We start from the raw sequence: 140,483 nt of genomic DNA, 5'->3' as shown, positions 1-140,483 counted from the left end.
GAGTGCTGTGTCCAGTTCTGGGCTCCCCTGTATACAAGAGATGTGGGCATGCTGGAGCAAGTCCAGAAAAGGGTCATGAAGATGATTAAAGGGCTGGAGTATCTGACATAAAAGGAGAAGCTGAAAGCTGGGACTATTCAGCTTGAAGAAGGCTCAGAGAACAAGTTGCCCAGAGAGGTCGCAGAGTTTCCATCTTTGGAGATAATCAAAACTCAACTGAGCAATGTCTTGAGAAACCTGCCCTAGCTGACCCAGCTCTGAGCAGGAGGGTTGGATTAGATGATCTCCAGAGGTTCCTCCCAACCTCAACCATTCTGTGATTCTGTGATGGCCAGAGCTTGACTGTGGTCCTTATGGACTCTGGGATAAGACTCCAAAGCACAGAGTTTGTGTAGGTATAAATTTGGCCAGGGAGACCTGCATTTCTGTGGAACTCGTGACCTGGGAAAACCCTTCTTTAGGAGTGTGCTTTGGTTTTGGCTCTTTTCAGTGCTTCTAGTACTGTGGATCCCTACAGTTCAGTTTGGCTTGTCTCCCTCCTTACAGCAATGCTGGGACGGCTGCTGAGCCCCTCATCCACACCACCCTATCTGAAAGAAAGTTGTTTGGAGTCTCATTCACCATAATCCTGGCTGTGAAGCGAGCATCACCAAACACTGCAGACCATCTGGCACACTTCTGAGCCGGCAAAATGCTAACTGAAGTGTGGATAAAGAATTCTGGCACTCCACTTTCTGAGAGTGCTCAAAGCAATAGCAGATACAATACTGGCATAAGTGTATGCTCTGCTGCGCAGAGACTGCATATAATGAAATCCTTGTTATATAATGTAGCTGATGGATAGGGCTTGATGTATAGTCAACAACTGGCATTTCCAGGGGTGAATATTACCAAAATCTCTATTCATATTTAAACACGTGACATAGCTTTTCCCTCCACAGGAGAAAAAAAAAAAAAGTGACTGCAGATGTCTGTGACACTTGGAAAATCAAAGTCTTTCAAAGTAATAAAGGCAATGCTCAGAAAATGTTATGAACAGTAGCCCTACTACAGTATTTCCTTTAAAGAGACATCTGGGGTGAATTAGGGTGCTGCTCAGACTGTGGCACTGCTACAGATGTCGAGGTGTAAACGTGTTTTGCAGGGACTGTAGATACCTGATCATGTGTAATGCTTTTATTAGGAGCTCAAGCACTATATTTCCAGTAATGTGAAGAATGACAGAGAAGAAAAGAAATGCCTTCTGAGTTTGAATTACAACCACATCTAATGAACTCAGAGGTGTTTTCACTCGACTTTAGTATTACTTTTCAACTCCTGCAGCTTAAATGAACCTACTGATCATAACAGTAAATATGGGCTCAAAGAATATCCCAAGAGGTGTCATTAGTCACATATTACATCCTTTTCTAATTTGTACACTTACCATGTTGCAGCATTTCACAGGACTGATGAAACCTCCAGAATTTCATGTTTCCCTCAGCAGTCTACAATAACCCTTAGTCTGAATGACATGTATTATTTCCTTGTTGAACATGTGATGTAGAGGGCTTAGTAAAAGATTTACTGTAAGGAAAACTAGATGTTTTATTTCCAATGTAATTGAATACATTATTGCTCTGAGTTTAAAAATGCTGTGGTGATATATTACACATCAACACAACTGTACACATAAAATCTGCAGCGAGAAAGCTTATTGGACCACAAATCAGAATACAGCTGTTGATAGGAGAGCTATATACCTTAAGTTACACTATGTTACAATAAAGTTTTACTGTATAAGTCGTAGTGGGAAATAAAATAAAAATCTGATGAAATAGTTAAGCAATACTTCTATCTTTACTGACTGAAATAATGGCAACTGCCAGAACTCAAATCCTCTTTGTTGTGTATGGATGATAAAAGGGCCATATTGAAATCTCCCTGTCACAGTTACATGGAAAATAGTGATAAGGCTGCTAATCCCAGTAAGGATTAACTGCAGAACAGAACAGCTTCCAAATTCAGCCTGGAATGGAAAGTCTGCTCTAAGCCATATTCATTGCTTGCCCAAATATTTGGACACAGTGCAGGCAAAGCGCAGAGCAGCGGGGGGATATGAAATTTTCTCTTCCTTCAGCCCGTGCCCAGCAGGCAGGACTGCTGCGCAGCTCAGCCCAGTGCTGCCGTCTCAGCCTTCCCGCCTGCTCCCACTGGGTGTTATGGCCTCAAAAGCCACGGAAATGCATGTTGGATCAGGGACCTCTATGCTTTGCATCCATTCAGCCTCATGTAACTTTCTGCAGCTGAATACCTGCAAAGATTGGTGCTGGCACCCTTCTGCATATAGTAGTGCTGTTTTGTGATAAGTTCAGCACCAGAGGCGCTGCATTGCTTTTTCCTGGGGTTTTATGGGTGGGAAAGAAGAACTTGTGAATAGATGATTTCTACAGTAAATCTTTCTTTTAAAGATTAAATGATGTCTACAGCATTTTACTGTGGGTTGACTTTCACCTGAAATGTTACCTTTCACTCCCCTCTTATCTCCTATCTTATTCTCTTTTTTTTCCAAGCATGTATTTTCTAAGTAACAACTGGACAAATTATGAACTCTGTTGAAGAGTACCAGAAAGTCTGGAACATCACACAGTGGTGCTTGCTCTGAGGCAAAGAGAAGCTGTAGCTGACTGTGTGTTATGGCTTTCTGTCTATTCGTCACTCCTGCTTTGTACCTGAGCTACCTGATTAGTCTCAGTGGAAAGCAAGGAGCAGAAAAAGAAAAAAAAAAAAAACTTTAAAAAAAAAACAAATAAAATGGTCCCAGAGTTCTGCAAAACACATTGGCCTGATATCTAATATTGTGACGAACATAGAACCATAACAAAATTAAGAACACTACAGGTAAATTAATTACCCTGTGGAGTTTATTATATAAATATAATAATTGGGTTGCAGGCCTACCTGGGAGCACTGGGCCTAACTTAAGTTGTAGTAATGAAATGTTTATTCACATCATTAATGTTTGAGGTCAATGAGGGTCCTACGATGAAAGTGACACAGAGATTTTCCAGGTAACAATATCTAAGCAGACATTTTAAAGAAGATGGACCACCCTGTTAGCTTGAAGAATGCTATCTCTACCAGAACAAGTTATTTTATTTTGCCAAAACCATAAATCCAAGGATTAAAACCACACTAAATACCTAAATGCCTACCTTTAGATGCTTGGTGAGCCTAGGGGAACTATTCATCTCTCCATGCTCTTTATCCAAGTCCTACAAGATGGCCCAACTGCTCAGCCTGTCACAAGCTTGTCAGTCTTGCACTTCTCTTGCCAGTGCTGCAAGATTTCAATTAAAAATAAAAACCTCAGGTGTTCATTGCACACTGAAATACTCTTCCATGGTGAAGCAGAAGCCAGAGGATTGTGAATTGCCCCATCACCTCCATCTGACTAGCACTGTCCTCCTCGCCTTTACTGTGTTTTCAGTACAGGCATTACAAAACCCTGCTTTTACTTGGCCAAATCTACATACTGTTAGCTACCACTATTTCTTCGTTGTTTGTTTCCTTTTGTTGTGTGTCCTCTTTCACTGGCTTTTCACTTCTGTCTAAGTAATATTACCTTACTTTCCCCTGTGCAAAGAGTGTCTTTATGTATTTCTCTTGATGCACCAATTTTCTGAACTAACCTCCGTCTATTGTTTTAAACAATTGATCCATGGGCTAAAATGGGAAAACAGAATAATCCCTCATTTAAATGATCAATGGAAAGGAATGACTAGGGGAAAATGTTGATCACTGCTGCAGCCCTAATCATCCAAAGTGTTAGTGCAATTCAGACACGGGAGGAGGGGAAGAGATTTACAACATTGGGAGCTCCCAGGGAAGGAGGTCTGTAAGGAATGGCTCCCATATGGAACTGGAATGCTTTGTACACCCTGGCTTAGCAATTAAATTTACAAGGTGTTGCTAAGTAGCAGTACCCCTGTAAACTCAGCAAACGTTGGAAATGCTGTTACAAAACTAGGGACTTCTTTTATTGCTTCTCACATTTCAATAGGGAGTAAGTCATTAGCAGAAGGCTGTTCTTTGTACAGACTTCCCATTTGGAGAGTTGGGAGGTGTATTCTTATAAAAGATCTGTGAGCGGGTACAGCACGTCCCATTGGCAAAGGCAGGTTTTTCAGCAAGAAGGACAAAAGATGGAACAAAATAAGTATATGGATCTAAATTAGAAAGTATGTGTCTAAAATGATTGGGCAGTCTTTCACTTACACACACATATATACATATATATATATATATGTGCATTTCCCCTTGGAACAAAAACTGCCTTTTAAATTCTTCTCAGTCAAGTTTCACTGACAAACTTGCCTGATGGGCATCAGGGACCTGAAGCAAGCTTCAAGGGAAAAAGTAGCCATCACTCATGCTTCATTGGATTTCTATGACAGAATGATCAAATCCTGCAGAACCTGGCATAAGCACATCATTATCAAACCCTGCTTTAGCATTTCTTAACCGATCACGGAGGCTGAGGTCCTTGGTGACTCCTGTTTTCTGGCACTGTTTGTAGTTATTTGACCTTTTCTCAGTGGATAATCCACACAAAAAGCCCTAATTACTTCCCCAGCTTTGAGCGGTCCAGCACTGTGAATAATCAATGACACTGATTTAGGTATTGCACAATCAGATGCTTATGGTGTTTAAAGAACATTTTTCCATTGACCTGCCACAGCCGTAGGACAATACTGAGTGCTGAAGTTGCTGTTGTAATCACAAGCTGACCAAGTGACCTTGGGGGTCTGAAGTTGATTACTAGGGCCCTGATTTGAACAGATACAACACATTTTTAATTATTTCTTTATTTTTATTTTCTTAAAACAGCACTTAGCCAGGGTGCATCTACCATGATAATGGTGTACTGACAGCATATCAGAGCAAGATTTGTCTCTAAACATAGCTGAGTATTTCTTTCTTTCTTAATATCTTAATTTTTATTTTGGCTGTTAGGACAGTGCTGGGGAGTATTTTTTCAACATTTTATTTTACATTTGTCCTTCAAAAAATAACTATCGGGCACTTGAATATCTACTTGCTTCAGAAGTATTCGAGTATGAAACCAGAACAGGAGACAAGGGGAACAGAAATTGCCTAGGTATTGCTATAGACATTTGTCTATGAGAGGAACAAGGTGAAGATTCTTAGAAATTAACAGTCTCTCATTTGCTGGTTTCATCTCCCCTTCCTCTAGCATGAAAATGCAGTTCATTATCCTGGGTTATTAGGTTTAAGTCTACCACCTGCTCAGTTATTTCTGCTTTAAGACTAGAAAGAGGGAGGAGTGCCTTTTTTGCCCTAATCTTGTTTAGAATTAAAGGTTTGCGGAGATTTTTTGTACGGAGCAAAATTTGCTCATGCAACATTTACAACAGAATGCCTGGTCATTTGGGGATGACTTTAAATCACATAAATTTTCCACCAATGAGATTTAAAATAAGAAGTGTTTGGTGGAGATAGGCATAAAAGGAGAAAAAGAGGGATCCCCTTCCTAGCAGAAATTTCAATCAGCAAAGAGAAAACTTCCCTCAGGTGCATTCTTTTGGAAACAAAATCTATTTGTCCCATCAAAAGGAGTATATTTCAGCAAAAGACTTAAAAGTTTACTTACTCAAGAATTTTGCAATAATCATCCTGTTGCCTCAGAGAAATCCCAAGCAATTAGAAGCAGACACAAAACAGGGGGAGCGCAACATCTGTAACTGCATCGTTTGCAGGAAGCCTGTGGATAGCTCCACCACCTTTCCTCTCCCAAAGCTGGGAGGAGGCCCTGGCATGCCCACGCTCCTAGCATGGCAGCCTCTGAATAAGAAACAACAAGAAGAAACACTTTTATTGTGGAGTGTTTTGTGCTTCCAAACTTCCTGCCAGGCCACGAAGGGGAGATAAACAGAAGCATGTAATAAGAGCTAGGATAAAGTTTATCAAAGTTTATCAAACAAGAACCCGTTCTTGTCTCTTCCATAGGGTAGTGTGCCCTCTAACTGGTGTCCTCGCCTTTGAAGACGCTACCGCACTTCTGTCCTCCCTCAAATAAAATCTCTTCTTAAGACAGCTGCTGATGTTTGCATCCATCCTAATCAAACCTAATCAGTGATATCTGAGGGAGTGGCTGGGGAAGTGCTTGCTGTAGAAGGTTTATATTGTGGAGGCATCACATGGATATAACTACCTTAGAGACCGCTTTGGACAAGCAGCATAAATGACATTAACTGCACTGAAGAGCTGGAGCTCTCCACCTGTGTAACTCTGCTGCAGATGGCTGGGGAAGAGGAACTGAAGGACAAGCTTCATGTTTTATCTGAGACCTTTTTCCTCACTCGGCAGCAGAACAGGAAAGAAAATGCTTACCACAGAAGAGGGAAAGCATAATGCTGAAGTTAATACGGCTAGTGAAGTAAAACCAGGCATTGCAGTAAGCTCGTAAAAGAGGGTGAAGTTGGGGTGAGTTGTTGGGGCAGCCATCCTCTGTCTGTTCTCTTCACATCCTGCCAGGGTACATTATAGTCTCCTTAGATATACAACTTGCTGTTGTACGTACTCATGCAATCAGAGGCTACACAATCCAGATAGGCATTGCAGGATGGCAGGAGGAGAATGGCACAATTTATAGTCAGAAAAATCCTGGAAAGAAGCTGTAGAAAGTCCTCTGAACAACTCAGCATCCAAGATTTATACTGCTCCTAGTGATTTTAGTTTGCATACCTAAGCTCTCGAGGCAAATAAACTGACTTTCCAGTAATCTTTTCCGGTTTAATTTGGTAATATTTTTAGAACAAGCTGGTTTTGAACACTGTCTCCAATGAACTGGACACAAACATGCTAAGTATGCATGACTTCGTTTCATAAATATTTTCTACATGAAGAATATTTAGGCTCAATAAATGTTTGTTTCTAGGGTGTCACAAACAGTACTGAAACTTTTTTTTTAATTGCCTGGTAAGTGGTCAACACACTAATTACAAACTGGTTTAGTCTTCTGTCAAAATTGCCTTTTTTTGGGAAAAGATTTCTCTAATATTACTTGATCTGAGCTGAAATGGTATGCAGCAGTGCAACCACTTTTTTCTAATGATTGACCTGTATGAATCTGTATGCTGTCAACCTGCTAGGATATCAGTAGACTTCATTTCACCTCTCATTTATCATGATGTCCCCTCAGATGGTTGTACCATGGGCAGAGACCAACTGTGCCCCAAATTCCCTGGAGAGGTAAAGCTCTGGGTGAGGATTCAGCTGCACTTGCTTTTCAGCAGTTCCCGACCAGGGAGAGTTTGAAAACAGCCTGTTGATCTCTTTTCTCCACAGTGACTCCGTTTCTTCCTACCATATGGTTATGTTTATGTGCTCTGTTGAGAGAGAGCTATAACAGCTTTTAAGTCAGCAGTGGTGTCAGCGCCGGAGAAGGAGCAGTTTTCTAGTCAAGCAAGGGGGTTGAGCTTGATTTCGGAGAAATGGCATTGTTTCTAAATGTTGTTTCAGTCCTTAAAATCTTCTCATTTAAAACCTGCTCAGCCTAATTTTACAAATAGGGGTTGATTACAGTAGTTAAGGTTGAGTAGGTGGGCTTTTCTTTGTTAATATATAGACAAATGGTCTTTCTTCTGTGCTGGATTCACTACTATTAAACCAAGCTGAGCTGAAACTTAATTGAAATAAATATTCCTCCTCCCAGTCTCCTGACTGTTCTTCCGTCTTCTAAATCAGATAGAAATGTGAATGAGGCACTCGCCTTATTTCCCCCAAGATCAGAAATTCTGAAGTATTTTAATTTCACATGTCTTCAAATTATGAGTAACCAGCTACCTTCAGTAATTTCCTGAGATGAAAGAAGAATTAGCTGCCTCGCAAGCTGCTGTGGTGGGTGTTGACCTGAACACCAGAGCAGCTGAGGATGGGGTGGCTGTTCAGCAGGCTTCCTTAGGAAGGTTTTTTTTCAGAAGGTCTGAAAATCAAACAAAACCTTGCTAATGAGAAAAAAAAACTCACTTGCCAAGCTGTGAGTGGTCTTCTCCATGTAACTTCGCTATTAAGGAAATGATATCTAAATAGCTGGCACTTCACTATCACATTCTGTGTTAGTGCTCCAGAGATACATTCACAGAGTGTTTACATACACTGATAAGACTGTTGATTCTGCTGAAAAATAGCATGTTAAGTAGTAACTGAGTTGAATAACATATTTTCGATGTATTGATTCCAGTCAAATAAAAGCTGTATGACTCATAGTGGAAATACAAATATAGTGGCACATCTCAGGAATTCATGTGGGGTCAGATCCAAACTCTTGCACAAGTCAGTAGACACCCCGAGGTCAGATGATGGCTCTTCATCCTATGATAATCCTGGTAACCCACTTACACCATGATTCTTAAAAGGTGAAATAAAGGGAGCTGTCTGGATTTTTCAAAGTTGTCATGCAGTTGAACTATATGTAGATACCCTGGCCTGCAGGAGGGAGCGGGTTTTGTGCCTCTGTTCAGTGACAAAAATCTGATAGAAGAACCAGCTTTGTTATTTTATACCAAGAGCAAAGACAAATCTTCCCTATGCCTCCTTCCCTTTACACCTCGTGTGCTCTGCTTTGTTCTGCTTTGAGTCTTAATGGAGAACAGCACGTGTCTTATGTCTTGTGACACATCTACAGCTGCTGAAAAAGGTCTTTTAAAAAGCCTTTCACCACTTTATGCCTAATTTACATTTCTACAAAACACTTCTGAATCCTTTCAGAAAATAAATACTTTAAAAGAATGTGTGCTTCCTAAATGCAACATTAGGAGGTATATGCTTCCTAAATATAATATCCTCCTTTTTCTCCTGCACATGAAATTTATTGTATCATCAGATCTGACTGAAATTTACAGTTACCCATAATGTGATTTTGATATATTTGATTTATTTTTTTTTATTGCATTGTGGAATAGAAAATGTGTTTATGGCTTCGTCTTATGAATATTTTCACAGGAATTTACTCACTAAAGATTTTAACCAAGAAAGTTTGCAGTCCTGTTTTGACAGTCATCTCCCCAAATGCTTAATCATTTTGGCAAAAATAATTTTTCCTCCAGATAAATTTCCCTTTCAAAGCTCATATAGCTGCTGCTTACTCAGACAAACCAGTCCTGAGAATCACTTCATTTCATTTGCATGAGAATTCATATACATTTCCCCAACATGAATTTAACTAAAGACTTACTGAGAAAGGTTATTGTTTATATCGCTTTTTAAAAAAGGAAAATGTACTTAGCAAGTGCCCTGGGCTTCATTTGTTGTTTGGTTGATGTTGAAATTTTTTAATTTTCTCAGCCAGTAAAAAATCCCTAGTAGAGATCGGTTTCTGTTCTAAAATTAGACAGTGGAATATTTTACAGAACATTTATGCTACAATGTAAAGGAGAAAGTCAAAGGAAAAGAGGAAAATCCAGAGTATTGTAATGATTGTTACTGGGAAAACCCATGTAGAAATGGTCCGAGCAAGATTGCCTCCTACCGTCCCGCAGGGATGTCCCTTACCATAGACAGGATCGTTCTGTGAATATTTTAAATTAGATTTTAAGACCATGAATTAAGGCTATGATTGAAAAAAAAATTTAAGAAGAGATACGCTCATTACTTGAGAATTCTTATACATATTTAAAATATACATTTTAAATATTATAATTTGGGGTCTTATTTCTGTCTCCTTTACTCACATGGGTAGTCATTTATTCCACAGGCATTGAAATCAATAGGACCAGCTGGTTAATATTTTTGAGTTGGGCTGTTGCCAGGATGCATATAAATATTTTATTGTACTCAAAGCTTTGGGAAGGAGACGGAAGTAATAAGGCAATTTAGAAAGGGGCTATTCAGTTTATCAGTGACTCCAATCTTGGAAACTTCCTTTTCATAACCAAAGATGGGAAATTCCTGGCTTTTTATTAGCTGTACTTGCAGAAATTTGGAGAGAAACGGTCAGGTTGCAATGCGACTTCACAAGCTGTCTTTGAGGGAAGGGGGACAAAGGGAGAGCTGTCAGTGGGGTGGTATTTACCTTCTATGCCTATGCTTTGGGTTTTATTCACTTTCTAATTATGGCTTTTCATTCCAGAATATCTTTAAAATGTACCAATAAAAATATGTCTCAAGAAAAATGGTGCAGGTTTGATGCAAGCCAGCATTATTCCATACAAAGTCTGCTTTGCCTTCAGACAGGTTTGCTCTGCAGTTTTTATTTTTATTTGCTGTGGCCAATATTTACATGATAGTCCAGGAAACACCATTCTTTTTGGAGCTGTAGGAATTTATAGTAGTGAATTAAGTCTAAAGCTTAAGCTAGGTTTGATTTTGGATTGGGGATCATCCTTTAGTATAGCAACACGTGAACCAAATGAGAAGCTGAGGAAGGTGGATGTCAGTGACACAGAAATAGGTCATGACTTGTTAGCAAGGGGAGAACAGTGAGTGGTTTTTAGGATAAGTGGTGGGATTGCTGTATGTGGCTGGTTGTCACGTGTGGTGCACTGATCCCAGATGATTTCTAAGATGTCCATGAAAGGAAGGTAAAAGAAGCAGATCATGTTTTCTGTCTGTTCACTTAATGGTCAGTCCCCCATCTGTCTGTCCTTCCGTCTTCTCTGAGCTCCCTGACTAATTTCATCCAAGTCTGAGAGAGATAAACATCTCAAAGTTGTTAAGTTCTTGAAAGAGTCCTGAAAATGATCACTTATGTCAAGGAGGGAACTCATATAACTGCATCTGTGTGAGGAAGGGCCATGCTTAGCCCTTATTAGGGAGCCCAGGCACCAGCCACAAGGCTGTAGAGCAGGAGGCCTCAGCTGTCCTGCAGGGAATTTTTGTTACCCACATGATGTGAACTCACAGCTCTTCCTCATAAAAAACATTCACAGATCATTGACAAGACCATGCTTATATTCTGCCTTGATGCTCCCAAATCACCACATCATTCTGCAGCCATATTTGACCTGCAGCTTAGTTATGCCCAGCCATATTTTGCAGATTCCTGTTTGCTGGCATGGTCACTGTGCATTTTACCAAAGGCAGCTGGGAAAATAGCCAGGGAACTAGTACCATCTCTTTTTCACCTGTTAAGTTATGCAATTAAATCAGTAGTGCCAATGCCTCCTGGATTCTCTGCCATCATCCCATACCTGTTAGTCAGTCTTTGCTTGCTCAACACTGCTCACCAAACACTGTTTTTCTGCATTCTTGCATGTATCGGAATTGTTCATTTCATTCAGGGAGATCTTTTTTGTCATGTTGTGTTAGTAGAAATTGCACATGCAGGTATTCACATTAATAGACCTGAGAAAACTGATTTTACAGTCTGCATGCTGAATGAAAATACTGCATCACCCAAAAGTGCTCTCAGTTTTCACTGTGAAGTTACATCCTTCTCTCCTGAAGAATAAAAAAATGCCAAACAAGAATCAGCTTTGTATAATGAAATGTTTCATTTAGACACCAGGGTTCGGGGGAGAGAGAATTAGACCTTCTCTTTCTTTATTAAATTAAGGCATCCTCGAGCAACAGGTAAAATGTCTTGACTGTTCAACAGGGGCGTATTTTAAAATTCACCAAGCCTGGCATGGATTTTTCAGATTTTCACCTGGACCAAAACTGGTTTTTGTAGTGAACAAACACTTTCTCTGCAAATGTGGACCAGTTGTATTCAGTACTTCACGCTGTGTGAGTGTGGGGCTTTGACAGCATGGTATAGCCAGCCCAACCATTTGCTGTCATTATTGGGAACGGTAGCGCATGGAAGACTCAACATTGGTGGTAAGCTTTTGAGGGAGGGAGCAGTGCCTAAGTGCACCAGACCTGGGATATCTGTCCTAGCCAGCCACGGGGAGGTCCCAGATAAGCCTGTCATCCTGACAGGGCAAATCAGTGCTGAAAAGTCTTTGCACTCTGTGGGGCTCAGACTGGTTGATACGATAAGAGTCATCTTCTGATAACCAGAAGCATTCTGCTTCCTCTGACTCCTCTGGGCCCCGCTCAGACCTCTCATGCCTCGTCTCCCCGGGGTGGGCCAGCGTTGCCGCTGCTGGGCTGCTGCCTGGCATGTTCATGCAGTGGTGCCCATACCACAGATATTTTATGTTGAAATGGCTAAACTGGTGTGCTTCCTGCTACTGATGCAGGAGTGTTGCAGTCCGTTCCCTTTCCTGATTGTCAGTTATTCATACTGAAACAAAGCACTTTTATCATACTAAGACTACACCTCCATTGGCATGGGAAGGGGACGAGGACTGCATTGCATTTTCAGTAGCAATATGGTATAAGTGACATGTTTTCTGTGTGGCTAGAGCACAGCATGCAATGCCAATATGTTATTCTTACTCAGTTCACACTCAAGGTTATACCTGTTTAACTGGAAAGGCAGATGCAAAAACTGTGTCTTAAACACACCCTTAATGTCTGGGACCTGTTAAACATTTCAGGCAGTGGTAGTAATTAAACTGCAAGTTTGAAAGGTTTGATTGCATGATTTCAATAGAGAACATGTATTTGTAATCCTTTCTGTAAACATGAGAGTAGTAAAGGACACAGCCTTCCGCATATGATCTTTTTAAGAGTTGCCTATATTAAAAATACATATCTTGAAATGCGATACATTTGATTTCAAAAGGACCCGATAAAGGTGGTCACTTTGACATTTTTCTCAAATTGTTATAATGATTGTGAATTATTTTCTACCATTTTGAATAGAAGCGTTCCCAAAGGGATGACAATTCAGTTGATAGTGCTGCAGGAGAGGTTTTGCAGTTCTCCTCTTTTGAAGTTATAATGGTGTGAGTTTCTCAGTGTTTCAGTCTTGGCTGCTGCTCACCCCAGTCATTTAAGTTATATGAAGTGAAAATTATCCATAGATTTTTCCTCCTTTATGCCTGCTCCCAAGAGCTGTGACCAGATGCAAACATCATGATGTGCCTGTACATGCCACTGTTGCTCAACTGTAAGCAAAGCAAGAGAAAAGGCTGATTTAGAAAATAAACCCAAGGTGCTTGATGAGTGAAATGTCAAGTAGATTCATGCCTGGCAAAGGGCTCTTCCTTGTCCATCATCATCCAATCAATGACACTTGAACCTGGGTTGACCAGGTCACCATGCCACCTCTGCTCAAAGCAGGGGGAAATTTATAGGTCACCTTTTTGAATGACAATTAGTACAAGAAGATATGGTAATCCTGCTGCCTTTCAAAGTGTTATTGTTTTACCATGCAAAAGTCTCAGTGTATCATGCACAGCAGTGTACCTGCTCTCTGTGTTCTTTACATGAGGAGAAACAAAAGACCTTTAGGAAACTATCTCCCTAGTGGCTCTTGTCTGATTAGAAAGACCTCAGGGGATTGGCAGTATGAATTTCACAGCTTGTCCCCCCCACTCCCTCCTGCCCCTCTGCATTAAGGTTAGAAGGATGTGCTTAGATCAAATCAGAAGGAGATTAAAGGAAAAGAAACCCCAGAGCAATTCTCTTTTGCATTTGAATGAATATTTGTAGTCAATAGTCATTTACCATTTCTTTTAAAATATCCTTAAGTTTTAGTGAAACAAAGTTCAAATGCTGCCATAAAACAGTAATATCTTATACTTCCATTTTAGATTAGTTATATCATTTACAGTTAATTTGTTATACTTGTACATATTTGCTGTTTCATCTAATCCTTCAATTTGCTCAAGAGATTTCATCAAGTCCCCCAGAAGATCAAAAGCTTTAAAGGTTTTGCTTGCATTTCCATGTAAGTCTTCCTACTTTCTCACTGCAAAATGGCCTAGAGAGCATTCTTTAAACCTATGTTAACTGCCAACAGACAGAGCCTGCAGGGGACATCTTTGAGGTGTGCACGATCAAACAGAAATAAATTTTAACCTTTTGTACAATGAAGTGAGGAAAAAAATCCAATTTCCTATGAAACCCTCACTACATTGCCTGTGAAATCTATTTCACCAAAGATGGTCTTTAAAGGGGCACATGATGCAGATGGGTTTCCTTAGCAAGAAGTTGTAAAGGATGTTTTAAAAAGCACAAGATGGTACTAAAAGGAGAAAGATGGGAAAACGCTGTTCTAAGGTATATTCATTTATATCTGCATCTGTTACCAAATCGCTGTAATAAAAGCCAGTCCCTGCACTAGCATCATCATGCTAAGTAATATCATAAGTCAATCCACTGATTCTTAACAAAGGGAAAAATAAATCCCACTTAATGCAGGCAGGGAGAGTCAAGGCTGCAGGACTGATATGCAAGTAAAACCACTCTGGATTAATTTTTGCTCTCTTCTACAGCTGGATAATGTTATTTCTGTGACGGGGTACAAATGAAAACCAAACTTAATCCAGCATGCTTTAGAACTTAAATAATCAGCTGGTGAAAAGGTGAAATAGGAATATATGTCATGGAGCAGAAGGTACTCTGAGAGTGGATTAGATTTTTGAGAGTGCTCGGCTTTCCATGTAGGGACCCAGTGAATTGGCTGCCTTTCAATGGGAACTGCTCGGTTGGAAGCACTGTGGCAGATTTGGGCTACCTCATCTCTTTGTGTATTTTATTATGGGAGAAATCCATCGCTAAAGGAAACCTATGGAAACAATGCATGCAAACGGCAAAGCAATTGTTTATTGCAGCTATCCTAACTCAGGTGTGTGAAGTTAGTCAATTAAGTGCTTTGCCTTACCATGGGTTAGGCACATAGCCCAACACGAAAAGCAAAAGCAAAGCAACGGTGTGTGCAGTGTTTAAAATAGCAGCTCACACACAGCTTTGTATCTGTAAGCCTGTAGTGACCAGAGTGAGCTTCAGACATCTGAGGGCCTTGGGAAAGTGAAAAGTCCTGCTTTCTCCCACAGCCACCACTGGAGATTGGCACGGCTCCCTTACTTAGTGTGTAGTTACACAAACATTTTCCCTGGCAGTAAAGCTGGCTGGAGAGCTTTCTGCAGCCTCTCTTTCTCCCACCTTTCTCACTCCCAGAGGCCTCTGGTCTCTCAGCAGTGCTGGTTTAGCTGTTTGTGAGGTTGTGTCCTAAACTGGATCAGTGCAATGACTGGAGGAGCTTGCTGTTCTTCCTAATTTTCTTTGTTAATAGTGCTTTTGGAGGTATTTAATCTAAAACAACTCACCGATTGACCATATAGCAAAATTGCACTAATAGCTGCCCTTAAGCAACTGCTGGAGTGATGAACAGAGAGACAAAGGAGAAAATGAGCAACAAGGCTGGAACCCCTCAAACTGCCTTTGCTGCCAGAGAAAAATGCTCCCCTTTCACATTCCTAAACTTAGCAGTTACCGTGATTGGTCACTTTTAACACTGGCTCTGCTGCAAACATATATCTGCCTACAAATAGTGTTAGCAATATGGCTTCCAGCTAGTGTTCAGGTCAGATAGGAAGCACGGCACAGCAAACAAGTGCAATCAATGCAGATTAATGATGCCTGCTTTCATTCATGTCTAGGTATTTCAGAGATGCAGCTGATAGCCAATCTTTCTTGCTTGTATTTATGCAAGCCACATTTATTTGGTTAGCTTTTGGTTGATTGATTTTGTACTTCTGCTTGTTTGGGTTTTGTTAGGTTTATTTCATTTCATGACAATATGGCTGATTTATTTGTGACAACAGTAGCAGTTTAATGCAAAACATTATTGAAAGCTTCATATAACTTATGTTTTTAATTTCTGCAAATACTACCTAGATGCGGTAGGGAAAGACACTATATAAATCTTAAAGTTAAATAAATATTTACTGTACAAGTGACTTGTGTTAATGAATATTGCAGAGGGAGCAGAGCACACGGAATCACCAGGAAACAACTACACAGTATAAAACATCTTCCTTCTATGAGGCAATTTGACACAGGTTCAGACTCCCTATGGCTTGATTTGCTCTGCTATGGCCTGCTGGATGATGGTGCTGACCGGCATTCACTGGTGGGTGATGGCAGGACAGCCTTCACCAAAGGGCAGTCAGCGTGAAAGGTTGAGTTCAGATCTTAAAAGGAGAAGTACGGAGAGTGGCACAGAAGGAAACAGCAGGTAAAGTCCTTTTAGCAAAAACAATACAAAGAGGACCGAACGTACAGGTCCCCTTTCCTCATGAATGTCCCTGCTCATCTGTCTGTCTGTCTGCATTTTTGTACCTCATTCTGCAGTGTGGTGTCTTAAAACCTTCCAGAAATTAAGAGAAAAAAAACTTATTTGACTTACGTATCTCTTCTCTCGTCTTCATCACAGGAATGTAACAAAGAGGTCCAAACTGCTGAGTCTTGTTTTCATCAGTCTCGTTTCATAAGCTGTAGCCTGTGTGGCCAGTGCCACAAAAACCATTGTTCCGTTCTCTTCTTTTGTCCTCTGCATGCCTTTTGTTGCATGGTTTTATATTCCCTTTCATTCAATTGCTCAATCTACTAACAGTAAAACACCTGAGTTTATGCAAATTATCATTATTTTGAATTTTATTGCTCCACTTCATTTCCCCTCGATTTATCTGAATTTCTTCACTTCCTTGGTACATTCTTCCCCCTAATTTAAGAGATGACTAAAATGTGATCCCTATGGTTCTTTGCTGGGCCCCTTCATGTGCTTTGAACTTTCAACAATGAACAACAAAACCTGGGGGATTTTTGTTATCTGTGCCATTATCTTACATGCCCCCTGGATTTTTTTTTCCATGCTTGCAGGTGAAGCAGTGTATCTAAATTATTTTAAATTAATCACCAAAGTTTGGAGGCATCCCATGGCCAGTAAAATTCTACATTTTGTTATTTAGTCTGGAAACACTCAGAAGTGAGAGTCCTTAGGTTTTATTGATACATGAAAGATCCAACATGAAAGATCATTCAGTAATGGTTGTAAGGTGTGAGGATTTTCATCTTTGAGAGCATTTCATGGAGCCTTTGTTCCAAAATCTTGCATTTCTGGTGTTAATTTAGTGGAACAAACAACGATAAAGTATTTGTGAAGCCAGAGGGAGTCTAATCAGCAGTGTTCTACATGCCCTGCCATAACAAGTAGTTCAAAGTATTCCCTGTCATTGTCCCACACTGGAAGCTGGCGTTGGGTAGGTGGTGAAATATCCCTTGGATAAAATTCAGCCTGTATCTGCATCTTTGATGTAGAACTTTTATGACTCCTGCGATGCCAAGTAACAAGCTTGATTTGCATTCCAAGGCACTCAGCCCCACTGCTGATATCTCGAGTAGGATTTCAAGCCCTATTGAAGGAATCTCACTTAACATCGGTGTGAGCTTTAACATGCATTCCTTTCTCCTGTTGACCTCCTCTTGGGGGTTAAAGTTGAGTAGCTGAACTTTAGCTGCTTCCTAGATATGTGCTGAGTGTTTGATACACATTGTCATCATAAGGCTATAAGGAACAGTTGTGCGTGTTGTCTTTGAGGATTTTTACACATGTTTTCTGATAAGTTATTGAGGATGCAAACACTTTTCTAAGCTCCTTTACCAGATACTAGGTGTAAGGATAAGTAGTACTTAAAGCAAAGCTAGAGAACCATTTCCTTAAAAGTGTCCTGAAGACTTGAAGAAGCATGACATCTTAAAGTCTTTGCATTTTAAAAGTCAGGGTTCAAGATTACGATTTAGTAATTTTAAACTATATAACACACTTTTAAATTTATCTTTTGCACTATTTTTATTACAATGGCCAGATCAAAGGATCAAAGGCATTTTCCACTTCTTCAGATGTGTCGATCCTGAGAATGTCTCAGATTAGTACAAAACCCAATTTACTACTAAAGAGTCAAGCCAATTAATTTACTACAGCAGTTGCACCCTGCAGCCCTGACCAGCACAGGTTCTGTTATGTTGTTGTACAAACATGCAGTGACATTCAGGTTTGAAGCATTTTCAGCTATATCGACAAAACAGAACAGAACAGCATCACAAATAATACTAGATATAAAATTTGTATCAGGTGAAAGATCCTTATGAAATGTGGTTAGAGAGGCTATTTTGATGGTGATAGATACAGGAAGAGAAGAAATAAGAAGATACGACTTTGCTACAGCTATCTCCCATTTAGGACCAGGCACTTAGAAGTGTGAATAGTTACTGTCTGCTGTATCCCATGTAGTCACCAGCCTCCCTGGTAAATCATAAGTGAAGCAATAACACCTTTTATTAGAACTGGTACAAGAATTTAAAGCCTTGCTTAAATAATAGCAGACATTCTCAAAGGTCCTGGGAAAGTCAGGTCCAATTTCCTGAAAATCAGTAAGAACTCAATGCCTCGTCCCCTGTGAAAGTCCCAGAAGGGGAAAGCAGCAGAGCAACATGTTAGATCAGCCCCCTTGGTAGCCAACCTTTTAACATTTATCACCTACAGTTATGCAATAAACCTCCTACAGCCCCCTCCCCCCAAACGATGAGATTTTATGCCCACAGCTTACTCAGTAAAGTTACTAGTTACTACTACTATCTTCTTCCAGGCCAGCTGAATCTTGGATGTTGGGAAGAGTCAGATGCTGATGCTGCTTCTCCAGACTCTTGCCCTGGGAGCAAATGAGATGAGCAGAGAGAGGAACTGTCTGTGTCAGAACAACAGAGGAAGTGGAAGTATCATGAACGATGCTTGAAAAGAAGAAAAGATGATGCAGGAAATCTCAGTGAATTTTTAAAGTAGATAAAACGCAACAGTGAAGAGAGGCAAACTGAAGAGAGTGATAAAAAGCTCAGGGTTCAGGAGTCGGAGAGGAAGCAGTCATGCTCTCAGGTATGTGCGCATCCCTCAGTAAAGCTCTCTGCAGACCGATGAAATATCACTGAGAGGCCTTGGCCATTGGAGCACTACAAAGAGATTCAGGCTTCGTCCTAAAGAAATTCATGCCTATTGCAATATAAGGCCACCCTGCCACTCCGTGGCCCCCAGCACTGATTAATGTAACTGGGTTTTTTCTAGGTGTGGAGCAATTGTTGCTTGAAGTGTTATGTTTGATTTGAACCGTTGCTGCTTATATGTATGGGAAAAACAATATTCTGTGTATAGTGAGACAGCACATTTAATCCAGAAAGGAAGTGGGACTTCCCTTAATCTTATTCTCCCATCTGATATTCTGCCAAGAAGCTATGCTATAAGAGATATGGCGTTTTCTTGAGTTGCTGAGCATCTTTACTCCTTCTTGGGACAGATCCATTCTCATTTAGACCAGTTTTCCACTGGTCTGACTTAACAGGCTTCAGCAGTTATGCTATAGTGACATTGTATAAGAGCAGAGCATTTAGCTTATTGACCTCGGTATCTGGTGAAATCATTCACCTCCTTGCATGCTGAGTCCATTATGAGGAAGAAATGGAGTATCAGGGGAGGGTTTTTTCTTCTGTTGAGACCACTCCTCTGCCTCTGCCTTCGATGCAATGAATTTATTCATGACAATGAAATGTTAACTATGAAATCTAATGAGCTTCTGTTTTGCTGTTAATCGGTTAGATAAAACATGTAGCTACAGAGAGACTGGAAATGGAGTTGGAGTACCAACTCTGTATTTTCCAGACTTATCCCTGAATCGATTATGATTTGTGCAATTGTTTTTCTTACTGTAGTCCGCATAATAGGGAAGAAAATCCTGGCCCCATAAGGCCTGTGGCAGGACAGTTATTAATTTCAGTGCTGATGGTTTCTTCTTTCATTTCCAATTACTAGCTAAACACTTGATAGAAGTCTTCCTTGTAATTCTTTCATTTTATCCCTTTAAATACACACATATTTTCTCATCCCTCATCACTTAACATAGTTTGTGGTAGAAAACGTCATATAAACATTAACAGATATTTTTTGAGCTTATAGATAAACAAAATCAGTAAGCAGAAATGCAAATATTAGTTCAGTTTTCCTCTCTGATCTTTACAGAAAGCTATGACTTCACTGTTGCACAGCTTAAACACAAAAAAAAAGAAAGTAGGAGATGTGCTATGAATATGGTAACATTAAATAACAAAGGTGGAAGAGGGCATCTCTGTTGAGTTTCAGGTCGATGATGGATGATGCTCTTACTATATTTCCAAGTTAATTCTAAAATATCTTCTAGTCTTTTAAATAAGAAACTACATCTATTGTTTGCATTTTCAATCATTAAAGACTTATTATGTAGAATTTTATTCTTTCCTCTTGCCTGTAAAAGAGGGTTCCCAAATTAGGCACTGAAGACTTCAACATATCTGGAAAGATATGGGAGCTTTATGCCAAAAGAGGTATAAATCTTTCAACTCTGAGCACATTTGTTTATATCATGTCCAGTTGTAGCCATTTTGCTTCAAATTTATCAATACAGCCTGGTTAAGTTACTCATTTATTACCTTTGGCAATCAAAACCACAATAAAATCAATTTGTGAGGTCATCCATCTGTGATTCTCACTGTTATAAAGTTTTTGTGAGAATGGTGCCATTCTTCTACTGTCCACTTCTGTTGTGAATGCAATTATAAACCAAAATTGTGTTATACTTGGACAAAAGAATATAGAACAACAGGGCTTCAGTCCATCACAGAGCTTATATACACGACAATATTCTAACTAATAGTTCTAGGTTTATTTACTGACAAATGAGACTGTACAGCTCCTTATGCCAGAATTCTCTAAGGCCTTTGTAAAATCTGAACACCTATACTATATATATTGCTTAAAACTCAGCCTGAGTTTGGAGATGCTTATTGTTAATCTAATTCCTATGTCTCATTTTCCTCCATTCAACCTCTTGTTTTTTAACAAAGCAGAGGATACCTAAATGTATTGAAAACAGGTCTGGTTTTTAGTAACCTTTCACAGGCACTTTAGAAGTAGCTCAGAAACCTCCAGAGGCCAGTGGGCAAGAGAATGAAATCCATTTGTCTAATCTAGCCTTTTCCAGACATCTGCAGTCTAAGATGCACATGCTTTCTAGGCTATGAGTAAGCTAGTTTAGTCTTGGGTGTGGATGATCATTAAATTGTTGACTTTCATAGTTACATGTATTTTTACTTATGGCAAAGATTATTTCATGCCTTTCATTGCATCTGTGTATACAAATGCTATGTCTTTTAAATTACATGGTAGGTTTATCAATCAGTTTGACTTTGGCACAAACTAAAAAGGCCCTTAAAGTGCCTTCAACTAATATGTTCATAATCCAAAAGAAAACTCTTCTAAAATCTCATACAAGGTACAACCCTGAGCTGTAATAGCTTGAGAAAGAAGGAGAGGAGTGTAATGAAGTGACTGTACTTTGTCATCTCAGTGTAGTCATTAGGACACCTGCAAAATCTGCACACACTTCTCAGTAGCATCAGGAGGCCATTATGACAACATCTGTACCAGTCAAATGTTCTTGAGACGACAGTCACTGAACAAGACCATACTAGGGACCTTCTAACAGTTTATCAGTACCGCTAACAAATGTCCAGTGCTGGGAACATACCCAGCAGTGTTTACACATCTAGCAATGCATCGTCTCTAAAAACTCACCTATGGGAAGACAAGACAATTCCGACAGGATTTCAGTATTGTCCAGAAGGTGTTACATTACTGAGTTCCAGTGCTGAGGTTCACTGGAGAGATGGAAGAGAGCTTTCTTTGCCTGCTGTCCACTTTCAGCCATTATTAAATCCTCCTAAGTTTAGTCTATTTTTATCAATCCATACACGCAAAATTCCTATCCATAAAAAGCTTATATATTATCTAAAACAACTTCAAACTGAAAAGCTTTAGTCTTCATAACATTTCTTTGAATGTATTATATAAACTGTGATTATTTTAGTATCTGATTTTTCTTAATATCCATTTAGTCATTTTACAGGGATCCTTGCTTCAATTAATAGCAATTTTTTTATAATTGATTAAGGTAGTTGTAAATTCATCAACAGAGGACAGACAGTACAGTCATGCCCTAAAGGAAAGCTTTAAAGTACTGGGATTATATTATGCAAATAATTCAAAAATATTTTTAAGCAGGCATTAGTTAAGCATTTAGATATTGGCTAAAGCAGCTTTAATATGCAAGACAGGATGTTAGGTGCTTAGCTGATCCAAATGCCAGTCTATAGATTTGAAAGACTAAAGATCACATCACTGGGAGGTTGACAGAAGTGACACTTTGCAAAGTGCCAATGATTTATGCCAATGTCTTGCTTGATGATACTGTTATAGACAGCACTGTCATTACAAAGTCCCTAACGACTTCAGTCTACATTTATGGTGCACAAATTATAGGTGAGCCCAAAGATCGAAACCTTCCTGACTTTTAGATTTCAATGACCAAGTAATTCTCACTAGGTTCACTTCTTGTGTGTTGCCTCATACTTTACACTTGCTTTCCTATTTCAGCATTGTAATGAAATTGCATCAACAAGGGCAAAATATACATTCATCATATATTACCAAGAATTCTTTAGCCTTCTTTAACAAACACCACGCAAAATATATTGAACTTTATACCCCAGCAATGAGCAGTAATACAACTCTGGATTTTTCATCAACAGAAATGCTGTGGCCAGTTCTGCAGGGTACAGAGGGTCTCATGCAAGCTGCTTGCGTCCTCTGGTTCCCAGTTATAGCAGTGCTTGGGAAAAGGGACACTCAAGATCGGGGAGCACTACATCTCCTTCTAAAGAGCTGGACTCTTGAATAAGCTTTCTGTGTTGTTATAGACAGACCAACTATGATCCTGTGATGTGTATAATGTTCTGATTTTGTATATTTAAAACACTGTTCCTGTGCCATTTTATTCCCCCTTTTGTCAGGCCTGAAATAATTGTTGATACGGAAGCAAATTACAGTATTTAGGGTTTTTATTCTCTTCACTAATTCTGTTACCTTAAGAAGACAGAAATCAAGGAATTAATTGCATGAAGCATATAGAAGCTCCCAGGTAACACTGACAATATCAGAGGATATCAGTTTAAATCAGGAGAGAAATTAGTTTCCCTTGGCCATTTAAAATGAAGGAGTAAACCTTCCTGGGTTAGCACTTCTGCTCTAGCACTGACAACGCCAACCATAAAGGAAAAGAGGAAAAACTGGGATCTTTGATCTAGAAATAGTGGGGTGGTAGGACATGGAGGGAGGCTCCAGAAGCAAAGCTACAATTAGGTAAGCCATAAGATTCCACACCTCCCAAATAAAGCTCTCTCTGTTATTCTCAATCAGAGATATAATCTTCCTGAGGCAATAATAATAAGTTTAACACACTGAGTGAAAATCTACAGGTTATTTTAAAATAAGTCTGTCCTTTCTTTGTCCACCAAGCAACCTACTTCAGTGTCTAAGAGTTGCTGAGAGCTGAACCAAAGCACGTATATCTTACTGTAGAAGCCATTCAGTCCAAACATGCTAGAAGGCATACAATTGCTTTGGTCTTGTGGTTTGCTTTGTAACCACAAATCCTCCGGAAAAATACAGCCTCATATTACACAATAGGATATATTCATGTCTGAACTAGGACTTCCTTCAGTTTCCATCCCAGTCATTGCAAATCCCTGCTGGCTCTGAGGACATAAACGTAACACACAAAACCAGCCAAGCAAACATACAAATGATGAATGTCTAAATAGAAACAATGTCCTTCTCAGTGAATTTTTGTGGTGCAGCTGGCAGAATTCTGCAAATTGTTCACTCAAACAACATGTCATCCCAAGGTCAGATTAGAGTTTAACCAGAAAGTTATACATCCAAAAATGTGTTTTCTTGACTGCCCTGAATACAGCTTGTGTGTGTCAAGCTTATTACAATCCATAGCAATATTAAATACTGGGAATGATAAGCCTGTTTAATCTTCAAGAGAAATAGATTCCCTAGCAGAAGCAGTATAAAACCAAGCACACTTGTGTCTTTAGATCCACTTCAGGGAAGGTAGATAAAAAAGTAGTTATTCAGTCAGGCAAAGACAATCATTGATACATAAAGGCTGCTCTGGCAGGCCCTGGGACACAAATAAATTTTAAAATGCTGTAATTTGGCGGTCATCCCTTATACAGAAATCTTCACTTCAGACAGGAGTCTCAGGCAGTGTGTTTCAAGCATGCTGTGTTAATATAGTTAATAGCATAATTTATATGAAAATAAATATCAAAATTGTTGAGTAGCTGTTCTTGTTATAGTAAATATATATATCAGTTTAATGCTGCCACTCAGTCAGATTAATGAGTACTTAGAGCATCTACAGTTTGTATTTTTTAAAATTTCTGAAAAATATAAGGTGATTTGAAATTCTTTGATCTCATATTCTGGTAACTTCATGAAAGGAAGTTCTAGGCAGTTAAGTTAATCTTTGCAAGACTAAAAGCTTAAAAGAAGGCTGAAAAGACCATTGAAGGTCAGAATTTACATATTGATCAAACTGTAAGTTTATACTCTTGCAAACATGTAATTAACTTTGCTGTTATTGAATTTTGGTTCACAACTAATTTTATTAGTCATAGTTTCACCAGTAATTCCACTGGACTGAAGCATGAATGACAGACATCCGTAATAAGGTAGAGTGCATACTAAGGTGTTATGTTTAAAAATAGATTAAAACACCTGAAACATTTGTTATTTTGAAGAAAATGCCTTTCATAAAAACACAACTCTTGGCAGTAAAATGAAGCCATCTTCTGAGAGTTATTGATGAGAAATTGAAATGAAGGCATGTATGAAAGTTATGTTTCCATGTTCCAAACCATTGGACCTTTCTCTATGCAATTTAATTTTGTAAGCTAATAATCATTAATTCAGTGGTAATACAGCTAAAGGTTTGGGGGTTTTTAACCCTTTATTTTCTGACCACAGACTAGCTGGGAGCTAGTAAAGAAGTTTTCCGGGAGGTTCAACTTCGTGTGTTCAAGTATTGAGGGGATGATTCCTATCCAGACAGCAAGTAAGACCATGTGGGTGAACATATTGCTACATTTAAGGATTGCTCTAGAGCAGTTAATGGGCAGCCTGAGATCTGTTCTGGTTTATACATCAGCAGCAGAAATGGTCATTTATATTCCAGCTGGAATCCAAGATTTGCTCCCTGAGACATGAAGAGAATACACAAGGACCAACCATGTCATCTCAAAGGACTATTCCTTTGCATCCTATCCCCAAAACTGCACCACGGCCAGGGATATTGCAGTCATGTAAATGAAGGTGAAGGTCTCATATTCTTAAATATAGTCATATCAGATAGTAACAATGATCAATCATAAGTCACTGATCTCAGTGGTCCTTTCAGCTTAGGACAAAGAAAGAGCAAAGGACAAGGTTTGCTTCTCAGAGTCTCTCTGAACTGACACCTTCTTCACAATCAGGGTTTCTGTGTCATGTTCCTTCTGGCAGATACATAATGTATCTGCATCCTTCTTATCACCCAGGGCAGCTGGGTGCCCAGAGAGGCAGTAGGTTCTCCCTTCCTGAAGACTGATTAACCTTTTTAGATAACAGGAGAGCTGTGTTTAGACTTTGCTGCAGACTCACGTGCAGGTGGACCGGCACTGCTAAGAACAGAAATCCCACACAGCCTGAAACCAAATGTAAAGGTGACCGTGGTGCCTTTTCCACTTATTTTGCCAAGTAAGAGGACCTGGGTACAAGGAAGAACTTAGGAGTCTGCACGTGTGCTCTCATGTCAAAAAGACATATAAAACAAAGCTAGGTTGAGACCTGAACTCTTGAAATTATGATACCTTCCAACCAAGCGTGTCCTTTCTTGACAAAACAGTGAAAAATTTAAGATTATATTAAGCATTTCAGGAATGACTGTCACCAATCTCAGCAGGCTGCTGTGCCTTCAATACACATTACCCTCAGCCATCATCTCCATGTCAATACAGCCATCAGCAATGAAGGCTTCACTCTGAGAAGGGAATTCTGACTTCACTTGTTATAGCAGGACCCAGAAGCACAATATCAAACAACACTCTGGAAAAAAAATGACAGGATCATTGACAGTGTAAGCAGAGCAATGTTATGTCTAGTGGCAAAATGTAGCTGGTTCAAATGTGTTTTATTTCTGCTGAAGACAGGTAAGTTTACACTGCAAAAGAGTGTGTCACTGGATAAATGTCTACTGAAAACAGAATAAAAACATAAAAATGTTATGGCCTATCACTAGGCAGAGCTAACCAGAAATGGCAATATTGGTCAGCATTCATCTGGCCACACGGTCTCTAGGTGCAGACTGTGTTTAGTTAGACTTCAGTTCCAAGATATAAGCTGTTTGCTTGTGGCTTCAGTGGTGGCAGTGGCAGTAGGCTTCTTGTTTTAGCATTTGGTTTGAACAAATTACTGTGTCCACAAGCAACTGTCAATAAATCTCTTTCTTTTCTCTTTTTTACTACAGAGAAATATGTGTTATCAGGTTACATCAACTACCATGTTTATCAATCATCACATCTGAAATCACTGCATTTCATTACAGTCTCAGGCTTGAACCTTTTATTTAAAGCTCCCCGTACCCAAACGCATGAAACAAGCCAGCAAAACGAGAAGGTATGGTAGAGAAGATAGTCAAGGAAGCCTCTTTTCTCTATGTCTGACCTCCATCTCCTCATCTTTCAGAAGTTACTCAATGTGGTAGCTGTGAAAATTAAGCAACTGCCCCAGCTGTTATTGTGAACAAACTCCTGGTAAAAATTAGGTTGCTGCTGCAGCGTGTACCTACTCTCCCAAAGTGATCCACCCACCTAGAGCTGTATCAAGCAGTTTTCTTAATTATGTGCTAGCTGTAAACATTTTATTAGTTATAACTATAAGGTGTTTAAAATTATTTAGTAGCTATTGTACATTTCATAACTCATCTTATAATCTTAGAGTACCAAGAAATTGAAATTCGGAGCACAGTGTGAGATGACCTTTTGTATGCAAGTGAAATCAATTTTATACTCCTTAGAATCTGGCCCACTGAATATAAAAGAGTCCAAGCTGTCAAAAAGAGAAAGCTATACTAAAAAAAAGGGGGGGAGGGGGGGCATCTCAGCAGTGCCTTGTAAATAGGTAGTTCAGGAAGTGTCTGTGAGGTTATAGCATAGACCTTCCTCCTTTCCAGCATTTCCCAGCCAGTGCGTGGTGCCTGACTTGTGAAGTAAGAGCACTCTACCGTGAAGAACAGGACCCAATCTAACAAACCCTGCTGAACCTCTCTGGAGAGGGAGGGTAGGCAATGGAGGAGGCTGGAGGCAAGCTGGCAGCATGGAAGGAGCTGAACCTAGTCCAGCAAAAATCTTAAGTTCTGCTCCAGTGAGGCTGAGGTGCGGTAAATGAAGGAATGACTGTTGTAATTCCCTGATTCATGTTACACTTCATGATCACCTTAGTGGTTGACACTTCACCAGTGGGAACTGGCTTAAACTGGGAATGCTGCAAAATGGCTCAATGAGCTATTTGGCACTCCATGAGCATGCTGCGGCATACTTTCTGATGGCACAGCTCAGGTCCTGCAGTTGAACCTCTGGCTGCTGGGGGAAAGCAGCTTTAGATCTGCCACCCTAGAAGCCATTTGTATCCCTGAGGATGCTAGAAGGGATCAGGCCCTTCAATTGCCTCGTAGAGTGTGTGTCGCACTGGTAAAAAAGACATGGAAGGAACTTACTCTATGCTTATGTCTCCAGCACGAAAGTTGGATCCACAGAGTTGTGCTGTGTCTTTTAAGCTTCCTTTTCTCTTTTTCTTTTTAGTAGAATCAACAATAGATGGCAGGAGCTGAAGGGGATGGTTTTATTTAAAAGTTCTGTGAAGTTGGAAGAGCTGGGGGTTTTATCACTTTATTTTTACAAAATTCAGGATTAAACTCTGTGTTTCGTTACAATCAGGTGACTTCAGAGGAGGCAGCAGGCATATCAGAGGGCTAAATCTGGTTCTTAATCATTAAAATATTATGTAAAGGAACATGAATAGAAACAAAGGCAAGAGAGTCTCCACTTCCATATCAATGTTCCAGATACTTTGCATTCATACAGAGCAGAGTTCATGAACTCTCTCTAACCATGTTAACAATCCTCTGGGTTTCTAAAGGAGCAGCAGGGGTTGGAATGAGAAGTCTCCCCATATACATCAATAACATCAGTCTTGACACACTGATGGGATTTCCAGGGGGTTCTTTGCTAACTGTGCCTGCTAAATCCCCTGCACCACTCAGCAGTGGTAGCTCAGTATGCCTTGCAGGGAGGAAAAAAGTCTGAAGTTTGTAGTTCAAAACAAAATGTGCATCTGTGGCATGTGATTTCTTGTGCAAAAACAAGTCAGAACGTAGAAATTTTAAATGCATTTTTCTCAGTGACTGATGTCAGTTGGGGTGTCTTAAATGGATATATGTGCAGAAATTAAGCACGGTAATGTTTTGCACCACTCAGTTTGTATTTCACAATGTATATGTAAATAAAGTTAAGCATGGCTTCATTTGAAAATCAGATAAGTAGAGTAATCTCTACTACATAAAGGAGAGCTGTGTGACTGGTGATAGCTAGCATGTTGTTAGTTTTGAGGAAGTAAAAAAAAAATCAGAGTGACAGAACTGTGCTTGACCGAGGATCCACATAGCTCAGTCTAGTCTTGCTTGGTGTCTGGCACCTAATGGTTGGAGAACATTATCAGAACAGGACAAGCATATTTTTATTCACTAAACACTTTTAGTACCTGGTAATCCGTAGTAGAATGACACCTTATGCACCTACATCTTTTTTATGGAATTGTTCTTGATGGCCTTTCCACCATGATTTTTTTTCTAATTGTTTTTTGAATGCATTTATACTTTTTGAGTGGGGAGATTACATTCGGGATCAGATTGTCAGCTGCAGTTAGTGGCATGTTCACATGCCATTTTCTGTCAAATAAAAATCCATCCCTTAGAAAATTCAACATTAATATAACAACTGCTTCAGCTTCATAAACTTTTTAACTGACTCACCTTTCAATGTAAACATTTTTTCATAATGGAAAAATAACAGTTGCTGAAATCTGGCATTTTGATAGAGTTTTCCACAGTGATTCAACAAATTTTTGGAAAAATAAATCTTCATCTTGAAAATAACTTTGAAGCTTTCTAATTCTGAATTAAAAAAAAACCAAATGGTAGATTTTGTAGATCTATATATGCCAAATCTAACTGATATAAAAGAAAGTGTTTCAAAATAACAGTAGTACTCTGTACATTTTATGTGCTTTGAAACTACATATATGGAGTTCCTAATTCTGTATAGCTCCCACAAAAAAAAATCTAGTATTACCAAAATCCAAAAGATAGTAACAGACTAATACAATCTGCTCTAAGGACATTTTCACAAAGCTGAAAGTGAAACAAAACTTCACTGTGCCTGTGATTAAGCACAAAATAAAACCCAGTGCAGGTAGTGCTATTGTAGCTGATGTTTTTCTGTCTTCGTCCTAGGCAGGAAGTTTCATGCTGGACCACCTAATACAAGAAAGACATTGACAAGCTGAAAGGAGCTCAGCAGAGGACCACTGAGGTGGTCAGGGCTGGAGCACTTGCCCAGTGAGAACTGGGCTTGTTCAGCCTGGGGAAGAGGTGGCTGTGGGAGGACATAAAGGCAGCCCCTCAACCACTCAGTACCTACAGGGAAGCTCTTGAGAAGATGGAGGCAGGATCTTCACAGAGGTGCCCGGCAGCAAGACGAGGAGCAATGGTTATGAATTGAGAAAAGAGGTTCAGAATGGATATCAGAAAACAAATTTTCACAATGGGGACAGTTGAATACTGGAAGTCACTGCCCAGAGAGGTTGTGTTGTCACCGTCCTGGGAGGTTTTCAATACCCAGCTGGATAAAGCCTTGAGCCACCTGATCTGGTCTCATAGCTGACCTCGCTGTGAGCAGAGGGTTGGACTGGAGTCTGCCTGTGGTCCCTTTCAGCCTCAGTTTTCCCATGATTCTGTGATTCTGCATGTATCTGTAGTACCAGTGGGTTCTTACACCAAAGAGATGCTCCATCAGCTCACTCTGCTTAAGCACAGGTTGCCTCCCACATATACGTGGCAGCATCGTGGAGAGCAATGGGTTGAGCTATGAGGGGAAATTCCCTTTCCCTGTCTTCCGCACCTTCAGTAGACGTCCCCAAGAAAGTAGAACCGCTAATTGCACCCACATGTCCAAGGTCTCCTGGTCTTTTTGGGGTGTAACAGTTGCATCAGGCCCGTGTGTGCAGGCAGGAGGTGACTTGCCCACCAGCACCTTCTCTACCCTCCATCCTTCCCCTGAAAAAGCCGCATGCATCAGAGCCAGAGGAAGCTGTGATGTGGTTAGAGAGAACAAATGGAGGCAGCTGGGGCTCAGCTATGGTCAGGAGCACAGTGGCATGATAGTGCAGACATAGCTTGTCCTGCGGAGGTGGACAGGTCTGAAAAGGGGGACCTGAAGCACTCTAGCACATGAGCAGCTCTGCCCTTTCATCCCAGGCTTTTCACAAGCTCTGGAGCTGCAAACCTTGAGCCTGCAAGAAGCATCTTATTTGCTCAGTTCCTGCAGTCATAGGGACAGCTAAGGACATCAGGGTAGTCCTGGATAGCCCTAAGAGCTCACCTGCTTCAAAGTCTTTGCAAGATCATGGCTTAAGCAATACTCTCTTCTGTCCCATTCATTTTAATCATCCTCATTTCTCCAAGCATGCCAGTGATGGGGTAGAAATGCACCTCTGTAGTCTCCTCCTTGTTTTGCCATGCAACTCTGAGCTACTTGCCAGAACCTGATCAAATGCCGGGATTTCCGCTTTGCTTTGCCTTAAATGCTTATTTAAACAAACAGAAACAAACCTTAAGTAAGATGTGAAGTAAGTCCTCAGGCTCTGGGTGACTACAGTGGATTGATTGTACGTATGGGAAATGTTGTCATAACAAAACAGGTGTTATATGGTAATTGTGCTAAGTATCCTAACAAACAAGGTTCATCTGGCACAATTCACCCAAAGCCTTCAGGGAACTTACGAAATTTATTTATAAGTGAGAGAGAAAAATATTCTCCTTAAGCTAAGGCAGTGTGGAAAAAATGGAAGCCAGCCATATATATCCTTCTTGTGATGGCACGCAGCACTGTTTAAACAGAGGGTGATCCTCACAGGCACTTCTGCAGAAAGGAATGGCCTCCACTCCCTACCAGGTATCCTGCCCACACAGCCTGGCTGGAAAGTGGTTCTCTTAACCTTAAACAACAGAGGAGGAGAGGAAGAACTGGGGAAAACATTACAAACCTAACTTCATCCTGGTGAGTTTGGACAGATTTTGTTTAGCGTAGATTTGGGGCAGCCCACTGATGGGGTGTATGAAAGAGGTGATCAAGGGAAATGTGATGGAAAAAAACCCAATTTCACAAGTAGATACAGAAAAAAATATTTGCAAGCAAAATATGTAAAAGGCAAAAGGAGGAATGGAGACATTTGGCAGCTCAGGAGCAAAGGTCAGTAATGTAGATAGATGCATTCATGTTTGTATGTTTTCTTACAGTTAAAAACCGAAATGTACTCAGAAGCATATCATCTTAAATCCTGACCGGATCAGACAAATGTTTTTCATTGTTTGATCACCCTTCCACCAAAGAGAGTGCTGACAGCTTTTGTAACAGGTGGCATTTGCTCTATTATGTGCTACTAAAGAGTGAAATGGTACAGGCTGTCAGTCTATTCCCAAGTATCATGCCTTAAATGCAAAAGGGCTTTCAGTGTTTAACTCAGCTTAAACTGGCATTGTGATCTTCCATCTTATGTCATAGACCTGACTACAAAACATTTCAGAGTAACTTTAAATAGGTGGAATTTTATAGATAATTTGTGGGTCTGTGTGTCCAAGGTAAAATTCTAGCTCTGCTGAAATGAATGATAAAATTCATACTAACTGTAATAAAGCCAAGTTTTACTGAACTTTTATAAAGCCAGGCATTTTTAAATGTCAGAAATAATGCATTCAGGAAACATTACTGCCTTTGCTTAGCTGAAAGTGGGAACCCTGTTCACGAAAGGTTTGGCTGTTCTTCCAGCTTAGCTGGTTTCTGGACATGCTTTGCTGCATCCTACACATTACACAGCAGTGTTGAAACTGGCAAAGAACAGGATCTATCTTTCCGTCCTGAAAGCTTCGCATGCCAGTCCTCTTAGTGAGCCTGGGGTAACAGCTGGGATCTCGAAAAACACATCACTGATGGTAGATTCAATCAGCAGTGCTCAGGTTGTTGGATGCTCGGAAGCGGGTTGCTGGAGCATGGCTAGACTAGTGTTGGATCTGTTCCTAGGTATGGCTTTGGATTTGTTCTCCCAGGGTAATGAACCCTTACCCTGTCATGCAAGAAATGCTGACGTCGCCAACAGTGTCTGTGGGTAAAATACCATCTGAATTAGAGTCATTAAACCCAGACATATCTCCTTAGTGTCAAGGAGGCAAGGAATTGCAATTCACACTTATGGGTGAGTGAACACATAAATTATAGCTATTTAACTAATTGCTTACTTTACAAAGATGAATTGGACAAGGCTTTCCCAGAAACCAAAGACATTTTGGACATGTTTGTATATGGGAACGCTTTCCCAGTCCTCACTCAAAATGCTACCACAAGGTCATTTCTCATTACCTAAACTTTCTGAACTATTTCAAACTGTTTAATGGACCCAGTATATCCAATGCCTCTCTCTACAGCAAGTATAGTACAGTTCCCTGTGGTTCCCTCAGAGATGCAGCAGGCTCTCAACAGCACAGGCAACAGCCTTGTGAACTGGCACAGGAGCGGTTAAGGAGCACATGAATGAACGCTGGTCCAACCTCTAGTAAGTGAAACTGGGTGTTCCCCATCCAGTCCAGCCCTGGGGACAAACTGTGAGACACTAAGCCAGCTCTCTGTGGCTGTATTTCCCTAAAACCTTTGTATTTTTCCAAACTCAGTGATTTTCCATGAAAAGGGGACCTGCCCCAGATGACAGGTGTCAGAAGCTTGTATTTTATTTTCACAGGAACAGAGCATGAGGAGTTATTTACTCTAGAAGGTGATGTGCAGGAACGGGTATGAACCAGCAATACTTAGCCCCAGGAAGAAAGTATGAAGTCATAAGTTCTGCATTAAAAAGAAGAAAAAAAGCTACAGGAATCAAAGACTTTATTTGTGAACAGAGGATGCCTGCCAGAACCAGAGATAGTTCTGTTGCCTGATGCTTTCTTTCCTCAGGCTCACAAACCCCAGAGGAGTCTTGGGGAGTGAGTGGAGCTGCAATGTTTTAATAAAGTACTCTGAAATTTTGTTAATGTGAAGGGTTGCAAATGCCTGCAGTTCTGGTCATGTGAGCATCTGCATTCAGCTGTCCTGGATTTTAATGAGGTGGTGAAGAACATTAACTATGTAATTCACGTGGCTGTTCCTTTGGCCTATAACAGGGTTTTGCAAGGTTAACATTATGTTCATGTTCAGATTTTAGTGTTTGGCTTCCTGGAAAGAAAAAATATGCAAGAAAAAAATTCATATGCATTGAAGGGGATCAGAAAGACACTTGGAAATGAAGAGAGTGGTTTGCAAATGTGGAGCTCATGGAGTGCACGGGAAGGTTAGCCAGAAGAGACGAGGGACAGGGAGTTAGAGTTGCATACCCAGAGACTTCATTGCAGGTCTCAGAATCACAGAACGCACTGACTGTCCTATTTCATCCCCAGTTAGGAAGACATGAAAGCTGAAGTGAGTTTTTAAAACCTTTTTCCTTTCAAGAGCAAATCCAGTCAATCATACTTCTTAGAAATAACAAATGCTTAGTGTCTGGGGGCTTCTTTATTAGGGCATAGTTTGCTCTTGGTCCTAGTCCAGCTCCGTCTGGGGCTCAGTGTCTGCCAAAGGGGTGCCTGTGCATTGATGCCTCCCTCAGAGAAGCGCTGTGTCAGCCCAGGAGGAGAGCACTGCTATGGAGGTACTGCTTGCAGCCCAAAGATAGAAGCTCCCTCCCAGGAAGCAAACTGAACTCCTCTGTGTGCCACTGTTCGGATTTCTGACCATAAATACCAGGCAGCTTTCCAAGCATGGACTGGTAGGCTGTCCCATATCCTGAGCTTATATTTAGTGCTTCTTCAGCATGCTTAGAAGTGGGAAGAGAGCAATTCCATATGTGAATCCTACTTTGAACATCAGCTTCCTCTATGACTGTGGTCAAGTTACATGGCTTTTCCGCCCCAGTTTTCTTCCTCCCCCCAAACCCCACCCCTGTCCTTGGATCCGGTGTAGTGCTCCTTTCCTGCTCCCAGAGGAGGACTTGACATTCAAAAGGAAATACACTGAAATCAATCAGCAGATAAGCACTCATCTTCTGCGTACAGTCCTTTCTCCGGTCCAGTCATCTGTTCTTGGTGGTTTGGGGTGGAGAGAGGTCCTGGCCCCAGCTCTGCCACTGCTTGCTGAAGAATCATCACCTCTCTGGACTTATCTTTTCCCTTCTCCTGATGGCAGTCAGAACAATTCAATTGCAACATGTGACACTCCAGCAGACGTGCCAGGGACTCCTGCTCTATGGCAAGACTATTAGAAGCGTCTGGTCAGACTTTTAAGATCAGGCAGATGTATTTGTTGAATACACCTGAGAAACTGTCTTTCTCAGGAACTGGGGTGTCACAGCTGGGGAGAGGAACTAGGCATGCCTGGCCAGGGCTGTTGAGAAGTTCCTCTCCCATAAATGCAAAGGCCAGCTTGCCTGTGAAGATATTTGAATAACATTTTTCCCCTGTGCCAGATTGCGAGCTGTATGTCATGCTGTCAAGGCTAGCAATCAGCCTGATTGTTGCAGGCTTGACAAACACGCTTATTTTTAGAACTGCTAGATACTACACATTGCACTAGATCTCTCTTTGATGTTAAAGACTTTAATCTTCTGCTGGAGTTTCTTATTGGACATCTGCCCAGAATATAAAGACAGATCTTTCTTTTTTTTCCCCCCTCTTTGATAAAGTGTCAGAGCCTCACTGAAAGGTGTAGATGGCAGTCAAAGGATCTCAGCTGAAGTCATGCCTCTCCCACCTCTCATCCAAATTACATGTAGGGGTTATTGGCAGTATGTTGAAATAACTTTACCTTGGGATAATAGCCTTTTGCTTATCTCCCATCTATCTGTCACACTGTCTAACTTCTGTATTAACAGAGTCTACCTTTGGGCAGCTCACACAGTACAGTAGCTGTCATTCTGTCCTCACTCCTGGGTATTTAATGTAAACTGAACTAAAGTATGTTAAAGGTGTACCAGGAAAGACAGTAATTTTTCCATCTCTCTCCCCAGCAAAGTGAGAGGTAGCCAAAAGAGCGGCCCTGCAGCACTCCAGATGTGAAGTAGCACAGTACATATCATTACAGAAGAAACAGTTTCTGCCTCAGGGGTCTATTAGTAATTTTGACAGCAGAGGCACTCTAATCCCATGCAGAAGAGAACAAGGCTAAAATAAACTGGGACCTAGTGAGTTCCCAAAGTTAAGCCCTAACTGAGATACCCTGGCCCTGCCATCAGACCACAGATTGCTGCAGACTATATGCTGGAGTGTAGACCTCAATATTGCCTGACTGTGATGGCTGGGAGTAAAGTGAGAGTTGAAAAGATGGGAAAGTTCACTTAAAAGGCTCATTTCTTTCATCCCAAATGTAAGGCTAGGTGACAAATGGCCTGCAAGCACAATGCACTCAGAGAAGCTGAGGCCACAGGAGGCACACGAGCACCTCCTTGACCAGCACGCTTCCCCCTCACTGCAGGAGGTGCTACCCAAACACAACAGCAAGGGGAGGCAGAAAGGATCTGACACAAAACAAAACCTGACTGGAGCACCAAGATTAGCCATTTCTGAGAAGCAGAGATCCCAGCACCTCAGCATCCTCCTCCCCTAGGCTCACCTTTCCTTTGCACTGTGCCATGAGCTCGACCTTTGTCTTTCCTGAAAGGTTAAAAAAAACGTGTCTAAAAAGAAGTGGTTAACATAAGAATAAGCCAGGATGCTTATCATTAGTTTCCATAAACTACCTTTTCTCCATACTTTCCCCCATTATTTCTGATCTCTTTTTATTCTGAACTTCATTCGCTTGCTGTTCTATCTCCATGCCCTTGTTCCTTGGAGGTGGGGGTGTAGACTTTTGATCCCCCTTTTTTGATTTGAATTTTAAAAGGGTGTTATGTACAAGAAATATGTGGCATTTCAGTGAAAATATAAACTCATAATGTTCAAGGGAGTCTAAAAATTGAGGCAAAAACTGTCAAAACATGGCATAGCTTTTCCACAGGATAGAATATGTCCAGTTCTTCAAAGAGGAAATACGTGGAAATCTCCATAAGGGAGATACCTTTACAACATATATGAACTTTACAACTGCAAAGCTAAAACCTCCTAAGCTTTTGTGCATTTAATCACATTCAGAACTCACCACAACAATATCTGTCCCTCCTAGCATGCTGTTCAGCTGATCCAGCTGGTGACATGAGCTGCTAAAGACATGCTCGGCAGCTGAGCTCCATGCAAAACAAATATCAGTGTGTTGCCTCACGAGCAAGTGTGAGAAAAGGTAGGAGAGCCACAAACAACAGGGAACTGGCCTGAGGCAGTTCAGCCTGCTAGCAGAGAGACTGAAGCGGCCCCAAAACAGATGTAACCAACACCCTTTATCTGTAATCACTGTATAGTTCTCATGTCAGGAAAGTCTGGGCAGTATGAGGATCTCAACTGCTGTCAACATCCAGGCCATGAGAAAACAGGAGATGTGGCAAACCTCCAGGCATAGCTTGGCTTGATGGTCCAGCAAGTTAGTGTTATACTGGAGAGACACTTGCTTTCCAGCTACTAATCTCAGTTCCACTTCTTTTTTTTCCTTTTTGACAGATGGGGATTAGTGTAGACAGCCAATATGCTTAATCTCTGGAGAGTAGGAAACATTTTATGCCACTCAACAGGAGGTTTTATGGATGCTTGAGGTCAAATTCACAATGATATCTGAAAACCTAAATCCTGTAGGGGTGCTTGACTTCCCTCTGGCCTTCGTGGGAATTTAGCCACTGGAGAGTTAGACCTTAAATACCTTTGGGAAACAGAGCCTAGGCAGCTGACATGTGAACAATTTATTGGGGAGTTACTTCTTGAATTGTTCCCAAGTTTCAAGGATCCCTGCTTCAGCTATAAAGCCTGGGGAGGAAAACAGATTATAACAATATTTACATAGTGAGTCAATTATCTTGCAAGTAGCAAGACAGTTACCTGCTGTAGAAAAAGTACTGGCAAGCTCGTACTTTTAAGCAGAACATTAGCCTTTCCTTCTTAACTGCATAGCTGGGAAGCTGTTTAGTGAGTGATATACCTGCAGTCACAGACCCTGAGACTCTCATACCCCATTCGTTCTGTTCAGATGGAATGGTTTTGGAGAAACTGAATTTTGTATCAGACCTGTCAATACTTCCACAGCACTGGTATTTTTCCATATTTAATAGTACAGTGTCTCTCATATACCACAGGCATTACTTAAAACGTTTGCTATGTCATCTCACCTGCAGGAAAAAAATGAGCACTGGATTTCACTTTGAAATGAGGATGTCCAACATGTGTCAAAACATGTTGGCTCTTCTATTAATTCCTTCCCATAAGCATTTCAACAACCATGGTTTAAATTAAAATTCAAGAGTAAAATGACTGAGAGTAAGGTATTGCCAGTACCTGCAAGGACACTGTCCCTTTAAGGCCTTGCAGTCGGCCTCAATTAACATTCCAGTTTTATTGCATGTACCTGGTCTGAAGAGAGTCAGTAGCCACTGGGTGTAGCATAAATTGTTGGCCTTCAGCAAAATGAACAGCTGAAATGCACACAGTACCTGACCATGCTTGTTAGGCTATTTGCTCCTTTAATCACCCACTGCACTCATGAATGCCTGCCATTCAATTATCTTCAAAACCTTCATCATGTCACTAGACAATAAAACGTGACAAGACAGGTATTACTGTGTTATGGTCATTCGATATCTAGAAGTGTCTCATTATTCCCTTCAGTGATTAGCTACAATTACTGCTTTAACCCAAGTATTTAAGGCCATAACCAAGTGTTTCAAATATTCATCACAGGATACCTTATGAGCTGGCGAAGCATTTGAGGAGGAAGGACCAGTGTTCCAAGCTGACTGTCCCCAGAGCAGCAGCAATCCCAGAGAGGGTGCTTCCAAAAACACTTTGACCCCCAGTTTTCTCCTAAGACACAGCACTTGCTAGCCCAAGGGTAGGCAGCCTACATCTTGCCTGTGCTGATTGCAAGTGATATTAGACCTTTTAGGAAGGATCCACGTGCAACTCTGGTCTTGCGTCATCTTTCTTGCCCTAAATCACTCCAGGCAGAGCTGATGGGATAGCTGGAGGCCAGAGATTCATCTGAAGCACGTCTCCTGCAGGAGGTGCCACAGAAGCCACCAGAAGATTGCACCTGTGTATGCAGGCTATGTTGGCCCCAAGGAAGTAATGTTACCCCTCCAGTAACACAGGCACAACTGGCCCCAAAGTTACTGCACTTTCTGTATTCCAGTTGAGGATTTGTAACTAGATTTAAGATTAGGCCATCTTGTTTGTTAAGAAAATGCAGTCCCATTCTAACAAAGCCCCTTCAACCACTTTAGGACCAGGACAGGTTTTTGTTCCTGACATCTGAAAACAGCAAGTTGAAAAGTTAGAGCAACTAAAAGATTACACAACCTCATGTTCCTCGAGTTTGGGTAAATTAGGAAACTCCTTGAGTTCAAACTCTTTGCTTCATTCAGGCCACACCATTTACGGTGAGCAGTGGGCAATGGAGAGTTCCCTCCAGGAAGGGAGAGTCCTACAGGCAAGCAGAAGTGGAGGAGGCAGAGCTGGCGCTTGCACAGTAGGAATACTGATTGTCTAGGAGAAGGCAGGACAAAGCCAGGGTTTAACATTTCTCAGTAAATCTAAATTACTCCAGGATCAACCTACAGCTGCCTTTCTCCCTTTCACCCAGCTCAACCTAAGTCAAACTTTGGTGAAGGGGAGAATCTATCCTGATCTATCAGCTCAAAGGCAAGACACACATTTCACAGCGGTGCTGCAGGAGGTGGAAATAATACCTGCGTAAAGTAATAAACAAGAACAGCCAGCCTTTCACTAAGGGAAAGGCAGTTCTACAGGCGCATTGCCAATCGAAACCTCTCTCCCACTGCGGCTCAGAGTGGCCCCAGTATTCGCTCTGCCTTCCACATTGCATTCAGTGTGACAAACTAATAACCACAGCTGGCACTGCTGCTGGCGAAGTCAGCAGTTACCTCAAGCAGATGACTGGTAGGAATGGCAAAATAGTTTTTCCGTTACCTACCAGCAGAGCCCTGGAAAGTCAAGTAAGGGGATGTGGCAGATGTCCCACCCCAGTGGCACAGGAATAGCAAGCCTGGCTCTCCAGGACTCACCTCCATTCCAGCCCTTCCTTCGTCCTTCTCCATCCAGCAGCAGGATAAGCCCAGTCGTCCAACCTTGGGGCTGCAAAATTCAATATTGCCAACACTGCTGAGAAGCCTTGAGCTGGCCCTGCAGACAGCACAGCTCATTGCAAGAAAATGAGTTGGCAATTTTGTTTCTTGTGGTACAATGAAACTTATTTAAATAAAATCCTGATTAAGACAGGAAGCCATGGACTTGATTCACAGCAGGAAAAGCTGAAAAATGCTTGCTACATGCCGTTAAATTACTAATTTCTACCATTTTATTTTTAAAGCAGAGTGCTGTTTCTTTGAACTGGGAACAACACGGCATGCACATCATTTTGGATAATGTGTATGCAAGGTCACTTTGTTCATTTGATGTTATCTAGCCCAAAGTAAGAAACATGGGGGATTTTTTCCTCTCCAGTTGAGTAGTGTCTTTTGATATATGGAACTCAATGGCCATATGGCAGTAAGAGATCTGTCCAATGTACAAATGGTAAAGCAAGGAGGCCCACGTCACCATAAGGCTCAGTGGGAATCCTGCAGCTTTCACCAGTCATTTTCCTATGCCAGGGATGCATGAATGAGGTACAGCAAACTTTGTAGCTCTCCCCTCTATTCCTCGCATTTAAGTCATATCTGCTACAGGGCACAGTTAGGGTTTGCAGATCATTGCTTTCTGTCTCAGTTACAGAGGACCTGTTACACATACCAGGCACAGCTGGCAGAAGTTCAATTAGACACATGTTAAGACAGCATATAACAATGCACCAAAAATTTAATTTCATCCTAACTGTGAATAATTTGGCTCATTTTGGCCATATTTCATTCTAAACCTTATTCAGCTAATCACTTACCAACTTTTCCATTACCTGGCTATGACTATTCTCGTGTTAGTCCACAGAGCTTGGTTGTAGCTGACCGTTTCCTATTGGGATAAATAAGCATGTGAGCAATCCTGAAGCAAATGCTCAAGTCTGCTTCTTACAGATAGTTGTATCTAGAGACAGGAACGCAAGAACTTCCACGGAATATGACTATAAATAGAGCCTGATCATAGTAAAGAAAATGTAATACCTGGAATTCATATTTGTTAGTCCTTTCAGCTCTTTTCCAAGGTCTTCTTGAAATAAATGTTTTATCTCCCCTCAGCTAGGCTAGCTACGAGTTTGGGGCACTGTATCAGCTTACACCGCCTGAGAATCTGGTCCTTTTTGTACTGTCTGTACTCAGCTGTGGCAAAAAGTCACAGAAGATACGCCCAATACTTAACTGCTTTGTGTTCGACTGCAGATCAGAAGAATGTGTCATATATGTTAACCACCATAACTAGTGTGTTTGTTTTCAGTACCTAGACAGAGAATTAATGGCATTGATTTTTAGGTATCTACATTTCAGATGAGGATCCACTGCACAACATAGATGAGTTTGCGTCATTGTGAGAATGAGCACTCAGCCATTTTAGAACATCCCTTTGAAATTCATCCCTGGCCTTCTATAATGACAAAAGCTTGTATATGTAGCTGTAGCCTATAATAACAATTTTCAGTGAAACCAACTTTCTTCAGCAATGCCCTGTTTTAAGGGATCCAGCCATGTTAGAGACATTCCCTTTCTCTGCAGAGTTACGAGGGGGCAGTGATAGCCCACTGTCACTGTTCTGCTGCAATTCCACTTTAAGCTGTGATGGAGAACAGTCAGCCCTGGCAGCTGCTGCCAGGATAAGCTTTCACGTTTCAATCGTGTTAGATCTTTCAGCAGTTATACCCGCGGTTGCCTGAACAGCACTGATAACATGGGAGAAATCTAAGGCAGGTAAATTAAGAAAAGCTGTGCTGAATCTGTTCCTCATTATCAGGGTTTTTTTTTAACTGGATTTTGGGGAGTATCTGTACATCCCTTCTCGGGTGCATAGCATTGTTATGTGCCCTCCCCGCCCCCCTCCACCACCACCACCATCAGCCCTTATGTCCAAGAAATCTTACAATCTTAGTGCAAAATGCCATTTTCCCACACCATGAGTGGTCAGGTAACATGCAGTTATGTGTCCGTCGCTACCTAGGAAACCCTCTCTTCCTCACCAAACTGTCCCTCCTCTTGTGTGAGATAAGCAGACAGTTGGAGGGATGAGAGCAAAAAGTTGATCTAAGAAGCAAGGAGGGTGAGGTAAAGAAGACAGGTGGACTTGCCAATGCATTGGTCTATTAGCCTGGAGGCCAACAGGGCATTGCAAAGCCTCCATGCCCTACTGGACACCTGGATGCAGGTTACTACTTAATGAAAAAAAGTTGTTTTCAGCTGACTGCACTGTGGCTTCTTCTGTTCACCATAAGCATCAGTATAGCTGCAGCAGTGGATATGAGTAGATTATTTCAGTTATTTAGTTTCTGTGGCCAGGTGTTTGGCCATGATGAAGCTTGCGTTTGCTGCACCTGGACTTTCTGTATGGTCATCTGAGTCCCCTGGACAGCTCTGAGAGTGCTTAGTTTCCAAAGCAGGCCAGAATCAAATTCATTCAACTAAATATGGGTAAGACTTACTGAATTCTGTATTATAGCAGTCCTTCAGTGGGACCCTGAAGCACTGAGTGACTCCCAGCTATGGACTCTGTTTATATGATGCTACTGAGACTTGTATTACAATAATAAGCCATTGGAGAGATTATTCATTATATGTAATTAAGATGTTGGTTAACTGTGACACCCAGAATGAGCATTAGAGCAAAGACATTTTGCTAAATCTGTAGCAGTATTCCAAGCCATCAAGATATCAGTTTGATTGACAGATCAGATAATCTCTTTAGTAATCCTCTGAATTCTAAACGCAGAAACCCGTAACTCATCATCAGACAAGAATATGCTGTGGTTGTACTCTACAGTAATGGAGAACAGAGTTTCAGTTGGCTGGGTTTATCCACTCACTGTTTGCATAAGGTTCTTAGGGCATCTCTGTTTCAAAAGTTTATCTTTGACTTTACTAACGTCAGGCATATTCATGAATGCCAATGACACATTCTTGCAGAAGTTCTGCTTTTTTTTTTTTAAAAGGCACTAATGATGTAATAAAGATTAATTAGTGTAAGTTATAGTGTCTGAAGTGTATACCTTCAAGCTGTTAAATGTGTCAATGGAGATCCATTATGACAACAACAGGCATATTATTCTCCATAGGGATCGCTGTATTTGCCAGTATGGGATGTGTGCTCGTTATTAAGACAAAAACAGTGAAAAGAGCACAGATCTGAATGCAGCTGAAATGAGACTCTTGCTTTACACAGCATGATAAGCCTTGATTTTGTAAACACTATTACTTTGCTTTCATTACATATTCCTGCTGGTATTATTTCATGTCATCAGCTATTTTACAGGCTTTTATTTGTCATCATATGAAATCAGGCCAACAGAACATGCTTAGCACTTCACAGCTTAAAAAACAAAATCGACTTGGTGATTTATGAAGAATACGTACTTGAATTTCAAATAGAATCTGTGTATCTATATCAATATCTGCCCAGGTCTAGATGGCCCATCAGATGAAAAAGGTTAAAGCTCACCAAATTTCTACAGCCAATAGCACACAAGGGAATGTTGTGCCTAACAGCACATCTATATGCTTGGACATCCCATAGTCTAGTTAAGCAGGCATCCACTTACTACTGGACTGGAGAGGGTGATTACCACTGTAAAGCCCAAATCCATCTGCATCTATGGATCCATATTGACAATTTAGATATACTCCCACCATCTCTTCATTCAGCCATCTCTTTAACTTGTTAGAAGATTTAAACTGATTTAAAGGCCATTATCAACATATTTTAAAATAAACATGAAATACAGCAGGAGGATACTTGCTGCAAACTTACTGTTTAAATGTTACAAACACCAGTAGAAAATTTATTCCTCAGAACATTTTGAGTGCCTAAGCCAGTTATTAAAATTCAGTGCTTGAACTGGTTTTCAGAAAGGCCAATAGTTGCATGGAATGGACAAGTCCTCACTACGCTGAGATGGGTACATATCAGCACAGCCCAAGTGTGGTATTCTGGCCAAATGGAATAGACAGCTCTTCTCCACTTCCCAGGTTGTCACGCTAGAGGGTTTTCCTTTTTCTGCATTTCTCAAAGGAATATTTTTCCCATGCACACTTAGAAATTGTTTCTCAATGCTCTGTTTTCCAAACTTGAGATCTTACCCAGGAGTCTTCTGGGCATGGCATTCCTTGAATTTTGTAGGACTACAGCTGTGCTAGGACATTGGCCTTTACAGAAGAACATTCAGACATAAAAATTACACATTATTTTCTCTGGGTTTTTTGTTTGCTTGCTTGCTTGCTTATTTTCTTGCTTCAAGTTATAGCCTGTAAGAAGGTTCATTGTCTCACTCTTCTGTGACTCAAAGTTCAATCAAATAATTTTATTCAAAACTTCAGCAGAAAAAAAGGTCTTTTATAAGCTGAGATCATGCATCAAAGCTTTCAGCCATAGAGAGGCTTGGGAGGAATTTACAAGTATTTGAAACTGAAGAAAAAAAACAAACATGCCAAGAGTGACTTCCCTGACACCCAGGGAAATGCGGTTCCTGCCTTTCTTCCTGCCATGGCCTCCGATTAAATCAAACTTCAACTTTTTCAGAGCAACATGAGTAGGGCTCAAGGCTAGATCCAAACTCACGTTTTGCTGGCTTTCTGCTAGCTGCCTCATTCAGGTTCACCTTAATACAAGAAAGGAAAGGGAGGAGAGAGACGTGGGAAAAGGAAAGATCTCTCCTTCCTCTCCTAAATGTAAGTGAACAACTGTGCTGAACCTCCAACCCAGAAATGCTCACCCTATCCACTCTGTTGGACAACTCATAGCCCAAGGGGACTTTTCAAGAAACTTGAGGGGTTCACAGGACCCCATGCACACAGCCTCTGTCTGAAGTCTTGTTTTTCTTCCAGTCGTGCTGGCCCAGAGCTGGGCTCAGCTGCCACCAGAGGAAGCTGGCACTGAAGCAGCAGGATGAGTGTTCATAACTTTGCTTTGATCTTAGAAATCCAGAGTAATGCATGTGCTTAGCTTTATACATCTGGGACAGAATCACAAGTGAACGCATGTCACCAAAAATTGTTTCCCAGTGCTGTCAGGGATTGAAGTATTAGTGGACTATGCCTCAAGAGAGCCATGAAAACCCACAACGTTGTCCGTATATCACTGACTGACCTGCTTGTTTGATTAACATCTCAAGATTAAAGCTGGATATGGGAGAAAACCCTTTCCACAAAACCATCATTTTCTCAGAAATGAAGAGATTATTCTTCCCAGTGTGTAATGAAATCACAGTTTCCTGAAATAACATGAAGTGTCAGGGCAACCCACCCTACAGGAGCACAGACAGAGAGTGAGAAGCTTTTATAGTCGAAATAAGGATTCACCTGAATCTGGCCAGTTCTGGGCCTTCAGTCACAGGTCCTGCAGATGACCCCTGCACTACAGATCAGGAGAACTACTTAAGTGCCAGTGTCTGGTTTTGCTTTCTGTAAATGAAAAACAATATCAATTACTACTGTGGTGTTGATCAGCATCCCATTTATGGAAGGTGTTGAAAAAAGAACTAAAGAGCCTTCACTTTATATGTTTGAATTCAGAATTAAGACTAAGTTGTCATAAGGTTTCTTACCTTGCAATCCGAAGTCTGGAACTTCACATCTCGAAACTATAGGTCATGTTACTTTCCATACATTAATCATTCCTAGAGTTGAAAATATGTTCATTTGTTTAATATTAATTCATTAATGTGCTGTATGAGCATGTATTTACTGAAGGTCACATCTGTGCTTTGGCATGTTTTTAATTAGATGCACAGTTTGTCAGGCAGTTACAGAAGACACATATCTGGCTGTGGCCCACTTAAGGATTCCAGCCATGTAATTTCCTTTTTTGTTTGTTTGGGGTTTTGTTTTGGGTTTTTTGGGGTTTTTTTGTAAATTATTCACTGCTACTATTTGGAACTATATCTAAAAATGCCTCAATTACGTGCATTTCACTATGAATGAACCTTTTTTTAGTAAAGGCATTGCACCTGAAGTAACTAAATAGCTGTAGAGCTTATAATCACAACAGAAATTGAATTCTCTGTTGACATTTTGAAAGTCCTATTGATGAAGATTCCTACCGATTACAATTCCTATTGATTGAAAGTTATTTTAATCAGTTCAGTTGTTTTCTTAGAGGATTGACCAAAAATAAATACTCTTTTCCCATATGAGAATATTTGCATTACTAGGACCCATACAGGGATGAAGCTTAAAATTCAGTGTTGGTTTACTTTGCCTAGCTCTCTTCCCTGAAGAGAGAAAAAAACCTCGTTTGAAGAAATTCAACACCATAATTTTAAATGCATGGGCACATCCATCTCCTATGGATAAGACATCAGAAATTTTTAAATTTCCATTTCTGAGACTGCCATACAGCTCAGTCAGTTCAAACATCTACTGGCTTGAGTGCTTACGCACTGAGCAAACATGGAAATCAACTATAAGAAAAAGAAAGCTAATGATTTATCAAATACAAACCCCAAATGCTTAATTTCTCTACATAACAAGTTAGCTTTCTAAAAGACTATTAATTTGGTCATGTTATGCACCTGTAGTATTTTCCATTGTTCTTTTTTTCTGAGATATATAAACCTTATCCTTATGGCAAAATTAACCAGTGGTGTGGAATAACTAACATGAGCCATTCAGATTATTTCAGCCTTTACAGGGGCTGTGGTTTAGGATTTCTCAAACCTTGTATCAGTGACAGCCTCAGCCAGATCAGCTGTCTCCATCCATGATTTCACCCCATAGTGTTTATCAGTATTTTACCACAGATTTTAGTGAAGCTAAACAAGAATTTCAGCGGGGAGAGCATGAGCTAGTGGCTCTGAAGTCATCATCGTGGCATTGCACAAACCAAACAGCTGCCTGGGTGGGGACTGTGAGACAACCCAGTAACCGGCTCCATTTCGGAGGCTTGAATTTCACCCCAGGAGAGGAAGTCCTGCCACCAGCCTGCCTATTCAGGGGTGCATGGCAATGAGCTTCATTAAAATCGTTAAAGAACCAGCACTGAAGTCTCCATCCAAACAAAAATTAAATTGCAAGTCAGTTGCAGGTCTGGCCTACGGAGTATAAGACCATAAAAGGAGTGTGGCCAGCAGGCTGGGGGAGGTTATCCTCCCCCTCTACTCTGCCCTAGTGAGACCGTGTCTGGAGTATTGTGTCCAGTTTTGGGCCCCCCAGTTTAAGAAGGACAGGGAACTGCTTGAGCAAGTCCAGTGGAGAGCTACGAAGATTATCAGAGGACTGGAACATCTCCCTCATGAGGAAAGGCTGAGAGACTTGGGTTTGTTCAGCCTGGAGAAGGGAAGACTGAGGGGGGATCTCATCACCACTTATAAATATCTGAAGGGCAGGTGTCAAGAGAATGGGTCTGGACTCTTTTCGGTGGTGCCCAATGACAGGAGAAGGAGCAATGGGCTCAAGCTGGAACACAGGAAGTTCCACCTCAATATGAGAAAAAACTTCTTTCCTGTGAGGGTGACAGAGCAGTGGAAGAGGCTGCCCAGGGAAGTTGTGGAGTCTCCTTCCCTGGAGACATTCAAAACCCGCCTGGATGCATTCCTGTGCCCCCTGCTCTAGGTGTGCCTGCTCAAGCAGGGGGGTTGGACAAAATGATCTCCAGAGGTCCCTTCCAACCCCTATCTGTGATTCTGTGATAATACATGGTAACATGTCTGAGTCAATATTGTCCTAAACCACAATACTTCCCTAATTTTCACATGATCTATGTAAGAGCATAGTCAAGTCAAAAGTTCCATCGCAGCAGGGAGTACTCACTTTCTCTCACTTTCATGCATAGTATGGACAGGCTTACAAAAAAAGTCGGTAAATGGAGCCCTGAACATCTGAGCCTCAATAAAGGGCAGTTCTCAAAATACTGTAAGTTCATCTTTAGATATAATAAATATCCTAAATGGTTCCTTTGCACAGCAAAATATCTTTGTTTAGTTATTACAATGCACAAGTCGTCCTAGAAGGATCTTGGTTAAGATGAGCTGATGTTCTGTCTTTTAACCTTTTTAACACCGTGACTCTGTATGTTGCCATTTACTCTCAACTCCAGAATCCTGCAGTATTGTGAATTCATCTTAGTGTCTAGCACCTGCTGGGGGATGCTGTTGTTATGCTATAGCTGAGGACAAAAGCTATAACATCTGCAAGTGTTTTGATAAATCAGATCACCTAAAGGTATTATTTTATTTTAAAAAATCAAATTCATTAAAACCATTTGGATAGTGTGATAGATAAATTATCAGAGAAACTGCAACATACAGAAAAGATTCGGGACCCAGAGTCTGGTGATTTCTTTAAATTTTTACACATGCCAAGATGACAAACAGATGGCACAGTTAGGAAAATCTAGAAGGCAAAATATAGCCCCCATGTCACTTTAATGATGCCTCTGCTTATCACAGCCTATATTTTAGATCAACTTATAAAGTATTTTTCTAAATCATAAAACTCTCTTGAGCTCGATTTTCTAAAGACAAACTGGTCTGTAAAGATGCATCAGTCAAGCAGAAGATTAATTCCTGTTGTACCAAGTTGTTGTTTTTGGCACAGAAGTCAATATTTATAAGACAGAAATCAGCTGTAGTACGCAAGTTAGCATAGTGCATAAATCTTTGCAGCGGGTTATAGAAAGATGATGATACTATCCACAGGTAACACGATGGAAGCACTGCCACAACAGAGCCTTCCTAATGGCGGTCATCCATTTACCAGTGTGAGCTACGCTAATGAGGTCACACTGATTCACTTTGTGTCATTTCCCCTTTGGAAGCAATCAGCCCAAATATAAACCAGTAATACATTAGAAGAGGTCACCCAGCACAGTAGCTCGGTAAAGAGTGAGCTGTTTGTATAGGACTCTGAGCCAGATCCATGCTTGCCTGGAGCAATAGGGCATGCGGCTACTGACAACAGGGCCTGGGAAGCAGATTAACCCCCTGTCCCCTTGAAAGCTGGCTAAGGTAAAGTGCTGCTCTCAGCTTTGCTTGTAGCGCGGTATTTCATCCCACCTCTCTCATCACCCTGCCACATCAGCCACGGGGGCAGCAGGGAAGGCAGGGGGTTAACTCTCAATTTTCCTTCTGCTGATTGAAGCTTTTGCCTCCCACTCAGCAATGCCAGACCCTGTGGCAGCTTTGGGGTAGCAGAGGGAGTGGGCACAGTACTGCCAGGAGCTGTGGCAGATGTGGTCCCTGCCTCCTTTGCAGGGGGAAAAGAGACTTGTCCTCTGACAGACATGCTGCCCCCCTTCCCCACCTCTTCACTTCTCTTGCCCACCACACCAAGAGCTTAATCATTGGAGGCTGGGGGGGGTGTTACCAACCAGTCTGTTTTAGGGTTTGGGGTTTTTTTTCAGAAGACAGGACATGATGTGAAGCCCATTGAAGCCAACAGGACCATTCCCTTGCTTGCAAAGGGTTTCTCACCAGTGTCAGAGCTCCTGGGTCCGACCAAGGGGCTTGGCAGGCACCATGCAGCAGTGCATTCCCGCTCGGCGCTGAGCTATGCCTCTGGAGCAATGAGACACCTATCCTCTCTTTCCTCCACATCAGAGACCTGGTATGGTAAGCAACAGGGTCAGGGCACGGAGGCTGGTGACTGACCAACCAAGCCCCTTCTCTCCCCAGCCTCAGTTTCCACAGCTTCAGCCTGGCAATCACTCCCTTCCCTGGCACACCATGAGCTCTGCAGAGGAGAGGGTAGAGCTGATCTAATTTTTGTTGCCAAGGTTATAGAGATTACCCATATCTCCATCAGCCTTTTTCCATGTGCTGAAACTCAGGATATCAGATCCCTTGCCACGGTGTAATCCCTAAGACTAGACGTGAAGGAAGTTCAGCCTGGAAAGGTGCTCAGGTATTTCCCTACCTTCTTGAGAAGCCTGTCACGCCAAATGTTGATCTCCTGGCAGCATTCACATGACTGCAGTTACTCACATACCAGGCTGTATGTAGTTTCAAGCCCAAGGCTTTCTCTCTACTCACTGCTGTGCTCATTCTGACTTTTCCAGCCTCCCTTGACCAAATTATACATGGTTTTAGGCAAAGAGGTTCGAAATTTAATGTTGAATAGATGCAGATTGAGCCCACATGGGAAGCAGGAAATACAACAGAAATGTGCAGCTCCATTATATGAATTTATCAGTGTGCATGCTTTATAAATTTCACTAGCATGATCATCTGTTTTGTCCCTAGAACAGAAAAAGCTAGCAAATATGAATTTCTCGAAATAGGCAGCAGAAAGAGATTGGCTTGAAATAAACAAAATAGTTGAAATTAAATTTTCTTGGCAAGATTTGCTTGTGTTGTTCATCAAATAAATGTACATTATGTCTTGCACTGTTACTCAGCTGTGATCCTATAATGTGTTCTCTGCATCCTGTCAGACATATGATCCTTTGTCCCGTAATAGACCCAACTATCTCACAACCAGCTGAGCTCAGGGTCATCCCAGGGTCAGGCTGGTTAAAGATGGCTGTCAGTTCACTGCCTGACTCACAGACGCACTTTAAATCACCTTTATCTTACTTGTGCTGATGCTTTCCAGCCATCACTGTAGCAGGAGCTGTAGCATCTGTGTACGATGTAGGGAAATGTCATGTAGCATCCCTGAAAATGTCTCCGTGAATGTGCAATGTGCAATGTACCCAATATAAAGAAAGTGCAGCTTGATGTGTAATCTGAAATGAGAACGATTTCAAATACCTTTATGCAAGGTAGCTAAACAATGTGATTCTCATCCATCTTACAAATGAAAACAAAAATTCAGAGGGTGAAATATCACCTTTCAGATCAGAAATATAATTATTACTTAGCCTGAAATTTCCAGCAAAAAGAGTATTTGCGTAAGAAGGACAGAAAATCTGGGAAATGCATCACCTGATGTTTTTATTGTGATAAATACCTCCCTTCAGCTCCCGATGCTGTACAACTTCTTAATGTTTGTCACTAGTCTCCAAGGTATAGAAGAAAGACAGGCCTTAATTGTAAATTTACACATGCTTTATTGCCGGTGCAATGGCATGAACACATTTAACAGGATTGTCATTCCAGTTAATTATGCTGATTCTGACATGTACCTATCACGTCTAAAATTGATAGTGCCTTTTGACCAGTTAGTAGCATCACAATACGTTGTGTCTTTCTCTCTAAGGTGAAGCATGTTAGGGGCCAGAGAACGGCAGGAGAAGTGTCCCTGCATACTAAGTAAGCACTGCTAGCTCAACAGCCAAACCTCCTTTTAAGAGAACGGCAGATAGCTCAACCCCAGCACATGTTCTGCATTTCTATGTGTGCTCCAGCCCCAGCTCACCTGCCCCAGGCAAAGACAACAATCTTCATTATTCCTAATAGTAAACACCACAGTCACAGCCCCTCAGAAACTCTTGGCCTTGTTCACAACATGTAATACCAGGCACCTAAGCAGATGGTAACACTTATTAAAGATATTAAAGCGGAATAAAAGACGGCAGAAAAGGAGGCAACTCTTAGAAAACATTTTGTGGCAAGGGAAAAACAACTTCCATGTTTTCCCTGCAGCAGGAGTCTGAGTCTATGAATTCCAGACTGAAGAAAATGGGGGAAGACTTGAAATCAACAGCAAACCACAAACTAATATCAAATGAGAGTAAAATACCATCCTTACCCTCAGCAGACTTGTCACTGCTCAGATCAAAGCATCACTTTAAAACACCGCACTGAAAAGGCAGATAGAAATCTGGGGAAACCATACATCCTCCTTTCCTTCCCACACACCCCAGTATAAATCTTATGGGGCATTCCAGAAGGCAAGTGGGGATACATATATCTTACAGTGGCTGACAAGGATAATATTTTCAGGTTGCCTGAATTGGAGGCAGTCAGGAAAGGCAAGGCAAGGCAAGGCAAGGGAGGGGAGGGGAGGGGAGGGGAGGGGAGGGGAGAGGAGGGGAGGGGAGGGAGGAAGGAAGGGAGGAAGGAAGGAAGGAAGGGAGGGAGGAAAGGAGGAAGGGAGGGAGGAAGGGAGGAAGGGAGGAAGGGAGGAAGGGAGGAAGGGAGGAAGGGAGGAAGGGAGGAAGGAAGGAAGGAAGGAAGGAAGGAAGGAAGGAAGGAAGGAAGGAAGGAAGGAAGGAAGGAAGGAAGGAAGGAAGGAAGGAAGGAAGGAAGGAAGGAAGGAAGGAAGGAAGGAAGGAAGGAAGGAAGGAAGGAAGGAAGGAAGGAAGGAAGGAAGGAAGGAAGGAAGGAAGGAAGGGAGGGAGGGAGGGAGGGAGGGAGGAAGGGAGAACATGTTTACTTTTCTAAAAAACTGGATTAAAAAATATTCAAGTCATTCATTTGCTATCATGTGATCCACATACCTGTTAAATAAAAGCCAGCTTTTAGGCTACGCCCAAAAACAAAGAACCATGGGTGATGGGATCCAAGCTAGAGCAAACAGTGCAGAAATCTGGAAGAAAGAACTGAGATGAATTATAAAATAAATTAAGGAATAGCAACCCTGTTGGATGGTCCTTTGAAATGCAATTTAGTTACCTCTCCATGCATTGTAGTGATTTCACATTGTGCCTGTGAAAGGAAGAAATAATACCACCAAAGTCTCTCTTCTCTATGCTGTCCCCCTGCTCCTGCCCAGCCTGGGCAGCAGTCTCTCCTTCCTCCTGCCCCACTGCCCCACAGCCAGTATCCTTGTAGACAGTGGCAGCAATGGCCAGCAGAGACCCTGCATAGTTAATCCCTTTCTTGCCCCAAATCAGCCATGCCCTTTTGACCACCCTCATCCTAACCTGGATTAAAAGCAGCAGGAGGGCTACACCAAGGGCTGGAAAAGATCATGAGATCTGGAAAATTGGAAAGGCTTGGAGCACCAGTGAACAGATCCTGAAGAGCTTGTCTCATAGATGTGGATGAGCATCTGGGAATCATCTAGATGAAGCTTGCTTTTTTTTTAAATTCTTTTAAATAAGAAAGTAAGCTGTAAGGAAGGAGGAATTCCTTTCCCCTGTTCTCCTAATAAGAGCTTTTGCACCTCTTCACCTTTCAAGTGCATCCACAATTCATTTTGCTGGTCAAGAAAAAGCAGTATTTTCAGTAGTGGCGTTCTGGCTAAGCGCACATACTCCTACTCATGATTAGGGATGTTCACACTTGACAGCTCAAGGAATGCCCTTCAGATCTAGCTGAAGGGATCTCTGGAGCAGAGTATGGTGCTTTCCTTCAGACAAACTCACATCGAGCGGGTATGTCTCCAGATAGGGCTGCTGACAGACTTCATTCCTTTCTCCCTCTTTGAGCTCAGATAGTGTTTACCCCACAGGTAGCGACTTTTGGGGCTACTTCCATAGCCCTTTTTCTGAGAAACTCCCCAGTGAAACTGCTAGGGCATTTTATATAACACAAATGTAGCAGGAGTTAACCTTTTCTGATTAAAGGGAATTTACTATTTGATGCCTGCTGGCGTTTTCTTACTTTAAACGTTTTTCTACAATAAAAAAGACTTACACCCTGAGACATGAACGATAAATCTTAGATTATTTAATCTTCACTTAAACGCAGATTGCTTTTTTTCCAAAGGCTGATATATATTCCTTGCCCTGGAGAATGTTTAGAGACAAACAAACCTGATTTTAAGGCTCAGGCTGGACTCCATCACCTTTAGCGCTGCTGCTTAGAACTGATATGGAATTGCACTAAACAAAAGACCCACTTTAAGGATTAAAACATGAAAAGACATGCCTCATTCTCATGAATCTTAAAGGACACACCCATGCACCCATAGATCACCCTCCTCCTTCAACATGGACACTTCAGACATGTTGACACGCAAGGCAGCTCTCAAAGGTGCTTCACCAAGAATGGCTATCTGCATTTCCTATATGAAGTAACAGCATCCTTCCTCTGAGGTTACACGCTGAGTGCAGGCACCAGTGGCACAGGGGACCCTGTACACCTGCACGGCAACCGCTGTCCCACATAGCTGAACACAAACGCTGCCCTCGAGGAAGGGGCTGGGTTCCTTTCGTCTCCTCTCAGCCAACGCACACCTGAATGCAGTTAATATTGCTCAGCTCTTCCATTCAACTCCTGGCTGGATTTTTTGGTCTCTAAGAGGAAAGGAATTTTATGAAATAAAGATCTAAGGGTTGAAAATGTATGTGCAAAGGAGGGGGGAGTGTGACAAACCTCACAGCCCATGTGAAAGGTTGTTTTGCTTCTAGACCAAAGGGGAGGAGGCCTGATCCTGCTCCCGTGCTAGATAAGCAGATATCCTGCAGGCAAGCAACGCTGGCAACAGGCTGAAATCATGGTGAGAGTTGAAAAGCTTGTTTTTCTATATGCACAACAAACCAGAGATGTTGACAGAAAAGCAAAAGAACATCTGCTTGTGCTGATCTATGAACGCTTTCCCTGGCTCCATTAACCTCCCTTCTTTCTCTGTCTCTCTTTTTTTCCTGAACTGAAAATTATCATTTAAAATGTTCGGGGCTTTCATTTCTCTGTTAATCAAATTAAATCTCCTTAGCCACAGTTAAAATACTCTGTGAGGTTCTTCGACCAAAGGTCATTTGCCTTGCAATTAGAACTCATTTTTAATACAACAGGGGGGAAATAGAGAACCGGAGCTTTAGAATCAATAAAACTATAAATTACATGGAAAAGGAAATGGTAGCATCCTAGCTTGAAACACCAGATTTATTATCAAAGTGGGTAGTATTGTATCAACAAAGTACATAAGTTTTATAAAGAAAGAGAGAAGGAGACACACAGAGAAAAATCAATGTTAACATGGGCTCACTGTTGCTTTAAACACTGCATTTGTGGTAACTAATTTTTACTTATTATTTTAGATTGTAAAAAGTCATATTGAAAAATTGTTAGTGGCTCAAGAAACCCTGTCTGCAGTATTTTCTAAGGCAAAACTCCACTGATTTTAATTAAAAAGGTCTGCAGAAAAGGTCCCATTATGTGTTCTGTATTTAATCCTGGTTAAGATGGGTTACTGAAGAGCCTCCTCCTTTCCCATATTTTGAACAGGATCATGGTTAAGGTTACAGCTAATATTTGTATTTAAAACTCAATTATTTGCTTTCATTTTGATTCACACCTGCTAGATAGGGTACGAAAATTGTTCTTTCTGAGAGCAGCAAGTATTTTAAATGCATCACCTTCCACAGGCAGGATTCCCCTGTGGTAGCTCACATATATGATACAAAAAAACCTTGATGTGTGACCAGAAGATTGCTTGTTAGGTTTCCACTGCTTTCAGTGCACAGGCTGCCCCGCTGCCTTCTCAATGAAAAGCAGAGGGGAAATTTTTGCACGTTGTTGAATGCTGCTGGGACCTGATCCAGAACCCAGGGTAATAGGCATGTCTTCTTCTGTTTCAGCACCAGTGAAAGTGGGAGTCAACCTGTATGGTTGACCGGTCTCAAAACACATCACTGTGTTCAGAAAGGGGATTACATGGAGATTATCTGGATTTCTAGAGTCTCTCATCTGATTTGCAATCAAACTGTTTCATTAGAGGAGCCTCAGCAGAATTTTCTGTGGTTTTTGTCTATCTTCCTTATAGGCTTTACCGTGCCATTCAAACCCTGGGTTGAGAAAGATGTGATATGAAGAGAGAAAAGTCTGAAGATCTGAAGAGAGAAATCCATCTTTACTGACGGATTACCAGGTTCAGTAAACCTAATCTTTTGATTTGCAGTCTCAGGTGAGCTGAATCTCCCTAGGCAATGGGCCACAGTGGGTCCCACTCAAAGTCAACGGTACAAGCCTCTGCTAACATTTAAATCTTTCTGTTTGTGAGCTGACTTGAAAAGAGCTTGGGTGATGCCTCTTTGAGTAAATCTAGATTCTGGGGGAACATTCATGTTCCTATGCATAAAGATATTGCACATATCCAGCACAGTGTGAGCTGAGGTATGTCATTCCTCACCCTGTTCTGACCAGAGGATAGATCTTCTCAGACCCTTTTTGCCTTACCCTCTATTTCCATGACCATTGCCTTGCCTCCTAGCACTGTCAGAAATATAAAAAAAAATGAAATATATGGATGGGGGTGTAATAAATTGCAAAACCCCACAGGGTCTTGCTTTTCTGCAATACCCACTTCCATGTCTAAACGTATTGTTCATGCTAATACTGTTTGCTGGAGGAGTGTTCCTCCAAGATAACATTTTTGCACAGTGAAATATGCGTGGTTCTTCGATAGCTCAGAGCAGATGGAATCACCTTTCAGTTTCTAGACAGTGAGGGTTTTTTTTACTTCCCCGCCCCCCCCCCCCCAACTTGGCATGAGGAACACAACACTACCCTAGCCAATGCATTTTGGTCTATGATCTGTCTGTCATCACAGCTGCGCGTGGACGTGGAATCCACTGACATTACAGACAAGTGCTGCAGGGATTTTATTTCTTGCAAAATGGACTATTCTGGTTAAAGTCTCCACCTTTGCTGGGCACTGGCAGGAATATTTCACAACTACACTAAGAATATAAATTGAGGCATGAATGGCATTTCCACTGTAACTGATGTTTTGCACAGGAGTTAGCTGAGGTAGTAAACCTGTTGCAAAAGTCAAGGAAAAGCTTTGTTTTATCAGTACAGAGAAGTTTCAATTAAAACTGTGTAGAAATCCCCACCCCTGTGACTTAGCCCCTTCCATAACCTTCACCATCTTATGAAGGCAGTGAGAAGTCTGGACAAGTGGTTATTTTCCGAGACTCCTCCGATGTGCTCCCCCAGATTTGTGTCCAGACAGAGTCTGTGATTTATACAGATGTGCTGTGCACCTGAAGGCTCACCGGTGCACAGTGGAGGAGAGATTACCACTCCCCCTCACCCCCCATTTCCACCACCAGCCTCATCCTCACCCCCATCCCTTTTCATTACTTAACGAACCTGGTCTCCTGTGTTTTCTCTGCTCTTTATTCCATGTCACCAGGGCTGAGTGACTGCTGAAGATGAGAGGGCGCGAGGAGTGTGAAGAGGGAAGCTTCTGCCTTTGGTCTGAGCCTGACGGGGAATGATGAAAACCACATGGGCTATGAAAAAGTCCAGTCCAACTTTCTGTTTACCGAGCTCCCTAGAAACATCAACGTCTGTCACCAAGTTACCCCTAAAAGGGGCACCCCCTTGCTACAGGACCCCGATGGCAGGTCCCATCCCTCTTCCCGCAGCACGGGCTGGAGCAGAGGGGTGTTGACAGAGGGAAAGGGAGGTTATCCGGGATTTGGTGATGGCTGTATTAATAGACAAAGGAGATCAGAAGCGATACCCCTGGCTCAGCGCTGGGATGCCACCTCAGGCGCGGCCAGCCGGCCCGCAGCCTCCCTCCCACCCCGCAGCTCGCAGCCGGCCGGGGGGACGCGGGGGGCACCCACGGCCCGAGCTCCGTGTTCCCCCTCCCTGCAGCCGGGGGCCCTAAGGGGTGACCCGCTGAGCTGGGTGCGGAGGAGCGCGGCCTCCGGGCACCGCGGCCCCAGCGCCCCCCGCCGCGGGAGAGCCGCGGGGCGGCCAGGCGGCCGCAGCCCCGCTTCGTTGTTGTTACAATGCACACAACGAATTTTCCTCGTATTAGTCATTTCCCGAAGATCAAACCCGAAGACAGCTGCGAATGCAATCGATCCCTACAAAATGCGTTAGCGAAGCGTTCAATCAAAGTAGATATTTCCTTGGATTATTTCTTTTTTATTTTTTAATTATCGATAGCATATTGCTTTTTTTCTTTTCTTCTTTTTTTTTTTTTTTTTTTTTTCCTGGCGGCGAGTGGCCCGCCGAGTTACAACCCCGCGTAGGTCAGAATAAGAAAATGTGTAAACACTTATGGGCAAAGCCAAACGCATGGGATGCAAAGAGTAACCGCTGGGCAGCGCCGGGAAGCCGGGCAGGCGGCGGGGCGGGCAGCAGGCGGGTGCCCCTGCTCCCGACCGCTCGGACACTTCCTACAACTGTTGCGAGGAAAACGCTCCATGAGTCCCTGTATTTTCCTAATCCCCCCGCTTCCCGCTGGCTACACCACATCTTACACCGATGTGAACACAGGCAAAAGAGCCTGTGGCTGAGATTGGCTTCGTGTCCTCTCGCCGTTCCTCGTTTGGGCTTGTATTTGGTTTTATTTCATTTTTTTTCTCTTTGCTACTTTTATTTTCTTGAACGGGGCAAATTTTTGCAGGGCGTTGAGTTTGTATTTATAAACTGAGCACCCGAAAAAGTCGTGAACTAGCTAATGGTTTCATCGTAATAGAGGTTGACCGTTATTCGGCCACGTTTTTATAAGAATCAATAACCCTGATTTAACTTTACGAGACATACACGTTCAAGGAAAGAAGATCGGAAAGCCAAAATAATTGTGCAAGTAATGGCTGAAACATTCTCCGTGTGGAACAAACGGTTAAAATATGTCACTGCCCTATTAAAAAGAGCGCGGAAGCATTTTCCCGGGCCAATTTCTGCTCGTATTACTGAAATGAGTAATCCCTTTGAAGTTATATGGCAAAAAAAAAAAAAAAAAATTGGGCGCCTCACACGATCAAAATCAACAAAGTTTGCCCCCAAATTTTTAGGCGCAAGGGAAGACTTCTTTTCTCTAGAGTTCCCATTGATTTCAATGGTCTTTCTGAGCCTGAAACAGGAGTAACTGTGACCTGTAATATTTTATGACACATAAACCATTAAAGAATAATGTTAACAGTGAAAGTCGGCCAAGCGGTGTGCCTGGGGGAGAAAAGGAATGTTTGCCTTGGAAAGGAAGAAAGGGAAAAAGGAGAAAGAGGGAGAGAAAGAAAGAAAAGGTGAGAGAGAAAGTAAGACGCAGAAAAAGGCAGAAAGAAGGAAAGAAAAGAAAATTTTTTTTTTATTTTATTGCGGTTTATTCATATATTATTAATTTAATTATTTCTCTGTTGCCTTTTTGTGGTTACCAATTTACTGCGATCTCACAGAGCTAATTGCTTGGGGAAAACAAACAAGAGATCGTGCTCCTAAGCTTACGCGGAGAAAACATTCCGAAATGATCCTTTCCCCCCAAAAAAAAAAAAAAAAATTACAGACAACCCCCCTTCCTCCCCGCAGGGTCAGGGCCCCCCCGCTGGGCGGCGGGCAGGGGCGCCTCCCCCTGGCTCCTCTCCCGGCCCACCTCGGAGGCCCCCCCGGGGCCCGGCCCAGCTCGGAGCCCCCACCCCCCCGGGGCCCGGCCGGGAGCTCATCGACTTTCGGGCAATGCCTGTGCGGGAGCGGGGGCAGCTCCTGAGATACGATTTGCCGGTGAAACCCCGCTTGAGCCTATATCCAAACGTGAGCTGCCATTAGAGAGGTACTAATATATCCCTGTTAAGCATGCATTTATGCAGTGATTACGTGAACTTTGGCCTTTGAAGGGTCCCTGCAATTAGCAGCACGTCCATCGCGTTTTGCCCAGATTTCTCTCTACTCTTTTCCCATAAAGGATGGAGAGGGGAACACAGCCCCGCGCCTCCCTCCAGCTGCCGGGCGCCTCCAGCCGCCTCCCCACCCAGCCCCCCGTCTCTGCCGGGAAGAAAGAGCGCCCCAAGCACCCCTCCCTTCTTCCTCGGGCCCCCCCGGAAACGCAGGATGCCTTGCGGGTCCTGTTTCCCGCACCCCCGGTACCTCTCGCCGGGGGTACCCGCCTTGGCCGCAGCGCGGGGGCGGGGGGGGCCGCTGGGCTTTTGCCATCTCCGCAAAAGAGCGGAAAGCGGGTAAGATTTAGTAAATACCGCTGGGCAAAAACGAGAGGAAAGTTGCTGCTGCCGGGGAGACAGCGAGAGGGAGAGGGATGACTCTGTGATTGTTGCCTTTACCAAGGCTGTGAGATTAACCACTGGGACTTATTCTAAAGTGACCCATCACCGAATTCATTTCTGCTTGAACTTTCGGTGAACCTGAGATTAAAGAGGGGAGAGCAGCTAAGCAGTTTGTTGTTAGCTGCCTTTTCAACAGCCCTTTCAGACTGAGTAAATATTGATCGGTTTCAATCTGATTGCCCCAGAGGAAAACGCCGAAGCATCTCAATAGCCTCCAAAAGTAAACTTTAAAGGTGAACGGCTGAAACGGCCTTAAGTATGATAGGACGATGCTAAACTCCCTTTGACATTTGGACGCGGACTGGGTTGGAGTTTGGCTTTGGGGTTTGTGTTTTTTTGTTTGTTTGTTTGTTTGTTTTGGGGGGGAGGTCTTAATTTTTTTTCCCCCGAGATTCTAGAGAGAAAAATTTAAATAAATTTTAAAGGTGTAAAAACCAAAAGAATCCCTATGACCCGAAGGGCAAATTAGTGTCTCCATCAGGGCAACTCACGCTCTGAATTTTTTAGCGAAATTTTTGTGGTAGAAACCTTAAGCTAGAGATTTTCGTTCCTCTTCCCCACACCCCCTCACCCAAAAAGGCTGATCGCATCGAAATAATAACAATAATGCTAAAAAAATGAGCCAGGATCGGGAGGTTTGGGGTGTCTTTGCTTGAAATCGATCAGGGCTGCGGAAAATAAAATTAAAAAAAAATAAAAAAGAAAGATAACCCGGGGTTTGGGCTTGGAAGGAGCAGGGATTCTTTGCCGATGAATCGCTCACCGCAGATTGACGCACTGACAAGTGTCTTGTCTCTCGTATTTACGCTATAATTTATGGCTGCTCTTTCTAACACATTAAGTCAACACCGGGGGAGCCGGGTTGCAGATCCGGATTCCAGCAATGTTTAGATCCAGATTTCGATATTGAAATGCCCTCATTGGCATGCAAATGCCACTTTAGCACATCCAAGTCTCTGGAAGAAGGCCATCTGTTTTGCTTTGTGGCTTTACACTAATAAACAAAAGGTAAAGTATATGGCAGGCGGGGAAATGAAAGAAGTAGAGGCATCGGCGGGAGCCTTTGGAGACAGCTCTGCTCCCTTGCAGATAGCTCGGCTCTTGATGTGGCCGCCGCGCCTTGCAAATCGGGGCTTGTCTCTTTTGACGCCCAAGTGTAGAAAATTTCGTTGAAGTCTCTGCGGATCCCGCAAAGCCGAGCCTGCGCGGGCAGCCGGGCCCCGGGAGAAGCCCGGGAGCACTCCTCCGCAGCTGGGCCGGGCGAAGGAAATTCAAGAGGCAGCAGTGACTTAAGACACCCCCATCCCGTCCAGCTGAGCATGTCCCTGCTCCCTCCTGCCACCCGGTTTCTCCCCACCGTCCCCGACCCGCTACTATATTTGACACCTCTTGGAAATCTTGTGATATTTACCTGCGAGAATTTGCTCTTTTTCCCGAAAAAAAAAAAAATAAATAAAAACGAAGTGGTGATGATGGTGGGGAATGGGTTGGGGTTAATGCCAGAAGCACCTGGGAGCCACCTCCCACCTTGGCACCCGTCAGCCGCCAGGGATGGTAGCCTGGGGGGGCGGGGGGAAGAAGACGGACCATCTTAGTGCCCGGGCTAATTAAATGTGCAGCCCTTGGCAAGGGGCCTGCGATGTGAGGAAAGACTGGCTGAAGACAGTTTCTGCTTTTGAAGCATGCTCTGTTTATCTAAGTGTCAGCATCCATCCCAAGGTGAAAAGGTTAGCACTTGACCCAGGAAGTTCTCGTGTTTGTGCTTCAGAAATAGATCGGGATCATAAATTCCTCCCAGCTACGGAGGAGGGAGAGGAGGGCCTTATATTTTCTAAAAATAATATTATTTGAGCATAGGAAAGGAAGAAGTTTTGTGCTATGAGTCCGGCTGGGAAGCCGGAGCTCTGACCCCGGCAAAACAACGCATGAGGAGTGACGTTGGGAGATTCTTCCTCCCTCTCCCCCTTGGAAAGGCCCCAGCAGTAGAAAATAAGGGAAACCAAACCGCTGAGCCCAGCCTGTGACTCGGCGCTGACGTCATGCAGAGGTAGGCAGACGAGGGCTACCTGAAAGTGGAATATATTTATTACAGACATTATAAGGACCCGTAAATCCTGCCCTGGCTTCCATCACCGGTGGAATCCCAGAGCCTTTTATGATTGTACAGAAAATCAGGAGGACATTTCGCTCACACACGACAACTGATAGAACTCAGTGTACCCGCAGTACAGCAAAGCACGGTGCGTCATGCAATGGTCCAGACACCAACCACAGAAATTATACATTCATTTGGCCATTCGTCACATTCACGAGTAGGCTGAAAAGACATCGAGTCTAAAGGAAGGCTAATATGAAAATAGGAAGAGGTGAGGTCTTTTGGACGGTTATACCCTTTGGTTGAGCATAATCCAGCACAGATTTTGGGGGGGTGGGGGAGGAAGAGGGGGGGCAAGCACACTGGGTAAGGTTTACAAAACCTAGTGCAATTGAAGCCTTGTTTGTCACGTTTAAAGAAATAGCGCTACTTTTTTTTTTCTCTCTTTTTTCTTTTTTTTTTTTGAGGTATCTGCTTGAGCTTAAGACGTTGATATGGTCGTCGGCTTTACCAATACAAAAGTGGATCCAGTTTGGCGAATGCGCTCACCCTGCTTAACCTGATAATTGAAACGTCATTTTCTAGAAAAAATCTGTAAAAAGATAAATCTCTCGGACAAAGTATTTACAAGCAACAAACTCATAGACACGAACAAAGAATAGATTAAATTAAGGGGATGAAAGTCCTATAAGTCGTGTAAACACTTGCAATAGTGCATCTCTTCGTGAGGTTATGTACCCTAGGTCTTTCACTCAGGGAAACTCAGAGGAACGTCCTTGCAGCGGAGGAGGGAGACCCTTACGCGTGTGCTAACACAGCTCCTCCAGCAGAAGGGCGGGGGCGGGGGGGGGGTTCGGGGAGGGGGAGAAAATCTTTTGGCACCAAGGCGCCGGGGCCCGGCTGCCGGGAGGCGAGGGGGTGGCGGAACTGGCCGGGCAGCGGCGAGGAAAGGGGGAGCGCCGGGACCTCTCGGGGAGACCGACCGACCGACCGACCGACCGATGGACGGAGCGAGGGGCCGACATAACGGCGGTGAACGGAGGCGAACTGCGCTGGCGGGGGCGTCGCGCCGGGCGGCCGTCGGGGCGCGGCGGGCCTCAGTTGGAGGCAGCGAGGGTGTCGGAGGCTGAGGAGGCGGGCGAGGCGCTGCAGGGCGACGAGCAGGACTTCTCCGAGGAGTCCTCCGCCTTCTCCTCGCAGCCCGTGGGGGCGGTGGGGGAGATGGGCAGCAGCCCCTCTTTCTCCCGTTTCTTTTGCTTCATCCGCCGGTTCTGGAACCAGATCTTCACCTGCGTCTCGTTGAGCTGGAGGGAGGCAGCGATTTCCACCCGCCTGGCCCTGGTCAGGTACTTGTTGAAATGAAACTCCTTCTCCAGCTCGGTGAGCTGCTTGGTGGTGAAGTTAGTTCTGACGGTGTTGGGCTGCCCCACGAAGCCATACTCGCCAGCCTTGCCTGCGAGGGGACATGCAGTGGTAAGTAAGCGCAAATGATTTATAGGCGACGTAATCAATATGTCCACACCGGCTAAGCGATAGGGAGCAAGAACTTCTTAGGATAAGAGGGAAGCCCCGGCAGGGTGAGTGATGGAGTGCGAGGTGCTAAACCGGAGTCAGCCTCTAGTGTCAGAGGAAACTTGATAAGTGGTTTATGAATTGCAAGAAATATGACCGCGGGAGAGGCGGAGAGGGGGAGTCAGGGATAAGCGGCGCTGGCTTCCAGCGCGGCGGGCAGACGGCTGAGGCTGCTCCCAGAGGTGCGGGCCGCCCCACCTGGCCGGCGCCTCGCGGGACCCCGCACCGCTTCCCCGCACCCACGGCAGAGGGGGAGAGAGAGAGAAGCGGCCCCTGCCCCGACCCTCCCGCCGGCCACTGACCTGTTTTGGGTGGGTTTCTCTTCACTTTCATCCAGTCGAAGGTTTGCGCCGCCGGCGAGGTCTCGGCGGAGGGGGAGCGGGCGTTTTCCCGGTGGCCGGCGTGGAGGGGAGAGAGGGCATGGTTGTAGGTGCCCAGGGGCAGGCTCTGCTGCTCCTGCCCGTAGGGGGGAGGCACGTACTGAGCGGGACCCCCCGCGTAGCCCTGGTGCGGGTGCGGGTGCTGAGCGGCGGCCGAGGAAGAGGAGGAGATGCTCCCCGAGTAGACGGCGGGGGCGCAGGGGGGGAAGCCGCCGCTCAGCTCCGCGTCCTGCCCGAGGGGGTAGGGGCCGTACGCCGGTCCGAAGCCCTGCGCCCCGTAGGTCGGGCCGCAGCCGGGGTGCGCATAGGACACCCCCAGGCCGCCGTGGTGCTGGTAGGCGGCGGGCTGGGCCGGCGGGTGGTGGTGGTGGTGGTGGTGGTGGCGGTGGGGGCTGATGGGCACCCCGCGGCCCGCCAGGAAGCGGTCCTCCCCGCTGCAGCTGCCGGCGCTGACGGCGCAGGGCTGGAAAGTTGTAATCCCGTGGTCGGGGTGGTAGGCGCGGGCGGCGCAGCCCCCCGCTTCGCCGCCGAGGACGGGGTACTCGAGGAAGGAGCTCATCCTCGCCGCGTCCCTCTGTCACGCCGCCACCGGGTCTTCAGCGTCCTGCGGGGCCGCGCCAACTTTCCCACTTCCTCCATGGGGCCGGCAGGAAAATGACACGAAGGTACAGGCAGCGGGCAGGCACGTGGGGGGCGGCAGCCAATGGCTGCGGCGCCTGCGGGACTTTCCCGGCTCCTGCCGCTGATAGATCGCCGCGTCGGGGGCATTTAAACGCCGAGCGCTCCGACGGCGCGGCGCGGCGCGGAACCTCGGGGCAGGGCGGCGGCGGCCCCCCGGGGGGCGGCGGGGCGGGGGAGGGGGGGGGCTGTCATCCCGCCGCCGGGGTCCCGCCTGCCGGCTGAAAGGGGAAGGCAAGGAGAGACCCTGCGGCTGCGCCCGACTCGCGGAGCCCACCGGCCGTGCCCTCCAGGGTGAGTGCTGCTGCGGCAGCGAGGGTGCCCCGGCGCCTCCCCTGATGTCGGCGCTGTCAGGACAGCGCTGGACACCTCCGTCGCTGCCCCCCTCCGTCCCCTGTAGCCCCCTATCTCCCGGCCGGGACGCGGGAGGGGCGGCTGGATCCGCGGTGCAAGGGGGGGCTGGAGGGGCAGCGTTGAGACCGTCGGCCCTGGGGACAGGGATGAGGATGGGACCGCGGATGTGGTTTGGGACTGCTACGGGGATGGAGACAGGGACGGGGATGATCATAAGGCGGAGAATGGGGATGGGGCCGACGATGGGGATGGGGATGGAGATGGGTTGGGGATGGGGCCGAGGCATCTCGCTGCATCTGCCCCCGCCGCAGTCCCAGCGCGACGCGACGCCAAGAGTTAAAGGGGCTTGTCCAGCCGCATCACCAGGAGGCCGCGGACATTAGCATGGAAATGAGCCGCTTTTGGGACTGACGGCCATTGTGCTCTCCCGGGCCCGCCGGCCTCCCCCTGGCCCGCATCCCTGCTCCCCCCGCACCTCCGCCGGGCTCACCCGCGCCAGCCCGGGGCTGGGGTAGGGGAGGAGGAGCCAGGGGCAGGGGATGGATGATGGGGGGGGGGGCCGCGGCCTCCGCAGCCCATCTGCTGGGTCCCCGCGGCGCCGCTGCCGCCCGCCCGCCCTGGGACCGGGCGGGGGGAAGGCTGCCCGGGGTGCCGCGGGTCGCAGCCCGGCGGCCCGGGGAGGCGGCCCGGGGCAGGGGCAGAGGAGCGGCGGGAGGCGCAGGGTCCGCCGCCCCGGCCTCTTTGTCCCTGCGCTCCGCCAGCCGGGCCGGCAGTGGCGGGAGGTGGCAGATGGCCAGTGGTAGAGGCGGCCCCAGGACCCTTGGGAACCGCGCTGAGCATCGACTCCAACACACCCTTCCCCACCCCCACGGAAAAAAAAAAAAAAAAGGGTCCGTAGATAGAGAAGGAGGGAGGGCGGTGGGAGGTGGGTTGCGAACTCATATTCGGTTTACGTATGCGGAAAAGGAAGGAGAAGGTAAAGGCCGGGCATCCGTCCGTCCCGGGGCACCCAGCCGTCTGCAGGGAGACAAGACGGCACCAACACGCTTCAAAGAGGCGTCCTGCGAAGCGCTAACCTCGGGGATAGGTGGCTGGAAAGTCATGTTCCCTGCCAAAAGCCCCAGGAGGGGCTGCCCCCTCTATTTCTGCAGGTGCATTTCCAGGCGGCTCCTGCGTCCCTCTGTTCTCACACTCGGTTCTTGTTTTGAAATCCAAAAGGCTCTTCTACCATGCCACCTCTCCCTGATCACGAACACACACACAAACCCTCAAGCTCCTCCCTCCCACATGAACAACATCCTCTTCTAGGTGCAAAAGCTCTCTTACTGCTATTAGGTCAGCCCTTATCCCATGCCACTTCCACGGCCCCTCTACTGCCAGCCAAAACCGAAGAGCTGCTCTCTCCACCACGCGTCTATCTGTATGACCTCAGTATTTCTATTTGTTCTGATTTACTACTCCAGCACGGATGGTTAAGGAGCCCTTTGGAAAGGTTCGGTTTCTTAAACTCCAGGGGGGCGGGGTGGAGGACCAGAGCAACAACACTCCAGAGGCATTTATGGCATTATACTGCACCAATTTTGGCTACGGTTACAGCTGTAAACACATTTATTTCATTCTTGTAAACCAGTTGTGATAAATACTGCATAAGGCAGAGAAAAAAGGCAGGCCGCTGGGACTGTTTACTAATAAAAGGGCTGGCATCTTTTCAGTGCTTTTTCAGCCAGCCAAGAAAAAAAAAAAAAAAGTATATTTTACTATAAATAGATTGGGTTTACCCCTAAATTCCGCCGAATCACAGCACCTCTCTTACAGTCTCCAGCATCCTGAAATCCTTTTTCTCTCCCTTTTTCGTGCTATTGTCTCTTTTGTTGCATTGCCTCCCTGGCGAGGCTTTGGGGCTTTGCTGCCTGTACTGTGCGTGGGGGCAACCTCATGAGAAGGGCCGGAGTAGAGGGGGACACCCCCACCCTCCGGCGCGGGGGGCTGCCGCCCCTTCCCTCTGCCCGCAGGCCGACCCGGCCCCTCCGCGCCCCTCCGCGGCTCCGCTCCGCGTTTCCCGCCCGGGACTGGGGCCGAGGGGGCGATCCCGGCGCTTTAGGCTTTTCCGTGGGAGTGTGCCCCTGCTGTGGCCCCAGGGCTCACCGGGAGACTCGGAGGCGACTCCTGCTCGCTGAATCCCCCCTTTTATTTTAACGAAGTTTGCGAGAAGTTTCAATCTCGTAGCGTCTTTTCCTCTTTTTTCTTTTTTTTTATTTTTTTAAAGCATTGTCAGCATCCAGAAATCTGGGCACAAAAGTGACCCCAGTCCCTACGTGCACGTTGCAGTCCGATTTAACCCAGTGGCAGAGGAGTTAAAATGCCGGTAAGGCTACTCGTTTTCCGCAGGGACAGGGCTGGAGCAGAGAGAAGGACAAGAAGCAGGGCCGAGGTTTCACCGCGTCCGCAGCTCAGCCAAGCTGTTGTTTTAAAAGAGCAATAAAAATGAGTTATGACTAAACGCCTTCTCACTTAATGGTTTTAGACGGGGATCCCCAGCCCCGGCAAATACGTAAGAGGATTTTTATTTGTGCATGTGTTCCTGCAATTGATCTCTTTGATGACATTCTCATTCATAGAAAGAGTTTGATTTATGACTTTCGGAAGAATTGCGTTCAGCCCTTCCAGCTATAACCCACGCGTCCCAACTCCACAACGTGTTGCAGAGCTGGGAGACAACATTCCTCGCATGGACGGGCAGCAGAGCCCCGGCCACAAAGCCCGCGCAAGCCCTGCTCGTCCGTGCAATGTAACCACAGGCTCACACGCACTCACACCCAATCACACGCACACAGGGAGACACGATCGCACCCGCCCGGGATCGCCCGGCCCCGGAGCGGCAGAGCCCCGCTGGCATCTGTTGCTCGGTTTTATCCCGAAGGACGGGGCTCACCCTCCGCTTCGGGGTCCGGCAACGCCGCTAGCCGGGTGGTGGGCAATGTGGTGGAGAACTCTGAGAGCCCATCTTTGCTGCCGCCAGCAGAGAGTGAGCACCCCCGAGGAAATTGTAACTTTAAGGTCAGAGTTTCCCTTTTTCGTTATCAGTCCTTCGCCCCGCGAGAAGTTTTAAACAGAAAAATATCTTCGGCTGTGCCCCCTCACCGCCCCTCAAAAGAACGGAATGGGGGGGCTGAATCCTCCCTAAATTTCCCCCCTCCCCCTCCTGCGTTTCTGCCACCCGTTTGATTTCGCAGGCACTAACTTCTCCATTTCCTCTCCTTCTAGGGCTGATTCCTTGGACCGTTCAGCACGTGAGAAGTAACCAGGAGCAATCTCTGTGAGCTCTGATATTTTTTAAGATACGCTTCTTGAAACAGCTTGCTGGCTGCTAAGCACTACTTTCTAGAAAAACAAGATTATTTCCTCCCCCCCCCCAAAAAAAAAAAAAAAAAAAAAAAAAAGAGCGCCTTTCCTGTACGTAACAGGCTAGTTTCTGCAGGAGACGCTTATCCTACCGAGTGTCTCTTATGTTTTGCCTGTAAGGGAGAAAGTGCTCGTTCATGCTTTTGTTACAGCTCAGCATTTCCAAGCTTTGTATCCTCACGGAGATAAGATGCTACATTTATACATTAAAAGGAAGAGGTCTCCATCAAAGCTGTGAATGGTTTTAGTTTCTTTGGTTTGTTGTTTGGTTTGGGGTTTTTTTTCCCCTTGTGAGAGCGCTTGCAATAAAGATTTTGAAGGTGTTTTTCCTGTCTAATAAATGTCCTAAATTGCCATAAGGGGCGAGCTCGTAGTCAGAATGTTGGATTTTGGTTATTAGTAAATTAAGAGTAGAAGGGAGGGGCAGAAATACCCATCATGTTATCAGTCTTGAAAGGAGAGAGAAAAAGAGAGGGAGAAAGAGAAAGAAAAAAAGAGAAAGCTTCTTGTAGCAAACAAGAATTTATTCTACCAAAAATACTTATGACAACGCATCCTAATGCAATACAAAAATAAAAAGAAAGTGAAGATACAATTCCTATATGATCACTTTCTTACAGACCTCATATATTGCTTTCATAGAAGGACCTAGAATGTGGCTAGGTTAAAATTGAACACAACTAAAACTTCGTAAGAAACGGCAAAATGGCACAGCAGAGGGGGGCAACAAACAGAAAATACTGACCAGGAAAAGGGAGGGGGAAACAATAAAATTAATTCGCAGGAAAAAAAATGAAGAAGAATGAGGAGGAGAAAGCAGGACCCTTGGAGAGGACGTCTTTAATTTCTCAGTAATTCAGATGCTGCAAGTCAATTGTAGTGAGTGTGTCTGTAAAAAAGTCAAAACTGTCAGCAGAAATATCTACGGGACTGTCCAGAGATCCTGGCAAACTGGGGGAAACTGCATCTGAAAGCTGTAGGCAGGAATCTGTGGAGAAAACGTTGAAGTCCTGTAAAGAAGGGACATCTAGGGCCTCAGGACTGTCATTGTTCAGGCCAGCTGCACAGTTCTGGGCCATTGTTGAGAGACAGTTTTGAACAGTGGGTGACTGATGTTGAAAATGTTTCAGATTTTTCTCATTGCTCGTTAAAGGCGAAACGGGGAAAGTTTGGGACTCGCCATTGTGCGCATTCTGCGCCTGCTGCTGGGAGAGGGCATTCTGCTGGAAAGCGTAGCCTTCCCGCTCCAAGAGAGCGCCGGAGACGTTGCTGAGGGCTTGCTCGAAGAGGGATTTCTCCTCCTCCTCCTCCTCCGCCGCTTTCTCGGGGTCCTCTAGGCTCTTAAATTTCCCCTCGCTGTTTTGGTTCTCCTTGCACTGGGTCTGTCTCTTGTGCTTCATCCTCCTGTTCTGGAACCAGACTTTGACTTGTCTCTCGGTCAGATCCAGCAAGGCTGCAATCTCAACCCTCCTTGGTCTACAGAGGTACTTGTTGAAATGAAATTCTTTCTCTAGCTCCAGAAGCTGGGTGTTGGTGTAAGCCGTCCTCAGCCGCCTAGATCCACCGCTACCGCTATCGGGGATTTCAAGGGGGTCTGTTAAAAAAAAAGAAAAAAAAAAAAGAAAGAAAGAAAGAAAAGAAAAAGAAAAAGAAAACCACCAGCACCGCACGCACACGCACCCCAAAGCACCACCGCCAGAACAGCGAAAGCAAAAGCACACGCACGCACCCACAAAACAGATAAATGCACGGATTGAATTTCAGCACCCGAGCACATCGCATCCCGGGGCGGGGTGGGGTGGGGGGAGTCCTCTCTCTGCACGTATGTGTCTATATCTATATGTCCATATAGCATAAAATAGCACCCGCAACAAAATGGCCGCCTTTGGATGCAGTAAACCCATTGTGTTGCGCTGCTGAGCGCTGGGTGCTGCGTGCCCCTCGGCCCCCTCGGCCAAATCACTGCCTCCGGCTCCCCAACCTCCCCACACCAGAGCAAACTTTATATTAGCCATACCGCAATTTATAATTAATGCATCAGCTGCTTAGCTGAGCGGGAGCAATCTATCACTCTTCATTACTGTCAAATATCCTAACTCTAGGACGGCGAGACAAGAGAGGTCAGCTCCAACTCAAATAAATCATCCCGCATTAAGCAAGTTTGGGGAAAGTTTGGCTTTCCAGCGAGCCCCGCCAGCTCCGTCCTCCCCGACCGCCCGCCCCTCCGCCTCGTCCCCCCGCGAAGCCGGGGGGATGCGGGGAGCCAAAAAAAGCGGCCCGGCGGGGCCGGCGGCAAGTCTTTGGACTGACCTTTGTGGCTGAGGCAGGCAGGTCCAGCGGCTGAGGCGGAGGCCGAGGCGGGCGGCAGCGCGGATCGCTTGGACGCCTTTTTCTCTTTCATCCAGGGGTACTCCGGGGGCGGCGGGGCGCCGGCGGGGCCCGGGCTGCCGCTGCGGCCGCGGGGGCTCGCCTTGGGGCGACCGCCGCCGCTGTGGCGAGGGTGGCTGCCGGGGTTCAGGCTGGGGATGGTCTGCTCGAAAGGAGGAGGAATCAGTGTCGAGTGTGAAAGCGTCGAGTTCTTGATTGATGAACTTTGAAATGTATCACCGACAGGGGGAAAAGATGTCAGGCACTCAGCAAGCGATGGCTGGCTATTGATAAAACCGATCTCTCGCTCAAATGCGAAATTCATGGCCTTCAACTGGCAGCCCCCGCGGAGAAAAAGTTCCCTCGGATTCAGGGGGCTCGGGGGGGGGAAGGCCCAGGAAAAAGGAGAGAGAGGAGAAAAAAATATAGCATAGAAGATCGCTGGTGGGGTGTTTTTTTTCTAATTCACTGATTACAGCCGTATGGGGACCGTGCTACTATTAAACTATTGAATTCATGGAGACAAGGTTGAAATTGGACCGAATTGGCTGTCACATGATTGCCTCTGCCCAATGACAATTTGGGCTTTAATCAAAAGAAGCCACTGTCTGTTTGATTGATCCAAAAAAGTCGGGAAGGAACGCCTCATTGGGGGCCAGAAAGGCTTTATTTACACTTTTTTTAAAGAGGGAAATGATATCTCGAGTATCTATCCCCTTGGCGTCCTAATCTGAAATGATCGGGGGTGGGGGGCAGGGTGCGTGTGCGTGGATATGTTTGTGTGAGAGGCTGCGAGTGTGTGTGTGTGTGTGTGTGCGTGTGTGTGTGTGTGTGTGTGCGAGAGAGTGTGTGTGTGGCTGCTTGTCCTGCAGCCTGCTGCCTCCCTCGCCTCCACCCGCACACTCTTCTCTCATTGTTTGGGACTGTCAGGAAAACGCTTTGCACCTCACAAATCATTTAAGCACCTCAATCTGACGCCTTGAGTCATTAACAAAGTAATCCATTAATCTTCAAACTTTTGACACCGCCAGGCCCCCGCATAAGAAGTTGCACCCAGGCAGGAGTCTGAAGCAGAGGGTCTTGATTTTTTCCTAGGAATAGCGCTTCCTCCAAAACTAGTTTCTCCTTCCCGACTCAGCCTCGATGGGCTCCTTTTGCTTTCTTTTTGTTATTATTATTATTTTTCTTGTTTGTTTCTTTTTTCCTTTTTCCTTTTCTTTTTTCCTTTATTTTCTTTTTTTTCTTTTCTTTTTTTTCCTTCTTTTTTTTTTTTTTTTTTTTTTGGTGGCTATCGGGTGTACAGTACGGAGAACAATTGGCCGCCGGTGCCGAGCCATTGTTTAACAGGATCTTCCTCAGCAACCTTGCTTCTAGGGGAAGAGTCAAATAGGCAGCAGCCCTTGTGCTTCATGACTTCCCTCTCCAGTTGGCTTCCCGGGATTGGACCGTAAAACATAACCCTAGGAGTACCTCTCTGGGAGAGCCAAATCGCGAGGCTGCAAACGCGTCTGGCTGTTGCCTCTTTAAAAAAAAACCCAAATCTTGTGCCTTAGCTTGCAAACGATACTCCCGTCTGCTGGCATAATTTGCTTAATAACCGTAGTAGGCTGGGTCTGGTGAGTATTTTCGATTACCAGGAAATATATGGGCTGGTAGCGGGTTTGTTTTCACGGGACCAGGCAGAGCGAAAATGCTGCGGGGTTATGACTTGAGACGGCACTCGCCTCCGACGCTTGGTTTTCGCCGCCGCCGCCTCCAGTGGCCCCTGCTAGGTCGAGGCAAGTCCCGAATTTGGATGTTTTGGGCACAATTCTCCAACCAGGCTGAGGCGAGAAGGAGAGCGATGACAATGATGGCCACAATCCCCGGCCTGATGAATCCTACGGTCACAGCCTCCCCGGGCAGCCCGGACGGGGTTTGCCTTCCCGCGGAGCCCGGGGTGCCCGGCGGGGTGGGGTGCGCTGGGAGGCCGAGGGGGGAAGGCGCTTCCGAGCCGCTCTCCGCGTCTTCGAGGAGCAGGAGACCATCGCCAGCGCGATGCGGTGCCGTCTCGCTTTATTCTCGGAGTTGCCAAAAAGGGGTCGGCAAGCTTCTTCGTAATTAAAAAAAAAAAAAAAAAAAAAAAAAAGAAGAAAAAGAAGGGGGGGGGGGAGGGAAAACAAGACCCCGAGCACTCAGCGGATCAGTCTGCGTCCAGACTGCACGAAGTGCATTTTTAAAAATCGGTTTTAAGTTAATGCACCCACAAGATGTAGCATATCTGCGAAGGCATTGGAGAGAGGGGGAGGGGAGGGGCCGGGAGGCTTTAAATGGGCTTTTTGGTGGTTGCTTGTTTAAATAAAATATAGAACGAGACCTGTCATTTAATCCCTCAAAAGGGATGCCTTACAAATATCGATGCTGTTGGAAAATGCAAGGGGTTTAATTTTCTTGCTTTTAGTCCAAACAAAGCTCTGGTGGTGTCTGCGCGCGATCAATCTTGGCCGCCAAAAGGTTTGACAGCTACTGGCCCTTAAGAACACATTTAAAGCTTCTTGCTCTTTCCAAGATCAAATGTGGCCGAGAAAAGAGGCAGAGCAAGAAACGCAAGTAAACAAGGAAAAAAGCTGCTTTTAAAATATGCTGGCAGAGGACTGGGCTGCTTGTGGGAAAAGTCCGGCTTTATTTTGTTTCTCAGTGCCTACCTTGGGGCCGGGCTTTTCCTTTTCTTTTTTTCTTTTTTTTTTTTTTTTTCCCCCTCTGGAAAATATTGGGATTAACAGCAGGATGACAAATAATAAAGAGAGAGGTTTGGACTTTAACCAGGCTTTGTGAGTAAAAACCTGTGTGGGTGTCTCTATTCTGCACATTTGTTTCTTGTGGTCAGTCTAATACAAAAACCACCTGGAACAAAACCTTTGGAGAGAGGACGCGAAATTCTTGGGCAAATCAATTACTTCTGCCTCCAGAGGGATCTTTTAATGGGGAGAATCTAAAATGCAAAAATACAAATTCTTATTTGCAACCTACGGGCTCCGACGAAGGGGTTGAGCACGGTTTCTGGGAAGAAGGGGGCAAAATCGCCTGTATTTTATCCTTCTTCGGAGTGGGGGGGTGGGGTGGGGGGAGTGGGTGTGAAACACCAAATTCCTTCTCTTCCAACATTTCCCGAAATGGAATTCGTGGTGCTAAAGGAGGCACACAGTAAGAACCACCGACTGTACCGTTACCTTTTGTTGTATCTAACCTAACTGATCCGAGGGGAGGGGGCCCGGCTTGGATTTTATACGGGCGCTGATTTAAAACGAGCAATGTCTTGCAATGTTGCAAAAATGCTTCCTTCGCCTACAAAACAATAATCAGTAGTTGGTCTGTGTCGGGTAATAATCAGGTTTCAATGAAAAATATCAGACTGCATAACCTTTCCCTCCACGGTTACACATCTATATATACAATAAACAGCACGGTATAAATATATTTGCAATCCCTTTCTTTGACTGAGCATGCTTTATCTATTTATGCAGAAAAGCTCTATATAGATTCATGGGTGCATGACAATGTTTCAGCATCAGGCAAGGATGGTTCTGGGAACAAGATAAAGCCCAAAGATTAATAATATTTCAGCACAAGACCAAAATGGCGACATTTTTTTCTGTGCTCTAAAAGATACAGATGGTGAACAGCGTGCGTTATTATCTACACAGCATAGGAATATGTCTTTATAAACGTGCAGGGGTATATTTTACCTAGTCTATTAAGGTCCATTTTGATTTATCTTTCAAGTTTCAATCTAAAAATTACAGACATTTTGCCTGAAAGGAAGAAAAATCGGATTTGAGCACACGCTTGCGGGTTTCTGCCTTCCACCTCCAGCCGATTCGAACAGGAGACCCCCGCGGGTTCCCGTTTGGGGCCGGGACAGTCGCCTTTCTGCAGTACCGTGTGTCCCCCCCACCCCCCCCGCCCCCCAACACACACACGCACAAACATCCACACCCCCGCGGGAAGAGAGGGAACACAAGGCTCCCCTCCCCCACAGCCTCAGGCTGCGGTGGGGGTGAGGCAGATCAGCAAAAAGGAAACAACAACAAAATAAAAATATTAATTAAAAAAAAAGAGATAGAGGGGGGGGAAAAAGAGAAAACCCACTTCTTTAAGGAAAAGAGAGGAAACGGCGGCGGGTGGAAAAAGCCGTGTCCGGAGGCAGCAGTGCTCGGCATCCACCCCCCAGCCGCCTTTGGGGTTCGGCCCGGGGCCTGCTCTGCCAGCCCTGCACCCCAGAGCGGGCGGGGCCGCCCCTCCTGGCTCCCCTCCTTCCACAGCGGGCGAGCCCGGGGACCATGCGGCCCCTCCGCGCCCGCACCCACGCGGGGCTTTATCCTGAGCTCTGCTCCCATGTGCTTCACACACACACGCGTACACGCACCCACACCCACCCACCCCCACAGCCGGCTGGCCTGCCCGGGGGGCAGGGGCCGCTCCCCACGCTGCTCCGCGGCCGCTCCCACGCCGGAGCCGCGGGGCGGGGGCGACCCACGCCCGCCTGACCTCCGCGCCGGGTGGGCGCAGGAGGAGGCGGCCGCCGCCGGCGGCCGTCAAACCACGCTGGAAACAAACAAACAACAAAAAAATCCCACCCAACATCCCTCTCTCTGCCTATGAAATGCTGAAAAGGCGTCGCGGGGCCTTGGGGTGGGTGAACGGATCCTCGTGTGAGTTTACAGACGAGTTTCCCAACTCCCCACGTCATGAAGGGCTCTCCCTTCCTTTGCGCTGTGAAGAACATGTTCTTAACTCTTTATTATTCAGAATAAAAACTTTATTTTTTTTTTTTCAGAACGTGAGCAGCAAGGAATGTATAACTTTGAAAACAAATCTAGCCTTTTCAGCTTCACACGCTTTCCACCTAGCTGGATGTTACAAGCATAAAATATTCAAACCGTGATCTTTTTTCCCAGATTTTATTGCATCATCATCATCATCATTATCACCATTTTTAAGAAAAGGAGTTATAGTTTCCTTTGAAATTATATTCCCTACGCGTGCCGATATGCCATCTAACATATGGCCAGGTAAATACTTCCTGAATATTCAGGGTACAGATTTTTTTATATATATATAAATATGAACAAATGGGGATAAATAAAATTTTAAACACTTAGATTATTCAATGTTTGCAAAAAAAAAATAAATAAATCTGAATGTTCACCAGCATACACACATTGAAAGACTTACACGTATTAATAATTGTCCAGGGAGTCCCTGTCCAAGCGCTTTTGATGTCTTTCTCGCTATTTAAAAGAAGTGCAATAAAAAAAATTGCTTCCCCGTGGGATCAATCATGTACGAACAAATTCACATTTAAGAATTCCTTTTATAGAAAATTTGTTCATATACCCTGTTTTGATAAAAGTGTAGAAGTTAAAGTATAAAGCCTCTGCATACTCCCAAAGTGAGACACAAGGCTACAGTTCAAGAAGATAAATATCCACTAGTGAAACTATAGAGCAATTCAAGCAACAAATATTGCTACGTCACATAAACTAGAAAACGCTTTTACCAAAGGAAACAAAACAAACCAAAACGAATAAAAGAAACGAGAAGGGGAGGGAAGGGCACATGGGGTGGGGGAGGAGAGAGAGAAGGGAAGGGGTGAGTACTTTCCAAAAGTTGGGGGCTTGGTGTTCCACTTAGTGACTCCTGTCTCTTACAGATGGGTGAGTTTGGGCGCTTCCTGAATTCTTCCCTGAGAAGGATGGTGAGCGGTAAGGTCTGTGTATGTTGGGTGCGGATCGCAAGGTCCGTGGTGGTGATTGTTGGCCATTGGCCCAGCCCCGCTGTAGTCCATGTTGGCAGAGGGAGGATGAGGGAGATGAGTTAGACCAAAGATGGAAGGCCCAGAATTGGTCATGGTCTCCACGTAGTTGCCCCCTACATAGACGGGGCTTCCCTGTATATGTGGATTCCCATAACCGTTGCCTTGAAGAGGATGAGTATCGTATTCAGGTGTCACAGCTGCCGTCCCCGTGTATCTCTTTTGAGGAGGTGGGCAATTATTAAGAGGAGCGGTATACGATGCAGGGATGCCATAGGTGTTTTGATGAGGCTTGTTAAATGGTGGAGGCGACTGGGGCTCATAGGGGACACTGTTTACTAAAGAATGCATAGAGTTTAGATATCCCCCAGCAGCTGGAGGGACAGGGCTTCTGCTTGGGGACTGTCCTCCTGAAGAGGTCATCATGCCCTTGCCCTTTTGATCCTTTTTGTATTTCATTCTGCGGTTCTGAAACCAGATTTTGATCTGTCTTTCTGTGAGATTGAGCAAATTAGCCATCTCTACCCTTCGTGGCCTGCAAAGGTACCTATTGAAGTGGAACTCCTTTTCCAGTTCTACCAGCTGGGCACTTGTGTAAGCTGTACGGGCTCGCTTAGAGGAGGCTTGCCCCGGGGGGCTTTTATCACCAGCACAACTCTCACCTATGTAAATCACACAAAGAACACAATCAGCATGGCAAACCCGGACACAGCAACCAGAGACAACGGCCAACAACACCAGCACCTGATGAGTCCGACTCTCGGACACAAGATGGACACCCACATGTGCACCAAGTACTCCCCTATAGCATGAGCTCAGTCGTGCCAAGCTACGAACCTCAGTGGACTTCCTTTGCCTCATTAGTGTCACTATATGACTACACTTGCTTCCTTTAAGAATGACAGCATACAACATATCTTGAGCTTTGCATAAAGGAGTAAGAAAGGTTCAGGGAAACACAGTGGGGTTTAGAAACTCTGAAGGTGAACCTATGGCTCTGCTGACATGGTGGAATCACGGTCTTCAAGACTTAGCTGTTCTCCATTGCTGTAAAGACCTGCAGCCCTCTTTTTCTGAAAACCCTGATGTATACACATCAGCTAGAGGTGCCTGAAAGTCAGGGTATCTACAATATAAAATTATAACATATAAGCATAGAGCTGACAGTGTAGTGTTTCTATCATGTCTAGCATATAGCATAAACATATGGTAGTGATTGGGAAGTACAATATACATACAAAGAACATACAGTGGCTAGGCTTGTGTATAGGCATACAGACAAATTTAGATGTTGCTGATTTTTAATAAAATAAATACATGATATGGAAGGCTGTAAACAGCAATGTTGCCAGAGCTTTAAAAGGCAGACTGGTGAAGACACTTGCTAAAGTTTTGTACTCTATTTCCAAGGCACATTTAAGAGAAAAAGAGGAAAAGGTTAATATATGCCCAACTCCTGGGCATTGGAGCTAGTACTAGTATTATCGATTTGGGTTTCCTTGAGCAATAAAAGCATTAACATACACTTCCATCCCTCAAATAATATTTTATGGGCTGAAGTTTATGGCACTCCAGAATGATTTTTGTTTACCAGGCTTGAAACTTTGCCAATCAGCTTGTTAAAATAGGAAGAGGTTCTGGCTGCATGCAGGGCATTGATCCTGCCTGCACGTGATTATGAGCTATTTTATTCCTGTTACACTTCAGCAGAGATAGGTCACTGTCTTATTAATCTAACAGCACCATGCCAACAAAGTACTCGGGACAGGCCTCTGGTTTAAGGCCTGGGCTGTTCCACACTGACATGATTTACTGGAGGGGGGATTACCTAGGAAATGTGATAGATGCAGGAGGGCACAAGTGGTTTAGCCACTAGGAAACAAAATCACTTTGGAGCCATCCTCCAAGGCTGGGAAAGTTTTGCAGGGGGTGGTTTGTTCACTGACCTCCCCTTGCAAGTGGTGGCAACCCCTTTCCAATAGCTCAAGGGGGTCAACCTGGAGAGGAAAAAAGCTCCCTCCCTCCCCTCCCCAAAGTGAAGGCGGGCAGGGCTTCCCTCCTCCCTGCCAGACCAGCCCAGGGGTACCCAGGGAGAGGGGAGGGGAGCGTGTTTCATACCTGAACTGGAACTGCTGTTTTTCTGCTTTGTGTTTTGCCGAGATTCTTTCATCCACGGGAATATCTGTTTGGACATGGTGGGCGAGTTAAGAGCCGGGCTTTTGGTGGGGTTGGCTGGGGCAGGGTTGCTGCTGGCATTTTGAGATGGTGAGGCAGAGGATGGAGGTGGAGGTTGTGCCTGCTGGGCCGGAGGCGGCTGCGGTGGGGCCTGCGGGTCGGTGAGGCCAGGGGGCTGGAGAGGCTGGCTGGGGAGGGTCCTCATGCAACTCTCACTGATGTCATTGGCCTTGTGGTGGGGCACAGAGCTGCCAGGGGACTGGAGGGAGCACGCGGGGCGGTGGTACTCAGTTTCCACAAGAGATGAAGATGGAGGATATTGCTGCTGACTCGCATTATAAGTGAAACCATTTGCTCCTTGGTAGGGGTAGGCACCATAGATTGCAGAGCTGTCGTAGTAGGTCGCTTTTTGCATTTCGTTGTTTCCCAATATTTATTTCGCAAACTGACAGGGTCTTGACACCCTTGGAGAATAACATTGGCACCCCTCTGTCACGTGGCGCTCTTCCTCCAATGGCCTCTCCGAGCAGACCTGGGGTGTGGGGAGAGCAGAGCAGGGTGAAGAAATGGTACAAATCCATCTTACTTTCAATAGCTAAGTGACATGAAAGCCATAAAAGAAAAAGTGGTCAGCAATATTTAGCAGCATGACTTGGCCTCAGGCGCAGAGCATTTCGATATAAAAGCTGCCTGGATGTACTGGCAGCTACAAATATGTGCTTTGCTGCACCGGGATAGGGGCTTTCTAGGGTGTTTCTTTCTTTCTTTCTTCTCAAGAAACAGAGCAGGGCACCACATGGCAAGGGGGTCGATCATTTATCACCAAGAGGCTGTTTTAATACCAGTCTCTGAGATAAGGGTGGTCGAGGAATCAGTAACACAGAAGGGCTGGGCTGTTCCTTCATTCCAGCCCTGGGATCAAACCCTCTCCTGTAACGGGCGTAATTTTATTTTTAGCCTTTCTCTCCAGGTTACGGCTCTCCATACAACTTCAAAGAAATACATGAGATTGTTCCTGTCTGCGTGTGGCAGGGGGCAGGAGCAGGGTGGAAAGGTTTCCTAGCCAGGGATATTTACACACCCCGATCCCAAGTGACGGATTTTGGCTTGTCTATGAGATGCTCCGTAGGAAAATAAACAAAGCCAGCACCTTCTCCCCTCCGTGCTCGCACACCGCCCCGAGCCGCCCGGGTCAGGCACCCCGGCAGCAGCGGCTTCTGCCCGGGTGAGCCCCGCCGCCGCCCGCAGTGGCTCCCGCTCGGCCCCCGGAGCCCTCCTGGCCGCCCCACGCAGCCCCCGCGCCCGCCTCCCACCCGCGAGTGGGTCCGGGGCCTCAGCTGCACCCGGCGCCGCGCGAAGCCCCTTCAGCAAGGCCAGCAGAGGCAAGTTGGGCGCTTTGGTTGTTGCTTTGGTTTTTCCCAACAGTTATTTTCAAGATACTAACTTTTTCGTGGGATCAGCCAGATCCTACCTGTTAAAACATGATGGATTGAGGGAAAAAAACACACCAGGAACCTGAAAAACCAGCGTTCATCTCCATGACCACGGCTTGAACTTTCCTTCCAACTTAGCGATAATAGGTTCTGTCTTGGAAACTGCTATGTAATTTGATGTATGAGGGTCACTTGGCTGGGGAGAGGGTGGACACAAACCCAGAGAATGCTTCTCCTGCCCGGGCGAATCCCTTTCTTACCCACCCACCCCCCCCTTTTGTCCCCCGTCCTTCTTTCTTTCTGAGAATATTTTTTTGTTTTCCAGATTAAAGTCTACTGGTTACCTGCCTGAAAATAACCAGTTAAAGAATCGCCCGCATGAATGAGAGAGGAGACCTGCGCGTAATCTCCAATCTAGGAGCTCTTTCCACACGCTCTCACATTGTTCTCAGAAATTAAAGTGTGTTCCTCACCGTGCCCCTACCCCCTTGCTGACAAACAACCGCGTCTTTTCGGATCAGAAGAGCTCTCGTTTCTTTTGCCACTTTCTCTCTACTTAAGCAGCTGGCTATTTCCCCCCAAACATCTAACGAGGACAAATGCTTAGGGGCGAAAAGCCTTACACAACACATGCACCAAACGAGCTCATTCTACGCCTTTCAAGTTATACAAGTTCTTAGAAAACAGTATTCCCTTTGTTAGATCGTAACGAAATGAAGGTAACACACCTACAGCAGGGCGGCTACCCGGTTATTGCACTAATCAAGCTCTTTTGGATGTTATTAAGCTAATAAACCGATGGAGATCTGAGGCGCGCACACAATTTCCAGCTCCTCGCCTCTCCTTCCTGATGCTATCGAGGCCTGGTGTGATTTTTCTCAATTCCTTTGAAAGAAAGAGAGAGCATAGACACCACTACCAGAGCAGAAAGAGGAAATAATGAGCCAGCGGTGATTTCACAAAGTCACCCGCCTTTCATGATAGCGACACCAAATATTTCGCCTTCCCCTGGCCGCTCGGAAGTTCGCGGGACGGGCAGCGCTGAGCGGGGTGCCCAGCTCGCTGTCCCCGCAGCCGCCCGCCCCCAGACAAGCGGCACCTTCACTCGGAAGGCAAAATATTATCGAAGGTCCGGCCGCCTGCCAGCGAGGGAAAGGGGGGGGGAAAAAATCGGCTCTCGCCTTTGGCTTCGCCAAGTTAATCACTTCCTAAAAAGTTATAGAGAAGCGAGAGTAACCTGAGGAGCGCCCGGCCATTCCTGGTGAAAGCGGGAATAGCGGGATTAAGAGCGACAACCATCACGATAATAAGAGCGCCCTAACGGGAGAGGAGGGGGGGGAAAGAAAGTTTGCCACACAGCCGACGCCTGGGATGGGAAGAGCTTTCCTCTCCCCCTCGGAGACAAAAGGCCAGGTCTCACAAACACGGTTGGGCCCCCAGTTTTTCCAGTGCCCGTTTAATCGGCTCCATCTCCACTTGCGTCTACCCTTAACCAACTTCTCTCCCCCCATCCAGACAGCCCGGAGACAGCAGATGAAAGATGCTTGGGGGAGGCAAGTCCCCCCCGTTTCCCTCACTCCCCACTTCAGCTCTCCTCTACCCTCTCCTTCTCTCCGCCTCCCCCCTTCCCAAGCACACCAGATCTTTGCCCTGTAACTGCCAGCCGAGCCCCAAACTCTGACTCTAGGACGAAAACACAGCAGCCCCCCTGAAAGATTTCCTGAAAGATAAAGTTGAGAGAAGGTTGGGGGGGTGGGGGGGAAGAGAGGAGAGAGAGCTGCCTGAACACGAAGTGTAAGGGTATCAGTCACTGCCTGGAAGGAAGCCCCAGCTTGTGAACTCTTCTTGAACCGACATTTAAGTCTACGGTCATAAATCACTGGGACATAAACTCCGCCATTCACGACTGATAGCAGCGTATTTGTGGCCTGCTTACCTTAACTTCTGACGACTGAGGCGGAAGCCAGCATGCTCGCTCTCGCTCTCTCTCTTTTTTTTTTTTTTTTTTTTGGAGGCGACACAACCCAGGGAGCGGGGGCTGTCTGCCCCAGCCCGGTCCCTGCGCGGCCGCGGGGTGGGCACCGGCTCAGCTCCTCCACACCCGGCTCCCCTCGGCCGGGAGGGGCGAGCCCTGCCCCGCACGGGTTGGGGGGGACGGTTGCTCCGGACACCCGCCTCCCCCGTTCCCCTCCCGCTTTAGGCTGCCCACCCTGCCCCGAGCCGGTCCCCGGCGTGCCGGGCTCCCCCTGCGCGGGGCAAGGAGGACGGGGATGTTTCCCAGGGCTGCTCTGGGAAGGGAAGGAGAGAGAGAGGAAAGGAGAAAGGAGGGTGGGGGGGAGGGGGGGTGGGAAGGGAAAGAAAAAAAAAAGGGAAAAGGGAAGGGAAAAAAAGGAAGGAAGAAAGAAAGACGGCCGCCTGGGGAAGCCTGAGGCAGGGTGGGGGCTGGGGAGGGAGCGGAGGAGCGCGGCAGTGAAGGAGTGCGGGGCCCCCCCCCGCACTCGGGCGTCACCAAAGTCCAGGAAAATTATGCTAATGAAGACAAACGGCGCTCACAAAGGCTCGCTCTCACCAGCCTCCGGGGGTGCTGCTGGGGGGGGAGCTTGGGTTTGTCCCTCTTACCGGTGTGCTTGGGGGGCGGCTGCAGAATAGCCCCTCTGCCGCTCCCCGCCGCCGGGAGCCCCGCAAAGCCCGGCTGAGTCCCAGGGAGGGGAGCAAAGCCCCGAGAGCTGGGGCTGCGTCCGGAGAGCCAACCGAAGCCCACCAGGATCCCCGCTCTGGGCAATGCTTTCAGAGCCACGCTGGAAATCATTAGAGTTACTAATTATTAACTCATGCATGCGTGAGCGCACACACACACAGAGATATACACACAGACACACACACCCCTTCCACCCCCCAAATATCCCCAGCGCCCGGGACGGGCACAGAGCCGCTCACACACACAGACATGTGCTGCACAGGCGGGTCGGGGTGCCCGTAACCCCCGTGGGGACGCGTGGGCTGCAGCCCTTCGTCGACGTGGGCCCGGCACCGCACAGCTCGCCTTCGCCTCCCGCTCCTCGGCAGCGCTGGGGAAGGCGCTCGCCTCTTTCTCTAGCGCCCCGGGTTTTTTGGGGGTGGTGATGTCCCCCCCCTTTCCCTGCAACAGAAACACGGCAGCGACCGTCCAAACGAGAACTTAAATAAAGTTGCAGCCCCTGCCCCTCTGGCAGGCGGTAGCCGGACTCTGGGCTCCGAGCATTAAGCGGAGGCTCCGAATAATGCCTGGGTGTAAATTGGACGTTACTTCGTTAATTAAGGCATTCAAAATATAACTAGTCCGTTTAAAGCACGAGGGAGCCCGGCGTCATCTTAAAGCACAAACAAAGCGAGGGGGAAGCGAGAAATAAAAAGCACTATAAGGCTGGGGTGGCCTCTTACGCATACCAATGGTTTTTGTCATTTATGGCTATGCAAGATTTATGACTTCATGCACCAAAGCTGTAAACAGAGCACTAAAACAGAAAACACTTGCTCCTTATGGCATAAGTGAGAAGGCACCACATGAAAGGGGAAGCGGGCAGCGTAGGAGGAGAGGAGAGGCAAAAATCCCGCGTATGCGTTTTGCTTCAAACAACCCCTTGAATGTTGCATCGGAAGAAAAAAAAGTCTTTTTAGTCAATAATCGACCCCACACTTTCTTTCTGAAACTGCTGATCTGCCATTCGCCCTCTTGCCCGACCAAATAGCGAGAGGCAGCGCTGCGCCCCGACGGAGCCCCCCGGACTGGAGAGGAGGATTTGGCAAGGGAGAGCGAGCTGGGGACTGCAGAAACCTGAGGACGCCGGGGAGCCTGCCGGTTTGGGGAGTCCTGCCGAAAGCCCGGGCGATCTTTTCCTAGGAGCGCGTTTAAACTTTGGAGCCATCTCCGGCGGGATATTCTGACTACATGTCTGTATTTAAGAGCGGGGACGGAGCGGGGGGGGGGAGGGGGTCTTTTTAAAACTGAAGGGATTTGCAAGGGACTATAGTCGTGAGAACCGAAGTGGTTCATAGGAATACTGAAGTGTTTCCTCCATTCTCCTGACTGCCTGCGAAGAGTATTTTGCGAGATTTCGCCTATTAGTCCCGTTTCCCCACGCCCCCTCTCTCCCCAAAGAGGTCATTTTAAACATGAGAAGATGATTATTTTTTTTAATGTCTCCTAGGATGTCGGGATAAGTGTCCCAATGCACAGATCCCCGCTGCTTTTATCTGTCTTTCCCTCCCAGAGGCCGAATATTTTCTTTCTGCTCCATTCTGCGGAGAGCGATAGGGCTCAGCTCGGGGAGGGACCGGCAGCGTTTGGGGCTGATTCCCGCGTCAAAAACGAACTGCCTTTTCTTCCCGATGGGTCCCACTCCGCGGGACTTCCCCTCCCCCCCCCCCCCCCCGGCTCCTTTAATGGAATTACTTTTAGTTTCCGAATAAAATAATGCCAGTAAAACGCTTTGTCCTCGGATGTTCCGAAGTGGAAGCAGGCAGCACCATAATTCAGGGCTGATTTTGGGGGATCTCTTAGGGATGAAATAGCAAGGCGGGGAATTGCTGGAGAAGGGGACTAATTCTGGAAGTGGTGCCTGTCCAAGTCGTTAGAGAGTTAGGAGAGGATAATAGTTGCCCTAGAGAAGGACTGGACTGTGGAAGCAAGCCGTGGTTAATCTGAATTATTGTTTATATTCTCTAACACTAAAGAATGGCCACGGACTCCTTGCTATTTGCTGAGCAGACCGAGGTTATTTACACAACTCTCCGAAATCTTCCTCTCCTCCAAAACTCTTCTTGCTTTCTTTTGCTTTAAAGCAGGACTGTATTATTTATGAGCGCTTTAACTGGGTCAATATGCATCCGAACTGGGTCATAAATCAGAGGAAACGCTGCCAAGTAACCAAGCTGCAATTAAAGCTCACACTTTAATCCCGAGGAGCGTTTTGGCCCATTTCAAAATACGGCAAAGCCAACCTTGGCTTTTAGATACACAACTGGGAGCGAAACAGCTCTCCTCCCCTCGCCGAAGAATGGGTTTAAGAAAGGACAGGATGGCAAGAAGGGGAAATAGCATTTATTTGGGTCAGCTTTGCTCTGAGAGCGGCTTCAAGAGCAGGAAAGCGAGAAGCCAGCCCCAACGTCTCCACCCTGCAGGTCTCTGCAGAACGGCCGCGAATAGCTGCGAGTGGAAATAATCTTTTCTGTTGTTGTTTGTTTTCAGAGGAGTTTTCATCCTCTTTCGCTTTTCTTCCTCCCCCTCTCTCTTTCTGACCCCTTACAAGACGAGTAATTTCAAGCACCCGGCAACTGGGCACAAAATGGTACAGCAGGGACGGGCGAGAGGCGCAGAGCGAACTGGAGGAAAGCGAGTCCCAGCGCTCCGACCTTTCCCAAAGCCGGGACACACCGGGGAAATGGCGTTTTATGTAGCATTTTGCCCTCCTTGAAGAGCCAAGTAATCTTTCATTTTCGCCATTTAAAGCGCATTGTTTATATATAGCTACGCTCACGTATTTACAACTATATGCGAATTCTTTCATATTTATCGGTACGGATATATCTATATTTATGTAAACGACGGTATGGATATGAATTTAGGACTAGTATATGTACTCCTGGAGGATAATTTCCACTCCTCCCCTTTTTATTCTCTCTTTCCAGATTCAGAGAGAGAGAGGGAGAGAGGGGGAAAAAAAAAAAAGCAACCCACATTCCCACATTTCCAAGGCTGATTTATTGCTAGAAGCCATGGCTGGCTCTTGGTTCAACTCCTTCTCACTGCGGAGAAATCAAGAGAAGCCCCTTGGCTCATTCGGAAAGGGGAAGTTTTGCCATAGAGCCGAGCGCCCATGTAGCCCCTCCGCGCACGGTAAACAAAGTACCACTAAAGCATCATAAATAAAATGGCAGCACGATCGCATACTCATCGATTTACGGAGCGGCAGCGGCCGAACAAACACCCATAAAACAACAACCGCCGCCGCCGCCGCACACTCGAGCACGACCCCGACCGAGTAGCATCCCACCCCCCCGCCTCCCCGCATCGTTTTGTCCGGCTTCCCCAAATACATAAATAAATAAACACACCAACACGCAAATAAAATAAAATAATAAAATTAAGGGGGTAAAAATATCCAAACACGACAATAAAAGAGGCTTCCTATCTCTAGCCGATCATAAATAATGATAAGATGGCAATCGAGGGGCTGGAGCTGAGGCAGCTGGCCATCAACAGCAGTGTGGGATCTCTATGGAGAAAAATAAATAAAGAAGCAAACTCTCCCTGCTCTGCTCGCTGCGAGGGGAGAGTTGAATATTTACCGCAGCAAATTGAAACAAAGGGGGAAGCAGCCTGGCTCCGGGTGCACCCACACCCGCACGCACTCACACGCACTCACTCCAGCCTCTGCGACTGACCTTTGCCTCGAACAGCAATAACTCACCACATAAATGAACAATCAACGGAAATACCTTAAAATAAAATCCATCCTTTCTAACGAAGCATTTCGTCCTCTCGGCTCGACAATAACCTTTCCATAAGGAACGAAAGCTGTCAGCGAAATGGCCAGCTCTTGCGGGGACGGTGATGGGGGCAGGAGAGAAAAAAAAAAAATAATAGAAAGCAGTGCTTGCTCTGAACAGAAACTGGAAAAGCGTAATCGCAGACGGAGCCAGACCGGGTCTCCACTCCAAATGCCACAATAATGCGCTGTATTATGTGCTCACGTGGTCATACGTCAACTTAAATCCTTTTATTTGAAATAGGGAATCGTTGAAGGAAGAGGGTTTCTTAGCGCGAGCCTTTGCTTTTTAAAGCCTTAACCCAATATGTTAAAGAAGAGTTTTAAGGGAGGGGGAAAAAAAATCCAAGAGATGCAGATGACGGGGCGGGGGGGGGGGGAGATTGGTTTGATTCTTTTTCCTCCCACACCAATATTTCTTTACACAAAGCCCATTGGAAGGTAAGAGAAATTCTTCTTATAATATGGGATTACGCTGCACTTTGATACTTAGCCTAATTAACCGGCATTTGCTCCCCAGGCCCGCCACTCTGCTCCACGTCGCATGTCCTCTGTAACCCCCGATGAAAGCCCAAATCTTAATACTATTATTTCCAGCCCCCTTGTAAATGGGACGATTACCAGCCTTCCCCCCACCCCCAGCCGCCTCTACCCTGCCATTGTACAGGGCTTGCTCAACTCCCACACGCTACATCAGGGCTCCTGTAGAAACTAAAAAGACCTATAATTACCTGACAAAGGCAAAAAAGAGTCTCTTCTAAGAGGCTAGTTGATTTTTGTCCTTGTAACACACTATGAAGAATACACCTTCCTTCACTGGCGTGGCTCTGAATTTTGAAAAACCTTTTGGGACCTTGCTGTTAAACCTGTGCTTACGCATTTCCTATACAGCTAGTTTGAGTGATGCACAAAATTATAGGTTTCTAACGATGAAAAAAAAAAATGGGGAGGGGGAGCTCTCTGCCTAAGGGGGGAAAAAAAAAAAAAAAGAAAAAAAAAAAAAAGAAAAGAGCAAAGTTGTGTGCGGCCCCCGAGCCAAGCAGCTTCGCCTGTGTGCGAACATACCGCATCTTCTCTGTAAGAGTGTTTAACTTGTGCTATTGACACAATAAGCTAAACAAACAAAAGGAACCCTCAGCTCACATACTTTTCTGGAAGGAGCCAAAGAAAATCAGTTAGTTCACGCTTTTAACGTGTTCCTGGTCCAGTTATGTGACTCCAGCATTTTATATCCTTGCCTAAATCTTTCCACTGTCCCCCTTGAGCTGGGAGTAAACTTTCGTCTAACTGCATATCCCCTCTTACTGTTTCACCTGCACTTCATTGAAGGGAAGGAGATTTCTTTTTAAAGATGATTTTTAGTGTTATGGACAAGCCCTATATACTCTCGCTTGGATTCTAAAAGTGGGCCACTGGAATTTAAACCCATCAGTAACCGTGTATAGTAGTGGGCATTGCAGCAAAGTCAGCGTGAGGTTACAACGGAGGAATAATTTGCAATTTGTCCTATGGAAGTGACCAGGATAGTGGCAGCGTATACATACACCATCCCTCACTAAGGACTGCAATAAAAACTATATACCTTTGAAAAAGAGAGCATTAGGCACACACGACATGCCCGGGTCCCTAACTATCAGCACGACTGGTGACTCTACAGCCCTCGTACTCAATGTAAACCGAGGAGGATAGGATATTTACTCAAGACAGATTCACAGCTCTCTTAAATACGGTGCGTTTAGATCCCATAAAAGAAGCACACAGAGAAGTTCTCCTGCAACAATTAAACTGAAATTAATGGGGAATGGAGCAGATGTTGAAAAAAGCAGAGCAAGTCTTTCTTGGGGCTGTTGTAAAAAGTTATCGACTGCTTTGCGTCAGAAGCAGAAAGATGGCTTTAGAAGTTACAGTCCTGAGCAAATAGAAACTACAAAAGCAATAAATCACAATCATAAGTCAGCTTAAATGCCTTAACGCTAGCTATGGCTATTGGCTTCAAAACCCTGTTTCTACGAACATCTTTATTAGCATTAATGGTCAAGTTAATGCTAAAACTACTGTTTAACAATTAACTTCGTGTATGTAGTGGGCAAACTAATTAATTCTTAAGAAAAGTAACTTCTTGGCGTGTGAATACCTTCCACAGGGTGTGCTCTGGGAGGATGGGAGGGGGAGTCTGCCCAACTGTCTACTGTCCTGGACCGCAGCTGAAAATTATTCCCTTCCACCGATTTTGGAGAAAGCTTTCTTTGCTCTACTATCGTGATTACGGGTGTACAAATCCAAATCCAAATGATCTCGCGAGTCGCAGACGCTAGATTTCCCCCGCCACCCCATATATAGCGTTGTGCTGTTCCTGGACATTCAACATTTTGTTTTATTACCTGGATGATCTGGAGACCCGAAACACGGTTTCTAGCAGAAAAAATGTGGAGTTTATCAGTAGGTCTGCTACTGATTTTTCTGTGCTTTATACACATGGCTTCGAGCTGAGCTGAAATTCCAGGATCCGTAACAACAAACAGATCTGGGTTCGCAACGCGCCTTCATTAAGAGAGACCCTTTGTGCTAGCTCTGGCATTGATAGCCACTTTCAGCATTAATGCTATTTAAAGACACCTTCAATATCACTAGATTTAGAATTTTTGCTGTCTTTCGAGTTTACTTTTATGCCAGTTGTTAAGAGGCAAGCCTATCACTCCCATGTGGAGACGAAACGGGAACCACTGTACTACAGAAGTATTTATTTCCTCGCTTCCTCGAAAGATTCGGAATCTGCTGGGACGCAGAGCTGTTTACCTACATCTGTGCGTCTGATAGAGATAAAGTTGCTCTTTGATCATTTCCAAGCAGATAAAAAGAACAGGAGCTATCGACTGTGCCCTTGTGGGAGAAGTTCTGCTCAGAGTCAGCTGAGCCTGGGAGTGCTGGGTCCGCTTAGGAATCCCAAATATCTCTGCACGCAACGCTGTGGGTACATGCCATCGAAGGAAGGTTCCTTCGTACCATATTTGCGCTTTTAATTCCCTAACACAAGCGTGAATAGACATTTGCAGCGCCTTTTTGTACTTAGGATTTAAGCAGCCCATTAAGCCAACACAAAGAGCCCTTGTAGTCCTTTAATTTATGGCCTCTTTTAAAAGGTAGTAAAATACACTAATTGTACATCAGCGTCCAAAAACAAGCAGGTAAATCTAGGAGGAATTTGAGCTAATTCTATGTAATCCTCCCCTCTCGGTGGCCGGCGTAAGAAAATGGTCACTATGTAAAGCATTACGTTTCTCCTGCCAAAGGACCAAGCGCATCAAGGACTCCAGCAGCTCCGAACCACCGAACACCCACCTCCGCCCTGTGCAAAGTAGGCCAGGGCGGACCAACACCCGAAACTGAACCGCCAGCCATTCTGGTGCAGGCATTCAGGGGAAAAAAAAAAAAACACAACCAGTTTTTTTCTAACATCCCCACACGCACTGCCCGTTTGCAGAACTGGCTGCGGAACTCCTCGAGGAGGAGGCAAACAAACAAGCCGCGATAAGCTATTCAACACCGAAATGGCTTCAGCCCGCTCGCCCTCGTCTTACGCCTTTGATTTGGGAAGGAGCTAAGAATGGACAAAGAAATTCTCAACCTCTTTCGCTCTTCAAATGACTTTGCATCCTTCCTGTCCCCAGTGCCTTTATAAGGATGGCGATCACTCAGGTCCCGTACACTTCTTTGTCTGCCCAGACACGCGCATTCACCACCCACGGAAGATGAATAGAGCCAATCCAGGAAAAAAAAATCCGGCTAGGTTAAATATTTATCACAACAACAACAACAAAATCTCATTCCAGCAGGCTTGTTCTGCATGCAGGTACTAGGCAAATGGCTTTCCTACAGCTGCGATCGGCGCAAAAGCCGCGGCGCTTCCCGGCTCTTACCTCCTCCAGCTGCGCGGAGTTGGGCTGAAGCGCTCCCAGCTCCCACCGCCCCAGCCCAGCGGCTCTTTTTCGGGGCTCCCTGTAAACAAGCAACAAACAGTGCCTTACCGGGGAGAGCAGGGGGAGGTATTTTGCTCCCTCATAGGGAATACATGGTTTGCTGGGAGATCCCCGGAGCGGGGCGGGCGGGGATGGAGCGGGCGCGGGCTCCCGGCGCGGAGAAGCGTGGGTTCCCACCCGGGTGAAGAGCACGGGGAGCTGAGAAATAAAAGTGTGCGGTTGTTGGTCGGGTGTTTTTTTTCTTTCTTTTTTTTTTTTTTTTTTTTTTTTCCGTAGACAGCTATGCCTTCTGTCTCCAAGTGTTTGGAAATATTGTCATTCCAAACTCTTGTTACATGAATGTCTGCTTTATTTTCCTCTGGGAAACCTTTGTTTAGGATCATTTAATCAAGAACAGACATTAAACACAAGTCGTGGTGTTCATCTCTGCTGAATAAAACGCGGGAAGGGATCCAGTTTAAATGCGGCGCGTATTGTGGTTGGGCTTTTATTCAAACGGTTAGCCGGGGCCCGATCCTGCCACCACTGCGATTTAAAAGACTAACAATTGACCTCACTGAAGCGGGATCGGGCCCAAAGCCTTTTTTTTTTTTTTAAATAAAAACCAAAACCAAAAAACACACAACCACACTGGGAGCCATTGAAGGAGGAAAAAACTGGACAGCTTCTCTTCCCCTAAAATAAACAATATTGCGCAATCCAAAAAGACAATAGTCAGATTATTCGCATGCCACTTACTGAATCACGTTTACATATGAATTTGTCAGATATAATAATGTACCCCCCGTACTCACTCTCGCTAATAAACCCCATCTAACGCATCTTAAAATTGCCAGTAAATGTAAATGCTAATAATTAAATAACACAGTTCTTGCGGAAGGGTGCCATCTGAGCCTTGGAAATATTAAGTCTGTCTTGGAGGAACTTTTCGAGCAGAGACTTTGCTCTGGTAATCTAGTAGTTCCGTAATTACGCTAATAATTTTAAATTTGGTGTTGAACTCCAGTCTACATAAAATCATGCAATAATAGCCTACTAAGCTGTTTATTGCCGTCTCATAAATTTGAGAGCGCTGACTGCTAAAATCTACTGGCAAACACAAAAGAAAATGGAAAGTTCAATCCGCAATCGCAGAGCCCGGGCGCTGCTGCCTGGGGTTATTCCCAGCTCTACCTTCCCCTCCGCTCGGCTCCAGCACAGGGGGAACCCCCTGGCATTTTAGGCTCAAACTCATACCTTAGCCGGTTTGAGCCCTAATCAATAGTCGTGTTACAAACGGCAATAATCATCGATCAAGCGTGTCGTGACTGGGTTGCCCCACTCGTGTTAAATATGGAGCGTGTATCGGAAAATGGTGCCGGCGACTTTCTGTTATTTATTTTGGAGCTATTAAGTCACGCCACCATATTTTACGCTGCCACAGTCCTTTAAACTATGCTGCTTCTTGAAAGAGTTGCTAAGTAGCAATAAAGCACTTTACAAACGCTATGACATTTTTTTTTTAATTTGTTGTTATCCCAAACTCTAATATTCATTGCGGCACTTTAAGTTCGTACATAAATCGTTCAGACTAATGAGTCATAGAGAAATTCGCCCATGACTTTTCCTTTACAATGCTCCCTGCCTTTCCATTGCTTTTTTGGCCCTGCATTAGGAGCCGGTGATTTATTAACGCCAGGAAAATTGAACAAAGCAGGTCCTCCTGCACTGTGGCACCCAGCCTTCCACAGTGTGAATTAGAACATTATCAAATGTGTTTGCCTCGGTAGCACTTAATCACCAAAAGCCGTAATGTGACCACAAGGCAGCTAAAACAAAGATTTAACATTTCTAAATATTAAACTTGTTAAGCAAATGCTCAGCAGACAAAGCAAGCACAAACAATTAAAGTCATCAAGCTAGAAATGCACACTACCTACTTACCAACACAGACCCTACTGCTTGCTTAAGAAGTTTAGAATCTTTCAAGATAAATCAGGTGGGGTTTTTTTTTAAAGGGAAAAAAAAAAGAAAGAAAAACAAACTCCAGTAATAAGGAGTTGAGTTTCACTTCTGAGAGGATCACTCCTAGTGAGGACTGACGGCCACAGATCCATTCCTGACTATCTGCATTAATTATTTAATGAGTCACGTGACCCTAAAGATTAAAATTTCAATATCTCCCCCAGAACAGACGCAACACCTTTATCTGCGAGCGCAGGGATCCTCGTACTTGGGTCCCCTAATCTCTGCTGGCTTTGACAGCTCCTCAGTTTCTAGGGAGAGCGCTTGGGCATTAATAACACGAGTTTGTCCCGCTCTGTACAGCGAGATGGGGCAGCTTTGCACCCCCCCCACCCCCCCAATTAACCAGTTGAACCCAGCGCCTCACTGCCTGCAGGGGTGGGGACACCTCTGAGCGCTGCTGGCAGGGGCGGCATTCCCCGGGCTGTGCCTGCCCGCTGGCCCGGGCGGAGCCAGGGGGGCTCCCCGGGGCCGGGGGGAGGCGGCCGCGGAGCTTCCCCTGCCCACGCGGGGAGCCCCGACCCCGCCGGAACACGCGTGGGCCGGGCTTGGGCGCCCGCGGTGCACCGCGCCCGAGGGGACGGCCCTGGGGGCGAACCCCGGGAGGTCCCACCCCGCCGCGGCCCGGCCAGGCCGTGAGGCTCCGGACCCGGAGAGAGCCTCCGCCTCCCCGGGGCCGCGACTTGCGTGGCGCCCCGGGACCGCACCGCCCGGCCGGCTCCGGCGGAGGTGTGGGAACGGCGGGCGGGCCCCGCGCTGCCCGGATCGGGCCCCGGGGCTGGGGAGGCGGGAGTTTCATTGCAAACCTGCAAAGATCTCTGCCTGGGTGAGGGCTGCCCCCACCCCTTTCTCCTTTACAAACACTGGGCAAGAAGGCTACGGGACGGCAAGCACCCTGAAGGAAAAAAAAAGAGAAAGACAGAAAAAAAATGCTCCCAGCCTTGGGTAATCCTCCAATGCAGGATGGCTCTAGTTATTAAATACCACAAGGCGCTTGTCACAGCTGAGTTCCCCGTGTAATAAAACACCAGGTATTGCAAGAGCTTGCAGGAGAAGCGAGGAGGGGGATCTTGGAAAAGGAGTATTTTTCTCGGTGGGTGGAGGGGAGGTGGGTACAGGGTTAACGGCGTGGCGTTCCCTGCGGCCAGCAAATTGACTCCGAGGTGATTTGGTCTTTCTTTGAAATATTGACAAACTTCCACTTCCAGCGTTTTGGGCCGCGCTCGCCTTTGTGGCCAGAGCAGATAAATCCGTGTGTGAGAGACACCGGGAGAGCGGGAGAGAGGGAGGGGGGGAGAGAGACATTTAGGTCCAAGTGCCGGATTAAAAAGAATACTGTCTTTAAAGGTCAAGGGTTTGAAGGGTCAGACTGCTCCTCTAAAAAAAACAATTAATGGGATAGAAAATTTGTCCTCTCGGTGAACTCCCGGTTGCCTTAGCAAAGGGAGCACAATGCGAGAATTTAAACTGGACGATGTAATTTTCGAAGTTATTGTAAAGACGGGCGGTATGGGACGGGGAGCAGAGGGCTGCCAGCCCGGGGGCAGCGTCCCGCTCCCAGCACAGGCAGAGGGGGAAGGGGAGAGGGGGGAACGGAAAATTTACCTTAAACGACGATAATCTGCCATGGGGTATATTGCAGTCCGCCGTTCAATCTCCAGCAAGAGAGTGTACATTTTTTTAGCAGACAGCCAAGATGCTGTGCCTTTACACATGACCACCTTTTTTTTTTTTTTTTTTTCCAGGAAAATCCTTTGCGTCTTCACAGACTTTTTCCAAGAGAATGCCTTTCAGAACCGCTGTTGAATTACAAAGAAGTATTTATTGTAGGACGTGATTAATGATTCTCGCTAAAATTGCTATTTGCAGCGTGATTTCATTTCTCTTTACAATGGGAGCAAACCAGGTTTATACACATAGGCTGCACACTAAAGAAATCCTGCATTGCCAGTTAATACGTTTCAGCTGGAATTTTGCTCCGTTATGCTAATTTTGGCTCTAAATAGATTGAGGGATTCTCAAGCAATAAACAAAACAAAGAGTTACACGCTTGTGGATAGCAGTTACCTCACTTACAGCTATATTTTTGTCCCTTTATAAGGAGGCAGCTGGCAATTTAGGGTTTAGCAAACAGCAATATGTGAGTGGAAGCGCGGCCTGCTCCTTGGTCAGGTTTGGAGGCAGCAGTGTTTGCTAAGGGTATTTACATCCGCCACTTCTCTCTGACGCTGAACGTGCCCTGCCAGTGGCACGTTACCTCTTTCTCCAGGACAACCCGTGTTCCTTGGCCAGGCAGGGATGCCTGCCGTGTCTTTGGGGCCTGGTGCTACCTCACCCAGGGGGTGATGATGCACCCAGTCCTGGCAGCCTCACTTATATGAAGAGAAGCATTGGTTCCAAAAATCCCTCTCGTGTGTCTTTGGGTAAGCAAATAAGTCTTGGCCTTCAGGCCTTCCCTGGAAGATTTACTAGCACTTGAGCTCCATTCCAAGCCTTTTCCTACTCATCTCAGTGCAACTCTCTGTTGTGGAAGCCCTGAGCAAGGCTCCCTGTTAGCAGCTCTGCTTTGCCTGCGCTCCTTAGCTGCCTGGAAGCAGGGAGATGCGCAGCCTGAGCTGGAACCACTTGAACCCCATTTTGCCACAGTTGTTTCGACAAACTCTGTCAAATAAACCTCTCGAGTTGTACCCAAATTCATGTTTCTGCCGAGGCTTTCTCAACACATTTCGAAACAGTCTTAAAAAGAAAATAAAAGGAAAGAGAAACAGAAAAGGCAGCTTAAAGAAACTAGAGGTTACTGCCCGTGTATGCTCCTTCAAAAGCGCTAGCTGAATGAGAAATCATAATTGGGTGAAAACGAACAAATAAATCACGGCTGGCCCAAGATTTAAAGTGTTATCACAGGGTGTGTGTGTGACTTCTCCTCCAGCACACCCCGTCATGGGAGATCACTGGCTCCCAGGAGGAGCACGGTTTCTCTGTAACACAGCTGAAAACAGTCGTACGGACAGGGATGGGGAGCCGGACTAATTCTGCACAGGCCCGCTCAGGAGAACAGCACTCACCTATGCAGTGAAGCAAGACCTTTCCTCGTCCTACAGCGCTCTTTTTCCCAGCCAGGCAATTAGGAGTCAGGACGATTTTCACTATGTTTAAAGCAACCATTACCTTACCGACAAGATGAATCCAAGTGAAAACAAAACATTAAACCGTTGTTTTCCATTCCTGGTGCCAGCACCAGCCAAGCACAACGTGGATGAAACAGCACTGAGTGGACTTGTGTTTCAAGCGTTTAATTCTTTCGTACGGAATAATCTTTATTACCAGCATTTGGCACTGTTATACATTACACCAAAAAATCCACAAATTGTACATGGACCCAAACGATTTAGACGGTGCCAAATAAGAAGACAGCAACAGCCTTTATAGCGATATTTCTTTAAATAAATGCAATCGGGAATGTGGAGGAAAACTAATAGATCACAGCTACTGCGGGGGCTACACTTAAAACCAGTTAAATTACCTTTGATACATAAAACGTTTTCCTTTAGACAGCGTAAGGGGACATTTTTCGTAAGTCTTTAACCTCCCGTGGCCGTGTTCGTTCCCTCTCCCGTGTTGCTGTGTGCGCATACGTGCGTGTGCACCCTCACACACACAGACAGACACGCGCGCCCACACGGGAATCCACGAGCACGCCACGGAACACCGCTATTCAAGTCAATGCCTTACACAAGTGTCTCACGAGGTCTTTGCTTTGTTTTAACCGTCTTTTATTTTTAAAGTGTTTCTCTAAAAAGAAAAAAAAAAAAAGTGTCCGTCTTAGGTACAGAGAATTCGTCCGTGACAGCATCCAGCCCTCTCTTACACCGAGGGTAAGAGAGCGTTTCCATAAATAGAAAAAAATGATGGGCATGGAACCATTATCTATATACAATGTAGACAATCGTCCGGGTTTTGGTTTAAACATGTGCCCGTTCTTGGGCACGTCTCGTCTTCCTTTCCTGCTCCTGTTTTGTTTTACACAGTTGTTTGGTCCAAACGGCCAGCCTCCACCACGGGGCAGCTGGAAAACCCCAATAGATAGGTAAATATATATATATATTTAAAAAAATAAGAATAACCGTATTTATAGCGCGGCTGCGTTGGGTGTAGCCCCATCGAGCGGATGGGGGTGGCCCTGTGTCTGTGCTTTGGACTGCTGGCTCAGTGTGGACTGGTTTGAGGAGCGCATCTTTGTGTTAGGCAGTTTATGGTCTTTCTTCCACTTCATGCGCCTGTTCTGGAACCAGATCTTGACCTGGCGCTCGGAGAGGCAGAGGGTGTGCGCGATCTCGATGCGTCGCCTCCTGGTCAGGTAGCGGTTGAAGTGGAACTCCTTCTCCAGCTCCAGGACCTGCTGTCTGGTGTAGGCAGTGCGAGACCTCTTGGGCTCCCCTCCGTTGTAATTGGGATTGACTGAAACGTGCACACACAGGCACACGCACACACACACACGCGGAGGGGAAAGAAGGGGGGGGGGCGAAAGCGATGGAACATAATCATTATATAATAACTTGACACCAGGTTCGCGTAAGATACATAAACGGCAAGAAAAATTGTTTCACAGCCTATCGACAGTGGGGACAATCGAGGAGCAATAAAAAATGGTGATGGGCATTTGGGTTAGAAGAAAAGCTTCAAAGACACATGGCCCAGAGCCACCGCAGGGCAATTAAATTTATGGGGGCTATAATTACTGCCCTAACAGTTTGGCGTCTCGTAAATCTTTTGATAAAGGACCCCGGATACAAAAGGTTTCTCACTTTTTTTTTTTTAATTTTTTTTTTAAGGAAACGCGGAGGGAGAAGGAGGGAAAAAAAAAAGCCACACACGCAACCACCCATCCCGGCCCCGGGAGCACCCTCCCCCCTTCCCTCCTCTGCAGGCGCATCCCCACCTCCCCCTGGCAAGGGCGACTCACCCGTGCTCACATGGATCTTCTTCATCCAGGGGTAGACCACCGGCTCCTTCCCCTTCAGCCCGGGCAGGCTCTTCTCGGGCAGCAGCGGGCAGCCGGGCCCGGTGCCGGCCCCGGCGGCGGGGGCCGCTTCGCAGCGGCGCTGCAGGGCATGGCCTGGGAGCAGGGGCTGGGGGGGGCCGGGGTGGCCCTTGGCGGGCGGCGGCGGCGGCGGCGAGGCGCCCGGGGGCGGCTGCTCGGGGCCCGGGGCGGCGCTGCCGGCGCTGCTGTAGCTGTAGGGAGCCTGGGGGTAGGAGGGTGCCTGCCCCGCGTAGAGCGCCTCGGGAGGCGGCCCCGGCGGCGCCGCCGGAGCCTGGTAGCCCGGTTCCCGGCGCGGCCGCGGGAAGTACTCGGGCAGCGCCGGGCCCGGGTGCGCGGCGTGCAGGTGCGGCGGCGGCGGCGGCGGCGGCGGCGGCGGGGCGTGCGGGTGCGGGTGGTGCGGGTGGTAGCTGGCGGAGCTGCCGGCGCTGCCGCTGTGCTGCGTGTACTCCTCGCAGGGAGGGAATTTGGGCTCGATGTAGTTGGAGTTTATCAAAAACGAACTCATGGTCATTAATTTGTGAAGTGCAAAAATACTAATTTTTCTCGCGTTGTCGTTTTTCTGGGCTCGGCGAGGCCCCTCCCCTTCCCCCCCTCCCTCCCCTCCCTCCCTCTCCCCCTCCCGCCGCTGTCAAGTGCTCGCCGCTGCCAAACTTTGGGCCTCCAGATTCCCCCCCCCCCCCCCCCGCTGCACTCCCCTCCCTTCCTCTCTTCCCACCCCTGGAGCGCCTACAACACACACAACACACCCCCGCACACACACCCCCGCACCCCCCGCCACCCCATCACCACCTGACCGCCAGCGCCAATTATCGCGCGGGGCCGCGGACCCCGGATCAGGAAATGGAAGGAGGGCGAGCGGCCGCGGGGCAGCTCCGCGCCCGCGGACCCACCGCGGGGGCCGCCACCGCCGTCGCCGCCTCCTCTCCGGGCGGCGGCTGCCCGCCGACGGAGCGCCCCGACGGGGGCTGCCGGACCCCCTCGGCCGCTCCTCACCGGGATCCCCCGATCCTCCCCGCCCGCCGAGCCGAGCGGCGTCCGGCAGTCGCGGTGCCAAACCGAGATAAACCTAACCCAGCTCTGACAGTCTTTTTTTTTCCCCACCCCGCCCCAACACTTTTTGTTTCCCCGTTCCCCCTCGCGGGAGCGCGGAGGAAGCGGAGCGAGGAAGCGGAGCGCAGCCCAGCTGCGCGATCCGGAGGGGAGGCAGGCATTGCACAAGGGCGTTGCACAATCCTTTTTAAACAAGCCCATCTCCAAACGCCTGGAGTCGGGGCTGCCGCGCAGGCAGAGGGCGGCAGCGGCTGCCGGGCACAGGCCACCGGCAGCCCTCCGGGCTCTGCCCACGCCGCCGCGGACCGCGGGCGGGCGGGAGCTCTGGGGTAGCCCCTTTGCACCTTGGAAGGCGTGCTAACCGGAGGAATAGATGCAAAAGTTAGTACGAAGGTGGCGGGGAGGCCGAGGAGAGTCCTCGAGTGGATTGCAGGGTGTGAGGGATACAGCGAGCCTGAAAATAACGGGGAGGAGAGGGGGAAGGGAGAGAGGGGAGGGTGGACACGGCTGTATCAAATACTTCCACCGGCGGTCGCGGGGCTCGCTGAGAGCATCCCTCCCCGCGGAGGAGCGGTTTGCAAACTACGAATTTAAGCCCGTCGGTTCGGTATGCCTCGTCTTGGGTTTATTTCTTAATTTACATTTCCACTAGAAATCGGTCGCCCCTTCGCAGAAGCAACTCGCAAACCCTGGCGTAGGAGGGAGAGGGCACCCGGGCACTCACTCCCTCGTTGCCAAAACTGAGACTGTTAACGATATTTGCAGCTCAGAGGGAAAAGAGGCAACCGTCCTGACCTTCGGTAATTGAAATTTGATGGTTAAACTAATTACGCTCTTATTCTAAGGGGGAAAAACATACTTATTGAACGTCAGCTAGTATGGTACATTCGGAGTTAGAAGCGAACTTTCCGGATTTTTTTTTTCCCCTCCTTTTCAGGAAAGCATATAAACACATAGAAATATTTACCGTACCCTTCGAGAATATAATTGCTGAGTAGGTAATCTCATCTGCTGGCATGGGAAAATGCATCTAATATATCAAGCGTAAATATGATACGGTTTAGATCTTGCCCTCCTAAAGATATTACATTAACAGTTACCCTGGTTTAAATTCAGATTATTGTCTTTTGCAGTTTTATAGTTAATGGATACATGCAATAAAATTCTATTTGAATATATATTCTATCTAACAAGACACACATCGTATCGATTTATATTTTATACACACACACACACGCACGTTGCAGGCGGCTTGTAATATGTTAGACCATTTCCAGCACTTGGGTATAGTGGGGTACTTATCTAAACAATCACTCATTTCCTCCTCCTATCGAATGTCTAATTTGTAAAGAGAGTTAAAACGCATTTACTTACTCATTTCCAACAGCACATCTATGGAACTCTTTAACTGGGATAATAGATAAGTTTCTCTATTTACTCTGCATGGAGAGGAAATGCGGTTACACACACGCACAGCTTCAACTGTTCAGCAACACACATTTGACAGAAAAGGGGAGATTTATATATATATATATGTAAAAACACACAACAACAACAAACCCAGAAAGCAACAGCCACACAGGTTGTAAAAGAATAAAGCTCCCACCTACACGACTGCAAAATAAAAGCTTGCCAAAGCCCACCACGAGCAGAGAGCATTTTCCCGGCGTAGAGAGACCCATGCACACATACGGACACAGACGTACAAATACCTGCCGGCCAGCGCCAGACGAATTACACTGGGTTATCCTAAATATTATCCTCGGCATAAGTCCTGAGACACTGCGGCCGGAGAGCTGCAGCAGGCTGCCATGCTCCCACGCCACGTACAACACAACGAAAAGTGGTGTCTCGGTTTGTAAGCTCAGCGCTATATTGGGAGAGCTGACCGGGCTCTGTTTCCTATTATTTACCGTGATTAGATCTTAAAGTATACTCGTTTCTCTGCGCCTCTTTCTACCGTGGGGTTCTGGCGCTCCGTTACAGGGAGAAGGATGCAATTTTGTATACGACTGTAAATCTGCAAGGTGACCTGAGCTGCTCGGCTGAAGTCTCTTTTTTTTTTCGTGTGGTTCTATTAGTCTGCGAAGATGTGCTGAGGCAGGACCTCCAAAAGGCCTGTTCCATGTCTTTGTGGTTTTGTTATCATAAACAAGAACCCAGCCAAGACCACCAAGTGTTATCTTGCACACGGCCATTTCGACATTTTACTGCAAGATTTATGGCTGTAATAAACAATCTCAGAAACCCTTTTTTTCCCCGGTACTTCCCTTTAACAAACTTGTAGCATCATCCTAAGCTCTCAAAGAAAGAAAAGGAGCGGAAAAATAGGCCAACTCCCTTATTTTTCCAGAAGGACTACAGGCTCGATTTCACTGGCGGAGGAGACTTTAATCAGTTAATAAAGGAGCGGGATTTTCCTGGCCAAGGCTGGCCGAGGAGGAAATGGGGACCCCACTGGAACTAAGTTGAGAGGGAGAGAGTTAATTTCCATGCACCCAGAAGAGCCAACCTCATACAGACCCAAAGAGGGGGAAAAGGGGGATCCCCATTTTTCTTGTCAAACAGGCAAGCACTCCTGCTACCCTCCACATGCGCGACTAACACGTAATTACCCCGAAAGACAAAATAACAATAATAGCAAGAATAGTAATAGGAATAGCAATAGCAATAATAATATTAATAATAATAACAACAATAATAATTCAAGTCAACCTTTCGCCGTGCCCGGGCATCCTCCACCGAGAGCGGTAGGAGGAGGAAGAATCGCACTAGCAGCCTGGTTTGAATTTGATTTGAACCATTTTGAATATATTTAGCTCCAGCTTTCCCCTCTTGAATGCGAGGCTGTCCCAAGTTTCAAAGTGACCGAAAAGTGACACCGTGTGCATTTTGTTTCTTATTAATCTTACACATTGACAGTCTTTGTTAAATAACAAGGCGTGCCCTTCACCAGGCGACATTTTCATATTTGTTAGACGCGGTGACCTGAAGTTCACCTCGGCCTTGGACTTAGTTTTTCTAAAAGGTCTATAACAGTGTCTTTTAGATAGCGGGGTGCTTTGCCCAGGTCACTACTTCTAAGGGAAAATTAAGAAAAAATCGCGGGAAAATGTAAACGTTATGGAATGTATCGACTGTATTCCCTCCTTTGTTCCTGGGAATGATACAGCCCCCGAGGCTGCTCCTGCCTCCGCGGGCGGGAGCGCTCCTTTCCTACGGTCGCTGCTGGGGCAATGCTCGGAGTTTTGCCCCAAGTTCAGCATTTAGTAGAAGCGGTGACTTCTCCGGCACCGGGGCTCTCCTTACCACGGGGGTGCTTGGCGGGATTTGCTCCCTCTGTCCTGGCGCGGTTAAATAAACACACGTAAAATGTGATTTGTACCCGGATTTTAAATTAATGGTCTTTTGAGCAGACCTTCCACGCCAGAGAGCGGCGTGCTGAATGCAGAGAGTGAAAGGACAGAAAGAGTTCGGGCTCAAATTAACTGTTCTGCTCCAGGTTGTTGCCTAGTTTTTTTTTGTGTGTTTTTTTTTTGTTTTGTTTTGTTTTTTGTAAGGGAAAATTTAAGCAACAATTCAGAAGAGTCAATACTTATTGAAGTCTCAGTTTCAACTTCTTTGAAAATATCCCCGTTGATATTTTTATTCTAAACCAGACAGAAAATATGGAATTAGAGCCACTAATGTTTTGGTGGGGAAGCAAATGTATTTTGGTCACCTACTCTTGAGTAAGCCGGTTACAGCAACTGCTTTCGTTCTGGGTATATCAAAGACGCATTGTTATTCTTGGAAACAATCCGCCTGCTATTCTCTAACAAAATAGATATTTGGCTACGGTTTTTAGCTTGTTATCAGGCTTCGCTCTTACACCAAATAAATACTCTAGATGTGAAAGGTTAAATACTATCTCCAGCGAGGGCAGGCTCCCCAAACGTGCAATGCCAGGGCTCTCTACAAGTGAGCAACTTGTGAACAACGCCTGCACGCCGAGCAAACACTTGCGTTATAGACATCATGGCTTCAGCAGGTATTTCAGCAGTCACTCCTGCAGGCAAAATCTCCAATAACCGCTCTGGGTAACCTGAAATCTAACCCCTGATATATTTGTTCCCAAGAAATAGCGCTCGACTGCCACGATCCAGCTGTGTCCCTGGCAAATAATTCACGCGTACCAGCTACACAGAGGCCGGTGCAGCCGCCTGCCTTGGGGTCGAGAGGGAGCTATGCGGGGATGGGGGCGAGGTACGCTCTTCCTCGGACTTCCTCCTCGCCCTCTCCCCTCCTCCAGACCTTTCGTATCTGCTTATGAATATTTGGGAATACTCTTTCCCTCGTCTACCGACCCCCTCATCCTCATCATTGCAAGCTGAATGCGGCTTGCCGTGATCTATCCCAGAATGAAAATCCCTATACGATATTGGCCAGTTCTCCCTGCAGACACGCCTAACCGAGGAGCTAAGGCTTCAACACCGAGGAACAAAAAAATCCCAGCAATGTGGGAATAACTCTTTGCGCAAAGAATTTCCACTAAACTTTTTCTTTTTTTTCTCTTTTTTTTTTTTTTGGGGGGGGGGGGGAGGGGGGAAGGAGGGCGGGGGGATGGAGGGAGGGAAAACAGCCCTCCCTGCTCCCCGTTTCGCCTGAACCGCTGCCTCGGGTAATTCCAGAAGGCTGTGAGATCCCTCCAAATGACGGAGAGGCGCGGGGCGCCAGCTTCTCCGCAACAATTTTCCATCGGTAGCGCACCACGGTCTTACCGCTCCGCATTTTAAACGAGCTCCTTCGGACCAAGCATATAAGCCCTATTATCTCCAGAATGCCCTGTTTAAGCACAGTTTAGCGGTCGCTACAGAAAGAGCAAAAACAAAGGCGCGGCGAGGATCGATACAGGCGTTAATAGCCTCGCTCGTATCTTATCTTCCTGCCATTTTGCAAAGTGCGAAGACTTAACATTAAACCTCTTAAAGCTGGTTATTATATAATAAACAAGGGCGAAACATTTTGCTACCTGACTCTCGGAGGAGGCAGCATCAGCGGCTGCTGTGGGGGTAACACGGGTGTTTACCTGCCGCGGCCGAACCCGAGATATTCAGGCACAAAAGTGGCCGATAATTCAAGATGAAATACAACGTGTATTACTCTTGAAAAGAGGAATTTTCTATCCTTTCCTCGGTAATTGAGGTCATTCAGCCAGTAGGGTTCACCTGGAGTCCATACTGTGATACACACGTAACTCAAAGCTATTTTATCTTTTGTGCTGATAGTCAAGATCTCGGCTATAACATTGACATCAAACTCTGTCTGGGCGAATGACTAAGAGTGGTGCAAAACGTAAACTTTTGACCCTCAACTTTTTGACCTGCAGTTGTAACGCCCTTAACCACAAAGATATACAAAAGCTATGCAGCTTCTTTTAGGAGTAAGAGACTCGCACTGTTTGTTTCAATAGTTCTGCCGCTTCCCCCAGCTTTCTAAGGTGGTTTTTTTTTCTTTTTCCTTCTTCTTGCTGTTGAGAAATCGGATACTTTTGCATTTTTAAGTATTGCCGGGTTTTTTTTTTTTTCATTTTCTTTAATCTCGCAGCTCTGTAAAGTGCTGTTAAATCAGTTTGCACAGCCTTTCGGCAGCGTTGGAGGGAAGCCTGTTACTCAAAGGCGCTATATGGTTACAATTGCAGGTGAAAGAAATGCTGGGTAAGTTCTGGGCGTGAGGTTGGAAGGAACGTAGCGACGAGCGTTGGGGGAAAAGCTGCAGCTCTCTGCTGCGAGGGTCGTAGTCATTTCTCCTTGATTTAAACATAAAGAAACAACTCTAATTGTTTGCGAAGCCTTGTCTAGGCAAACGAGTTGACTGTGAACTTGGTCTAAAGCGAGCTCTGCTGGTGATTCCTAGGGTGTGCAGATTTATCTTTTCTGCATTTACTTAACCTGGCAGTGAACTGCACGGGCTGCCATTTGTTATCCAGAGACAGACTTCACCTCAAGCAAGGACTGTTCCACAAAATTGCAATAATTACCCAATAACCTTCATAGCAAATATTATTATTGAAAAGACATTTTTTGGGGGGAGGGGATATAGGGAAGTGTCCATATGCGTGCTATAAGGCAAATTTCTTGCAAATTTTACACGCTTTCTATGTCAGATTTGATATTGTTTGTGCGTGTAGCTACAGGAACATGTGACTGTGCTGGTCCATGAGTATTTGCCTTCCAGAGAGCCATTAGTGAGGATGCTTTAATTTGTTAAGGGACAATGTTTTCAAAGATAACCAGGAGGCTGTGGGAGCTGTGGTTTTGCGCTCTGGCTAGCAACTCTAGCAACAAATCGGGGAGATTTTAAGGGCAGGAGAGAGAAAGAGCTAAGAAAGCAGAGCGATGTCTTGACTTGGTCAGGAGGTTTACTTATGTCTGCATTCAATGCGTTAAATCTGTATTTGCGGGGAGGGAAAAGGCATTGCTCCAGTATCCAGGGTTTGAAATCGAAACCTCCTGATCCGCCCCTCATGATCTGTTCCATTCAATTTCCCATGAAGCAGATTGCAAACCCCTCTATTGTCACCCTTCCACAGATACACACTTATTAAATGTAAGGAAATGGCAGAATAATAATTTCCCCGTAATGTTCTGCAATTAGGGTGTTTGCAGGGCTTAGACAAGGCTGCAGAGCTGTAATTTACGGATGACTTTCCATCGGATTGTTATACTTCTGGTTTAGAGAAAGTTATGCCCTGCGAAGTCACTAGTTACACACATTGAGAGAGTTGCCTAATCTTTAATTGGCCTTACGCTTAGACATGACACACTACACTCAAGTATTTCTTTCAAAGGATTAGGTAAACTATATTTCAACGCGCAGAAAGCCACTTGCCATGCTTAAAGTAAAACGAACTCGCACGCATTAATCCCCCAAACACAGCAGAAAAATAACGTGGGCAGATAAGACCTCTCTCTTGATTCCCAGCGATTATTCTCTATGACATTTTTCCCTCGGAAAACAATTAGGACCTGGGAATATTTTGGTGGAGTTAGGCAGTCTGGGGTAGTTTGAATTTCAAATTTCAAAGCGGATTAGAAAATCTGAGTGCATTTCTGGATTTGAATGGCTTCAACTGTGCTGCTCAGGACAGGGCAGGGCCAGAAATATGGTGAAGTTGTCATTTCTAGTTAACTTTCTTTTGTTGTTAGAGACTTTCTTGCAGTACGGGCGGGTTTATGTGCTTGTGGGTTTGGGGATATTTTTCTTTTCCGTAGTTCTGGAATCTCCGTATACTGCTTTAGGTGGAATATGCTCCAGAAGCCACATTCAGAAATGTGAAAATATGCTGTAGCAAATCTTTTTGCTCTAGACAATGAAAAATTACAAACCGCGATTTATATCCAGGTTCCTAAAATATTAGTCGAACGGGTGTGCCTGTGTTTGTGTATTCACCAGATAATTCAAATAAGGCAGTGTGGTTGAATACTGAGTAATCGCGAATGGTTCGTGACTAGTACCATTCCCGTTTACAAGCGAAGAGTTTTTCCTGGAAAAGGACCCGTATACAAATGAAGCCCAAACTTTTAAAGGGTTTTCATGCCTTTGCCTCAAACTATAAAATTTTATGGCATATAATACAATATAACACATGCCTATCATATATAACTTTCTGGTATTCCTATTGACGAAAATGTGACAGCTAGTGTACTGTAAAATCTCCAGCTATTTATCAAGGAAATTATTTTCAAATGTGCGTTTGGATATGCACTTTTAAAGCCTTTCCCTTTTTTTTTTTTAATATAAAGTACATTCATATGTGTTTGTTTAGTGTTCATAGGAAGATACACAGACACAAAGGCTTCGGACTCAATTTCTCTTACACAAGGGGTTGACTCTAGATATTAAATATTTGTAAAACTGTGAGATCTTTGAGCTGGGCTAACCTTATATACTACCGTTTCTTTAACGTTAAAGGCAAATAAATTAAAAATAGGAATCAGTCAGCAACATGGAGATCTTGCAGAGGTACCAACAACCTTACCCCCCCGTACCCCTCTGCCTTTCTCTCATTTTTCTCGCAGTAGCAGCTACAGTCTAAATCACAATATTCAAACGGGATAGCACTAGCGAAATAAAACAAAGCCCATCTCCCAGCTCATGTCAAACCACCCCGTTCTTTTGCAAACCCGACTTTATGACACATGAAGGAAAACAATGCGATCTGCTGAATCCCTCCTACTCCAAACCTGAGCAGAAAAGAGATACTCACAGCTGGTTTGGAGTTATATAGATATTCTTTTGTTTTCTTTTTTGGAGGCAATTCTCAAATCTCTTCCCTAGCCCCCGATTAGTCTGCCTGCACCCCCCCGAGATCACTCTCCTAAGCAACAGCTCTGAGGATAAGGATCAGGCCTTAATGCTACCCAGAGAATGACAGAGTTCCTTTCACCCTTTCATTCAAGTCCTGGAAATTCAAAGACTAAAGTTAAATCCGGCCATAAAGTTTATTGCTGAGTAATCGCACTCTAGTGAGAACAGTCCACTTAAATAAAAAGAATGTTGAAGTAAACACGCAGCTGGGGCCTACCCCACAATGGCAGCCAGCAATATAAGGCAGAGGGAGAGAGCAGAGCTGGGGGGATATTTACAATCTTCAATAAACCGAGCCCGTATTTCATAATTTGCAGCACTCTAATGACCTGTAGTCTCTTATATTAATGCTACAAGTTACAGTCAATTGCTTCGCTTAAAAAAAAAAAAAAAAGTCACAGGAACGTATATATGTATACACGCGTACACACCCTTTGTATACATATATACATCAGTATGAGACACATATATGCTTGTGCGCGGCTTTATACGAGCGTATACACCGATTTGTACATGCATGCACACACGCGCTTAATTTAAATATATTTATATTTATGCAATTACATATAGAATCTGGAAAAAGTTACAGCAGCATTATAAATGTGCAGCCCCGAAACACAGTACACGCTCACAGACGGACATATATACATAGCTAAGGCTTTCTGCACAACCCAATGCAGAAAATCGGAATCTTAAGCGCTCCAGTACAGTCTGTGCCATTTTAATACTAGTTCTGATGTGCAACATATTTCACCAGTCCCAAGATTATTACCATATCAGCACGCCTCCAACTCTATCATGACTACATAAGACGCTGCCCTGATAATATCAAGCCCTATCTATTTTGTTTCCCTTTTTTTTTTTTAATCGCCTGCAGTAACTACTCTTTGCTAAACAAAACCTCTCCAAACTTGGAGAGCCTATTGGAGCAAAGGAAGTAATTATGTTCTGCGGTAGTCAAAGTGATTAAAGCTAGGCCCCAAAATCCATCTCTGCCAAAGTCGCTTATTGTGGTTTACTTTGATTTGATCGTTAAAATAGAGAGCTAGCTGCTGCGAGTGAAGGGATGGGGGGGATTTGCAGCGCAACCTGGATCATTAGTGGTTGATCCTGCCTCTCGGGCTCGGTGGGACCGTCCTGAAAAGCTCCAGGCGGAGAGGAAGGGAAAGAGAAAGAGAAAGAAAGAGAGAGGCGAGAGGCAGCCAGAGCGAGCGGGAGCCTCGGCTTCCCCACTGTACAAATAAACTTTAAGGAACTTGTGCACAAAACTTACCTTTGACTTGCAAGGAGCCATTTTTCATACAGTATTGAGAACTTGTGGTTTGGATACTTCTGTCCCTAAACCTGACAATTTGAATGGCCAGGAGGCACACGTAGCCTGCAAAAGAGTCAAATGAAGTCCAGCGTCAGTGAGATTATATGTTATGTGGTATATAATGTTGGATGTCAACTCCCCAAAACCATAAAACTTACTTTAATGGCACCACGTGACTTTTTATAGCCAGTGAGCCTATCTGTCTGTGCTATGGATGATTTTACGATCTAATTCATAGACAAAACCCTATTCATTTGGCACCCAAATGTCATATAGCCGGAACTGGGGCTTATAAAGTTTACTGTTTTATAACTTTTAAGGGAAGGCATCAATGTAACCAGTCAGTAAATGTGCAAATCTTTAGTTGCTCTTAGAAGCTCAGAAGAGTTAACCATTCAAGCTCTGACGGGGTAAGTAACATTACGTTTATAGCAAACTAATTGTAGCGAAGAAAACCAAAAATCTTTAAAGGGTGAAAAGTGGGTTTGTGGCTAGCGAGGCTTGCTAATATACGCAGAGGGCTCGGACGTGGCTGTCCTGCAAATATACTTAATGAAACCACAGGAAAAATTCTAGAGCGATGTAAACACGTCTTGGAGTTAGCGGCGTGTTTTAACAAAGCACATGGGGGTTTGGTTGTTTTTGGTTTTTTTTTTCCCCCCAATCATCAGCAAACAGTTAACAGTTGATTCACCCACAAAGGGTGTTGATTGTGGTCCTGCGATGCAGCTTTCCACCTAGCGAAAAACCATTAAGGAGGAACTTATGGTCAAACTTTCAATTAAAAATACTGATAGCGGACAATCGCAGCATCTACCATTTCCAACGTGCAGCAGGAGCCAGGTAAAATATTATTACAAACTCTGCACGGGTTAAATTTTTTTTTCAGAGGCAAATCAGGAAGCACAAGTTCTTGCTTTGCACAAACCAGACCACGAAAGCTTTACAATAGAAAGTTTATTTTTTTTTGTTGGTTTCCAGTCAGGTTTTTTTAAAAACAAATACAAAAAAAAAAAAAAGCTGATCACAGTTTGCTCAAACAGCCAGACTTTGACTATATTTGTAACTTTGTTCACAAAAAACATACATCACAGAAGCTGCGCTTAATAAGAGCCACTTCTAAGAGTTCGTGCAAAGAGTCATATACAAAGGCACAGCAAGGACATACTGCTTGGAATCACAGTTTTCGTCACAGATTCACTATTCACTACACGTAGGACAAGTTCAGTTGATTTCATCATTTCACCTCTACAACAGCATTAATTACACAGGAATTATATAGGTAGTTTGAATAAAAATATTTTTAACAGCTTGGAGCTATACAGACATTAACACTTGACCACACATGCACAGTTAAGCAGGTTGAGTGCAACACATAACATTTGTACTAAACCGGGGGAGGGTTTCCTTCTCTCTCTCCTATTTTTTTTTAACCTTCCTTTTTTTGTTCTTTTTTGTTTAGTTTTGTTTTAACAGTTACTTCAAGTAACACAGCTCGCTTCATATAAATAAGTTAAAACATCTATTATTTTTTTCAAGACAAAGCCATCCAAGACAAAGAAATGTACGATAAAAGCAGATCTACTTATACACGCGAGAGAATGGTAATAAACAGGCTCATGATTAAAAGATGAATAAGGGCGACAAGAACAGGGTTTCTTCACAGAAGTAACACAAGGAAGTTTTAGAAAGTCAACTTAGTACTGACATGAGACGCAGGGTCAGCTAATACTGCTCAGTACTTTTAATTGATCAAACGCTTAGGGACGGAATGCCCCTCCTGCAGCTGCCATGCTCATACTTTTCAGCTTATTATCCTTTTTCCATTTCATTCTCCTGTTTTGGAACCAGATCTTTATTTGTCTCTCTGAGAGGCAAAGAGCATGTGCTATTTCAATCCTTCTTCTGCGGGTCAGGTATCTATTGAAGTGAAATTCCTTTTCCAGCTCCAAGGTCTGATAGCGGGTGTAAGCAGTCCGAGCCCTTTTCCCTTCTGGTCCCCCTATGTTGTCTGGAAGAGAAAAGTACATGATTTAGATTCTCAGCAGCCACTCGGAGCCTTCGTGTCTTATTGCAGCTACCAGTGACCAGGACCGTTATTCTCAGTCCTGCTTGGTTTTGTTTCTGGTTTGGATAAACGCTCAACAAGTTTCCCTCTCCAGCCCCTTTTAGGAAAGGCTTGGGGGAGGGGGATTTGGTGGTCTCGGTAAGTTTTCGCTTGGATTTGGGGTTCGATTTTTTTTTTTAATTGAATTTTTTTGGGGGGGAGGGGGGAAGGCTAATCCTCTCTCCCCCCCCCCCGCCTCTCTCCAGATAAGCTGTTTTGGAGGGTGCCTCTGCTGCTAGCTGGGTTCTCAGGGCTGAGAAAGCAAAGCAGAGGCGTGCAGCCTTTTCCCACGGCTAAGCTGGGGAAGGCTCCGGGAGGCAGCGAGCCCCCGGCTGCTCCCCCGGCAGCGAGGGCAGGGCAGGCACCCGGGGCTGAAAGTTGCTCCGCTCCCCCGCGCCCCTCAAGCCCCTCTCCCCGGAGTTTGGGGCGACTCGCGCCCCCCCCCCTCCCCCACAGCTTCCCAGCAGCGAAATCTGCCCTCCTCGCCCTCTCCTATTCTCTTTTTAATACGGCTCGGCAAAATAAATGGGGTCAGCCGCGCCGTTCCCACTGGAGGATCTCCCTTCCAGAGGAGAACCGGGAGCAGCCTCTGCTCCCGATCCCCCTTCGGGAAGGCGCTTTCTGCTCCCCCGCTGCCCGCCGGGGCCGGCGCTGGGAGCCAGACGGGCTGTGTTTTAGGGGGCCGGGAGGGTTGGTTTGGTTTTGGGTTTTTTTTTTGTCTTTTGGGGGCGACTCGCCCGGAGAAGGCGGCGTGCTTCCCTGCGAGCAGAGTTGTGCTGTGCGCGGAAGCTGCCCGCTCTCACGCCCTCCTCTCCCCCTCTCCCCGACCTTGCTCGGCGTAGCCACCCGGTTTACATTAAATCCTCCTTTTCCTCCAGAGAAATAAAGAAAGAACAGGGTATTTGCTTTACCATGACTTATGTGCAGTTTTCGCATCCAGGGGTAGATCTGGGGCTGTGAAGGCTGGGCTGTGCTTTGGTCGGTCGGGGCACTTGCCTGCTCGCTGCTTGCTGGAGTGTCTTCCTCAGTCCCAGACGAGGTGCCAACCCCGTCTCTGCTGATGTGCGTGTTGCTGCTGGAATTGGACGAAGTGCTGGTGGAGTTGGCGAGGGAGTTTTTCACCCCGTGGTGACTCTCGCTGACAGGCGAACCGGCCACGGCGGTGCAGGGCAGAGGGTCAGGGGGAGGCGAGTGGGAAGACGTCGCGGGCTGGTTGTACCTGGGCTCTGTCGAGGCAGAGGTGGTGTTGGCCGGGTAACTGCGGGGTCTCTCATTGGCACCAAAGTGGGTGGAAGCAGAGCGCCCGACGCTGAGGTCCATGCCATTGTAGCCGTATCCGTACCTGCCGGAGTGCATGCTGGCGGAGTCCCTGTATTGCTCGCTCACCGAGCTGTGATCTCCATAATTATGTAACTGGTAGTCCGGGCCATTTGGATAGCGACCGCAAAATGAGTTTACAAAATAAGAGCTCATTTGTTTTTTGATATGTGTGCTTGATTTGTGGCTCTTGGTCGTTTTGTGCGTCTATAGCACCCTTGCACAATTTATGATGAATTATGGAAATGACTGGGACATGTACTTGGTTCCCTCCTACGTAGGCACCCAAATATGGGGTACGGCTTCACATCACGTGCTTTTGTTGTCCAGTCGTAAATCCTGCCTGATGACCTCTAGAGGTAAACTCGTGCACTGGTGGGGGAGCTGGGAGGGCGCGGGCGGCCCGGGGCGCGCCGCCGATGCGCGCCGCCGCCACCGCCTCCCGCCCGTCCGCCGGCCTCCGGCGCCACCCGCTGGCGGCGCGGGGGATGGCGGCGGCTCCGCGGGGTCGGCCCGGGGTGACGGACCCCGACGGCGGCGCGGAGCGGTGCGGAGCGGAGCGGGGCACGCCGCCGCCACCGTCACCGCCGCCGCCACCGAGCCCGCCGCCGCCAGCGGGCCCGGCAGCCGGCGGCGGGGCTGTGGGGCCGGCGGGGCTTGCTCCCCCCGCCCCGGCCGCCGGAGAGCCTGGCTAGCAGAGAGCGCTCCGCTTTGTGCCGGTTTTCTCTTCCGTACGGGGTTTATTTACAGCAGGGCACAATTCCTGCGTAATCCATCCTCGGATGCTGGCAACGCTCATCTCCCTTTTCTAAATACATATACACATAGGTGTATATACACACGCGTATATATATGTACATACATATAATCCGCCCCCCCCCCCCCTTATCCCCGTGCCAGAGCTTTCGAGAGGCACCCGGGTCCTGCCGATCTGAAATGGCAGGTACCTATGAAAGATAAATATCTTGCAGTGTTTTTCCAACTAGGGGGTCAAATTCCAGGCGCTTTACGGCCGCCGTTATTTTTCCGCCTCTCGGAAGAAGAAAAAAAAAAAACCAAAAAACCCCAAACCTCTAAATGCGGCGGTAGCCATTTTGCATTAGTATTTCCCAGATTTGGCTTTTAAAATATTTAGAGCGGTAGCCCAAATTGCGCTGCCTTCCAAACAAAAGAGCCTTGATGCGTACACAAGTGTATTTATACAGCTTCACACCACATTCACGCACACACAATATAATATAGATATAACGTATATATTAATATTTTCGCTGCGCTTATTTTACTTATACAGAACTCGAAATGAAAGCATTTTATGGCAGCTACTTTTCTTTAGAGCGTCTATTTATTTTTTCCAGTGCTAAGAAATGCGAATGTGAATTAAGATACCACAAAAACGGGGAAGAAGATCCCCGAGTTAAAATGACAGCCACTTTTCTTTTAATAAAACAAAAGAAAAAAATAAAGAAAGAGGAGAGAAAAGAAAGAAAGATCGACCCAAGCCCACGAAGCCCCAAGAAATGCAGTCCATAATTCAAAGCCCCTTCAGTGTAGAGCTGAGCTCACCGAAACCTCAGTGTAAGCTCAACGGGAACCACAGAAATTCGCCCGCTTCGAAACCTCTTCCTTCGCTTCCCCTGAACTTTAACGCCGAGTTTTTACTTTAATACTAGTAGTGCAGTTTAAGCAGTTTAGCGGCATTTAAAAATTTTTCTCCCTGCAATTCATCTTCGCTTTAACTGCAAGTTTATACCCAGGGTTTTATACAACGATTTTTAAAAAGTATTTTTCTTCTTTTTGCTATTTAAATATCTTACACATGCGTAAAACTTTTTTTTCTCCCCTGCAGACCATAAGCTCCCAAACACAGCATAACGAGACGGCCCGACGCAGCGGGAGTTAGCAAAAACATAGACCCAAGATTTCCTAAAATCTCTCGTATTTCTACAATATGAACATTTCTAATTTAAAAAAAAAAAAATCACTCGCTTATCTCTTCTCACACAGGCACGCCATGGACACTCACCCACACATGGATGCTCAGCTCAAATATTAAAAAATCTCGGCCGTTTCTCTAATACTTTAAGCAACGCCATCTACGCTTTGGAAAGGTGGTTATATACATACATGCCTGTAGCTCGAGAGCTAGGACTTCCACACATGTTAAAGAAAGTCACAGATGATTGCAAATGTGCATCTTCTGACCAAGCCTTTTGGGAATTAATAGACTGTGACAAACCTATAGGATTTTAGTAGCAGAAGGAACACAAGGTAAACAATAATAATAGTGATAGTAAGCGCTAAGGAAAGGCCTGGTAGCGTTTATTAAACGTGGTTCTACTCCCCTGACTTTTCCTCTGTTTCTTCGCTGCTGGGCTGTGTGGAATTTATGAATTTGTTTTCCTTTTTCCATTTCATCCGCCTGTTTTGAAACCATATTTTAATCTGGCGTTCAGTAAGGCAGAGAGCGTTTGCAATCTCAATACGTCGTCTTCGGGTTAAGTATCTGTTAAAATGAAATTCCTTCTCTAACTCTAGCGTTTGGTATCTGGTGTAAGTTTGCCTCCCTCGTCTCCCATGAGTTCCATATACTGTACCTGTAGAAGTAAAGACAAAACGATCGCATTGGACAGGGCCCAGTGATTTCAGACCAGAAAGAGCCGTTAGTATATTCTGCCTCCTTTTGCAGGCACAATCACCGGGGGACGGGGGTTGCTCTGGTTTCCTGAAGGCTTTTTTTTTTTTTTTTTGTCCCTCTTTTCCTTTTTCTCCTGCCTGACCAGCTGTAAATGCGGATGTGCAGCGTGCTGACGGTGGTGGGGCAACTGGGATACAAAGAGGCTTTAAGGTGGACCTGGGGAAAGCGAAGTAGGTAGCACCCGTGTGAATCGCTGAGCAGCGTCTACCCTCTGCCTGTCGAGAGCCTGTGCGCGCACACGCACGCACACACACACACGCACACGTGTGCGATCCCGGGAGCTGCACGCATGTGTGTGTGCGTGTGTGTGTGCACGCATATGCGGGGGTGTTTACACAAACACCTTCTATTACCGTGGCTGTGACTACAGAGGGTCTGTAATTTAAGTATAATTATAGACATCAACTAAAGATCATAGAAGAGCCTTTACCATTTGCTCCGGAATTTATTGCCCTCGAATGTAAAGCAGCATCAGAATGGTCTTGCTAAAAGTTTAACTTTCCAAAAAAGAAAGGCGACCCACAGTCCAGCAAACGTAACCTCGGGAGGAGGGGAATCATTAGCAAACACTGGAAGTGAACGTCTTGATAGGGGATTATTAGAAAGAAGTGACACGCCAATACAACCCTCCCCACCCCCAGCACGACTCCTGGACAGAATAGTTTAATTCTGTGAAGTTCACTTGTAAGTCAGAGAAAATCCGCGATGCCATGGAAGTGCGCCCACGGCCCCAGAAACGTGCTCTCAATATCCAATACTTACAGGCTAATGAGCTGGGGGAGGGGGGCGAGGAGGAATGTGCCACAAATGCATTGGATCCTCAGTACAGAGGGCATATTCCCTGCATGGCTCTCTGACAATGAAGAAGTGGAGCAGTGGCTTTGGGGTGGCTTTAGGAGAGTGGGAAAACTGCTCTGCTCCTTTTTTTCCTCTCTCTCTCTCCCCCCCCCCCCCCCCCCCCCCCCCTCCTTAGGATTCACCAGTAACTTTCACCAGTGAACCCGCAAGCTGGGCTCTCGGCCACCGTTCCCAGGGTGCCAATGTGCCAGGTCTAAAATAACCTGGGAAGGTTTCATGTTACACGTTGCCCCTCAGGAACCGTGTCTCTCCAGCAGTCTGGGCTTTAGGTAAGAACAAAAAAAGAAAAAAAATCCCGGGGAAAGAAACTTTTCCCCCCACCCCCACCCCCCGGCCCTTGATTGCATCGAAATGCCTTACCAGCGCAGGAGTTCATCCGCTGCATCCAGGGGTAAACAGGACTCGTGTACTTCCGGTCGGTGCCTTCGTCATTTACAATTTTGGCTTGGACGCCGCTGGATTTGTACTGTTGATCGGGAGAAAAGTGCAGGTAGTCCCCGGGCCCCCTCTGTTTGCCACTGCCGGAGGGAGAGGCGCTACTGATTTCCTTGTCCGAATAAAAACAAGAGGCTCCGTACTCATAGGAAGCCCGATTGCAAGCAATGACGGTGTTGGACTGTTGGTAGAAACAAGGTGAGGTGTAAGTCTTGTCCTGCAGGCTGCTTGCCCCGTACGAAGCCGGAAAATGCCTGAGAGCATCATAGCCCGCCGGGTAAAGGGGGATCTGCCCGAGGAAAGAGTCCTGGCCCCCGGGCAGGCTCCCCGGGAAAGTGGGATTCACGAAATAGGAACTCATTTGCTCTCCCCCTCTCCCGGACCGTGATTTGTTGTGTATTAGTACATCTGGCGATAACTATTAGGAGTCATCGAAGTGGTTTGTTTCTGGATGGCCGAGCGCCAAAAGCGACAGCAGAAAATAGGAGCAGCTGACGGCGGGGCGGCCAATGGGAGCGCGCGCGGCGCCCGCTCCCCCGGGGCCGCCGCCACCGCGCCGCCAACTTACCGGCGGCCCCGGCCCCACCGCGCCGCCCCGCGCGGCCCCGCGGGGACCGGCCGCGCCCCCGGGGCGGCGCCGCCCCTCCGGAGCGAAAACATCCCAATAATAACAACAAAATTAGCGATAATAATAGTGGTTCCCGGTAGGAGCAGGCAGCGCGGGCAGCGTGACAGCGGCGGATGGGGGGACACCCCCCACCCCACCACCCCCGGCGGCTGGAGGTGTGTGTAGGGGGGCGGCCTTAAAAGTTGGCGGCCCCACGACAGGCGCGTCGCCCCCAGGGGAGCCGCTCGGCCCCGCAGGGAGAGTGGGCGAGCCGACCCCGGTCACTCCGACGGCGGTGGATGCTGCGGGGGCGGGCGGGGGGGGGGGGAGGGAGGGCGTTTGGAGCGGAGGGAGCACCTGAAACGGGGAGCGGAGGGCTGGGGGGGGGCGGCCCGGCCTCCCGCCGTTTCCCACCGCGATGCCACAACGGCATCCAGGAGTTTTTGGGCGGGTTTTGGGGTCTTTTTTTTTTTTTTCTTTCTTTTCGGAAATCGCCCCTCCGCTGAGGCTTCCCTTCGGAGCTCGGGGAGCCCGCCCCAGCACCGAACCCAGCTTTTGTGAGAGAGGCTAACGCGTCCTGCGTGGAAGACGTCTCGTATTATAATGAACACCCCTATAATTAACGCCGAGGTCGTGGCTGGGGCAGGAAACGGTGGCCTTCTGGGGAGGGGATCTTTCTTTTGCACCAAGTGCCCGAGAAGGCCCCGGGAAGGGCTGGGCGGGCTCCCGGCGCCCCCCGAGCAGCCGAGATAAAGTTCCACGTGTCTCTCCTTCCCCGAGTCCCCCCCGCCAGAGTCGAGCCGAAGGAATCAAACATTCAAATTCAAAAACGAGCCAGTAGGACTATTCCTAATTAATACGGCCCCGCTAATGAGTCAGCAGAAGCCAATCGGTTTCGTTGGTGCGCCGAATAATTTGATTAAACGCGGATGCGTGTCTTTAGGAGAGGGAGGAAAAAAAAAATCCATGAAACAAACATTTCCATCTTCATTTTTCAACGTGGCAGTTACCCCATAGCGGAAATATAATTCTTGGCCCAGGGCAGGGACAGTAACATTCAGTAACAGTTTCATCAGTAACAGTGCTGATGAAATTCGCTGAGACGCTTTTAATTCAGCCGTAACCCTCCAGTTCCTGGAGATAACAGGAGGTTGTTCATTCCAAGATGTGTTTACTCATAATCCGCGCCCATTACAACAGATTGAATAGCCTAATTTTAAACGCGCTCTGACGGAAAGTGACATTCGTATGAGCCCCGTTTCCTAAAGTAGCTTTCAAAGGAGAGTTTTGTTGGTGTTGGGAGACTATTTGTCTCATTTCCGGGGGCAGATTACGATACCTATAAAACAGTAGTGAGTTAAAACATCTCTCCACAATAGTTTGTATTGTTCACAGTCTCAGCTGGACTTTCACATTCAGATGTTGATTGCCTCCAATTTTCTCCCCCCCCCCAACTTCCTTAACCTCTTCAGCCCGACTAATCCATAAACACACCTGGTAGAATTACAGCTCACTAGCTGCATGGTTTGGGAGGTCATTTCAGAAACGTGTATTTCCTGAAAGCCAGTCTTCTCCAGAAAAAAAAAACCCAACCAAAACCACACCAAAAAGTGGTGGGTGGTTTTTTTTTCACTCAGTGCGAATAGAGTTAAAAACGGAGGGAGCACCAGCAAACAAGCACAGAGCACGCTAAATGCAATGAGGACTGAAAAAGAGCAGATTTTCGCCAACGCAGGTCCGAACGAAAATGCACCGTGAAAAATGAATACTCGGGACACGCGAAACCCACCGGCCCTACTTTAAAAAGTTGTGGCCAGACGGGCTTTTATTTGAGTCCACCACACAGAGACCAAAATACAAAAAAATCGCGCCAGGCTTAGTTATATTTACATTTTATAGCATCGCTTACAGACTGATCTTTTTTTCTCCTCTCTTTTTCTTTTTGTTTTCTTCCCTCTTTTTCGACTTATTGTTTGCGTCCAATTCAAACTGTCGAAAACCCGACTGCAGACGGCGAAAACATTTCTTCGTTGATCCCATAATATTAAAAGGAATGGAATGTGCTCGTTTGCCTGGCTGGGTCGTGTTAGAGTAGTTACAGTGACAGCTAAACAATCTGCACTGCAATCTCCGCTTCAGTCACATTCAGGCGTCCTCTCCGCTCCTCCCCCTACCCCCAGAAAACCCCGAATTACAATCATCCGTGACCCCCCAGCTCTGCCGGGGAAATGCCCTGCCCGGACACATTTCGCAGCAGTTTCCCTTCATCATTCCCGCCCCCCCTCACACCCCCACCCTCAACCTCCACCTCCGGAAAGCAGAAAGCCAGCCCGCTGCATTTTGCCACCGCAACAAAGTCACACTTTGCGCTACCCACGTATTTCATCCGCCTTTTATTTGTTTTCGGAATTCCCCGCACCCCCAGCACCTCCTCCGCCAAGCACTTCGCCTTCCTCCTCCCGCCGAAACCCCGGCCGGCAACGCCAGCCACCCTCGGATACAGGTGCGGGGGCAGTTGCCCTCTTAAGCTTAAAAGCCTCATTTCTCCTCGTATCTAAAAACCCACTTACAAATCCTTCTCATGCTCGGCAGCGTCACCAAAACCAACCTTTAACTAATAGCTCCTAATCCAAACAGTTTGGGCAAGGCGAACCGTTGTTTAGACTGGCGGGGCATCGGGAGCCTGGCCGGGGGGACGCGGGCGGGTCGTCCCCAGCCAGCTCCCACTGGGATATTTCACAGTGGACACACACCGAGGTGCAAGCGGAGGAGAATGGGAGGGGGCAGAGCCGGCCTTGCTGGCATATCTTGCCGGGGTGGGGGAGGCGGAAGGGGGGGTGGTGTGTGAGCTCCGATGCTCCCGTTGGAAAGGGAGGCCGGATATTTTTCTTATTTTTTTTGGGGGGGGTGTCTTTTATTTGGGTTGCCCCCGAGCAGCGCAGTCTCCCAGCGCTGCCCTTCCCAGGGGCTGCGGGGGCCGCTCCGCGCCCGCCTCCGCCGTTCGGCCACGCCGTGGCAGCACTGAGCACCCACGGCCCCGCAATAAATAATCCTGCGCTCACTGCAGCTCCAGTCCGGCGGATACCGCAATGCAATGCAAATGCAATGCTTTATCAGCCCGGCAGCACAAGCAGAGCCGGGGCTAACACTTAAAGCACTCCGAGCCGTTCGTTCGCCATCAGGAGGCGGGGAGCGGAGCCGGGCAGCGGCGGCGGCGGCGGCTGGGGGGGCCGGTTTCGGGGGGCGCTGTCCCCGGGGCCCCGCTCGCCCCGCCGGCACACCCCGCGGGGCACCGGCCCGCCGGCCGCCGCTCCCCCCCCCAGCGCCGCACCGTAACAGTCACAACAAGGAGAGAAGGGAGGGGGGGGGAACAAAAAAAGCTCGGTCTCCGGCGCTGAAATCGGTTTAGCCGCTGCAAAGCCCGCTCCGCGCAGCCAGGGCGCGCAGGCTGCCCACGCCGGAAAGCGCCGGGAACCCTGTTCCGACGGACCCACGGAGGGGCACGGGGATTTTGTAGGCAGCGCTTGATCTGATAAAGAAAATCAAAGACACGTTCGCGCTGTTTTCCCCCGTCTAGAAAGAACCTTTCCCCTGGACGTGCCAGGGGAGCCAGGAGACATTGTGCTGACCGGTTGTTTGGTTTTGGCGTTTTTTTGTTTGGTTTTTTTTTTTGCCTTTTTTTTTTCCTGAAATATTAAACAAGAAATTGCATCTAAATTTCAGCTGCCACAAATGAACTTTAGGTTAATGCTGCGAAATAAAAGAATTAATGTTGGGGGGGGGGGAGTTAAATTTTTTTTTCCTCGTGCTGTGGAAAAAAAAATCCCCTCCGATTGATGCTGTAAATCTGAATTGTTAGAAAATAACCGGAATGCCACAGCAACCCCCTGGCAAATGCAAACAGAAATAAACTTCGTGAAAAAAAAAAAAAATTAAAATCCACGGCTTCCTTGCTAAATAATAGAAAGTAGACATTTTATTTAGGTATATTTTTGCATGCACTCGTTAAGTCGAAATCAACTGAGCTGCAGCCACCTCTATTTTTGGCCGGTAGCATTTCCATTCGGTTTAATTGCACATGTCTAATATTTAAACGTATTAAACCATGTTTCCCTGCTTACGGTAGTGTCATATACATTTCTCACCTTTTAGGTTCTGGCTCACAGGAGCCCCTGCGACTTTGACAGCTGTCGCTTTGGCTGCACAGGAGACGAATCGCCCTCCTTTTGGTGCCAGAAGAAGCAGGAAATTAGCCAGGTTGCAAGTTGAAAATCTGCCACGCCAGTGCTTTGAATCCAATATGCCACACCTTCCAGCGGGGGAACTGGAAATTGCCATCCCGGATCTGTGTTCTAGGCGGCTGCTTATGCCGAACCTCCGCACACTTTGTTCACTATTGCCTTACAAAGAACAAATGAAATGGGGATTGAAAGCCAGAGAGATCCGAAGCAGGACAGAGCTCAGCAAAAGAATGCGGCTCTATTCTCGCAAGGGAAATTATAAAAAAGTTCATGTTCACGGTTACCATCCACATGACCGACAACGACCAATGGAAAAACCGAACAACTCATAAAGTTGTATTGCAAAGTTGTAAATTTTCATAAACAACAACGGATTTATGGCCTTTTCCTCATCACTAAGAAGAGGCAGGTCTTAGAGAGGCGCCATCTTACCACAGAGGCAGCCCTGGAGTTTTTTAAAAGACCTGGAGTTTGTACTAATTTTATTAAAATCACAATTAGTACGTTGATCAGGAACGGAGTGTAGTAGAAAAATGGAACTTCTGCGCAAATGATGCTCTGGTTCTACCTGTATTTACCCGGCCGAATAAAGGGACTTTTCGGGCGAGCTTTTTTTTTTTTTTAATTTTTTAAAAATTTTAAAAAATATTAAAAATATTAGATCTCCTTGACATTAGGTGATACCTGGCAAAAATGGTACATTTTCTAAAGCAGGGAGATTTTCCCCCTTTTTAATGCCACCCTGATGCCCCCCGCCCCCCGAATGCTGCACGCTCACGTACCCGACCGGATCATTTACACTTGGAAGTTTGGCATCGCGCTTTCTGTTCATTACCAAATATTATTTCACTGCATGCGATTTCGGCTTGATCGCCGGCCGCCTGGACTGGGGTTATGATTGCAAGAGGACACGGGAACAGGGTGGAAGGAAGCCCTCCCATAAAGAAGGCTTTCCGCTTTATTAATCAACTGCGCTAGGGAAAAAAAAAAGAAATCACAAAGTCGAGATAGAGAAATTGACTGATTCCTATCAATTAATCACCTTGGATTTTTTTTCCTTCTGATTACGGAAAAAAAAAAAAAAGAAAAGATTTATATGGTCTAATTTATTTATTTGTCTCTGTAAATTATTTTTTGATGCTCTCTTCGAACTGTATCCCTAATAAAGAAACACAACTCATTGTCAACAAGCATATTTATTTTCTGTGTAACATAAAACACATTTATCGTGGGAGATACTTGAACACGGTATCACTTCCAAAGAGAGTTCACAGACATTTTTTTTTCCACTTCCAATACTTACACGGCATATCCAAATGTTCACAACGAACACATCGAAACACATTGTAACATACAATTTTTGAATAAACTTTAGTCAAACCTTCAAGACGGATTTATACAGAGTTCTTAACAATACATCATGCTACAAAGTTTCCAAATTAATTACATACTTCCCAATTTGACATGATCTTACAAATGAGCTCCAAGACGAATATAAATGACAAAAAAAAAAAAAATCGTTCAAATATACAGTATCTGCTATTGTAGGAAAATTCACGGTATTACATATTAACACGTTCGGATAACCAGGACAAACAGGTTTTTTTAAAGGTGGTTACATGGTCATTTAAATTCACTTTTCAAAGAACACTTTCCGCTATATTAAGTAAGATCAACCTAGAATAAGAAAACAGCCTTTAGCAGAGGCAGCCGAAGGTAGAAGCCAACGGGAGATATTAAACCGCTTTGTACAATATTGGCGTGTGTTTGCTTCCTCACTCGGAATAGTAAAGAATCGAGAACAAAGATATATTGCAGCATATGGTTTTCATTTATAATTGCTTTGGAATAAATATATTATTTTAAATTTAAATATATTCAGCCTTTTCGGTACCAAATTCTATACCAAAGCTATTGATGCGTGCTTTTCGAACGACTACACTTATATTTCTAAAAGCATTTTGCGATTCACATTAGTAATGTTATCTTCTTTTGACTACTAAAATACAGTATACTTTCGAAGATAGGTAGGCGGAGCAAGATATATAGGTAGTCTGGAAAATAGGTAGTACAAATCATTGCTGTAGATTGTAGTGGTTTATGGAACATCTTCCCCCTCCCCCCCCCCCCCCCAATGTTTAACCTTTTGTTAGTGTAGCTGTTAGTTATGATATTTTTCTAACAATAATTAAAAAAAAAAAAAAAGAGAAGTGCAGAGCTACTTATTCAAAATTAGGTAGTTTTTTCTTAATGTGAGCCTAATGCACTTTTCCCCTCACAAATGATTGGGACTATTGAGTCAGGTAGTTACTTCGGAAGGTCACGGTTTACTATCTGTGCAAGCAGCAGTTCTCCCACTGAAATGTCCCCTGGACAAACCCACCCAGGTTTGGGCGAACGAAAAAACAAATGATTGTAGGATGCTCTTAGGAGATATTACCGAAAGGTTCGGCACAGGGCAGGTTTGAGGAGTACGGGAGAGTGGAGAGAAGGCTGGAAAACCACCCCAAGAAACGTTTTCATGTTTGCAAACGCTCGCTTGCAAGATGATTATTAAAGGGAACTGATTTTTTTTTTTAAATAACAACGTGAGTCTCTCTCTTTTTCCACCCCACCCTTTAAAGGGAGCTTTTCAACTGTCATGTGCATACATTATACTAGAGATCGCTTCCTCGAGTGGGACTCCTTAGTCCTCTTCCTCTTCGTCTTCTTCCACTTTCTCGACAGAGGCGGCTGCTGACGTGGGCTCGTTGGGAGCCGGGGTGCTGGAGCTCTCTTCCTTGTGCTCCTTCTTCCACTTCATCCTCCGGTTTTGGAACCAGATTTTGATCTGCCTCTCCGTCAGGCAGAGGGCATGGGCGATCTCTATCCTCCGCCGCCGAGTCAGATAACGATTGAAGTGAAATTCCTTCTCCAGCTCCAGGGTCTGGTAGCGGGTGTAGGTCTGGCGCCCTCGCTTCCTATCCGGACCTGAAAGCAGGCACACACGGCCAGGAGTTAAGCAAGAAGAGAGATGGAAAGTTTTCTCTCTTCGCCCCCCCCCGCCCTTATTGTTATCATTATTTTTTGAAAAAGAAATACATAAACAAACAAAAAGCGGCCGAGCGAGAGTGAATGATCCCCTACTCTCGGTTTCGCCCGCCCCCCCACTTTGCCCTAACAAAGGCATTTCAGCCACACGACCTGCCTTGCTCAGGCAGGGCAAAAATTAAGTTGCTCGAGACCTAGAAAAAGTGGAGAGAAAGCATTCAGAAGAGGAGGTGGGGGAGGAAATTGCTTTTGGGAGGAGGAACTTTCCCCCCAGGCAATGTATTTCCCTAAAACCTTCCAGACTTTCGCGTTTCGCAAGGGGAAATAAAAAGCTGGAAGTCTGGGCTGTATTTATTTTATTTTAATGTCGGGGGCTCCCTCCACCCCCACCCCCACCCACACACACCCCACCCCGCCTGGATCGTAAACAATACATCGCATTTAGCTCCAGAAGAGAGCTCTCCTTTTTCACACACTCTCGCCCCCCCCACCCACCCCCCCACCCGCCCCGTTTTCCTGTTTAGTACACTTCTATAGATCCTTATCTCCGTGGAAAGGGCAGGGGGGGACGAGAGTGGCACGTCTCAGCAGCGTGGGCTGGCAAAGTCCTCAGCAGCCCGTCCCCCGCTCCTGAACGCCCCTCTCCCCTCCGCCTTTCCCCGCGAGCGGGATTTTTTTTGCCCAACTTCGGCAGAGGGCAGGGGAGACGCTTACCCGTGGGGGCTCTGGGAGCCCGCAGCCAACTCTCCACATTTCTATAGCAAACAGCACAAATCGACTCGATGCTAAAATTCCATAGCAAATGGAGTTAAATAAATTTACGAGGCTAGAACCCATTAATTGGGCAATAAAAAGTTTTATGATACTCATTTACATACAATGCCACGGGCTTTCTACGCAATGGCGCCTCGGCTATAATTAAAACCATAAAGGCTGTGCTGACAGTAATTCTGGCGACACGCTTTGCCTGGCTGCCACGGCTCCGAGCCCTCTCCGCTCGCCCCTACCTGAAGACCTCATCCAGGGGTATATCCGGAAATTAGGCTCAGCCTGGTTGTGCAGGTTGCTTTCCTCCGCTTTCTCACAGCTGGGTTTGGTTAGCTCATTGCAGAGGACGGGAATGTTCTGATCAAAAGAGGAACAATGCAGGTTGTAGGCATCAGAGCCCAGGCTGTATCCGGAAGAGAACGGGTTTTGATATATGGTACTGTTCACATTGTACAAGCCAGGCATGGAGGAGGCGAAGGCACCCGCGCCTGGTCCATAGCCGCTTCTCTGGGAGTTGCTTGCAAAGGAGCAAGAAGTAGGCTCTGCATTTTGGAAAAGAGAAGCCCCCGCCGTATATTTGCTAAAAAGCGCATTCACATAATACGAAGAGCTCATAATTTTGACCTGTGATTTGTTGTCCGGCAGGCTTCAGTGTCGGTTTTACGAGGTAGCGTGATATATGATAACATTACACCCCCAGATTTACACCAAACCCCATTTTCTTTTGGACTGAGCTGCCTTCCAGCACGTGACCGGTCATATGACGCCGCCCGCCAATCCCCGCCCGCCTCACAGGTGGTGCCGGCCGCGGCCCGCCGGTGCCCGGCCATGGACGGGCCGGGGACGCCGCCGCCAGCCCCGCCAGCCCCGCCAGCCCCGCCGCCAGCCCCGCCGCCGCCGCGCCCGGCAGCGCCCTCCAGCCGCCGCCGCCCCCCCTCGCCCTCGCCGGCGCCGCTCCGCGGGGTGGGGGGGGGGGGGCTTGCCCCCCGGGACTGCCACCCCCCCCATATGGTCCTTTGGACGAGGCGTGGGGGTGTCGCAGAAATAAAATAAAATAAAATAAAAACTTTAAAGGACGCTGCCCGTCACCCCCGCCTTGTTTTCCCGCAAGGAAAATAAGCGGGGGTCGGGAGAGTGGGGGTGTTCTACCCCGGCCGTCGGGCCCCGCCACGCCCGGCCGCTGGCTCTGAGGGGCTGCCCAAGGCTTGAAAATCAAAGTGCCCACCCCAAGGCCGGAGTGAGCCCAGCCGGTTTAACCCCTAGGAAGAAATCACGGTCACCCTCCCGAAAAAAAATATATATAAAAAAAAGGAAAAAATTAAATGAAAGGGCTCAGCTTTCTGGACGCCTTAAGAAGGAAAAAAGCAAAAACAAACAAACTCAGAGTTGAAGGAATCGCCTACAAACGGCTGCAAATCCCAGCCGCCTGTTTAATGCCCCCTTTACCTTTCCCTCCTGCATACCTTACGGTCCTAAGCGTGTGGCGGCAGCGGTACGCTCAGATGACGGGAAGCGTTGCTGCCTTTCTAAACGCTGGGCTCCCCAACAATGCGAATGGCTCTCCATTGAGGATGCTGCACCGTGCCCTTCCTTTAAACGGATCGTAAAATGAGTTTCCTTCCCTCAGACAGGGAGTCCTGGTAAAGACAGCTTTTACTGCCTGCCTGTATTGCACATCATAAACTGGAAGGAGCACAATGGAATTGCCCCGGAAATTCTCCTTTCAATTATAGTTTGGTGCCCCGTGTACAAAGACTTTCTCACCAGTTAAAATTGTTCTTGGCGATATTTCGCACGGACCCTAAACTTTGCGTTTTGGAAACGTGGGACACCCTCTCCCCTCCTCCCACGCACACCTCCAACACACACACACGCACCCTTTGGGACTCTTTATGCGCGGTTATTGCAGCCCCATGAATATAGGTTACTGACAGAAGCAAGAAAATTCTCTAAAGCCAGATCCCTGGGATACTGGTGCTTCAGAGCATGCAAATGTGGCGGCTGCATGTAGACATTTGCCAAGTGTTAAGTACGTGAAAACGCAGTTATTATTCGCAGGCGTAAGGGAGAAGCTGGCGAAAGAGCCCCCTTCGGTTATTCCTTCCAATTCGCCAATATTAGACAATATCCCTGCGGTCGCGATTGCGATGTGGGAACACGCCGGCAGAAGAGGCTGCTGGAAGGGAATAAAGGCCCAAGAAGTTAAACGAACGCGAAGCAAACAAGACGACGACTAAGAAGATCAAAGAGCCTGAAGTAGATGACATTAGACCAATAAATTGCTCCTCTGGTGACAACATTCCAAGATGCAAGAAGAAAGAAACAGCAAACTATAACCAATGTCTAGACTTAAATATGGATAGCGTAGGACTGCGCAGATTAGCTGGGTGGCTGTATTTCGAGCTCTCTGGTTCTGTCCAATTTGCACGTTTGTGAATTTTTCTTTGCGTGTGTGTGTTTACTGCCGCCACCTTTTTATATATACATATATACATATATACATATTTTGCTTTCAGCTTTTTTTTTTTTCCTGCCAACCATTAAGATTTCTCAGAAAGTCTTCACTGAATAAATCTTAAAAGGACCCCCAGGCATGGGTCCCCGCCACCTTATTTGCTTCCCCTACCCTATGCATTTTAGGGATAACGCTGTCTCTGAAACAGCCTCTGAAATCTCTCGTTTAGTCGCACATAAAACCAGGCTGGATCCCCGCGCCTTAAAACGCGCTTTTCATTTGAATATATATTTTTTTCCAGCCGAGGAAATGGCGAACGAACGCAGATTGCAAGGTTTCGGTCACCTCAATATTCTCACACGCTTTAAAAAACAATCCTCTAGGCGGGATTTATTGTATTTATGTTTTTCTCCTGAGCTCTGGTCTACCTCTCTTTGCCTTCTGAGCTTTTTCGGGAAGTAAAAGGTAGTGATAAAACGGTGCTCATAAGTTACAAGCGACCTGGGAGCACTACGTGATTATGGCTTGTGTATTAAGCAGCATCTTGATGTGGTTCATACTAGGGAGGATTTTGTTGTTTTGGAATCTGTTCTCGCCGTAATTTATCCACGATTATAATGGAGCGTACTGTGCCAAGTTATTACTTAGTATGACGACGCATAAACACTTTTTAATTTCAATATAATTTTACTGCCCAAGGAAAAAAAAAAATTAATCATAATAACTTTAGCAATGCCATTGTAGACAAACACTTGATAGGAAGGCTTTTGTTAGAAAGCAGGGAGTGGTTGTTACTCTTTATCCCTAGAAAGAATCAAATCTTTCAAACAGTGTGGGGAAAAAATAGCTCAGTTCTCACATTCCTTCCCGATGCTGAATTTCGATATAAAGAGATTGGCTTTGATTTAAGGAAATGTAAATAAAACGCGGAGAAAGTAGTTCTGTTTCGGAGTACTATGCAGCGATTTGTTTGCTTGTCTGGCTTAAACTTGAAAAATACAACGTTCATACTTCAGCCCACATTTTATGCTTCCTTTCCTCCTGCCTTTATTTTCCTTCCAATTACTTTTTCCTCCTCTTTTGGCACTGCCATCTGAAAATACTCCACAATTCCCCACTAAGCCTCATTCTCAAGATGCGAAAGCCAACAAAAGCAAAACGGAAAAAAAAATACGAAAACGACTGGAGGAAATCAAAACAGAAGGCGAGGAGAAGTTAGGAATGACTTTGAGAGACACGTCAAGTTTGCAGAGCATCAGCCTGCCCGCATCTGTATCATATAATCGCAACGGGTCCCACAGAGCTGAAATTGCTGGAGACACAAGCAGGGCTTTTTACTTGTATCAAAGGCAGCTGTTGAGGAATTTCACTCGCCGGTAAATAATTTTCAAAGCGGAGGTTTGCGGCGCTGCTCTTGCCCCGCACGGCTCTGTCTCCAGCTACGCGGGGCGGAGAAGGGTGGTGGAAAATTCGTCGCTTCGCCCCCTGCTCCGGGGGCGAAGCTCTTCGGGGACTCTCCTCCTGGGCCGATCTGGGGAAAGCCTCTTCCATCCTGCCCCGACCCTTCAATTCCCCCTTTCTGCAAATATTTCATTTCTCACCAGCCCTTCGGGAGGTCGGGTCACCCCGTTTGCAGGCTCAGAGCTTCGCCAGAGAAGGGCGAAGGTCTGGGGCAAGGGAAAGAGGAGCTGGCAGTTCGGTGCCAGGGCTCCATCCGCCTCTATTAGCTGACGGGAAATGCCCCGGTGTTTTGAGAATAATAAATGCGGGGTACGTCCTTGGCGCAAAGCAAGCTTTACTTTTGCCACGAGAGCACCGAGCGTGGCCAGGCGGCAAATGCCACCCTAACGGCGCCCGGTGACAGCGGGATATCCCTCGCCGCCATCCCGGGACAAGGGGAGGGGGGGAACCCCCTCAAGCCTATCGGCCTTTCTTAAAACCAAACCGGCGTTTCCAACCCCCGTTATGCTTCCATAAAGTCGACATTTTAGGAGCTTTCGGGGAGGTGGCCGAGCGCTTGATGGCGGGAGGGCGCGCGCTCTTTCGCGGGCTCACAGCGCCACCTGCCGCCGCGCGCCCGCCACCGCCGCCGTCCCCGCCGCCGTCCCCGCCACCCCCGCCACCGCCCCGCCGCCGCCCCGGCCCCGCGGAGCCAGCGCCTCTGCCCGCCAGCGCACTGGAAGATAAATGTCCACCTCCCAGCCTGGATTTAAGCAGGGGAAGGCCAATAAAAGGTTGTTATTTCCGCTCGCCCGCTTTATCTAAAACAGCCAGACAAAACAAATGAAAAGGCTTTTGTAGAAAATCTTAATTGTGGCTGGACAGTTGTAAACTCATTAAGAGCCGAATTCCAGACAGTTTGCAGACCCGTCATTTATTACACACTCTTAATGCTGATTCTTTGAAGTTGCCTCTGTCTGCAACAACAGAGGGCGTCCCAGCATCCCCAAATACTGGCCCAGGGATCAATTAGGGGCTTTTTGTGTGTGTGTGCACACCAGAACGGGCTCCCTTTTGCTAATTAGAACTCATCAAATCTTACCCCGGATTTCTTGCCTTTCCTTTTTTTTTTTTTTTTTTTTTTTAAGGTGAAGCCGAAAGCTTTTTTTTTCCTCCCGCGGTTCTGCACATCTGTAAACTTCTTGCCGGCTCCCTAAGTTTTGTCTTCAGCCCTGCAGCGTTTTACACCCCATAAACGGTTACAGCAGTCATTTTCTTTTATTGCACTGTATGGCTCTGAATTTTCCTAACAACAACTTCTGGCAAGACCATAACTGTGTTCCGTCTTATTTTGCTTTAAATACATATATATATGCACGTGTACCTCCGTAAAACAAGAAGGCTTTTACTGTTATTCGGCATATTTGCAAACAACGGTCGGTGTGGCGCAGAAGTGTGCTGCGGCTCGTATTATGGAGGATATCTGCTCTGAGCAGTAAGATGTCCGCCCAAAACAAGGGTAAATTTCAGCAAGCTCGGAGATTTCGCTATTTTCTTTTGTTGCTGAGCTTGGTTTGGCTTGGGGCGGCGGGGGAGGGGTGGGTGCAATGGGGGTTTGTGTAGAAATCTTCCACTCCAGAGAAACGTTCTTTCTGCTTTTTAAAATAAATCTTATTTTGCCTTCTCCGCTCTAGCCTGCTGCCAGCCCAGCTCTTTCCTTCGGCTAACCTAGCGAGTACAATCGACACCATAAATTCTACCATAACTGTCAGTAAAATTTTATCTGTATCTATATCTATCTATACATACATATATAATCTGAGGCGCTAGTAAAATGCAAGGAGTTGTTTTTATTTGCCACGGGGCATATAAAAGGGAGGGAAAAAATCCAAACGTGAAGGCAAAGGAAGGGGGAACAAAGGTGACGTTTGAAATAACATATTTTGCATAGGCAATTATCTCTAGAAGGGAATCTAAAATGAACGCGCTGGTGAGGCGAGCCTTCCCACAAAGCTTGCTGAAGCACAGTGAGTGCTGGATATTTTCTGGTCCAGGCTAATTAACCATCGCAGCTTAAATGTCGCTGTCTGAGCTGATTTACATTATTGTCCGCGCTGAAGAACGTCGGACATTTTGGTTCGGTCCTAAATCCCCCCCACCCAGCCAGGCGAATTTATTAAAACGGCGTTAAGTGGGGACTGTGCCCCCGCTGCCATCCGAAGGGGCTCCCTCCTCGCACTGCTCAGCCCCAGCTTACTGAACGGGAGCCGTCCCTCCTCTCAGCGAAGCAATGGCATTTAGGACCTGAATCTGTCCATTTAGGACGAAAATAAGCCCAAATTTTCATCACCTGGGGTCTGCGTTTATAGAACCGTGGGTTTGCCTCGGCTCGGAAATAACACCACTACTCGCCTCGCCTCTGCGGCTGCCCTAGCCTTGCCACGTCCGCCGGTGAGACTCGGTGTGCCGTGGAACAACCCCTCCTTAATGATCTTAAAACATCACAAAATATAAAAGAATCAATATATTTTATTTGGCAAAAAGTTAAATATCATTTCAACACAACGATTTGGTCAGTAGGCCATGAGGTAACTATTTCAAAATAGACAGTGTGCGTTCTGCATCAACATAACTTCCCAGATTTATTTTTTTTAAATCGATACAAATTTACAATAACCAAATGTAGGTTTTTTATAGTGTATAATTTATTATCAATAAAATTAACCTTCATTACAATAACCATCAAATCATTCGATTAAAATTAAAACGTAAACCATAGGTAGTTACCCTTTTCACATATATGTATAGCTCCGAAATATGATAACTGCTCACTGGTGCAAAAACAATCTTTAAGCTAGTCTGTTTATTTACTTTTTTTTTTTAATATATAGAATATATATACAACCGACAAAGACAGTACTATATATATATCAACTGTGCATACTAAAATGACTTGCTTCAATATTTTGAGAACCGTAATTCCCAGACATCCCGGACGAACTTTTTTCTACTTTTTTTTTTTTTTGTTGCTTTTTTTTTTTGTTGTTGCGTTGGGATATATATAATATATATTTTACAATCAAAGGTTAACTGTCTAATTATACAGAAAAGACTTAATACACTACAGAGCTATACTCTATGCAATTTTTATAATAAACAACCTGAGTTCAAATTGAATTCTAGCTTACACCATTACATCCGGTACAGCACCCAAGCACATAAATTGAGTCACAAACATAATTACCACAATAAAACACAGTGTTCAAGTATTAGAGCAGAGATCTCTCTGCCGCGCAAAGAGCGAATAAAATTAACTACGTAGGCTAAACTATACAGTCCGTAAATAGTTGTGCATTATGAAAAGGTAGTTTTTTTCTTTATTCATTTTTTTCTTTTTTCTTGCCATAAGTGAAGAAACAGGTAGATTTATACAAGCCAGCTAAACAGCCTTTTCGTGCTAATGCCCCCTTTTTCTTTCCTATTAGAAAATTAAAAGTCTTACTGTACCTCTCCTGGCAAACTGGCCTCTGTGACAATCAAGGTACAATCATAATCAGAATTTGCCATGGGAAAAAAATGAGGCCTGGACCCAGACGCATTGCATGGCAGGGCTCGAGGGGAAGATTTTTGTTTTGTTTTTAACTTTTTTCCTTTTTTTTTTTTTTTTTTTTTTTACTTTATGCCTTTTCAGTTTTACCCGCGTGTCACCATCATTCATCCTTTGCTCGATCTTTGTTGATTTTCTTCATTTTCATCCTCCTGTTTTGAAACCAGATTTTCACTTGTCTCTCGGTTAAATTGAGGAGTCTGGCCACCTCGTATCTACGGTCCCTAGTGAGATACATATTGAAGAGAAACTCCTTCTCCAGTTCCAGCGTCTGATGCTTGGTGTAAGGGCATCGCTTTTTCCTGGTGGACCTTGCGTGGAGCCAGTTTGCAGCTGGATTATCTACAAAGAAAAAACAGGAGAAGTTCAGGCCCGGGGCGGGGGGTGAGGAGGGGAGGGAGGAAGAGGAGGGGGCTGGGGAGGGAAATCCACGCGGGACCAGCCGCGTAGGTGTCCCGATATTGGGATTTAGGGTGTGGGTCTCATTTCCCCAGGCACAGGGGGTGGTGAGGCACAATGGACTCCAAAATACAGACACATGGAGAGGTCACACGCAACCACACGCGGCAAAGCCCCGCCGCCCCCGCCTCCCCTCGCCCTTTTTATTGTTTGTAGGATGCAATTTTAAAATACCCTTTCTCCTCCTCTCTCTCTCTCTCTCCCCGCTGGCTCCCTCCCTCCTTCCTGGCGTCCCCACGCACACACACCCCTCAAACTGCCATCCCGCGGAGTGACCGGCCAGACCAACATGTCATCGAAATTGTTTCACTTTTTAATTTCGACCTTCTCCAGTGTCATCACTGGCAAGACCCAGGGAGCTGGCGAGTCAGCCTACAGCTGGCATAATTAAAACCTCGCCCGCTTAGGACCCTGATTTGCAAGGCGTTAATCGCGATAGCAATCCCGAGGCGCTCTGCCACCAGTCCCGTAGCCCTGGGAGCATCCAAGCCCGGGGTTTTCCACCGAGGAGACGAAGAGGGGGTGGGGGTGGGGAGGAAGGGGACCAAGTCAACGGCGAGGTTTCTGCTCTCAGCCCCGTAATAGCCGCCCCGGCCTGCCAGCCGTCTCAAAAGGATCAGATTCACATCCAATGCTTTCCAGGCACCCTCTCCCTGGCGTCTGCCCACGCCTGGCAGCGCGGCGCGGCGGGCGGATGCGAGCGCGTCCTGCGGAGTTTGCTGGGGCGGGGGTGGACGTTTTTCCTTTTTTTTTTTTTTTTTTTGTGTGTGTGTGTGTGTGCTTAAGTTGCAGTTGTAGGGTGGGTTTTTGTTTTCCTTTCAGCCCGGAAAGCCCGAGCCATCCTAGATCCCGTTCGAGCCTGCGAAAGGCAGCGCTGGCTTTTGCAGATGGCAGACCCCGGCGAGCTGGAGCGGCGGCGGCGGCGGCGGCGGCAGCAGCCGGTGCTCGGCCGCGCAAATTGGCCCCAGCGCCTCGACACCTCCCCGCGGCCGGCGCAGCGCCCTGAAGTCCATTACCCACGCAGTCCCACTTACTTGGATCGATCTGCGGTTTCTCTCCGTTTGCCTCACTTTCTCCATTGCTTTCAGAGAATGCGCCTTCGTGGCTTTGCTTATCCCTATCAACTGGAGGAGAACCACAAGCATAATCAGAGAGAGACAAAGTGTGAGTGTCAAACGTGGTACAGTCAGCCCTTCTGGCCGCCAGCGGTTCAGGTTTAATGCCGTAATGCCTGCTGGTAGGTAACCCGGGGAAAGACAAGGAGCCCGGCACAGGCTCAAGCCACGAACGCATGTACCTGCCGTCGGGCGGTGCCACCGGCGCCTGGTGGTGCGCGTAGGGGTGGTAGACGGCGGGGACGCCGCTGGCGCCGGCGGGATGCGCGGGGCTCCAGGGAGGGCCGAAGACGGGCGCCTTGGGCTGGAAGCTGCAGGGGGCCAGCTCGGGGTGCTCGGCCAGCGCCGCCGGCCGCGGCGGCGGGGGACCCAGCGGGGCGGGGGCGTAGCGGGGGGCCGCCAGCTCGTCCCCCTCCGGCACCAGGAAGGAGTCCACGTAGTAATTGCTGAGGGTCCCGGGAGCCGACATGGCGGGCGCGGGCGGCGGACCCGCCGCGGTTCGGGGCTGCGGGTTTCACGTAACAACTTGGTGCTGGCGGAGAAGTAGAGTCAGTAATAAGTTGAGGGCAGCCCGGGCGCCCATTGGCTGCCCCGGTCACGTGGCGGGGGAGCAGAACAATAAAGTATAAATCAGTCCGCCGGCTATTAATGGGTCAGTGTTTTCCAGCCATAATTTTTATAGCGAGGCCATATGTTTTTATGCAAAGGGATATTGGAGTTATACGGCGGGGTTTGTTTTAATTGCGGCCAACTGAGATTAAAAGATCAGATTCCGTATTACGGCCGCCCCCCCTTCCCTCTTTCTCTCTCTCTTTCCCCCTCTCTCTTTTTTTTTTTTTCCCCGTTTAAGCGGACTATTTTATATCATAATTAATCATCCCATCAGTGGGTCGTGTTCCCCGAGAAAAAAAAAAAACCAAACCAACCCACCCTTGTGATCGGAGACCTTCACATAAAATTATACAATAATTGAAGCAATAAAAAAGGCAAAATAGCAGTTGCGGTATAGTGTATTTAAATATATATTTATTATATTTCATAAGGAGTTATTGTTTCGGGAGCCGCGGGGTTGTTATTAAGTCAGTAACTACGAGCGCGCTCATTTGCATCGCTGTGTTTCACAGCAGTAAAAATTTACGAGTGCTTGGAAAGGTTAAATTATACTATTGTGTTTAGTTTGGGAGCTCACTGTAAATAATACCGCTCCGTTCGGGCTCAGGGCTGGCAGCGGAAAGTCAAATTCAACGTATCCCCTTTCCGAAGCCCCGCCGCCCAGCCGGCCCTCCCCGCCCGGCCGGAGGAGGACCGGGGCAGTCTCTGGCTCGGTATTTAGGCTGGCCGGCACCAAACTGCACTTCACCACCCCACCCCGCCGGGCAGAGCGCGGCAGTGACCGAAACACCCTCCTCATCCTCACCGCCGCGCCTGCCCGCCCCTGCCCTTGGACGGGGGCCGCGGCAGCCGGGGACCCCCTCGGCAGGCCGGGGAGAGGAGCCGCCGTCCCGGCCGGGAGGGGAGGAAGGAGAGCGGGCAGAGCCGGGCGGCGGTATTTATCGCGACGAGTAATTCTTAACTATGCAGGGAAGCAGCGGGGGGAAAGGGGAGAAAAAGCCCCGTCTCCCCGCTGCCGAAAGGCACCCTGCTTCTCAGGCCGGCTATCAAAGGGGCGCTGGCAGCCGGCCGCCCCGCATGCTGGTGAATCAAATTTATGTGCAGATATAGTTAGTTATTCGCTGGCACCTCCTTTGACTGCAGGACACACGCTAGCGGCATCAGAAACCGAGCGGAGGGTTACAGCCCTCCGCAGAAGGAGGGGAGGGTGCGCGGGGGGGAAAAGTCAGAGGCGGCCAGATCCAAGTCCAGTGTTAGGAATTAAAGTCGTGGCTTTGCAAATATGCCCGGGACTCCCCCATTTATTTTTTTTTTTTCCCTCCGGCGGACACTCACGCTGTCTATCCCCATGGCTGGCGAAGGAGCGCGGTCAGTGGGATCCAAGGGGCACAAAAAACCTCCGCGAGAGGGTCAATTTACTCGAAATATTTTTTATTGAAAATAGAGCCCAGCAAATGGTAGGGACGGCTGAGTAATAATTAAAATCACGTGTAAATATTGTGCATGCGAAAGTGTGGTTCTAATTAGTTTTACACCGCTATGTGGGCTGCCTCTCTGCCTCTCCCCCTCTCTCCTTCTCCCTTTCCTCTTCTTTTCATGTCTTCCCGACAGTTTAATCCGAAATCTTACAGAGATCCCATTTTAACAACGCTCTCTCCCCCCCATTCAGGATTACAAAGGCCCATAATGAAACTATTATCCCCCATTAGAGTTCGAAAATTACGGAACGGTTGCAAGATCTCCACAAACAAGGAGCCCGTTATTTTCTAACAATTTAAAAAATGCAAATAAAGCTCTCCTCTGCTATTTTTTGTGGCCATTGTATAGACACGCCATAATAGAAAAAAATAATTGTATTTCTTTCCTGGAAAGACGGAACTCGACGTCATTTGTATTTATTATTAAGAGTCAGCTGTGGTGAAATGTGATTGTAGAACTTCCTTTTTCCATTCAGAAAAAATAATGTTAGCTGCAGGAGTCCTGAATGTTTATATTCGAATTTGGGTTCTCAACTTGCAGCGGGTTTCATTTTTTTGGTTCCTCACCAAAAATAATAGCAAATGAATGACAATAACAATAACGTTTAAGAGAACGTGCCTGCATTTTTATTCCCCTGTAAAATCCTGCATTTGTTCACTGCCGGCATCCAAGCGGCAGGAGAGGGTGTACAGAGAGCAAGAGATAAAATATAGCAAATAATTACAGACATTTTTCACGCGGTCACGTCCGCTGATAGTAACGCTGGAGCGTTCGCCTCTCTTTTCGTCCTTTTAGACCCATTTTCCCCCAAAGTACATTTTGCATACGAGCCACGAAGGCTAGCGGGGGCAGCGGGGGCTTCGTGCAATTTGCGTTGCAAATTACTTAAGGTTTTGGTGGCTTACACCCTCGGAGGCCAAAGACCCCAAACAGGGCAGAAAGAGACCTTCACATCAAATTGCGATAGGAAATCGGAATTCCCGGCACCGAAGCGCCGCTGGCGCGTTCGTACCTGAATAAAAATACTCCCTGCCCTCCGTCCCAGCATAATCAAATTAGCAGAGCTCCAGTTCCGCTAGCTCTTATCCCCGGCTGCAACAGGAAGGACCCCGTCGGTTTTTAAGCGGGGGGCATATGCAAGGGCTGCCTCACTTGCCACGCACCGTGGAGGCGCGGAGTGTACGCGGTCGCGGGGCAGGAATCCGCGGACGTGGGCGACCTCTCCTGAACGGGAAGTTCAGGATCGCCTTTTCCCAGGGTTTCCTGCCGCTACAAATCACGGAATCGCCGGTGCTACGAACGCACGGAGGTGTTTTGGCACAGAGGAGAAAAATGCTTCGGAATTTGGGGGAAGCAGTCCAAAGTCAGGATGATGCGATTCCAATGGGAAATAAAGGGCAGAGGCAAACCTATGTACAAACGCCTAACAGGCACGCACAGACATATGGACTGTAAATACACTCCCCGTTCGTACACAGACCCAGCGGAGAGCCCGTCAGGCGCGCAGCGTGTGTAGAGGCAGCCACAAGCACTTAAATTTGACTGCAACGCGGAGCTCTGCTCCTGCCCCCGCCGGGGATGTCTCCTTCGGTAAGGAACCGGCCAGCGTGGCTTTAGCTAAAACCCGCTATCCGAACTCCTCCGAGTTCCTGCCGCCCAGCTTGGAGTTCCGAAAAAAAGTTTGTAGGGTGTTTTTAAATTATTATTATTATTTTTAGGCAAAATTAATCACGGTGACTACAAAAAATACATAGAAATAAACCCCCGACGAGCGAGTTTTCTGCCGGTTCCCGCTCCTGCCTCTCCGCTGCTGAGGCTGCCCCGCTCCGCCGCCGTGCCGGCGCTGGCTGCCGGGCGGCGGGCCCGGCGGGAGGCCGCCCCTGCCCGCCGTCGCGCTGCGGACACAAAAGGCGGTGGCGGCGGCGGCGGGCCCGGAGAGGTCGCTGTTGCCCGTTCCGCCGCCGCGGAGAGCGGCCGCGCCCGCGCCGCAATCGTGATCGTAACCGAGGCCTTGCGGGGCGGCCCCCGGGCAGCCCCCGGGGGAGCGGGAACGACGGACAGCGGGGGCCCGGGGAGCCCTGCCGCAGGGCCCGGGGGGCACCAGCCACCCCATGGGGGGGGGGACGGGACGACGAGAACCGCCGGCAGGGCCGGGCGCCCCCGCCGCGGGTGGGGTCCGCCCGGCCGCGGGCCCTGGCTCCGGGGCCTTCTTTGTGATGGTGCGCGGAGCAGGGCCGGCAGACTTGATCTCTCCCCGCCCCCTCCCCCTTTTGGGTCTCTGTTTTTTTTAGATATATCCCGACAGAAAAATAAAAACAGCCCCCCCCCCCCCCCCACAGCCCGCCCCCCGAGCTCGACCCACGCCGAGCAGAATGCAAAAACGCACCTGACCTTGAATGCAGCCTACAAGATATATTAAAATCCCGCAAGCAGGCAGGGACTCGCTTAGGAGCTAGCTAACCTTGAAGAACTTGTCAAGCTTCCCCCCTCGGCTGCCGTGTTTATCTGAGGAATCAAAGGAGGCTCCGTTGCAGATGGGGAACAATGGCATTGGGACTTGACGCCTACAGATCACTTCAGCGCTAAGATTTCTTCGGGCAGATAGGACCCTCGCACCAAGCATACCTGGTGATGATATCAACTGAAGTAATTAAGGCAGTTTCGTGCTGTAGAGAGAAAGGTGGAGCCCCAACAACATGAAACTACCTAAACCACAGAGCAGTTCTCAGGCGCTAATTATTACTTTCCCCATTGCCGTGGTCTTTAACGCAAGGATCCCGCTACGAAAATAAAACCAGAAACGTGACTAAAACATCCCTCTCGCCCGCCCGCCCGCCCCGCCGGCGCCCCTCCGCGCCCCCCGGCCAGCCTCGGGTGGGTTAATGAAAACAAGAGAGAAATATAATAACGCACACACATCCCCCCCTCCCCTCCCCGCCCCGGGCAGCTTTCGCCTCTCCATGCAGATGCAATCGGGAAGAAAAAGGCCGTGCACGACAATGTTACATCATGAAAAGCTAACGGCTCCCAGTAAGCCCGGGTTCAAAGTCTGTCCCCCCTCCTCCCGGCATACACATACCCTGCAAGGAAGCATTAGCTGTCTCTCTCTTCTCCCAGCCCTCCTTTTGCCTTCTTTTTGCGCAAGACTCTGTTAGCTAAACATGCAGCAAGGGAAGGGTGATGCAAAAAAGTAGCAAGGGTGAAATAAGCTCTTCCACATGCAGCCAGGTAGGGAATAGCCTTGTCTAGAGGGGCCCGCCGGCAGGGAGGCGAGGCTGATGTCCCCCTTCCCCATGCTCTCACCTTTACGATTTCTTCTCAGCCCTGAGATAAACCTAGAATTTTGTCACCGTCCTCTGCAGTTAAAGATCTCCGCGCACTTGTAGGTGTTTGATTAAAAAAAAAAAATCGTTTTCCTACCCTCAAGAAATAGTAATTTGCTTCCTCAGTCTATGCAGCTCCTCAGTCAACTGAAACCACTCGTTCAAGACAGCAACAATCCAGATATACTAGCAAGTCATAAAACTGAACAAAAGCCGACAAACCTTAGAGCACCATCGCTATATGGCCCAGACAAATTACGACCGTCTAGGTAATATTTAAATAGATTCCTAAAGTAATTGCAGGGGGTTTAGGCAACTATTCCTGTTGTAAAAGTTCTCGAAGGCATAAAGTAGAACCTGAGGATAAACAGTCACAAAAAGAGGTAAAATTAAAAGGATTCATTCCACGGTTTTTTATTCTTCTATGAGAACATAAACATCGTCTTTTTCACGCACAGCAGCATTACAATATTAATTTATTTCGATTTAAGGTAAGAACTAAATATAGCTAGAACTAACATTTATAATAACGATAGAATGCATTTGCTTAAAACAGTATCGGCATTTTAATAATAATAGACATTTATACATATCTGTATTTATAGTTTTCCCCTTTCTTTTTTTCTTTTTTTTTTTTTAAATTTTTTTCACCTATATGTTTGACCCTTTAATGCATGTAACTTCACAGTATAAAGGAAGACGAATATATTCTCCCTCGCAATCTCAGACTCTGGCTCAGAAAGTCCTTCTGATGTCCAGGATATATACTTTTCAGTGAAATTAGTGAGGAAAAGTGAATACTTTCTTCTCAAGGGGGAATTTCTGTGTGCTTGTCATGCGTTACCAACGGTAACGTTATTTATAGACAAAAAAAGAAATCACTAATTCCACATATTTAAGCAAAACTACATTAAGTAAATATCTACAACCAGAAAGAGCGAGAGAAATTCAGAGGTAAGTGTCATAATTTAGTCCATGAGCAACACGAACTCTTTTATACCTTTAAAGAGGAGAGATTTCATTTTCCTGGCCAATTTTAAAGCTGTAATACTGACATTTAAGGTAAAGCAAAAAAAAAAAAATCCCTCCTAACACCCGTTCCCATGAAGCCCTTTTAAAGGATGCCTGCATTTCATTATTGGAAGTCCTGCTTTTCGAAGAAAAAAGGGGGGAGGGGGGAGAAAAGGAAAACAGAGTGGGGGGGAAAGCTCGCAATATAGAGAAATATGGCAAGGCTTAAATATCTTCATTCTGCACATACAGTCCAAGATACACCGCTTATAATTTAAACGAATGCGCCTTCAACCGAGCTTATTTACTTTTCAGAGAGAGATATGGGGGGGTAGGAAAAGATATTTGCAGCTCCTGAAGCGGTATTTCTGCGTTTCAAAGCTTAAAGGAACAAGTCGGCCCCGGGGAAGGCTGAAGGAAGCGGGGAGGTTCACGCACGGCATTTTGTGCATTAGCGTGGCTTTAGTCCGCCCCCCCACCCCCACCCCCACCCCAAAGTAGCTTGTAAGAGGTTAAGGACATATTGAGAACGTCTAAAATGGTTAATCCATACAGGTGCGGATGACTACAGCCTAGGAAAATGATACTGGCTCTTTAAACCATAAAGATGTGCTTATAGGTTCATCAAGAGAAATTAAAGTTGGCTGTGAGCTCCCGAATCCTATTCTCTCTGTTCATTTTCTTCAGTTTCATTCTGCGGTTCTGAAACCAGATTTTAACTTGTCTGTCTGTGAGGTGGACTGTGCGGCTGATCTCTAGGCGACGCTCACGAGTCAGGTACATATTGAATAGAAACTCCTTTTCCAGCTCGAGAGTTTGATGCTTGGTATAGGGGCACCGTTTCTTTCTGCCACTTTTTGCCGTGAGCCAGTTTGCTGCATTTTCTCCTTTTGAATTGCCTGGTTTTGAGAGAGTAAAAAAGGGACGTTACCAGCGGGTAGAAGGCAAAGAGCTGCGGGGGGAGAGGGGTGGAAGGAGCATCTGTCCGTGTGTCTGTGTGCGGGGGGGGTGTGTGGTGTCGCTCCGCCGGCTGCGGGGAGTTGGAATGTGGGGTGTCCTTGTGGGAACCGAGAACTTCAAAGCGGTTTCCCAAAGGCCCTGGAGCCGGTCGGGAAAGTCTGCCTCTGCTCAA

The 140,483-nt window shown here is 46.5% G+C and overlaps 9 protein-coding genes and 1 long non-coding RNA gene across 25 annotated transcripts in view; 1 reads left to right on the top strand and 9 right to left on the bottom strand.

Annotated features, from left to right (window-relative positions):
- Nucleotides 1-61,342: 61,342 nt before the first annotated feature.
- HOXA1 (homeobox A1) lies at nt 61,343-64,155 on the bottom strand. The gene is made up of 2 exons (XM_064444372.1): nt 63,249-64,155; nt 61,343-62,827 (listed from the first exon to the last, which is right to left on the bottom strand). Exons 1-2 carry the CDS (start codon nt 63,883-63,885, stop codon nt 62,472-62,474), a joined length of 993 nt encoding a protein of 330 aa, XP_064300442.1. The 5' UTR covers nt 63,886-64,155; the 3' UTR covers nt 61,343-62,471.
- LOC135312069 (uncharacterized) lies at nt 63,701-68,083 on the top strand. Its single transcript, XR_010371707.1, has 2 exons — nt 63,701-67,415; nt 67,623-68,083. It is a non-coding gene; the product is annotated as an uncharacterized LOC135312069 (long non-coding RNA).
- Nucleotides 68,084-68,582: 499 nt separating this feature from the next.
- Nucleotides 68,583-74,047, bottom strand: HOXA2 (homeobox A2). Its single transcript, XM_064444371.1, has 2 exons — nt 70,071-74,047; nt 68,583-69,354 (listed from the first exon to the last, which is right to left on the bottom strand). The coding sequence occupies exons 1-2, from the start codon at nt 70,450-70,452 to the stop codon at nt 68,609-68,611; spliced, it is 1,128 nt and encodes a 375-aa protein (XP_064300441.1). The 5' UTR covers nt 70,453-74,047; the 3' UTR covers nt 68,583-68,608.
- An 877-nt stretch (nt 74,048-74,924) lies between these two features.
- Nucleotides 74,925-120,094, bottom strand: HOXA3 (homeobox A3). 15 transcript variants are annotated; one of them, XM_064444357.1, is made up of 6 exons: nt 119,957-120,094; nt 107,751-107,855; nt 93,643-93,836; nt 89,974-90,052; nt 78,040-78,628; nt 74,925-76,583 (listed from the first exon to the last, which is right to left on the bottom strand). In XM_064444357.1, exons 5-6 carry the CDS (start codon nt 78,509-78,511, stop codon nt 75,814-75,816), a joined length of 1,242 nt encoding a protein of 413 aa, XP_064300427.1. In that variant the 5' UTR covers nt 78,512-78,628; nt 89,974-90,052; nt 93,643-93,836; nt 107,751-107,855; nt 119,957-120,094; the 3' UTR covers nt 74,925-75,813. The 15 variants fall into 15 exon arrangements, with proteins under 15 accessions (XP_064300427.1, XP_064300428.1, XP_064300430.1 ...); XM_064444358.1 differs by lacking the exon at nt 119,957-120,094 and adding an exon at nt 115,130-115,211; XM_064444360.1 differs by lacking the exon at nt 119,957-120,094 and adding an exon at nt 113,811-114,858.
- Nucleotides 95,315-97,662, bottom strand: HOXA4 (homeobox A4). The gene is made up of 2 exons (XM_064444374.1): nt 97,001-97,662; nt 95,315-96,495 (listed from the first exon to the last, which is right to left on the bottom strand). Exons 1-2 carry the CDS (start codon nt 97,587-97,589, stop codon nt 96,167-96,169), a joined length of 918 nt encoding a protein of 305 aa, XP_064300444.1. The 5' UTR covers nt 97,590-97,662; the 3' UTR covers nt 95,315-96,166.
- On the bottom strand, nt 108,732-111,507 carry HOXA5 (homeobox A5). The gene is made up of 2 exons (XM_064444375.1): nt 110,811-111,507; nt 108,732-109,803 (listed from the first exon to the last, which is right to left on the bottom strand). The coding sequence occupies exons 1-2, from the start codon at nt 111,370-111,372 to the stop codon at nt 109,553-109,555; spliced, it is 813 nt and encodes a 270-aa protein (XP_064300445.1). The 5' UTR covers nt 111,373-111,507; the 3' UTR covers nt 108,732-109,552.
- Nucleotides 113,023-120,087, bottom strand: HOXA6 (homeobox A6). Of its 2 annotated transcripts, XM_064444377.1 has the most exons (3): nt 119,957-120,087; nt 115,130-115,385; nt 113,023-113,810 (listed from the first exon to the last, which is right to left on the bottom strand). In XM_064444377.1, exons 2-3 carry the CDS (start codon nt 115,152-115,154, stop codon nt 113,551-113,553), a joined length of 285 nt encoding a protein of 94 aa, XP_064300447.1. In that variant the 5' UTR covers nt 115,155-115,385; nt 119,957-120,087; the 3' UTR covers nt 113,023-113,550. The 2 variants fall into 2 exon arrangements, with proteins under 2 accessions (XP_064300447.1, XP_064300446.1); XM_064444376.1 differs by lacking the exon at nt 119,957-120,087 and having other exon boundaries at nt 115,130-117,998.
- A 1,138-nt stretch (nt 120,095-121,232) lies between the features above and the next one.
- HOXA7 (homeobox A7) lies at nt 121,233-124,610 on the bottom strand. Its single transcript, XM_064444378.1, has 2 exons — nt 124,090-124,610; nt 121,233-123,022 (listed from the first exon to the last, which is right to left on the bottom strand). Exons 1-2 carry the CDS (start codon nt 124,463-124,465, stop codon nt 122,739-122,741), a joined length of 660 nt encoding a protein of 219 aa, XP_064300448.1. The 5' UTR covers nt 124,466-124,610; the 3' UTR covers nt 121,233-122,738.
- A 5,646-nt stretch (nt 124,611-130,256) lies between these two features.
- HOXA9 (homeobox A9) lies at nt 130,257-133,726 on the bottom strand. Its single transcript, XM_064444354.1, has 2 exons — nt 132,846-133,726; nt 130,257-131,694 (listed from the first exon to the last, which is right to left on the bottom strand). Exons 1-2 carry the CDS (start codon nt 133,393-133,395, stop codon nt 131,456-131,458), a joined length of 789 nt encoding a protein of 262 aa, XP_064300424.1. The 5' UTR covers nt 133,396-133,726; the 3' UTR covers nt 130,257-131,455.
- A 4,893-nt stretch (nt 133,727-138,619) lies between these two features.
- The window catches only part of HOXA10 (homeobox A10), a 3,931-nt gene continuing 2,067 nt past the window's right edge, over nt 138,620-140,483 (bottom strand). Inside the window, exon 2 of the mRNA XM_064444353.1 lies at nt 138,620-140,250. Coding sequence (XP_064300423.1) covers nt 139,976-140,250 — 275 coding nt within the window. The 3' untranslated portion in view covers nt 138,620-139,975. The remainder of the gene's footprint in view (nt 140,251-140,483) is intronic.

The sequence above is a fragment of the Phalacrocorax carbo genome, chromosome 2 (genome assembly GCF_963921805.1).
Source record: "Phalacrocorax carbo chromosome 2, bPhaCar2.1, whole genome shotgun sequence".
In the NCBI taxonomy this organism is placed as follows: domain Eukaryota; kingdom Metazoa; phylum Chordata; class Aves; order Suliformes; family Phalacrocoracidae; genus Phalacrocorax; species Phalacrocorax carbo.
The sequence above is the reverse complement of the archived record's forward strand: the minus strand, read 5'-3'. Positions and strand labels throughout refer to the sequence as shown.

What these genes read in the sequence shown, in the direction of transcription:
- HOXA1 (XM_064444372.1), bottom strand. Translation starts at nt 63,885, where the DNA reads ATGAGCTCCTTCCTCGAGTACCCCGTCCTCGGCGGCGAAGCGGGGGGC. An exon ending in GAGAAACCCACCCAAAACAG is followed by an intron (nt 62,828 to 63,248) that starts GTCAGTGGCCGG and finishes GTCCCCTCGCAG; the next exon opens with GCAAGGCTGGCGAGTATGGC.
- HOXA2 (XM_064444371.1), bottom strand. Translation starts at nt 70,452, where the DNA reads ATGAATTTCGCATTTGAGCGAGAGATCGGTTTTATCAATAGCCAGCCA. An exon ending in TGCCTGCCTCAGCCACAAAG is followed by an intron (nt 69,355 to 70,070) that starts GTCAGTCCAAAG and finishes TTTTTTTAACAG; the next exon opens with ACCCCCTTGAAATCCCCGAT.
- HOXA3 (XM_064444357.1), bottom strand. Translation starts at nt 78,511, where the DNA reads ATGCAAAAAGCGACCTACTACGACAGCTCTGCAATCTATGGTGCCTAC. An exon ending in AAACAGCAGTTCCAGTTCAG is followed by an intron (nt 76,584 to 78,039) that starts GTATGAAACACG and finishes TGATTTACATAG; the next exon opens with GTGAGAGTTGTGCTGGTGAT.
- HOXA4 (XM_064444374.1), bottom strand. Translation starts at nt 97,589, where the DNA reads ATGACCATGAGTTCGTTTTTGATAAACTCCAACTACATCGAGCCCAAA. An exon ending in GAAGATCCATGTGAGCACGG is followed by an intron (nt 96,496 to 97,000) that starts GTGAGTCGCCCT and finishes TGCACGTTTCAG; the next exon opens with TCAATCCCAATTACAACGGA.
- HOXA5 (XM_064444375.1), bottom strand. Translation starts at nt 111,372, where the DNA reads ATGAGCTCTTATTTTGTAAACTCATTTTGCGGTCGCTATCCAAATGGC. An exon ending in AAAACTGCACATAAGTCATG is followed by an intron (nt 109,804 to 110,810) that starts GTAAAGCAAATA and finishes TTTCTCTTCCAG; the next exon opens with ACAACATAGGGGGACCAGAA.
- HOXA6 (XM_064444376.1), bottom strand. Translation starts at nt 115,565, where the DNA reads ATGAGTTCCTATTTCGTGAATCCCACTTTCCCGGGGAGCCTGCCCGGG. An exon ending in GCGGATGAACTCCTGCGCTG is followed by an intron (nt 113,811 to 115,129) that starts GTAAGGCATTTC and finishes TTACTTCTACAG; the next exon opens with GTACAGTATATGGAACTCAT.
- HOXA7 (XM_064444378.1), bottom strand. Translation starts at nt 124,465, where the DNA reads ATGAGCTCTTCGTATTATGTGAATGCGCTTTTTAGCAAATATACGGCG. An exon ending in CCCCTGGATGAGGTCTTCAG is followed by an intron (nt 123,023 to 124,089) that starts GTAGGGGCGAGC and finishes GCCTGCTTTCAG; the next exon opens with GTCCGGATAGGAAGCGAGGG.
- HOXA9 (XM_064444354.1), bottom strand. Translation starts at nt 133,395, where the DNA reads ATGTCGGCTCCCGGGACCCTCAGCAATTACTACGTGGACTCCTTCCTG. An exon ending in GAAACCGCAGATCGATCCAA is followed by an intron (nt 131,695 to 132,845) that starts GTAAGTGGGACT and finishes TTTTCTTTGTAG; the next exon opens with ATAATCCAGCTGCAAACTGG.